This window comes from Trachypithecus francoisi, unplaced genomic scaffold (assembly GCF_009764315.1).
Source record: "Trachypithecus francoisi isolate TF-2019V2 unplaced genomic scaffold, Tfra_2.0 Lachesis_group2, whole genome shotgun sequence".
NCBI lineage: Eukaryota > Metazoa > Chordata > Mammalia > Primates > Cercopithecidae > Trachypithecus > Trachypithecus francoisi.
Genome location: NW_022681465.1, coordinates 133,943,463 through 134,086,978, shown reverse-complemented (window position 1 = coordinate 134,086,978; position 143,516 = coordinate 133,943,463). Strand labels below are relative to the sequence as shown.

Here is a 143,516-nt window from a genome sequence, read left to right as displayed (position 1 = left end):
GCAGGTCCCCAAAAAAAGCTGGATGAGGTTTCCCTCTTGTCTTGTATGTCCTTGGGAGCTTGACCTTGTAACCATGTGGCTGTGCTTTCTCTTTCACAGTGGTGGCCCGGGTTCAGGGTTCAATTCCCATCTTAGGAGATGAGTCCTTTATCTTCTGTCGGTTTATGTATTTATGTGTATCATGGGTGTGGTGTTTGTATATAAAAGAGCTTTGATTAATTGATTAAAAATAATAAGTGCTTAAGTCATATTTTTTTAAGAAAAACTAAATGTATAATGCCTTTTATTTAGTTCATGTGACTTAAGTAATCTTTGGGAAATGAACACAGTTTTAAAGATTACTGGTAAAATGAAAATATCTTAAAAATGTAAACATTTGGTCTAAATTATGCAGGTCAGATATTAGGTTTGCTAAATGCTTTAAGGTCATCAGCTGCTGCTTTCACTTTTGAAAACTGTTCAATTTACCTACTTTGATGACATTAGAGTCTAGATAAGGCCTAGAGACATGTGATGTTAGCCATACCCCCAACAATGCGAGAAAAAGTCAGACCTTATCTGCACTTCTGTCTGTGTCTTAGGCTCCACACCTAGTACATAATTAAAATGCTTACTAACCAGGGTTTTCACCAAAAGTAAAAATCGCTGAGAGTTAATATTGTAACATGTAATTGAGACTACTGAAGAATAGTTCTACACATAAGATGTGTAAGGAAAGTGAAATGTGCTTTTGGTAAAAGATTCTTAGGAGTCATGGGAATGTAAATTTTCTTCCTTAGATTAAATTGTTAAATTATTGTTTTAAGTTAGAATGAAGCTGAAGGTTTAAGCAAGTTTTGGAAAGTTGTGAAAAATTAACTGTAAGACATTCTGTGTGTGAATATATTGGCTAAAGTTAAAAGGGTATTCAGTTTTTTTATAAACTAAGCATTGGAATAAAAGCACAAGTTTTTTAGAGCAAAAACCTGCTATAATTTGCTCCTTAACAAAAATATGTGAAGGGTTATAAAAGGTTTGTGAAAATCTTACCTAAAAGTCAAACTCATTAAGATTGAATACATTTGTCTATAACGTTTTATAAAGAATTGGGTTTGTCATCAATAATGCACTAATGCAACAGTCACATTTGACTTATTTGGTACAAAAATCATACAGGAAGCATTATCAAATGTAAAATGGTGTTTGGATTTTGGGGGGCTGTAATTGTATAAATGTATTGTTGGTATATATCCAAAATTATTTTTAAAAGTCTTATAATTCTGATATGACTTAGTGTATATTATGAATAATTATAATTGTTACATAAAAATCATTGTATACCACAAAAGGAAGCAAATTTCCTTATCAATTGTGACGTTAATAGTGGCTGTCCTAAGATTTTTTGTCATCCACACACAATTGTTGTCTTGTTTTAATCTTCTTCAAAAGTTGGTTTATAATCAACTATAGAACTCTAACAAGTGTTCTTCAATGCAGGTTTCTGATAACTTTGGAAATTGTGATATTAAAATAAAGGAAAACACTTTTAGAATACACATGGAGAGCTGAAGTGTTCAGGCATATCAAGCAGAACAGAAGTTAACTGAATTGATTGAACCAATAGAAGACTAAAGTAATCATTTTAGCTTTGCTTAAAATGCTGCTGATCCTTTGTTTTGTTTTTCAGAGTCGAGGAAACTTATCTTTTGAGCTATTTGCAGCTCTTAGCAGTTGAGTAAAGTATATTGCTGTGAATAACATTTGAAGCATACTTGGTTCTCTCAACCTAATTTCTCCAGAATTTGGAAACTGTGAGTATTTTTATGTTATGGCAATATAGTTATTTGCATAACTGAAATAAGAACCTGTTTTCTTTTGCAACAGGACACAATTGGAAACACTGGTTATTTTACCAAGGCTTTGACTGGAATGGCATATTTTCCTTTAAGGAATAAATTGACTTGTAAAGCCAATAAAACCCCCTTGGGGAATTGGCCTCAGACCTTGTCTACAACAGCCACTGTACAGGGTTTCTGACCTGTGGTAAGTAAAGTGTCACTTTCTAACAGGTCCGGGATCCCCAGGTTATCTTGGGACCCTAAGAGGAGGGGAATTTACTCACCTTATAGGTATTTGAGGGTACAAACCTATGGCAGGGATGGGCTCTAAAAAAGTCTTAGATTCCTTCTATGGAATAAAATTCCATCAAAGCCAATTTAAAAAGAGTTTATGTAAAAAATAATTATTCTTATTGCACTTTATACAAATAATCAGGCCATGTATAATAAAGCAAATCAGACTTACCATAATTTGTCTTTAGTAAAAATGGGAAACTGGAGAGAAATTATGTTTCAAAAACGGTGGTACACTTGTTATTAAATTCTAGTCTCATCAGTTGTTTTTAAGTTTGTTTCTGCAATTTAGACTAACCCTGCTTATTCCTGTGAACCAACTAGTGACATCTGACTGTTGCTCAGAGGAAACAAGAGGGATGGGTAATGTAAAATCTAAATCAGCATTCTAATTCTGAGCACATATTGGAATCAGATAACAACCCCATGTCAGCTTGGTTCCAACAGGTGCCCAGTTCATGGAAAGTCCTCTAACGTAGTTTACTTGGAATAATTTTATTTCTTTTGCTTTACTGTTGTGGAATATATTGCTGTTGTGCTATTTGTGTTAGGAATAAGGATAAGCTTACTCGTTTTCTTAAGTTAAACACTTATGAATCTTCCAGATATCACCTTTTGTCAAAACTCAGAGTCATGAATTGCCCTCACCATACTGATGCTTTCTGACTGAGCTCCTCTCTACCCTGAATACAAGAGACTCTCATAGTTAGGCAGGAATATCATTGCTCCTATTCATCATGAAGAAGTTACAGAAGATGGATTTTCAACTCTCTGCAACCCTTAGGATTAAAATTATACCAACCCTTAGGATTATAAAAGGGAGGGGGTAATGTCAGGCGTGTGAACCAGAGCAACTCCATTTTGAGTAGAAGCTGTGTAAAATGAGGCTGAAACCTACTAGCCTGCATTCCCAGACAGTTAAGGCATTCTAAGTCACAGGATGAGATAGGAGGCTGGCATAAAATACAGATCATAAACAGCTTGCAGATAAAACAGGTTGCAGTAAAGATACTGGCTAACAACCACTAAAACCTAGGTGGCGACAAAAGTGGCTTCTTATCATCCTCACTGCTACACTCCCACCAGTGCCATAATAGATTACAGATGCCATGGCAACATCAGGACATTATCCTATATGGTCTAAAAAGGGGATGCATGAATAATTCATCGCTTGTTTAGCATATCATCAAGTACTAACCATAAAAATGGGCAACCAGCGCACTGTCTATGGAGTAGCCATTCTTTTATTCCTTTACTTTCTTAAACTTGCTTTCACTTTACTCTATGGACTCACCCTGAATTCTTTCTTGTGTGAGACCCAAGAACCTTCTCTTGGGTTCTGGATCTGGACCCCTTTCCTATAACATCTTTCTGGCAACCCAGATGGGCCTATAGATATTCCCAGTAAGTGCTAGGATCCTGTAACATCTTTCTGGTGACCATGGAATGGTCCCACTATACTCTGGAAACCCCCAACCCAAAGGCTAACTTTGGGTAAGTGGCAGGGTCCAATAAGAAAGTTGGTGTTAATTTTGTGCAAGATTTCAGTTTCATATTCTGATTTCAATTATCAAAATGTAATTGACAGTAGATGCATGGGTTTCTTTCTGAACTCTCCGTTCTGTTCCTTCCATTCCTTCCATCTATGTACTGTAAACCAAAAGTATCTGAGACAAGCCTCAATCAATTTAGAAGTTTATTTTGCCAAGGTTAAGGACATCCCCATGACACAGCCTCAAGAAGTCCTGACAACATGTACCCAAGGTGGTTGGGCTACAGCTTGCTTTTATACATTTTAGGGAGACGTAGGACATCATTCAATACTGTAAAATGTACATAGCTTCAGTCCAGAGAGGGGTGACAGCTCAAATCAGGGCTTCCAGATCACAGGTGGATTCAAAGATTTTCTGATTGGCAATTGGTTGAAAGATTTATCTAAAGACCTAGAATCAACAGAAGGGAGTGTCTGGGTTAAGATATGGGGTTGTGGATACCAAGGTTCTTATTGTGCAGATAAAGCCTCCAGATAGCAGGTTTCAGAGCATATCAGACCTAAAAAGTCTATTCTGTCAGTCTGAAGGTCGCTGTTTCTATGTTAATGCTGGTCAGCTGTGCCTGAATTCCAAAGGGAGGAATGTTTAATGAGGCATGTCTGACCACCTATTCCCATGGTAGCCTGAGCTAGTGTTTTAGGTTTACTTTAAAATGCCCTAGCCCGGTGCAGTTGTTCATGCCTGTATTCCCAGCATTTTGGAAGGCTGAGGCAAAAGTATTGCTTGAGTCCAAGCGTTTTAGACCAGCCTGGACAACGTGGCAAACTCTTGTCTCTATAGAAAAATACAAAAATTAGCCAGGCATGATGGACTGTGCCTGTAGTCCTAGCTACTCGGGAGGCTGAGGCTGGAGAATTGCTTGAGTTCAGGAAGCAGAGGTTGCAGTGAGCTGAGACTGCACCAGTGCACTCCAGCCTGGGTGACAGAGTGAGACCCTGTCTCAAAAAAATAAAATAAAATAAAATGCCCTTGGCCAAAAGGAGGGGTCCATTCCATTGGTTGGGGAACTTAGAATATTATTTTTGGTTTACAGTATCTATTTTTTTTCTTTTGTTAAAAATGGGGTCTTACTCTGTTACCCAGGCTGGATTATAGGCATGAGTCACCATGCCAAGCTTTATACAAGTATGCCAAATCTGTATACCACCATGCCAAAATACATATATGTATTTTTTAATTTTTTTATTTTTTGAGATGGAGTCTCGCTCTATTGCCCAAGCTGGATTGCAGTGGCACAATCTCGGCTCACTGCCACCTTTGCAGTTGGTTGTATGTTGATTTTTGTATTTTTATTTTCTTACCTTATTGCCTTCCGGGTTCAAGCGATTCTCGTGCTTCAGCCTCCCAAGTACCTGGGACTACAGGCACATGCCACCATGCCCAGATAATTTTTTGTATTTTTAGTAGAGACGAGTTTTCACCGTGTTAGCCAGGATGGTCTCAATCTCCTGACCTCATGATCCACCCGCCTCTGCCTCCCAAAGTACTGGGATTACAGGAGTGAGCCACCATGCCCAGCCTTATATATGTATTTTTATGCCAATACCACAGTCTTGATTACTCTAGCTTTATGGTAAATTTTGAAATTTTGAAATCATGTAAGTCCTTGAACTTTGTTCTTTCATAAAATCATATTGGCTTATCTTGGTCCTTTGGATTTAAAAGACAAATGTTAGGTTCATCTTATCAATGTGTTTTACAGCGAACCCTAGTGGTATTTAGATAGAAATTGTATTGAATCTATGGATCAATTTTGGGGAAACTGACACCTTGACAATACTGAATTTTCCTATTTGCAAACATAGGACATATCTCCATTTGTTTCAGTCTTAATTTCCTTTGACAATGTTTTGTAATTTTCAGTGTACTGTCCTGTACTTCTTTCATTAACTTTATTTCTGAATACTTTATTCTTTTTATGCTATTGTGAATGTAATTTTTTTTTAATTTCCTTTGCAGTTGGTTGTATGTTGATTTTTGTATTTTTATTTTCTTACCATATTGCACTGGCTGGAACCTTCAGTCCAAGGTTAAATAGAAGTGGTGAGAGTTTTACATCCTTTTGCCTTGTACCCAATCTTAGGAAGAAAGCATTCATTCACCTTTAAGCATGTTGTTAGTCATGAGTTTATGTAGCTGCCTTTTATTAAAGTAAGAAAGTTTCCTTCTATTCCTAGTTTATTGAGAATTCTACCATGAATAGTAGTTCAGTTTTATCAAATGCTTTGTCTGTGTCTCTTGAGATGATGATATGGCATTTTCCTTTAAGGGTCAGCAGAATTTTCCAGAAAAGGCTATATAGTAAATATTTTTGGTTTTGTGAGCCACATGAGCTCTGTTGCAACCAATCAACTCGGCTTTTGTAGCAGAAAGCAATCATAGACAATATGTAAATGAATGGGCTTGGCTTTGTTTCAGTAAACTTTATTTGCAAAAACAAATGTCATGCCAGATTTGGCCCAGGGGCTATAGTTTGCTGACCACTGATTTGTTTTATTAATGTATGTATTACACGAATTGATATTCAGATGTTAAGCTAAAGAACATTCCTGTAATAAACTGACCACACTTGGTAATAGTATATAATCCTTTTTGTACATTACTGGATCTAATTTGTTGTTATTTAAACAATTTTAGCATTTACATTCATGAGGAGTGTTGTTCTATAGTTTTCTTGTGATATCTTTGTGGCTTTTAGTATCAGGGTAAAATGAGCAGTAAAGTGTCCCCTTTTCTTCTATTTTTGAAAAGATTTCCATTGGATTGGTATTATTAATTATTTAAATGTCAATAGAGTTCCCAGTAAAACCATGCAGGCCTGGACTTCCCTTTGAAGAACATTTTAAAATAATTTAATTAAATACTTTAATATTTTTCACTGATATATATCTATGCAAATTTTATAATTTCTTTTTGAGTCTACTTTGATCATTTCTGTTAATGAATTTGCCCATTTCATCTAAGTTGACAAATTGTTGGCATAAGATTGTTCAAAATATTCCTTTATAAGCCTTTTAATTTCCATAGGGTTCAGAATGCTTTCTCTTTTAATCCCAGTTTTGGTAATTTCTATCTTCTCTCTTTTTTTCTTGGTCATTTGACTAAAATGTTATCAATTTTGTAGATCTTTTCAAGGAATCAATTGTAAGTTTCACTAATTTTCTCTATTGTTTCACTGTTTTATTTGTATTGATTTCCGCTATGGTCTTTAGTCGTTCATCCTACTTTGGCTCTTCTTTTTGTGGTTTCTTAAGGTGGAAGCTTAATTAATTTTTCTAGGTTATTAAAGTCTTCCTTTCTAATTTTTAAAGCTATAAATTTCTCTCTAAATACTGCTTTACCTGCATTAATGTTGATATGTTCTGATCTTATATTCATTCAGTAGAAAATATTTTATAATTTCCCTGGAGAATTTTTCTTTGACGTGTAAACCAAAAATAAAATTCAAAAGCCTCCCCCACAAAAATCTGATTGGACTTTCTTCTCAGCCAGGGCACTCTAAATTTTAACCTGAAAGACTGGTTCAGGCCATGAAAGGAAGTAAGGGTTTGACATGCCTCATTATACTCCTCCAGCATTAACCAACACAAACCTTATATCTGATAAGAAACATTTACAGTCTTCTCCCTAATGCCTGCTGGAGCCTTTGTCTGCATGATAAAACCTAGGTCTTCACAATCCTTTATCATAACCTAGACATTCCTTTCTACTGATAATAACTTTTTCTATCAATTGCCATCAGAATATGTTTAAAGAAATATTGACATACCCGCCAGGCATGGTGGCTCACACCTGTAATCCTAGCTCTTTGGGGGGGCCGAGGAGGATAGATCACGAGATCAGGAGTTCAAGACCAGCCTGGCCAACATGGTGGAACCCCATCTCTATTAAAAATACAAAAATTAGATGGGCATGGTGGTGCGTGCCTGTAATCCCAGCTACTCGGGAGGCTGAGCGAGGAGAATTGCTTGAACCAGGACCTGGGGAGGCAGAGGTTGCAGTGAGCCGAGATCGCACCACTGCACTCCAGCCTGGGCGACAGAACGAGACTCCATGTCAAAAAAATAAAATAAAATAAAATAAAATAAAATAACTGAAAAGAAATACTGACAAACCCAAATATAATTAGTGGATAGTGTTTCTTTTTTTTTTTATTCTGTGCATTTTTCCTCCACATATTCTGCATTTATAATGCTGTATCTTTTTGATTAATTAACCCTTTTTATCATTATGAAATGTCCTCAGTCTCTAGGATGGTTCTTGTATTAAAATATATTTAAACATAGTCTCTCCAGATCTCTTGTGACTACTGTTTGCTTCATGTGTCTTTTACCATTATATTACTTTCTTTCTATTGTATTTTAAATATAAAGTTTTTTCTATAAAAAAATATACTCGTAATCTTATATTACTACCTCTGCCTATGAGTGGAGTTTCTAGTCCAGTAAAATTTAATGTAAAAAATTATTGGTATACTTAGTTTATGTTTGTCGTTTTAGAACTTTTCTACATGCTTGTTTGTTCCTATGGTTCTCTTATATCACTTTTCTTTGGTTATACAAATATGTTTTAGCTTACCATTTCAATTCCTGTGTTAGTTTTTTTAAGCAAGTTTTTGAGGTTTAGTGTGTGCAAGTGTATTTGCATGCATCCTTAACCCATCACAGTCCTCTCCAGGTTAATACTAACTTAATTCTGGTCCAATATAGCTACATTTCACCTGTAGGTCTCCATTTCCTCCTCCTCCCTGTATGCTACTATTGATGTTGATATGGTGTCTATATATATTATAAACCAAGTAATACAGTAATACATTTATTGCTTTAAACAGATTGTTTAGAGAAATTAAGAGACAAAAATTATGTTATTTTTTAAATCTAGTGTTAACGAAAAGAGTCAAACTCTGTAAAATATTTGAAGAGATTTATTCTGAGCCAAATATGAGTGACAATGACCCATGACATAGCCCTCAGGAAGGCCTGAGAACATGTGCCCAAGGTGGTTGGGGCGCAGCTTGGTTTTATACATTTTAGGCAGGCATGAGGCATCAATCAAATACATTTAAGAAATACATTGGTTTAGTCCAAAAAGGCAGGGCAACTCAAAGTCAGGGCTCCAGGTTATAGGTAAATTTAAGCATTTTCTGGTTGACAATTTGTTGAGTTTATCTAAAGACCTGGGATCATAGAAAGGAAATGTTCAGGTTAAGATAAAAGACTGTGGAGATCAAGGTTCTTTTGAAGTCTTATAGTGGCTGCCCTTAGAGACCATAGATGACAAATGTTTCCTGTTCAGATCTTTAAAACGTGCAAGACTTTTAGTTAACCTCTTTAGGATTGGGAGGGCCTAGAAGAAAAAGATATAGCTATGTTACTAGAGATTCTTTACAGATGCAACTTTTCCCCTACAAAAGACAGCTTTGCAGGGCCATTTAAAGATATGGAAAAGAAACATGTTTTGGGGTAAAATATTTTGATTTTCTTCTTTGTCTTGTAATGTTATGCCAGAGTCAGACTGCAAAGTAAGTCACAATATATAGGGTTAAATAAAACCCATCTGATGAGAATTTATGATTTGTAAGGCACGACTCCTCAGACCTCTCAGATAGGAATTTGGGCAAGATTAAAAAATCAGAGTTTAGTCCTCATTAGCCATGTATTTACCATTTCCCACATTGTTCTTTCCTTCATGCATGTCCAAGTTATTGTCCACTGTCATTCCTTTAATATTTCTTGGAAGACAGTTCTCCTAGCAGTAAATTCTCTCAATTTTTGTTTACCTGCAAATATCTTTATTTACCTTCATTATTGAAAGGTTAGCTAACGATATGAAATTCATGGTTGGCTTGTTTTTCTTTTTTTTTTTATTATACTTTAAGTGCTAGGGTACATGTGCACAACTTGCAGGTTTGTTACATATGTATACATGTGCCATGTTGGTGTGCTGCACCCATTAAGTCATCATTTACATTAGGTATATCTCCTAATGCTATCCCTCCCCTCTCCCCCGACCCCAAGACAGGCCACGGTGTGTGATGTTCCCCATCCTGTATCAGGTGTTCTCATTGTTCAGTTCCCACCTATGAGTGAGAACATGCAGTGTTTGGGTTTCTGTCCTTGTAATAGTTTGCTCAGAATGATGGTTTCTAGCTTCATCCATTACCTACAAATGACATGAACTCATCCTTTTTTATGGCTGCATAGTATTTTATGGTGTATATGTGCCACATTGTCTTAATCCAGTCTATCATTGATGAACATTTGGGTTGATTCCAAGTCTTTGCTATTGTGAATAGTGCCTCAATAAATATGTGTGCATGTATCTTTATAGCAGCATGATTTATAATCCTTTGGGTATATACCCAGTAATGGGATGGCTGGGTCATATGGTACATCTAGTTCTAGATCCTTGAGGAATTGCCACACTGTCTTCCACGATGGTTGAACTAGTTTACAGCCCCAATAACAGTGTAAAAGTGTTCCTATTTCTCCACATCCTCTCCAGCATCTGTTGTTTCCTGACATTTTAATGATCGCCATTCTAACTGGTGTGAGATGGTATCTCATTGTGGTTTGATTTGTATTTCTCTGATGGCCAGTGATGATGATAATTTTTTCATGTGTCTGTTGGCTGCATAAATGTCTTCTTTTGAGAAGTGTCTGTTCATACACTTTGCCCACTTTTTGATGGGGTTGTTCGATTTTTTCTTCTAAATTTGTTTAACCTCTTTGTAGATTCTAGATATTAGCCCTTTGTCAGACTGGTAGATTGCAAAAATTTTCTCCCATTCTGTAGGTTGCCTGTTCACTCTGATGGTAGTTTCTCTTGCTGTGCAGAAGTTCTTTAATTTAATTAGACCCATTTGTCAATTTTGGCTTTTGTTGCCATTGCTTTTGGTGTTTTAGACATGAAGTCCTTGCCCATGCCTATGTCCTGAATGGTACTGCCTAGGTTTTCTTCTAGGGTTTTTATGGTTTTTGGTCTAACATTTAAGTCTTTAATCCATCTTGAATTAAATTAATTTTTGTACAAGGTGTAAGGAAGGGATCCAGTTTCAGCTTTCTACATATGCCTAACCAGTTTCCCAGCAACATTTATTAAATAGGGAATCCTTTCCCCATTTCTTGTTTTTGGCCAGGTTTGTCAAAGATCAGATGGTTGTAGATGTGTGGTATTATTTCTGAGGGCTCCATTCTGTTCCATTGGTCTATATATCTGTTTTGGTAAGAGTACCATGCTGTTTTGGTTACTATAGCCTTGTAGTGTAGTTTGAAGTCAGGTAGTGTGATGCCTCCAGCTTTGTTCTTTTGGCTTAGGATTGTCTTGACAATGCAGGCTCTTTTTTTGTTCCATATGAACTTTAAAGTAGTTTTTTCCAGTTCTGTGAAGAAAGTCATTGGTAGCTTGATGGGGATGGCATTGAATCTATAAATTACCTTGAGCAGTATGGCCATTTTCATGATATTGATTCTTCCCATCCACGAGCATGAAATGTTCTTCCATTTGTTTGTGTCTTCTTTTATTTTGCTGAGCAGTGATTTGTAGTTCTCCTTGAAGAGGTCCTTCACATCCCTTGTAAGTTGGATTCCTAGGTGTTTTATTCTCTTTGAAGCTATTATGAATGGGAGTTCACTCATGGTAGAATTTGTCAGGGAAACAAACTCTCTGTCTGTTACTGGTGTATAGGAATGCTTGTGATTTTTGCACATTGATTTTGTATCCTGAGACCTTGCTGAAGTTGCTTATCAGCTTAAGGAGATTTTGGGCTGAGACAATGGGGTTTTCTAAATATACAATCATGTCATCTGCAAACAGGAACAATTTGACTTCCTCTTTTCCTAATTGAATACCTTTTATTTCTTTCTCTTTCCTGATCACCCTGGCCAGAACTTCTAACACTATGTTGGATAGGAGTGATAAGAGAGGGCATCCCTGTCTTCTGCCAGTTTTCAAAGGGAATGCTTCTAGTTTTTGCCCATTCAGTATGATATTGGCTGTTGGTTTGTCACAAATAGCTCTTATTATTTTGAGATATGTCCCATCAGTATCTAATTTATTGAGGGTTTTTAGCATGAAGGCCTGTTGAATTTTGTTGAAGGCCTTTTCTGCATCTATTGAAATAATCGTGTGGTTTTTGTCTTTGGTTCTGTTTATATGATGGATTATGTTTATTAATTTGTGTATGTTGAACCAGCCTTGCATCCCAGGGATGAAGCCCACTTGATCATACTGGATAAGTTTTTTGATGTGCTGCTGGATTCGGTTTGCCAGTATTTTATTGAGGATTTTTGCATGGATGTTCATCAGGGATATTGGTCTAAAATTCTCTTTTATTGTTGTGTTTCTGCCAGGCTTTGGTATCAGGATGATGCTGGCCTCATAAAATGAGTTAGGGAGGATTCCCTCTTTTTCTATTGATTGGAATAGTTTCAGAAGGAATGGTACTAGCTCCTCTTTGTACCTCTGGTAGAATTCAGCTGTGAATCCATCTGGTCCTGGACTTTTTTCGGTTGATAGGCTATCAATTATTGCCTCAACTTCAGAGCCTGCTATTGGTCTATTCAGGTATTCAACTTCTTCCTGGTTTAGTCTTGGGAGAATGTATGTGTCCAGAAATTTATTCATTTCTTCTAGATTTCCTAGTTTATTTGCATAGAGGTGTTTATAGTATTCTCTGATGATAGCTTGTGTTTCTGTGGGGTCAGTGGTGATATCCCCTTTATCATTTTTTATTGCATCTATTTGATTCTTCTCTCTTTTCTTCTTTATTAGTCTTACTTGTGGTCTATCAGTTCTGTGAATCTTTTCAAAAAACCGGCTCCTGGATTCATTGATTTTTTGAAGGGTTTTTTGTGTCTCTATCTCCTTCAGTTCTGCTCTGATCTTAGTTATTTCTTGCCTTCTGCTAACTTTTTAATGTGTTTGCTCTTCCGTCTCTAGTTCTTTTAATTGTGATGTTAGGGTGTCAGTTTTAGATCTTTCTTGCTTTCCCTTGTGGACATTTAGTGCTATAAATTTCCCTCTATACACTGCTTTAAATGTGTCCCAGAGATTCTGGTATGTTGTGTCTTTGTTCTCATTGGTTTCAAAGAACATCTTTATATCTGCCTTCATTTCGTTATGTACCCAGTAGTCGTTCAGGAGCAGGTTGTTCAGTTTCCATGTAGTTGAGTGGTTTTGATTGAGTTTCTTAATCCTGAGTTCTAGTTTGATTGCACTGTGGTCTGAGAGACAGTTTGTTATAATTTCTGTTCTTTTACATTTGCTGAGGAGTGCTTTACTTCCAACCATGTGGTCAATTTTAGAATAAGTGCGATGTGGTGCTGAGAAGAACGTATATTCTGTTGATTTGGGGTGGAAAGTTCTGTAGATGTCTATTAGGTCCGCTTGGTGCAGAGCTGAGTTCAAGTGCTGGATATCCTTGTTAACTTTCTGTCTCATTGATCTGTCTAATGTTGACAGTGGGGTGTTGAAGTCTCCCATTATTATTGTATGGGAGTCTAAGTCTCTGTGTAGGTCTCTAAGGGCTTGCTTTATGAATCTGGGTGCTCCTGTATTGGGTGCATATATATTTAGGAAAGTTAGTTCTTCTTGTTGAATTGATCCCTTTACCATTATGTAATGGCCTTCTTTGTCTCTTCTGATCTTTGTTGGTTTAAAGTCTGTTTTATCAGAGACTAGGATTGCAACCCCTGCTTTTTTTTTTGTTTTCCATTTGCTTGGTAGATCTTCCTCCATCCCTTTATTTTGAGCCTATGTGTGTCTGTGCATGTGATATGGGTCTCCTGAATACAGCACACTGGTGGATCTTGACTCATTATCCAATTTGCCAGTCTGTGCCTTTTAATTGGAGCATTTAGCCCATTTACATTTAAAGTTAATATTGTTATGTGTGAATTTGAGCCTGTCATTATGATGTTAGCTGGTTATTTTGCTCATTGTTTGATGCAGTTTCTTCCTAGCATTGATGGTCTTTACAATTTGGCATGTTTTTGCAGTAGCTGGTACTGGTTGTTCCTTTCCATTTTTAGTGCTTCCTTCAGGAGCTCTCTTAAGGCAGGCCTGGTTGTGACAAAATCTCTCAGCATTTGCTTGTCTGTAAAGGATTTTATTTTTCCTTCACTTATGAAGGTTAATTTGGCTGGCTATGAAATGCTGGGCTGAAAATTCTTTTCTTTAAGAATGTTGAATATTGGCCTCCACTCTCTTCTGGCTTGCAGAGTTTCTGCTGAGAGATCTGCTGTTAGTCTGATGGGCTTCCCTTTGTAGGTAACCCAACCTTTCTCTCTGGCTGCTGTTAACATTTTTTCCTTCATTTCAACTTTGGTGAATGTGACAATTATGTGTCTTGGAGTTGCTCTTCTCAAGGAGTGTATTTGTGGCATTCTCTCTATTTCCTCAATTTGAATGTTGGCCTGCCTTGCTAGGTTGGGGAAGTTCTCCTGGATAATACACTGAAGAGTGTTTTCCAGCTTGGCTCCATTCTCCCCGTCACTTTCAGGTACACCAATCAGACATAGATTTGGTCTTTTCACATAGTCCCATATTTCTTGGAGGCTTTGTTCATTTATTTTTACTCTTTTTTGTCTAAACTTCTCTTCTCACTTCATTTCATTCATTTGATCTTCAGTCACTGATACACTTTCTTCCACTTGATAGAATCAGCTACTGAAGCTTGTGCATGCATCACGTAGTTCTCATGCCATCGTTTTCAGCTCCATCAGGTCATTTAAGGTCTTCTCTATGCTGTTTATTCTAGTTAGCCATTCATCTAATCAAGGTTTTTAGCTTCTTTGTGATGGGTTCGAACATCCTCCTTTAGCTCACAGAAGTTTATTATTACCGATCATCTGAAGCCTTCTTCTCTCAACTTGTCAAAGTCATTCTCCATCCAGCCTTGTTCCATTGCTGGTGAGGAGCTGTGTTCCTTTGGAGGAGAAGAGGCACTCTGATTTTTAGAATTTTCAGCTTTTCTGCTCTGGTGTCTCCCCATCTTCGTGGTTTTATCTACCTTTGGTCTTTGATGATGGTGACGTACAGATGGGGTTTTGGTGTGGATGTCCTTTCTGTTTGTTAGTTTTCCTTCTAACAGTCAGGACCCTCAGCTGCTGGTCTGTTGGAGTTTGCTGCAGGTCCATTCCAGACCCCGTTTTCCTGGGTATCACCAACGGAGGCTGCAGAACAGCAAATTTGCAGAACAGCCAATGTTGCTGCCTGATCGTTCCTCTGGCAGCTTTGTCTCAGGGGGCATCCGACCATGTGAGGTGTCAGTCAGTCCCTACTGGGAGGTGCCTCCCTGTTAGGCTGCTTAGGAGTCAGGGACCCACTTGAGGAAGCAGTCTGTCCATTCTCGGATCTCAAACTCCACACTGGGAGAACCACTACTGTCTTCAAAGCTGTCAGACAGGGATGTTTAAGTCTGAAGAAGTTTCTGCTGCCTTTTGTTCAGCTATGCCCTGTCCCCGGAAGTGGAGTCTACAGAGGCAGGCATGCCTCCTTCAGCTGCAGTAGGCTCCACCCAGCTCGAGCTTCCCAGAGCTTTGTTTACCTACTCAAGCCTCAGCAATGGCGGGTGCCCCACCCTTAGCCTCACTGCCGCCTTGAAGTTCTCAGACTGCTATGCTAGCAGTGAGCGAGGCTCTGTGGCCGTGGGACCCTCCAAGCCAGGCGTGGGATATAATCTTCTAGTGTGCCGTTTGCTAAGACTGTTGGAAAAGCACAGTATTAGGATGGGAGTGACCCAATTTTCCAGATACCATCTGTCACAGCTTCCCCTGGCTAGGAAAGAGAATTCCCAGACCCCTTGCGCTTCCCAGGTGAGGCAATGCCTCGTGCTGCTTCGGCTCACGCTCTGTTGGTTGCACCCACTGTCCTGCACCCACTGTCCAACAAGCCCCGGTGAGATGAACCCGGTACCTCAGTTGGAAATGTAGAAATCACCCATCTTCTGTGTTGCTTACACTGGGAGCTGTAGACGACTGGAGCTTTTCCTATTCAGCCATTTGGAACCTCTCTCTTGCTTTTCTTTTTCTTTTGGCATGTTGAATATGTTACTCCACTACCCTCTTTTCTGAGGAAACCTCAGCCATAATTGTACTCTTATTTCCTGTGTACGTGATAAGTCATTTTTATCTTACAGCCTTCCAAATTTTCTCTTTGTTTTTGTTTTTTAGCAGTTTGGTTATGTGTCTAGGTGTAAATCTCATTATGCTTATCCTATTAGGGGTTTTTTTGAAGTTCTTGGATTTGTAAATTGTTCTTTAGGTTGATTGTTTTGCTTTATGCTTTTTGTTTTGTGTGTGTGCATATGTGTGTGTGTGTGTGAGAGAGAGAGAGAGAGAAAGAAAGGGTCTTGCTCTGTTGCTCAGGCTGGAGTTTAGTGGCATAATCACATCTTGGTGAAACCTTGACCTCCTGGGCTCAAGCAATCCTCCCACCTCAGCCCTCTGAGCAGCTGGGACCACAGGCAGATGCCACCATTTTTTGTAGAGACAGGTTATCCCTATATTGTCCAGGCTGGTCTTGAACTCCTGGGCTCAAGTAATCTGCCCACCTCAGCTTCCCAAAGTGCTGGGATTACAGGCATGAGCCCCCATGCCTGGCCACTTTGTGGTTTTTAGATCACTTTTGAAATGTTTTTGACCATTATTTCTTCAATTATTTCTTCCACCTATTTTCTTTCACTTCTTATGGGACTCCCATTAACGTGTGTTGGAATCCTTGTTTTAGCAAGTCTTGTATGCTCTGTTCATTTTTCTTTGATTCTTTTTTCCTCTGCTCTTTGGATTGGATAATTTCTTTTTTTTTTTTTTTTTTTGAGATGGAGTCTCACTCTGTGGCCCGGGCTGGAGTGCAGTGGCCAGATCTCAGCTCACTGCAAGCTCCGCCTCCCGGGTTCACGCCATTCTCCTGTCTCAGCCTCCCAAGTAGCTGGGACTAGAGGCGCCCATCACCTCGCCTGGCTAGTTTTTTGTATTTTTTAGTAGAGACGGGGTTTCACCATGTTAGCCAGGATGGTCTCGATCTCCTGACCTTGTGATCTGCCCGCCTCGGCCTCCCAAAGTGCTGGGGTTACAGGCTTGAGCCACCTCGCCCGGCCTGGATTGGATAATTTCTACTGATTAAACTTGAAGCTTGCTGATTCTCCCAACATCTCAATCTGCTATTGAGCTTATCTAGTGAAATTTTCATTTCAATTGTTCCACTTTTCAACTCTAGAATTTCAACTTTGAATGTTTCTACTTAAGAGTTAGTATTTTTATTTTTTATTGTTATATTTTCTTTAATTCTTTGAAAATATTTATAATAGTTTCTTAAAGTTTTTGCATTCTAAATCTGGGACCCAATCAGAATAAATTTCTATTCATAGAAGGCTCTGTCTTTTAATTTCATCATGGGCTTGATAGATTTTTGCTCTCTCATCCCTCATGGAAGGACATCAGTAATAATTGTTGAATAACATTAGGTATAAATTTCAGTAATTGCTTCCTTGGTGATTTACATAAGGTATAGCAGAGGTGTTATTAATTTGTTTCTGTAGTTAAGATGGAAACTCACCTGCATTCATCATTTTCATCAGATTCCTTGTAGTTGGTTGAGTAGCATCCCCAGAAATTCATACCCAGAAGATTAGAATGTGACTTTATTTGAAATAGGGTCTCTGGAGATGTAATTTTTAAGAATCCAGGTGGGATCATGTTGGATCTGAGTGGACACTAAAGCCAGTGATTGGTGTCCTTATAAGAAGAAGAGAGGATACAGCAGAAAAGATCATGTAAAGATGAAAGCAGAGATTGGAGTAATGTATCTATGAGCCAAGGAATGCTAAGAATTGCCAGGAGCCACCAGAAGTTAGGAAACAGGCATTGAAGGCACTTTTCCTCAGAGCGTCCAGAAACAGCCAACCTGTCTACACCTTGATTTCAAACTGCTGGTCTCCAGAACTCTGGGAGAGTGAATTTCTGTCATTTTAAGCCACTCCGTTTGTGGTACTTTGTTACAGAAACCCTAGGAAACTAATACATTATTGTGTCTTCTTTCTCTTTCTTAATAGAAATGTGCAGCAAAGAATTCTGGGATTAGTTCTTTCTTATGACTGCAAAATCTCAATTACTAAGGCCGGAAAGAGAGTTTCCATTCACTGATTTATTCATTTATTCATTCAGTAAATGTTTACTGAACCCCTAGAATGTGTCAAGCCTTGTGTTAGGCTCTAAGAATACAACAGTAAGTAGGACAAATGAGTCCACTTTTCTTATACAATTTACCTTTTTACAAAGAAATCTTAAATTCATATGGAAACTGTTCAAAGTCACAACTATGTCTCCGAAGAAGGTTACTTAATGTGATCTAATTAAATCAGTGTTATGGACTGAATGTTTCCTCCCAAAATTCATATGCTGAAGCCCTAACCCCCATTGTGGCTGTATTTGGAGATGAGACCTCTAAGGAAATAATTAAGGTTAAAATGAGGTCATAAGGATAGGGCCCTGATAGGATTTGTGTCTTTATATAATGAAACTCCAGATCTCCTCTCCACAACCCCAATATGCACCAAGGAAAGGCCATGCAAAGACATTGTGAAAAGGCCGATATCCAAAAACCAGGAAGGGAGCCCTCCTTAGAAACCAATCCTGCCAGCCAGGCATGGTGGCTCACACCTGTAATCCCAGCACTTTGGGAGGCTGAGGCAGGCAGCTCACTAGAGATCAGGAGTTCCTGGCGAAACCCCATCTCTATAAAAAATACAAAATTTAGCCAGGCGTGGTGGCTTATGCCTGTAATCCCAGCACGTTGGGAGGCTGAGGCGGGTGGATCACCTGAGGTCAGGAGTTTGAGACCAGCCTGGCTAACATGGTGAAAGTGAAACCCCGTCTCTATTAAAAATATAAAAATTAGCTAGAGGTGGCAGTGCATGCCTGTAATCCCCACTCCTCGGGAGGCTGAGGAAGGAGATTTGTTTGAGCCAGGGAGGCAGAGGTTGCTGTGAGCTGAGATCACAACACTGCACTTCAGCATGGGTAGTAGGGTGAGATGCCTTCTAAAAAAAAAAAAAAAAAAGAACATAAGCTCTTGCATTGCATTCCTGGCTTCCTATCCTGGCTCCACCACTAACTGTGCCACCCTTGGGTAAGTCACTAAGTCACTTAATGCCTATAAGACTGTTTCCCCAGTTATAAAATGTGAATAATAACAGTACATACTTAAAATAATTATTGTGAGGATATAAAATATTCTATGTAAAGGACTTAAGATATAATTTGGCACGAATAAACACTCAATATGGTGACCATTATTTCTGGAAAATAAAGAACAGGCAGCAATTATTCTAAATTGTCAAACCTGGTTGACTCGGAAAATGAAGATAAATCTGACCAAAATTCAATGTGTAGATGACATAGATGTTGTTCAACTTCAGACATGTAAAATAAAGACTAAATATAATTAGAGAGTGAAGATATACTGGTTATGCTTATATAGATATATAAAGTTACTCTACTTAGGTTCTGATTTACATTACTTACATTTACTCATCCTGAGATTCTGTAACTACAGAATTGTTCTTTACAAATGTAATAACTTAAAAATGAAGGTAACTTTTGGATTATATCCATAATGAGTCAAATCCAATAAGGCAGGAGTCGCTGAGATTTTGCCTAAAAATGTGTCCTCAGGTAGTAATCTTCAAAAACAAAATATCATAGATAGAAAAGATTTATTTTTCAACCTAAGAAAGCACATTGAAAACAGGAAAAAGAAAAAGGTTTACTTAAATGGTGTAAATGTGTGCAGTGTCAGTGACGTGATGTAGTTCAGTCTTTGATATCCTTTGAATTCTCTTCCTAATTTAATGTTTCTTTACAGACTACTATGCAGCAGAAGAAAACTATGCCTGAAATATCTACAGGGAAAATTCCGTGTATTCATGTTTAAGGAACCACTTTTGTTCCTCAAGTAACCAGAATGAGTAATAAAAATCAAGCATGAGTAGTAGTGTTTGTCATGCACTTTTTTTCTGATTGCTAAAATGAAAGCTTTCGCCAGGTGCGGTGACTCACGCCTGTAATCCCAGCACTTTGGGAGGCCGAGGCAGGTGGATCACCTGAGGTCAGGAGTTCAAGACCAGCCTGGTCAACCTGGGGAAACCCTGTATCTTCTAAAAATACAAAAATTAGCCAGGCATGGTGGCGGGCACCTGTAATCCCACCTACCTGGGAGGCTGAGGCAGGAGAATTGCTTGAACCCAGGAAGTGGAAGTTTCAGTGATCAGAGATTACGCCACCACACTCCACCCTGGACGACAGGGTAAGGCTCCATCTCAAAAAAAAAATTAAAATTAAAAATACAATGAAAGATGTCATTGAACTCAGATTAGGAAATAATTCTTCCCAAGCAAAAAACCCACGAATTATTTATTGGATTTTCTTCTACCTTTAATTTCTAATGCATGGGAATGAGTAATAGTATAAGCCAAACTGGAAAGTCAATTCACATTCCAGATTCCATTTTTACATGGGCATGAAGATTTCAAATTCTTTTATTCGATAAGCCAGCCTAGTCACTGGAAAAGATTAAATTGAAATATCTGCCTGCGTCAATCTCTCTACCAACATATAACCTCCCCACCCTGCATTGATAGAAGAATAAATAGGACTGAGAGGGAGAAAGACACTTGTGTTGGGGGTGCACAGTACTTGTAACCAATCTTTTTTTTTTTTTTTTTGAGATGGAGTCTCGGGCTGGAGTGCAGTGGTGCGATCTCGGCTCACTGCAGCCTCCACTTCCCAGGTTCAAGGAATTCTCTCCCTCAGCCTTATGAGTAGTTGGGATTACAGGTGCCCACCACACCCGGCTAACTTGTATATTTTTAGTAGAGACTTTCACCATGTTGGCCAGTCTGGTCTTGAACTCCTGACCTCAAGTGAGAGGGGCCTCAGCCTCCCAAAGTGCTGAGATTACAGACATGAGCCACCATGCCTGGCTAGCCAATCTTGAAAACGAATACTAGAACATTTTTCTACCTGGGAAGTTGTGGGATCTGCTCGAGATTCTGGTTGTTTGTTTGTTTCTTTGTTTGTTTGTTTTGGTAGAAACGGGATTTCGCCACATTGTCCAGGCTGGTCTAGAACTCTTGGGCTCAAGCAATCTGTCCACCTCAGCCTCCCAAAGTGTTGGGATTACAGGCGTGAGCCACTGCACCCAGCCATGCTCCAAGGAAATTGCTAACCAGTAAGAAAGGAGAACGTGAGAGAACAGTTACTGGGAAAAATAAAGTTACCTTTTATTTATACTCCCCAGTGAATTGAGACTTCTAACAAACCAGTTACATATACAAAAAAACAAAAACAAGAAAAAAGAATTTATCAGCTCAATTGTTCAACAAATATTTGCTGATTGCTTCCCTTGTGCCAGGCACTGTTTTAGGCTTTGAAAAATATTAAGCAAAGTCCCCCCCTCCAGGAACTTGAGTCCAGGGGTAGCACTGGCTCCAAGCATGGTGCTCAATGTTATAACAATTTTTTTCTCCATCTGTCATATTTTCTTTCCTTTCTGTAAACTGAAATCTCAGGTGGTCTCTTCCCTCTTGAAGGCAAATGGCCACCAGTGTAACATCTCTTTTTCTTTTTTTTTTTTTTTTTTGAGACGGAGACTTGCTCTGTCACCCGGGCTGGAGTGCAGTGGCCGGATCTCAGCTCACCGCAAGCTCCGCCTCCCGGGTTCACGCTATTCTCCTGCCTCAGCCTCTGGAGTAGCTGGGACTACAGGCGCCCGCCACCTGGCCCGGCTAGTTTTTTTTTTGTGTATGTATTTTTTAGTAGAGACGGGGTTTCACCGTGTTAGCTAGGGTGGTCTCGATCTCCTGACCTCGTGATCCGCCCGTCTCGGCCTCCCAAAGTGCTGGGATTACAGGCTTGAGCCACCGCGCCGGGCCTCAGTGTAATATTTCTAATGGAAAGAGAGCCTGTCTTTCCTGATCATCCTAGCAAAGGGCCAGACTGTCTCATTTACCTGGCTTGGGTCACATCCACATCTCAGAACCTGACTGGCTAGGTCTCAGTCATCAGTAAGGCCACAAATATTGGTGAAGGTTGTTCATTGCAAAAAGGACAAGCAGGGGCTGAAATCCAGTGAGGGCCGCATTTAGCAAGCCTTTATCCTGGTGCAGGACTGTGTGTGGCAGGAGAGAGGGATATTTATCCAGTTCACACTAGGACATGACAGTGGTCTTGGCCGTGTGCTCACCCTGGAGCAAGAGGTGAGGAGGGATTATCTCTACCTGGACTACATGGCCTGAAGGTGGGGAAAGGACAGTTGGGCTTCCCTGGTCCACAGTCAGAAAAAAATGCTGGGCAGGCAAAGACAACAGCTATCTACTTCATTCCTTACAAGCATGGAAAGGCAAGGTGGCAGAGTGGAGGGCACCTTGGACTTGGTGTCAAAAGGCCTGGGTTCTAATCCTAGGTTGGGAAGTTTTCGGACATTGGGCAAATCACTTAACTAATTCCCACAACATTTGTTTCCTTTCTTATGAAATGGAGAATATTATTGTCCTACCTCCCCTACAGATTCACTGAGAGAGGAAAAAATTAATAACATATAAGAATATGGTTTGGAATAAGTTTCTTATACCCAAAAGGTATTATTATTATCAATTATATCCTCCTAGTCAGTACCTATGGACTCAAAAGTTCTTTTTTTTTCTTTTGTCTATCTCTTCCATTTAATCAGTCCTGGATATCTGAAAAATCAGAATAGATTCTCAGTTGGCCCAGACACCTCACACAGTGTCCAGTGCCCTCACACATTGAAGGGGCTCAATCAGTGTTTATTAATTGGCTGACCCATGATATAGAAATTCACACTACTCAGGGTTCCTTTCCAAAGTCTTACACAAGCAAAATGTTGTGGCAAAACGTTCACCCAACATTAACATTCAAGGATTCCAGAAACTGTAAGCCAGCTGTCTTGTGATCTCATTGTTGGGTCTCAATGTAAGTACTGCTTCCTCAGGGGAAACTTCATGGACTATCCCCAGCCACACCCGCCCCCTGCCTCAGGTCTCCAGCCTGATTCACAACACTTCACTCAGTTGTCTGTCCTCAGGTCTGTCTTTCCCAACTGACGGCGAACCCCACGGGGCAGGGAGCATGGCTGTCTGGTTTGCTGTTGTGTGATAGCCATGGTGCGTGGTACATAAAAATAAATCAAGAAATACTTGTTAAATGAATGAGTACATTTGTGGAATTAAAGGGAACAAGGTTAAGTGTGAGTAGGCAACATACATTTAATTTCCTCTTTCTCTTTTCCTAACGTCTTTTTCCAAGCCCTCCATCAACCACATCCTCATGACTTCTGGAACCCCTATTAAGGAGAGAAAGAATGAATAGTTAACTTGAATGTGTCCTTTTAAGGACACACAATCAATGACTCTTTAGAAATAAAATCCATTCCCCCTGACCTGTGTAAGCAATGCCTCAAAAATGCAGGACAAATATACTAATTATAACTCTCGGTAATCATAAATTTATTCTGGAATAATAGTTCTAAATTTTATACCCTTGTATATCCTGGTATGTCCTAATGCTTATATCTGCCTCAAAACCAAGACAGACCTAGGCAGTCATTCCTGGAAGCATATACATTACTCCAAGCCAGAAATTAGATTAGAGTGGTTCAGAGAAGAAAGGAGATTTTAGACACAAATTATTCCTTCTTCTTTCCCCTCCCCACCATCCATTCTGCAAATTTCATTTACATAATGCAGCTTTTAGCACAAATGAAATGAGTCAGCATCAGGAAAGACAAACTGAAATATGACTTTCATGCCAAAGGCAATTATTTTTCTTTGTGTCAGCCTGCAGTGAGCAAGTGATCTTCTAAGTAACAGAAAATTTAAAACATAAAAATAGAGGCCAGTGTCCAGTTAGGTCACAAATACCTGTTGTGTCCAGAATTTTTAATTTATTTTTAACTATGCTAAGATACACAGAATATAAAATTTACCATCTTAACCATTTTGAGTATACAATCCAGTAGTGTTAACTACATTCACGTTGTTATGAACCAATCTGCAGAACCCTTTTCACCTTATAAAATGGAAACTCTGTACACATCAAGTAACAACTCCCTGTTCCCTTCTCCCCATGCCCCTGGCAACCACCCTCGTACTTTCTGCCTCTATGAATTTGACTACTGTAGGCACCTCATATGAGTGCATTCACACAGCATTTGTCTTTTTGTGACTGGCTCATTTCACGGAGCATAATGTCCTCAAGATTCATTCATGTTATAGCATGTGTCAGAATTTCATCCCTTGTTAAGGCTGAATAATATTCCACTGTGTAGACATGCCATATCTTGTTTATCCACTCATTCATTAATGGACTGTTAGGCTGCTTCCTCACTTTAGCTATTGTGAATAAAGCTACTATGAACATGGTTGTACAAATATCTCTTTGAGACTCTGTTTTCAATTCTTTTGGCTGTGTGCCCAGAAGTGAAATTGCAGGATCAATGGTAATTCGATTTTCATTTTTAAATTTTTTTGTAAAGATAGGGTCTTGCTGTGTTGCCCAGACTGGTCTCAAATTCCTGGGCTCAAGCAATCCCCCACACTCAGCCTCTCAAAGCACTGGAATTACAGGTGTGAGCCACCATGCTCAGCCCTATATTTAATTTTTTGAGGAGTTGCTATACTGTTTTCCATAGCAGCTACACCATTTTACATTCCCTGTGTACAGAATTTTACAAAACAGTTTATGAGTTTCAAAGAAATTTTAGGGTTTACTTTCCATCCTCAGTAACATTCTTCTTGAAGATTCTCATGGTGCTTTGTCTGTGGGAACTCTATGACACCCACCATGTTTTCCCTTGCAGTATAGTCATCTTATCTTCCCCACCTGTCAGGACCCTGAGAGTAGGTAGGATCTAGGTAGAATTCATCTCTAAAGACAGTGACCTGGATGAGTCTTCCAGCTTCCCTGGTTCCCCGTACATAGTATTGCAGGAAGTTATTGTATCTCTTGTAGGTTATCTGATAAGTAAGGAGAATAATGCCTCTCAACAAGATGTCTGAGAGGATGGGTCTAGATAATGTATCCTGAGTGCTTAGCACAGCACCAGGGACAATGGTATGTGCTAACTATTTTATGAAGCAGGAGAGTACAGACTTTTAATCCCTACAAACCTCTGTTTGTTTTCTCATTTGTAAAATGGATTGTTCTGAAGATGAAAAGGGATGACCTGTAAGAGGTTTACACAGTGTCACAAAGCAATTTGTGAGTGCTCAAAAAAGTAGCAGTTTTATTATTTATTTATTTATTTACTTATTTATTTTTGAGACAGAGTCTCGCTCTGTTGCCCAGGCTGGAGTGCAGTTGCACAATCTCGACTCACTGCAACCTCCACCTCCTGGGTTCAAGCAATTCTTCTGCTTCAGCCTCTGAAGTAGATGGGATTACAGGCACACACCACCATGCCTGGCTAATTTTTGCATTTTTGGTAGATTCGGGGTTTCACCATATTGGCCAAGCTGGTCTCGAACTCCTGACCTCGTGATCTGCCCACCTGGGCCTCCCAAAGTGCTGGGATTACAGGCATGAGCCACCATGGCCAGCCAGTTATTTTTATTATAACCAGTTTCTTGATTTATCTTAGTTCAATATTGATCTATTATGTTTCTTCTATCACTACATTTAAATATGCCCTGTCAAATCGTTCTGGTTCATCCCTTACCAACATTTTGGGCAGATTTCCTAATCTTCCTGTCACTTTCATTACTTAAAGCTCAGTTTCTGCAGTCCAAATCTGTGATTTCAATTCTTTTTTTTTTTTTTCTGTCTGAGTCTTGCCCTGTCACCCAGTCTGGAGTGCAGTGGTGGCAATATCTCAGCTCACTGCAACCTCCGCCTCCCAGGCTGAAGCGATTCTCGTGCCTCGACCCCCAGAGTAGCTGGGATTACAAGTGTTCGCCACCACACCTAGCTAATTTTATTTATTTATTTATTTATTTATTTATTTATTTTGAGATAGGGTCTTCCTCTGTCACCCAGTTTGGAGTGCAGTGGCATGATCTCGGCTCACTACAGCCTCTGCCTCCCAGGTTAAAGCGATTCCTGTGCCTCAGCCTCCCAAGTAGCCAGGACTATAGCCATGCACCACTACACCCAGATAAGTTTTGTATTTTTTGGTAGAGACAAGGTTTCACCATGTTGCCCAGGCTGGTCTCGAAATCCTGACCACAGATGATCTGCCCGCTTCTGCCTCCCAAAATGCTGGGATTACAGGTGTGAGCCACCGCGCCCGGCCCTGTGATCTGAATTCTATGTAAGCCCTATTTCTTCCTCCCTTTCCCCCTACTCAACCCTGGTAACAGGCCAGGCCTGTTACTGAAGGGGCTTAAAGTGGGAGACCATGAGTCTGTTCATTCACTCGGCTCCCATTCAACAGCTGGGATGCAGGTGGGAGGCATAGTCTGGTTCTGAGTTCCTCTGTACCATGGGCCTCTCTTCAAGGCTTCATTCATGTTGAGGGCTGGGCTGGAGTATAGGGAGGGCAGAGGGTCCTCATGTGAGTGATCTTCAGCCTGGTGCTGGGAAGTGCTCTGTCTTCCTGCTTCACATGGTGCATGGTGCTCCTGAGCCATCTTTACACCATTCTGATCCTCCATTATTCCTGATGATCCCTTGCAGAGGAGCACCTTTAGCTCCCTTTGGCCCAACCGGCTTTCTCTTTCTTCAAGCCTTCTCTAGCAGGGATGACTTTACTTGTGCGGTGACCTTATACAAAACTCCAAGCTCCTCCCGCTGTAACCTCTGAGCTCCCACTTGTAATGCCTGTGATGATTTTTCTCCAGGCACCAAAGGCTGAAAGGGACTCGGGTATCCCTATCTTTTGTCAAGCACACCTCATCACTGCTCCTTGTCATCTATTGGCCCAGGCCACTCCAGAAACCTCCAAGTGTGATGCAGTCACTGGTCTCTGCATTCACATACATTCCTTGGGAGGGTGCGAGGCATGGCAGAGTGACAGCTGTCAGGATTTGGGATCTCCCAGTGACCCTCCTGGTACCTTTCTACACTGGCAGCTGCAGGAAAACTGCAGGTCCCCAGCTTCCTAGAACCCCTGGACAGGGAGGAAGCAGTCCTCCTTTTTCCTGCCCTAGAAGCCCCCCTTTCTCCCCCTCCCACTACTTTCTTTGCACTGGGAGCTGGGGGGTGAGGCAGATGGTAGTGAAGACAAGTATAGAGAGGGAAGGGAGTAATGTCTCACTAAGAATTTCCAGCCAATCTTCCTATCCTTTCCTTTCCCTCTTTATCTTCTGCTTCTATATAGACTGTCTGTTGTGAGACTGGGAGAGTTCAGGGGCGATGGTTCAGGCTAACAGGGTTTGTTTGACTGCCCCTTTAAAACTCCTGTTGACTTCTGTGGCAGAAGCTTCCAGTCACCCATCCAATATCATTTTTCCATCTTTCTTTAAAAAAAAAAAAATAGCCAGCTGGGCCCGGTGGCTCACGCCTGTAATCCCAGCACTTTGGGAGGCCAAGGCAGGCAGATCCAAGGTCAGGGGATCGAGACCATCCTGGCTAACACGGTGAAACTCCCTCTCTACTAAAAATACAAAAAATTAGCTGGGCGTGGTGGTGGGCACCTGTAGTCCCAGCTACTTGGGAGGCTGAGGCAGGAGAATGGTGTGAACCTGGGAAGCAGAGCTTGCAATGAGAGCCAAGATTGTTCCACTGCACTACAACCTGGGGGACAGAGAGAGACTCCATCTCAAAAAAAAAAAGCCTATGTTGTTGGAGGTAGCTAAGCACCCAGCTAAAAGAATTACATTTCCCAGCCTCCCTTTTAGATAAGACCAAAAATATGTAAGCAGAACTTGGGCAGCTAATGTCAGTAAAAACCCCACAGAGATGGTTCAGGCAGGAGATATGACCCTCTGCTCCCTTCCTCTTTCTTCTTCTTGCCTGGAATATAGACGCAATGGCTGGAGCTCTGCGTCTGACCATCAAACATAGAAGCCACACACCGTAGTTGCAGAACCCAACCTCTAAGGGCAGTGTGCAGAATAAGTGAGATAGCCTAGGTAATGTGACTAGTACAGTGTCTGGCACACAGCACATGCTTAACAAATGCCCTCTGGTATTAATGCTAACCCTAAGGGAGAGCTCAAGAGAGTTCTGTCTGGCTTTTAATCTGTGCCTCCTCTCCAACATTTTCGTAAGTCACTGGAAGAGGGAAGGAATTCTGAGCCACATCTAGTTCTGCTGCTGACTTCTTACATGAGTTTGAATGTGTCTGGTAATGTTAAGAGCTTCCTTTCCTTGTTGGCAAAGTGAAAAAGAAAACAAAAACTCTCCTACCACAAAGAATGAGCATACTGGAATTTCATTTATTTTAATAGTCACTCTATTTTTGGCATGTGATACTGATTTTCCATATATAGTAATGACAAAGTTTTTCTGTCACATAAATTCAAGTGTAAAAAACGAGTTAAAAAAATCGACAAGGGATTTGAACACGTTCTTCAATAAAGGCTATCCAGCTGGCCAAAAAGAATAAGAAAAGATGGCCATGCGCAGTGGCTGCTGTAATCCCAACACTTTGGGAGGCCAAGGCAGGCAGATCATTTGAGCCCAGGAGTTCAAACCCAGTGTGGACAACAGCATGGCGAAAACCCATCTCTACAAACAAATACAAAAATTATCCTGTTGTGGTGGTGCAAGACTGTAGTCCCAGCTACTCGGGAGGTTGAGTAGTGAGGATCACTTGAGCTCAGGAGGCTGAGGCTGCAGTGAGCCATGATCACATCACTACACTCTAGTCTCGGTGACGGAGCAAGATCCTGTCTCAATAAAATAAGAAATTTAAGAAGTTCAGTATTATTCATCATCATGAAAATGTATACCACAAAAGATCCATTACATGCAGGCCAGAATGATGCAGCACAGTGTTTTAAAGGACTAATAGTATCAGTTGCTGGTGAGGATGTGGAGCAACAAGAACACTAATACACTGTTGTTGGGAATGTAAATTGGCAAAAAACACTTTGGAGAAACTATGAAATTATCTATTAAAAGTGAACAAATGCAGCCGGGCATGGTGGCTCATGCCTGTAATCCCAGCACTTTGGGAGGCTGAGGCGGATGGATCACCTGAGGTCAGGAGTTCGAGACCAGCCTGACCAACATGGTGAAACCCCATCTTTACTAAAAGTATTAAAAAAGTAGCCAGGTGTAGTGGCGGGTGCCTGTAATCCCAGCTACTCCAGAGGCTGAGGCAGGAGTATCACTTGAACGGGGGAAGCGGAGGTTGCAGTGAGCCAAGATCACGCCATTGCACTCCAGCCTGGGGGACAAGAGCGAAACTCCATCTCAAAAAATAAAAATAAAAAAATAAAAGTGAACAAATGCATTTTCCCATGACCCAGAAATTCCAGTCAGGTATACATCCAATGTAAATGCAGGCGTGTGTACACTACACATGCACAAAAATGTTGACAGCAGCATTACTCATAACCACCCCAAAGTGGAAACAACCCAAATGTCTATTCAACAATGTGATGCATAAACTGTGGTATCGTCAGACGACGGGACACTGTACACTTTTCTGTATACATATGTTTCTTTTCAATGAAAAGATTTAAAAAGAAGAGAGTTGACAAATATAATAATATTAATTTAAAAAGTAGTACAAGGACATGACAAAATTCATAATGGCTACACATGAATAAACTATGTTTGGGAATTGACGAATTGGATGAGTTAAAGGATTGGATGACAATCCCTCTTTGGATTCAGGGTGCTAAAATGATTAGCACAGACAGAAACTATTGTAGAGCTGGTGAATAAAAACATGGAGAGAAGAGGAGGTGGTGCCAGGCAGTGGCTAAGAGTTCAAGCTCTGAGTTGAAATTCCTGGATTGGAATCTTTGCACCACCACCTGCTGGCTCTGTGACCTTCGGCAAGTCACTTCACCCCTCTCCACTCAGTTTCCACAACTGTAAAATGAGAGTAGTGATGGCATCGATTTCCATGCCTCTCTCCTAGCTTCTGATGATGGGTGACAATCCTTGACCTTTCTTGGCTTGTAGATGCATCACTCCAATCTCTGCTTCCTTCTTCAGGTGCCACTCTTCCTCTCTGTGTGTGTCTCTGTTTCCTTATAAGAAAACCAGTCATATTGGATTAAAGGCCCACCCTAATGACCCTATTTTAATTGCTACAGTAGCCAAGAGGGCAAAGACCCTACTTCCACATAAACTTACATCCATAGGTATACGGGTTAGGACTTCAACATATTTTAGGGGAGGCACAATTCCACCCAAAACATGTAGAAAAGTTTAAAAAATTATAATAAATACCCATAAAACCACCACTAGATTCAGCAGTTGTTAACATTTTGCCACTTTTGCTTTTACTGTCAATCTATTTTTTTACTATCTCATCCCTAAAATACTTCTTCATGTATCTCCTAAGATTAGTCTTTTACACATCACATTAACATTACCATACCTGTAAAATTAACAATTCCCTAGTATCCACTAATAAATAGTTGCAGTAGATTGTATCATTACTCAAAATTATTGAATTTCCTCTTCCCTATAGGAAGATGACACACTCCTGCCCTATAATCTTAGCATTTGACCATATTGCTTCGGCAAACATACTGTGAGCAGCAAGATGCACACTGCACAGTACAGAAGCTTTTCTAATCATTTCCTGGGTTTTTGAATAAGACACAGGGATCAAGACAGCTATCAGGAATATACCCATAGTCAACTGATAGTACAAGTGACTTGAACAGGAAATAAACTTTTATTTTACAAACCACTAAAACCTAGGGTTGTTTGTAATTGCAGATTTCCACAGCGAATTTACAGCTGTTTTTAATGGTTTTTAGGCCAGTATCCAGTTAAGAGTTTTGCATTGTATTTGGTTATTATGTCTCTTAAATCTCTTATTCTGGAACAATCCCCACTTACCTTTTCTTTCCTTCTTTGTTTCTCCTCCTTTTTCATTTTCTTCGTTTTTTCTCCTAGCACACATGTTCAAAGATACTGTTCTTCTTGAAAAAATTTACTTTTTGAAGAAGCCAATTCAGTAATCTTAAATAATATCCCATATTCTGAACATGTCTATTATGTTCTTTTGGTGTGTTTTAACATCTTCCTCTAAGCCAGTACTTCTGGATCTTGGTTGAACCTTGACATCACTTTGGGAGTTGGAACAAAACGCTAATGCCTAGATCCCACCTGCAGAGGTTCTAATATAATTAGCTTGGGTGCAGACTGGGAATGGGGAGCTTTAAAATGCCCTGAGTTGATTTTAACGTATGGAGAAGGTTGTGACTCATTGATCTAGTGGTTAGATCAGTCTTCACCCATGATTCTGTACATGCCACACTGCAGGACATCAGGTGCTCTGTAAATTTAGGTTACATCACTGTTCGTGATGCTAAATTTGATGACTAGTTGAAAGTGGTGACAAATGTCTCCTTGTAACTGTATGTTTTTCTCTCTGTAAATCAACAAATAATCTGTGGGGCAATGTCATAACATTTTGGGACTATCCTGGTTCCCAAAAATCTTGTAAGTACTGCTTTTGGCATCCATTAGTGATCCTTGCTTGAATCGATTATTTCATAAATATTTACAAAAAGCTGACTTTCTATCATTCTGCATTTTAAACTAGCCAGCATTCTTATGTAAAGACTTCCCTTCCTCAACTGAGGGTTAACTGTAGTTCCCCATAAGAAGGCAAGGTAGGGCTAGGCGTGGTGGCTCACGCCTGTAATCCCAGCACTTTGGGAGGCCAAGGTGGGCGCATCATGAGGTCAAGAAATTGAGACCATCCTGGCCAACATGGTGAAACCCCATCTCTACTGAAAATACAAAGATTAGCTATTGGCATGCACCTGCAGTCCCAGTTACTTAGGAGGCTGAGGCAGGAGAGTCGCTTGAACCTGGGAGGCAGATGTTGCAGTGAGCTGAGATCGTCCAGCCTGGTGACAGAGCAAGACTCTGTCTCAAAAAAAAAAAAAAAAAAAGAAGGGAAGGTGGGTCAAGCACGCTGGCCAGCAGGGCACAGTGGCTCATGCCTGCAATCCCATCACTTTGGGAGGCTGAGGTGGGTGGATCGCCTGAGCTCAGGAGTTCGAGACCAGCCTGGGCAACATGGCAAAACCCCGTCTTTACCAAAAAAACAGAGAATTAGCCAGGCATGGTGGTTCACCTGTGGCCCCAGCTACTCAAGAGGCTGAGATGGGAGGATGGCTTGAGCCTGGGAGGTGGAGGTTGCAGTGAGCCGAGATCACACCATTGCACTCCAGCCTGTACCACAAGAGCAAAAGTCCATCTCAAAAAAAAAAAAAAAAAAAAGACTACTTCTGAGAATGGTTCTGAGTTCCTGAGAGCCCTTCTCTTGTGGACTGCACTGGGCCCTTTTACAACCTCAGAATGACTTTTCTTCTGGGTATCCATGAAATATCCCTTTAGCGTACCTTTTCCACAACAAGAAACTGTGGTTACTCCCTCGCTCCTCTGAAAATTATGACAGTGCTGCACTTGTCCTAAGAAACCTGGGGAAGCCTCAGCCACTCCCCTGGGACCCCATCAACTCTGCTCTGGCCCTGGCCCCGGCCCCAGCCATCTGTAACCTGTATCACCTTTCCCTCCCCGCTCCAGCTTAATGAATTCCAGTGAAGCAGCAGTGAAAAAATGTTTACCCTGCTGGGCGTGGTGGCTCATGCCTGTAATCCCAGCACTTTGGGAGGCCGAGGCAGGTGGATGATGAGGTCTGGAGATTGAGACCATCCTGACCAATATGGTGAAACCCCGTGTCTACTAAAATACAAAAAATTAGCCAGGCGTGGTGGCACGTGCCTGTAGTTCCAGCTACTTGGGAGGCTGAGGCAGGGGAATTGCTTGAACCAGGAGGCGGAGGTTGCAGTGAGCTGAGATGGTGCCAGCCTGGGCGACACAGCAAGACTGTCTCAAAAAAAAAAAAAAAAAATTTACCCAAGAGCAATTTATTTATTCATGATAACTGCATTGCACAATGAATCTATGAGATGGAGGTAAAGTAGCCACAAGCTTTTGCATTAGAGGGCGTTACGGGCTAGACCCATATTCACTTCATTTTCCCTATATGCTGGGGGATCATAAAGGTGATAGGGAGTCATCAAGGTGCTCTAAGGCAGGACCCATTTACAGAGAAGGCAATTAATACTCATGGTTACTGACTTGCCCAAGGTGTCTGAGAAAGCCAGAGAGGAAGACTCTATGTCTCTTGGGACTTTTTTCTGAAAGCACATTATCTATTTAGGGAATCCATGAATGGATTCTTATTTTCTCCCATACAAAGTCTTGGGTCTTAGGCCAGGCACAGTGGCTCACACCTTTAATCCCAACACTTTTGGAGGACGATGCAGATGGATTACTTGAGGCCAGGAGTTCAAGACCAGCCTGGCCAACATGGCAAAACCCCGTCTCTATTAAAAATACAAAAATTAGCCAGGTGTGGAGGTGCGCGCCTGTAATCACAGCTACATGAGAGGCTAAGGCACGAGAATTGCTTGAAGCTAAGTGGTAGAGATTGCAGTGAGCCAAGATCATGCCACTGTCCTCCAGTCTGGGCAACAGAGCAAGACTCTGTCGCAAAAACAAACAAACAAACAAAAACAACCAAACCAAAGTCTCGGGTCCTAGAATTTGAATTGGCATCAACACAGTCCTATCAGTTTTTCCTTCCAGGAGTATCCCCATTTTCCAGATGAGAACTGAGGCTCTTCTCTCACTTTTTGCTTGGGACAGGTACTGTGTTGGGCACTAGGAAGAGACAAGTGAACAAGATGGACTCCAAGAACATACACATTGTTTCAAGCAGAGCAGGAGCCCAGGGTTGAGCCCAAGTTGAAAACAGGCCGGGTGTGGTGGCTCACGCCTGTAATCTCAGTGCTTTGCAAGGCTGATGCGGGCTGATCACTTGAGGTCAGGAGTTCGAGACCAGCCTGGGTGATGGAGTGAGACTCCATTAAAAGAAAAAGAAAACAGTTGGAGTTCTTTAAGAGATGGTGCCAGATCCTCTTGAAGATCACAAACACCAAAAGAAGAGTAAGGACCTGCGCATTTCTCTGCTACACTTCCATGGGTGTGGTGCAGTGGAAATAGATGGGAAAGCCAGCTTTGTGTGACCCTGGGTGAATCACACTTCCTCCAGACTCTGCTTTCTCATTTGTAAAATAGCGCCTATTAAGATCCTCTCAGTTGCATGTAATATTAACTGAACTTGAACTAGTTCAAGCAAAATAGAGAAGCTGGGTTTACACAATCAAGGATGGACAGGGCAGAGTCGCCAACATTTTGGGGGAAAGTAGCCAGGGGCTGTACTACTGCGAGGTATGTCTTCCATTCTCTCTCATTGTTTTTGTATCCTTCTCTTTTTTTGCCTTTTGTTGTTGTTGTTGTTGTTGTGTTTGAGACAGGGTCTCACTTTGTTGCTCTGGCTGGAGGGCAGTGATCACAGCTTACTGTAGCCTCAACCTCCTGGGTTCAAGCAATCCTCCCACCTCAGCTTCCCAGGTAGCTGGTACTACAGGCATGTACCACCATGCCCAGGTAATTTTTGTATTTTTAATAGAAATGGGGTTTCACCATATTGCACAGTCTGGTCTCAAACTCCTGGGCTCAAGTGATCTGCCCGTCTCTGTTTCCCAAAGTGCTGGCATTACAGGCATGAACCACCATGCCCAGCCCTCTGTGGTTTTCTGAACACTGGTATCATTATCAGACTGGCTGACCCTGGGGAGCAAAGCCACAGGAAACCCTGGCCTGTAGATCACAAGGAGTGCTTCCACTGCTGCTCCGGTTAGACAAATCCTGGAGAAGGAATCCAGCTGGCCCCACTTGGTTCACGGACCCATCCCTGTTCCAATCATTGTGGCCAGGTGGTGTGGAGTATTCTGAGTAGCCCAGGATAGACTGGGGGCCAACTCAGTGAGTGGGAATGTTTACACCTTAGTTGGGGTGAGGAACTCTGAAATACTCTTAACTGGAAGCTCCTGAGTTGGCTTTATACCTGAGGGCTGTGCCCCCTTTCAGCTGTCCAGAAGTTTCCTTTTAAAGCTATATGAAGGACCAGGCATGGCGACGCACACCTGAAATCCCAGCACTTTGGGAGGCTGAGGTGGGCGGACCACCTGAGGTCAGGAGTTCGAGACCAGACTGGCCAACATATAGTGAAACCACGTCTCCACTACAAAATACAAAACTTAGATGTGTATAGTGATGCACACCTGTATTCCCAGCTACTTGGGAAGATGAGGCGGAAAAATCCCTTGAACCCAGGAGGTGGAGGTTGTAGTAAGCCGAGATTGTGCCACTCTACTCCAGGCTGTGACACAGAGCAAAACTCCGTCTCTCACTCTGAGTCTCTTTGAATCTCAGTTTCCTGAAATATTAAATGGGGGTAATAATACATAATAGATGTCAAGTGCCTAAAACACCTAACGGCTCCATATAGCTTTATTTTTATATATTTATTTTAAGTAAATATATATTTCAAATAAATATTTTAATATATATTATATTAAATATATTTCAAATAAATATATATTTTAAATATATTATTTATTTATCTTAAATAAATATATAAATATTTAAATAAATATAATTATAACTTATTTATGAATTTATTTATCTATCATAAATAAATAAAAATAAAGTTATATGGAGCCCTTAGGTGTTTTAAGTACCTGATATCTATTATGTATTATTTTCCCCATTTAATAGCTCAGGAAACTGAGACTCAAAGAGATGAAGAACTTCACTAAGATCACACAATGAGTCACTGCAGAGTTGCAAACGCTGGTCTCACTGATCATCTTGCAGGATAGTCCCTTTTTTTTTTTTCTTAGATGAGTCTCACTCTTTCACAGGCTGGAGTGCAGTGGTGCGATCTTGGTTCAAATTTCAAAGCAATGAAATTCTTGAAAGCCACTTAGTTATTGGGAGAGAAGAAGATTAAAAGAAAGAGAAATTAGTGAGTGAAGAATGGAGAGGTATTGGATGGGAAGACATTGTGGGAGAAATGGAATCTTGAAGCTAAGGAGATGGGCCCAAGGTTTTTTGTTTGTTTGTTTTTTGTTTTTTTGAGACAGGGTCTCACTCTATCACTCAGGCTGGAGTGCAGTGAACAGTCATGGTTTACTGTAGTCTTGACTTCCTGGGCACAAGCAATCTTCCCACCTCCACCTCAGCCTCCAGAGTAGCTAGGACCACAGGCACATGCCACCACGACTGACTAGTTTTTGTATTTTTGTAGAGACAGGGTCTCGCTATGTTACCCAAGCTGGTCTCAAACTCCTGGGCTCAACTGATCCTCCCATCTCAGCCTCCCAAAGTACTGGGATTGGTGTGAGCCACTATGCCCAGTTGAAAGATTCTTTAGTCCAGTAGATACACACACACACCTCAGTTCAAATGAAATCTCACCTGGGATCCCATTCAGGTCTCATCAAAACTATTAGCAGATTAACATATTATTGAGCACTCATGTGCTAGGTATAAGACCCAGCTCTTTTCAAACATGATCTCACTGAATCCTCCCAACAGCAGAATAGGTCATTTTATTAGCCCTATTTTATGGATGAGGTGGGTTTTTTTGTTGTTGTTGTTTGTTTGTTTGTTTGTTTTTTTGAGATGAAGTCTGGCTCTGGCACCCAGGCTGGAGTGCAGTGGCACAATCTCAGCTAACTGCAACCTCCGCCTCCTGGGTTCAGGCGATTCTCCTGCCTCAGCCTCCTAAACAGTTGGGATTACAGGCATGCACCACCACACCCGGCTAATTTTTGTGTTTTCAGTAGAGACAGGGTTTTATCATGCTGGCCAGGCTGGGCTCCAACTCCTGACCTCAGGTAATCCACCTGCCTTGGCCTCCCAAAGTGCTGGGATTACAGGTGTGAGCCACCATGCCTGGCCAAGGTCAGCTCTTTAACATCAAAGCTGGACTCCAACCCAGGTGCCTCTTCCACCAGGTACCTGAAGAACTTGTCACCCACTCTGGGATGGGTGGACCACTAGGGAGAGTTAGGCTGGGTTAGGAGATGTGGATGAGGGAGACGCTCACCCAAGAAGCGGAGGGATGGGACATAGGAGTCCTGACTGCTGCCCCAGACTCCTATGAAATAAAGAGATGAGTTCGGCTTGTCGCTGGAAAATCTCTGTGGAGTATTCCTTGTGCCTGAAGTCCTATGATGATGGCAGTGGACAGATGAACGGTACTATCTCTTAAAGAGATTAAGTATGTTTGAACGCAACTTCATTTCTTGTTGAAAATACATTTCATTTCCCCTCCCTTCATTCCCCCACCAAATGCATTTCACTGCTTTGGAGTACTTGGAAAAACTTACGTTTAAAAACCTTGAGGCTGGGTGCAGTGATTCACGCCTGTAATCCCAGCACTTCGGGAGGCCAAGGTGGGTGGAATCACCTGAGGTGAGGAGTTTGAGAACAGCCTGGCCAACATGGCGAAACCCTGTCTCTTCTAAAAATACAAAAATTAGCCGGGTTTGGTGGCCGGCCCCTGTTATCCCAGCTACTCTACTCGGGAGGCTGAGGCAGGAGAATCACTTGAACCCAGGTCCCAGAGGCTGCAGTGACCTGATATCGTGCCACTGCCCTCCAGACTGGGGGACAGAGTGAGAATCCATCTCAGAATACATACATACATACATACGTACATATATACAAACCTTGCTGGATGCACAGTAGACTTTGTTCCTTTCCTCTACAGCATTTCTCCATGATCTGGAACAAAAAGAAGGAAACTTCTGTTTACTGAGCACCTATGACCTGTGAGGCATTTTATATCTTACCTCATTCATTCCCCACAACAACACTTGTCAGGCATCACGCCCATCTTACAGGCAAGAAAACCAAGGCACAGGGAGGTGGAGGAACTTAATGTCAGATGTGAACCAGGCCATACGATGCACAGGGCATGCTCTTCCCGTGCCAGGCGGCTGCCCCAGTGATCCTCACCTTCATTATGAGCGCAGAGCTTATTTCAGCCATTATTGGCAAAAAGGAACTGCTTTGTGAGGGATGCCCGTGGTTGGAGGCTTCATTTATGGCCCCTGGCCACTGACTCTCCTCCCACGGCTGTAGCTGTTGAGCACAGTGGTTGATAACATGTCAAGAAGGAAGCCTGGGATGAAGACTTATTCCCCACACTGCAGGTCCTAGCTCCAGGCTGTCAGGCAGGAGCAGTGATTTCAGAATGTGAAGAATTCAGAATCTGGTGGATCCAGAGGATCCTACCAAAGGGCTACCCAGCTGGAATCAGAGGGGTAACTTGTCAGGGAGGAGGGGGAGGTAGGTAGCTGCTGAAGTTGCTGCTAAGAGTGAGTGCTAAAGTTGTGACGTATCTGTCTCATCTATCCATCCATTCATCCATTCACTCACCAATCCATCCATTCATCCACTCATCCACTTATCCATCCATCCATCTATCCACCCACCCATGCACCCATCCATCCCTCCACTCATCCATCCAACCACTCATCCATCCATCCATCCACCCACCCACTCACCTATCTATGTGGCCCTTGAACACATGATCAGAACATAAAGGTGGAAGAATGGGTTTTCTTCTTTGCTGAGACACCTCTGGCTTTTCCTGATCAGTGATGGGAACCTGCAGACTAGGAGTGCTTCAGCTCTGGTTCACTCTGATCTTGGGCAAGTCACCTTTCCACTATGAGAGGTTGGGGAGTTGGAAGAGACCATATAGCTGTCTTGTGCAGATAGCCTCTCCTATTTCATCGATGGGTAATGGAACCTAGGAGTAGGAAGGCAACTTGTCAAGGTCAGGTAAGGAATTAGTGGTAGATTTGGTACTGGATCCCAGGATCCTGCCGCTCATTTGTAAAGTGAGAATGGGAATCCCGGCTCTCCTCACTTCCCAGGATTGTAGGAAGGACCCCATGAGATAAGTGGTGGGAAAGCATTTTGACAGGTGAGGTCACCAGGCAAGAAGGTGTCAAATGTGCTCCTGGTGCTCTGGCTGCTGGGCTAGGGCAGACCCCACAGAGACCAAAAGGGGTCAGCAGATGCTTGTGCTTAGATGCTCAGCTAGGATGTGCTACAAGGCACAACAGCCGGGTGCTGGAATTGGGGAGTGAGGCAAAGTCATTTTTTTATTAATAAATGTATTTTTGAGACAAAGTCTTGCTCTGTAGTCCAGGCTGGAGTGCAGTGGCACAATCTCGGCTCACTGCAACCTCTGCCTCCTGGGTTCAAGCAATTTTCCTGCCTCAGCCTCCCGAGTAGCTGGGATTATAGGCAGGCATCACCACACCCAACTAATTTTTGTAGAGATGGGGTTTCACCATTTTGGCCAGGCTGGTCTTGAACTCCTGACCTCTAGTGATGTGCTCTCGGCGACCTCCCAAAGTGTTGGGATTACAGGTGTGAGCCACCGCGCCCAGCAATTTTATTTATTTATTTATCTATCTATCTATCTAGGACAAAATATTTCTCTGTCACCCAGGCTGGAAGTGCAGTGGCACGATCTTGGCTCACTGCAACCTTCGCCTCCCAGATTCAACTGATTCTCGTGCCTCAGCTTCCCGAGTGGCTGGCATTACAGGGGGGCGCTACCACATCCCACTAATTTTTTTTATTTTTAGTATAAACAGGGTTTCATTATGCTGGCCAGGTTGGTCTCGAAAACTCCTGACCCCAAGTGATCCGCCCGTCTTAGCCTCACAAAGTGCAGGGATTACAGGCATGAGCCATGGTCCCCAGCCTGGCCATTTTTCTCTAAAATTCCAGGAACAGGCTGAGTCGGGATGGGGGTGGTTCTGAGGCTACTAAAAAGAACAGCCAAAGCTTGCATAGGCAAATCCTACCTGCCAATGCCCTGGACTCAAATGCATCAGGCTCACCCCAGGAAGGGCAGCGAGGGCTGCCTTGTTCTAGAGATGATATGACGGGCAAGGAAAAAGCCTCCTGAACCAAAGTGGAAGCCTAAATGCTAAGGGATGTTCTGGATCCTCATCATCAGATAATCCAGAGAGAAGTGAACTGATGGCGCCTCAAACCAGTGCCCAGTGAGTGATGGGAATAAAGGAAAGTGCTGTTCATCACAGCAACTAAAAGTCTGCAGGAAAGACAATGCTCTTGAGGGTGAGGGTAGTGATGGGAGGAGGGTCAGTCATTTTCATGCTAGTTAGGAAATATTTATCAGGCACCATATTAGGGGTTGGAGATACTGAAATGTACAACACAGTCATGGCCCCTTTTCTCAGAGCTCAAAGTCTAGTGGGGGAAACAGACATTAAATAGGCAATTACAGGCAGACAGAGCTTGAAAAGAGGATAACAGTGGCTACCTTAAAAGGATGTTGTGAAATTAAATGAGATAATCCAGGTAAAGAGTTTTATCAGGGCTTGGCACAGAGTAAGCCCTCTGAAAATGATAACTATTTTTCTTGCTTTGGATAGGGAAGTTAAATGCAGGGCTCTGTGGAAGTGAAGTGTAAAGAGAGATTTATTCCAGGTCGGAGGCTAGGGAGTCGCAAAGACCGCCTGAAGAAATCACAAGAGATCTGAAGAACGTTTAGCTTGAGGCAGGGGGAGGGGAGAAAAAAATAGCAACTCAGTAGCAGTTCAGTTGCACCACTTTACAGCCTATGAAGTCTTTGGCTTCTCTCATCTGGTTCGACCTTCAAACCTAATCAGACCGGCATCTAGAGTTAATATTTCCATTTTACACAAGAGGAAAGAGAGACCCAGCGGGAAAAAATGACTTGTTCAGTCATCAAGCAAAGTCCCGAAGCAAGTCTTTCTGGCCCATTATGTGTGGGAAAAGCGAACAAACACCCCGGGGCCTTAGCCAAATACTAGGTTACAAACGTGGAACAAAGTCTAAGAGTTAACAAGAGCCAGGCACCACTTATAGGGGTTGGCCAGGTAGGTTTCCTGGGGGAGCTGGCATTGGAATAGGCTTCTTCGCCTGCTCGGTATCAAGACCCCTCAGGAGAGTGGCGGATTCGTTCCGGAAGCAGCCGCCCCGCGAAGCCTCCGGCAAGGGTCTTCCGGAAAGAGACCAGTCTTGATGCTGGAGCTTCAATCCCCGTTGGCCTAGCACTTTGGTTTCCATAGCAATTGTCTCTCGTCGCAGAAAGGAATCGCCTGTGCCGGGTCTTCAGAGAAATCCAGGCCTCAGCTCCACGCCCCTGAGCAGCCCTACCCTGGCTCAACCCGTTACCCGCCCTGACAGCAAGACCGGGTCACCGCCGTCCCCGCGTCGAAGCGGATAGGATCTGCTCAGCTCACCGCACCCCACTTCTTCCGGACCCGTCCGTCTCCACGGCAACGCGCCAGGGACACTATTACTGCGTCCGTAACCTCCGGGCTCTGCGTGCACGTCCAACAGCACCTATCCGTTTCCCCGCCGCCAGTATGTGTCTCCCAGGCAAGGCGCGGCGCTCGGCACAGGGCTCCGCCCAGGCACTCACTCCGCGTCAGCGCGCGGGCACCTAGCTGGGCTGGCAACTAGCCTCCAGTTTCCAACTCTTTCTCCAATAGGGAAGCCGTAATGACACAGCCGACTAGGCCCTTGGTCACCTGGGACCTGGGATCCAACACGATCTACGGGACCGCCCCCCAGGCGACCACTAGTTCTGCCGCCACCTCGGGCTCCAACTACCAGCGCGATAGACTCGGCCGCCGCCAAGAAATCGGCGTAGGGGGTCATCCGCAGATCTGCTTCCCGCGGCCGCGGACCGCGCAGCAGCCGGTGCTCTTCAGGTGCGGTCCGCATGCCCAGAGCGTTCGTCAGACCCTCAGACCCGTGAGGGAACCCGGACTCTTTGAGACTGGCGCTTCCCTCAGCCGGACCCCGGCCCTTTTTCCCACCCCAGGACAGTCGATTCCTCCTAGCCCCGGGCCCCAGCTCCTTCCCAGTCTAAATCTTCGGATTCCCTGGAGCCCGAACTCTGTCGCCCCGGAATCCCAGGAGAACCTGGAATCCCCATTTCCAGTCCACATTTTCTCAGAATCGGTCCTGGCCCGTTAGTCCTCCAGGCATGACATCTTGTGGCTGCAGCACCCTAGGGGGTGAGCCCTGACTCTTAGAGCCTGGCGAGGCCCAGGTCCTCCCAAGTTAGAATCCGTCTCATATGCCCCTTCTCAGCCTCTCTGGTCCCCAGTGGTCCTGGAAAAAAACCCAGTTCCCTCTGCCTGGCCCGGATCCTCACAAACCCTAATTACCCGTGCTCCTTTCCATTCCACAAACCCCCCTCTCTGCATCCTTCAGGCTCCTGTCCATGGAGAACTTGAGATGGAAAGCAATTTGGTTCAAAATGACCTTTATTACTTGAAAGGGAATATTTCCAGTCGTTGCCACCCTTTTCCCCTTCTAGTATTGGTAAATTTGGTGCACCCACTAAGTGGGTGAAGAGTTTTATGTGTCCTTAAATGTTTTAGGGATTTCTTTTTTCAACAACAAAAACAGGATTTGGGGGACTTTTGGGTTTGAGCATTTTGATCTCTAAACCAGCCTTTTCCATCACCTCATACCTAGGCTGTGCATAGAGGTCAGAAAAATGTAAATGGGAGACTGGGAAATTGGATTGTTCATACTAGTTTGTAAATCTAAAAACATACACAACACTGCGGTTCCAAATTGGCTGAAAATGAATTGCGATTCTCCTGCCTCAGCCTCCTGAGTAGCTAGGATTACAGACGTGGGCCACCATGCTCAGCTAATTTTTGTATTATTAGTAGAGACGGGGTTTCACCATGTTGGCCAGGCTGGTCTGGAACTCCTGACCTCAGGTGATCTGCCTGCCTCTGCCTCCCAAAGTGCTGGGATTACAGGTGTGAGGCACTGCACCCTGCATCAGTTAGAAAAAAATTCTAGTCCTTCAAAATGTTTTACCCTTCCACAGTTGTCTTTTTTGTCCTAATTACAAAAGTAGCGTACACTTATGGATAAATAAGTCCAGGTGCAGTGACTCACCAGGCATGGTAGCTGGCCTGTGGTCCCAGTTACTTGGGAGGCTGAGGTGGGAGGATTGCTTGAGCCTGGGAGGCAGAGGTTGCAGTGAGCCGAGACTGCGCCACTGCACTCCAACCTGGGCAACAGAGTGAGACCCCGTCTCAAAGAAATAAAAATAAAATAAGAAAAATAAGACAGACTAGCAGCAAGATTGGCTAGGGACAATCACTGTTAACATTTTGGTGCATTTTGTTCGGGATCCATTCATATATTATATATATATATGACAACATGCTTACACTTAAAAAACAATACATCAGAAAAAATTCACTTTCTAGTAACCTGCTTTCTTCTCCCATCTAATTCACCACCCGTGTCTATGTTTCATACACAATTACATGTATTTTATTTTATGACATACCAAAATTATTCAATATTGTACATCTTGTTTCCACATTTTAGAAAGAAAATATGAACTTTTTTTTTTTTGAGACGGAGTTTCACTTTGTTGCCCAGGCTGGAGTACAGTGGTATGATAGTTCACTGCAACCTCCGCCTCGTGGGTTCATGTGATTCTCCTGCATCAGCCTCCCGAGTAGCTGGGATTACAGGCGCTCACCACCACTCCCAGCTAATTTTTGTATTTTTAGCAGAGACGGGGTTTCACCATGTTTGCCAAGCTGTTCTGGAACTCTTGACTGCCACATGATTCACCTGCTTCAGCCTCCCAAAGTGCTGGGACTACAGGTGTGAGCCAACACGTCCGGTCCTGAACAATTATTTTTAAATGGACAAAACTATTTAAAGGTATATGTTCATAAAACTACTTCGTGGTATAACCAAATTATCAAAAAGTGAAAACTCAGTGCCTGGAAGTGTTTCCACTTTTCACCGTTTTCTCATTTTGACCAAATTGTTGTATTTTCACCTGGAGTACTTGGCTCCATTCTAGCCCACCCCACGCCATCTTTCACCTCTCACCTTTCAGAGTCTCCTAAAACCCCTGGCCACCACATACCTCCCTCACTTTTCTAAACTCCCCAAACTTTCTTCCAGAATTTCCCTGTTAACCAGCCTAACACCTGTCCAAGCTTTTCATTTTCATTTCTCCCTGCTCTAATTTATACTCCCCCAACCCCCCCACCTCCCAGATCCCCTTGAGGCATACGCTCTAGAGCAAGTGCCCCCCAAGCTAAACACCTCTCAGATTCATCCTTCTGAATCCTACCCTACAACTTTACTCTTCTCCTCTAAGACTCCTCTCACCATTTCATCCTTAAGAAGAATCATCAAGATGACTGCTTTTGGCTGGGTGGGCCTAGTGGCACTTGCCTGTAATCCCAGCACTTTGGGAGGCTGAGGTGGGTGTATCTCTTGAGGTCAGGAGTTCAAAACCAGCCTCTCCAACACGGTGAAATCCTGTCCCTACTAAGCATACAAAAATTAGCCAGGCGTGGTGGCAAGTACCTGTAGTCCCAGCTACTCAGGAGGCTGAGGCAGGAGAATTGCTTGAACCGGAGGTGGAGGTTGCAGTAAGCCAAGATTGCACCACTGCACGCCAGCCTGGGAGACAGAGTGAAACTCTATCTCAAAAAAACAAAAAACAAAAAAAGGATGACTGCTTCTGAGGATGGTTCTGAGTTCCTGATTACCCTTCTCTTGTGGACTGCACTGGGCCCTTTTATATCCTCACAATGGCTTTTCTTCTGGGTATCCATGAAATACCCCTTTAGCGTACCTTTTCCACAAGAAACTGTGGTTACTCCCTTGTTCTTCTGAAAATTATGGCAGGGCTGCACTTGTCCTAAGAAACCTGGGGAAGCCTCAGCCACTCCCTCAGGACCCCATCAATGTGCTCTGGCCCTGGCTCCAGCCATCTGTAACCTGTACCACCTTTCCCTCCCTGCTCCAGCGTAATGAATTCCAGTGAAGCAGCAATGAAAAAAACTTTACCCAAGAGCCATTTATCTCGGGTGATTATTCATGATAACCGCATCGCACAACGAATCTATGAGATGGAGGTAAAGTAGCCACAAGCTTTTGCAGTAGAGGGTGTTAGTGGCTTGACCCATATTTATTTCATTCTCCCTGTATCCTGGGGGATCATAGAGGTGATAGGGAGTCATCAAGGTGCCTTAAGGCAGGCCCCATTTTACAGAGGAGGCAATTTGATACTTGGGGTTACTGACTTGCACAAGGTTCTTGGTCTAAGGGAGCCAGAGGGAAAGACTCCATATCTCTTGGGTCTTTTTTTCTGAAAGCATATTATCTCTCTATTTAGGGAATCCACGAATGGATTCTTATTTTCTCCTGTACAAAGTCTGGGGTCCTAGGCCGCACGCAGTGGCTCACACCTCTAATCCCAGCACTTTGGGAGGCTGAGGCAGGAGGATCACTTGAGGTCAGGAGTTCGAGACCAGCCTGGCCAACATGGTGAAATCCTGTGTCTACTAAAAATACAAAAATTAGCCTGGTGTGGTGGCACCTGCCTGTAATCTCAGCTACATGGGAGGCTGAGGCATGAGAATTGCTTGCACCTGGGTGGTGGAGGTTGCAGTTAGCTGAGATTGTGCCACTGCACTCCAACGTGGGCAACAGAGCAAGACTCTATCTCAAACAAACAAACAAAAAAGCAGAAAACCAAAGTCTTGGGTCCTAGAGTTTGAATGGGCCTCAACACCATCTTGTCGATTTTTTCCTTTGGGGATTATCCCCATTTTCCAGATGAGAACTGAGGCTCTTCTCCCACTTTTTGCTATGGACAGGTAGAATTTGCCTGCTTACTTGAAATGCTGAGTGCTGTCACTGCACTGTTCCCATAGACCCTGATTGATGCATTCATTAAACCTGTCCTTTGGGCCTGTTTGGGATAGGTACTGTGTTGGGCACTAGGAAGAGACAAGTGAACAAGATAGACTCCGGGAACACACTCATTTTTTCAAGCAGAGCAGGGTGCCCAGGGTTGAGCTGCTGCCACCTTCTTTTCTTTTTTGAGACAGAGTTTCACTCTTCTTGCCCAGGCTGGAATGGAGTGGCGCTATCTCAACTCACTGCAACCTCTACCTCCCGGGTTATGCAATTCTCCTGCCTCACCTTCCCAAGTAGCTGAGATTACAGGCATGAACCACTACGCCTGGCTAATTTTTGTTTTATTAGTAGAGACGGGGTTTCACCATGTTGGCCAGGCTGGTCTCGAACTCCTGACCTCAGGTGATCCACCCACCTCAGACTCCCAAAGTGCTGGGATTACAGGAGTGAGCCACCATGTCCAGCCACTGCCCGCTTCTTGACTCTTTTGAGCTTCCCTCCATGTTCCAGGGGCAAGTCTGGATGGGCCCACAGGATTCTAACATTAAAAACAATTGGAGATCCTTAAGAGATGGTGCCAGATCCTCTTGAAGATCACAAACACCAAAAGAAGAGTAAGGACCTGCGCATTTCTCTGCTACACTTCCATGGGTGTGGTGCAGTGGAAATAGATGGGAAAGCCAGCTTTGTGTAACCCTGGGTGAATCACACTTCCTCCAGACTCTGCTTTCTCATTTGTAAAATAGGATCTATTAAGATCCTCTCAGTTGCAGGTAATATAAACTGAACTTGAACTAGTTCAAGCAAAAGAGAGAAGTTGGGTTTACACAATCAAGGATGGATAGGGCAGAGTCACCAATGTTTTTGGGGAAAGCCAGGAGCTGTACTACCGCCAGGTATGTCTTCCATTTTCTCTCATCGTCTTTGTATCCTTCTTTTTTTTTTCTTCCCTTTCTATTTTTATTTTTTCTTCTCTTTTTGGAAACATGGTCTCACTCCTTTGCTCAGGCTGGAGGGCAGTGGCATGATGATAGCTCACTGTAGCCTCAAACTTCTGGGTTCAAGCAATCCTCCCACCTCTGCCTCCCAGGTTGCTAGGATTACAGGCATGTGCCATCATGCCCAGCTAATGTTTTGTACTTTTAATAGAAATGAAGTTTCACCATATTTCCCAGGCTGGCCTCAAACTCCTGGGCTCAAGTGACTGCCCATCTCTGCTTCCCAAAGTGCTGGGATTACAGGCATGCTCCACTGTGCCCAGCCCTTTGTGGCTTTCTGAACACTGGTATCATTATCAGACTGGCTGACCTTAGGGAGCAAAGCCACAGGAAACCCTGGCCTGTAGACCACAAGGAGTGCTTCCACTGCTGCTCCGGTTAGACAAATCCTGGAGAAGGAATCCAGCTGGCCCCACTTGGTTAATGAACCCATCCCTGTTCCAATCATTGTGGTCAGGTGGTGTGGAGTATTTTGAGCGGCCTAGGATAAGTTGGGGGCCAACTCAGTGAGTAGGGAATGTTGTGCACCTTAGGTGAGGGGAGGAACTCTGAAATACTCTTAACTGGAAGCTCCTGAGTTGGCTTTATGTATACCTGAGGGCTGTGCCAACTTTCAGCTGCCCAGAAGCTTCCTTTTTAAATTGTTTTTATTTATTTATATTTTTGAGACAGAGTTTCACTCTTGTTGCTCAGGCTGGAATGCAGTGGCTCCATCTCAGCTCACTGCAACCTCCACCTTCCAGTTTCAAGCGATTCTTCAGCCTCAGTCTCCCAAGTAGTTGGGATTGTAGCCACCACACCTAGCTAATTTTTGTATGTTTAGTAGAGATAGGATTTCACCATGTTGGACAGGCTGGTCTCGAACTCCTGACCTCATGATCCACCTGCCTCGGCCTCCCCAAAGTGCTGGGATTACAGGCGTGAGCCACTGCGCCCGGCCCTTTTTTTTTTTTTTTTTTTTGAGATGGAGTCACCCAGGCTGGAGTGCAGTGGCACCATCTCAGCTCACTGCAACCTCCACCTCCTGGGTTCAAGCGATTGTCCCGCCTCAGCCTCCCAAGTAGCTGGGACTACAGGCATGTGCCAGCACACCTGACTAATTTTTGTATTTTTAGTAGAGACAGGATTTCACCATGTTAGCCAGCCTCATCTCGAACTCCTGACCTCAGGTCATCTGCCGACCTCAGCCTCCCAGAGTTCTAGGATTACAGGCATGAGCCACTGCACTTGATCTCAGAAGCTTCCTTTTAAAGCTATATGGAGACCTTATATGTTTTAGGTACCTGACACCTATTATGCATTATTACCCCCATTTAATAGTTCAAAAACTGAGACTCAAAAGAAATGGAGGAACTTCACTAGGATCACACTGTGAGTCACTGCAGAGTTACAAACCCCAGTCTGACTAACCCATCATGCAGGATATTCTCCCTAAGGACAGACACTGGTTTCTCCAGTTTATAGACCCAGTGACTAGTGGAGATGCCAGCTTGTAGGAACTCAGAGGATTTGAAGGCTTCTGTGACAATGTGGCAGTGTTTCTGTCTCTCTAAAAATGTGATCACATTAGGGGAAGAGGCGTCTTTGGCTAGCCACGGATTTCAAGGACAGCTAGGTTCTAGCATCTTAGGCATCCCCTGAGTATGCTCTAGGAACAGTGAATGATGGCTGCTATTGTTTCATGTATGGCTGCGGTCCTCAAGCGGTTTTGCCCCTCAGGGGATATTGGCAATGTCTGGAGACATTTTGATTATTACATTTTTGATATTACGATGATAGTGGTGTTACTATCATTTAGTAGGTAGAGAACAGGGATGCTGCTGAATATCCCACAGTGTAGGGGACAGCCTACCACCACACAGAACTGCCTCGCCAATATGTCAGTAATGTCAAGGTTGAGAAACCCTGATTGGTAAGAGTCATGCTCAAGGTAAAATCACTAGTTGAGAGAGGCCAAAAAACCTGCTGTCATGGAGTGGACTAGAAAATGGTGGTAAGCCAGGCACGGTGGCTCACACACTTTGGAAGGACGAGGCAGGCGGATCACCTGAGGTTGGGAGTTCGAGACCAGCCTGACCAACATGGAGAAACCCTTCTCTACTAAAAATACAAAATTAGCCCGGTGTGGTGGCACATGCCTGTAATCCCAGCTACTCAGGAGGCTGAGGCAGGAGAATTGCTTGAACCCGGGAGGCAGAGGTTGTGATGAGCCAAAATCACGTCATTACACTCCAGCCTGGGCAACAAGAGCAAAACTCTCAAAGAAAAGAAAAGAAAAGAAAATGGTGGTAATAAGGTCAGGCACGGTGGCTCACACCTGTAAGCCCAGCACTTTGGGAGGCCGAGGCAGGTGGCTCACTTGAGGTCAGGAGTTTGAAACTAGCCTGGCCAACATGGTGAAACCCTGTCTCTACTAAAAATACAAAAATTAACCTGGTGTGGTGGCTTGAGCCTGTAATCTCAGAAACTTGGAAGGCTGAGGCATGAGAATCGCTTGAACCCAGGATGTGGAGGTTGCAGTGAACCAAGACTGTGCCACTGCACTCTCTCTAGCCTGGGCGATAGAGTGAGACCCTGTCTCAAAAAAGAAAAAAGAAAGAAAGAAAAAGAAAAAAAGAAAATGGTGGTAATAGCAGCCACTTGGTAACGGCTGGATCAGAATCATCTCAGGTCCATGACAAAAGTGGAGATTGCTGGCCCCCATCCAAACCCTATTAAGCAAGAATCCTTGGGGCTGACGTTTGTATTAAGTAACTGAAACACTTCTGATGCTCAGCCAGGTTTGGAGAACATGGACTTGAACTATGTCATTTAGTACCCACCCTCCCTCTTTAATTCCTCATGTCAAGTAATCATGTCCACATTGGCCTTTATGAAGAAGTCCTTTGCTTAACCTTGTGCTGGGTCTGCAGATAATGTTAGTGCTTATCAGAAACCACTGGAGGGCTTGTTAAAAACGTACATTCACAGGATCACCACCCACCACATTGTTTTGACATGCCAGAAACCTCCCCATCCTTCAAAACCTAGCCTCAGTTTATATGCTAACTTCTCTGTATAGCTTTTCTTTTCTTTTCCGAGGCAGAGTCTCGCTCTGTCACCCAGGCTGGAGCACAGTGGCACAATCTCGGCTCAATGAAATCTCCGCCTCCTGGGTTCAAGCGATTCTTGTGCCTTAAGTCTCGAATAGCTGGGATTGCAGGCATATGCCACCACACCCAGCTAGGTTTTTTTGTATTTTGAGTAGAGATAGGGTTTCACCATGTTGGCCAGGCTGATCTCAAACTCCTGGCCTCAAGTGAGCCACCTGCCTCGGCCCCACAAAGTGCTGGGATTATGGGCATGAGCCACCGCGCCTAGCCAAGTGAAACTTGTCTTGATATCTCCCTTCCTTGAACGCTGCGCTTCTTTTGGAGGTGGATCATTTTCTCTCTTAGAAATATTTGGGCATGTGGGCCGGGCATGGTGGCTCACACCTGTAATCCCAGCACTTTGGGAGGCCAAAGCGGGCGGATCATGAGGTCAGGAGATCGAGACCATCTGGGCTAACACAGTGAAACCCCATCTCTACTAAAAATACAAAAAAATTAGCCGGGCGTGGTGGTGGGCGCATGTAGTCCCAGCTACTAGGGAGGCTGAGGCATGAGAATGGCACGAACCTGGGAGGTGGAGATTCCAGTGAGCCGAGATTGCACCACTGCACTCCAGCCTGGGCGACAGTGGGAGACTCCGTCTAAAAAAAAAAAAAAAATATTTGGGCATGTGTCTTACCTACTGACTACATTGTAGTTACTGTGAAGACCTGTGGCAGTTTTTCTTAGTATCCTCTCCTGTAGCTAGCTCATTGGAGTAAATGAATAAGACATAGGATGTGGCTTCCCAGACCTTACTGTCTTTCGGGGGACATAAGTTATACAATAGAAGAAATCAGTAGAATTCAGTGTGATATAGGGGATGTCACAGACAACATGCGGGAAGCACCAAATGATTAATAGTGACAGGGCAATAGAAGTTATGGAGAGACAAGATGTAACCCTCCTAAACCGCCCCTACCCCCGCCATCTTTTTTCTGACCAGTCTTCAGATAGGGATTTTTTTTTTTTTTTTTAGACAGAGTCTTGCTCTGTCGCCGGGCTGGAATGCAGTGGCATAATCTCGGCTCACTGCAACCTCCGCCTCCTGGGTTCAAGCGATTCTCCTGCCCCAGCCTCCCCGAATACCTGGGACTACGGGCGCACACCACCACACCCAGCTAATTTTTGTGTTTTTAGTAGAGAGGGGGTTTAACCATGTTGGTCAGGATGGTCTCGATCTTTTGACCTCTGCCTTCCTTGGCCTCCCATAGTGCTGGGATTACAGGCGTGAGCCACGACGCCTGGCCAAATAGATATTTTTTTGTTTTGTTTTATTTTTGTTTTTGAGACGGGGTCTCACTCTGTCGCCTAGGCTGGAGTGCAGTGGCGCCATCTCGGCTTACTGCAAGCTCCGCCTCCTGGGTTCACTCCATTCTCCTGCCTCAGCCTCCTGAGTAGCTGGGACTACAGGCGTCCGCCATCACGCCTGGCTAATTTTTTGTATTTTTAGTGGAGACGGGGTTTCACCGTGTTAGCCAGGATGGTCTCGATCTCCTGACCTCGTGATCCGCCCGCCTCGGCCTCCCAAAGTGCTGGGATTACAGGCGTGAGCCACCGTGCCCGGCCTAGAGATGTTTTTAAGGTCAAAGTCAGGCTTCTAGGCCGCAGACTGTCAGAAGGTATCATAGAAGTTACCTAGCTTTTTTTTTTTTTTTTTTTTTTTTGAGATGGAGTCTCACTCTGTTGTCCAGGCTATAGTGCTGTGGTGCGGTCTCAGCTTACTGCAGCTTCCACCTCCTGGGTTCAAGCAAATCTCCTGCCTCAGCCGCCCGAGTAGCTGGGATTACAGGTATGGGCCACCCTGCCTGGATAATTGTTGTATTTTCAGTAGAGACGGGGTTTCACCATGTTGGCCTGGCTGCTCTCAAACTCCTGACTTCAAGTGATCCACCCTCCTTGGCCTCCCAGAGTGTTGGGATTACAGGCGTGAGCCACTGTTCCCGGCCTTGGAGTTATCTAGCTTAATGCCCACTTTTTACAACTAGAGACATAGGCTCCCTGTGAGTCAAAGTATATGGAATGTACGTAGGGTCCAGCTGACACTCTTCCCACCCCCACGTCAGCAGCACAGATGCCTGCCCTGCTGTGACGTGACCCTAACCTCACCTCTGTTTTTTGTAAGGTGAACGCTTTAGAGAAGACCAAGAAAAAGATGAACCACTACTATGAACACCTGAAAAAAAAGTTCATGACAGAGCAGCTCAGAAAGCTGGGGCGATAGAGAGATGAATCCGTGAACAACCAGTACTTAACCTTTGGGGTACCACGACCAGTTTAAGCTCCAGTCTCCCAAGAAAGACTAACCACCCTACTTCTGGCAAAGCGATCTGCCCCAGAGTCATGATGACACCAGTGTGACCAGAGGAGAACTAGTAACTACAACCTACACAACTGTAGAACAATAAACAGAAACCAGCAGACAGCGGAGCATAACAAATCCTCAGCAATCCTCATATTCCTTGCCCATGCATCCCCTCTATTCTGGTGAAGGAGGTCCTGATAGTCTCGTAGATGCTCGACTCGAAAAGGTAGGATCAAGCTAGCTTCCATGCTTAAGGCAAAGATTGACCTCTTGTTGCCCACATGTCTGAGGTGACATGCCAGGCCAAGTGTGCTAGGACAGTGGTACCTTAGATGGGAAGGCCTCAGTAATGCCACTGCCTGGTATCCCAGTGGTAAGGAGGTCGGGGGGAGGCATCAGAAGGACCTGGCTTAAGTGCTGTTTCTACCACCAGTCAGCCTTGTGACTTTGTCACCTCCTTGAACCTCCGTTTCCTTATCTGAAAGAATGCAGTAGTAGTAAGGTAACCTACCTCCAAGGTCTAGCATGAGGATGTAAAGTGCTAAGCCCAGGGCTCATCATTTCCAGTGGTTCTCACCATAATGGCTCCAGTAGCCTTCCAGTGGTCCCCACTCCCTGTTCTGCCTGCTCTCCAGACTACACCCGGGTAGTCCCCACACTGCAGCTTTATTTGTGAAGATCCTTCATCTGAAATGCCCCTTTAGCTCTCTCTTCATCCTTCAAGGCTTATCTGTATGTCATTTCCTACACGGCATTTTCTTTTTCTTTTTCCTTTTTTTTTGAGATGGAGTCTCACTCTATCGCCTAGGCTGGAGTGCATTGGCGCAATCTTGGCTCACTGCAACCTCCACCTTCCAGGTTCAAGTGACTTTCATGCCTCAGCCTCCTGAGTAGCTGGGATTAAAGGCATGTGCCTCCACACCTGGCTAACTTTTGTATTTTTAGTAAAGAAGGGGTTTCGCCATGTTGGTCAGGCTGGTCTCGAACTCCTGACCTCAGGTGATCCTCCCTTCTTGACTTTCCAAAGTGCTGGGATTACAGGCATGAGCCACCGTGCATGGCCACCAAAGTCATTTAATTCCTGGAGACCCTTAGCAGGAACACTTTCCAGCCCAGCCCTTTGTTAAGTCAGGAAGTGTTACTCTGCCTATTAGAATTCTGGGCCTGGTCCACCTGCTGACTTTGAAAGGCTGCAGACCTATGAGGGCTGAGGGGACAGAGCCAGGGGCAGGCCTTGGACTGGGACCTCCTGCCTCCCTCAGTAACCTCTCTCTGGGTTTCAGCTCTCCCACTTGCTCTTCAGGAATGGTGGGGCTAGTGGGTGGTTTCTGCACTTCCTTCCATTTCTCAGATCTGAGATGTGGCACTGAGCTTTGCACACATAATGCTTCACGAAGGTCTGCTGAGTAGAAGGGAATAAATCCTGTTCTGAGCAAAGCAAGAAAGTCCAGGCTTATCCAAAATGATCACTCAGGGAGACTTTAACTTGACTAATGTGTTTATCACTTTCCAAAGTGATTCCCAGTGGTATTCCTTATCCAGTCGGCTCATCCAGGAGCATTTTCAAATCTTCTGTCACCAAGCCACTGTCATTCAAGTTGGGTCTCCCAGCTAATGGAAGTACCCCTATACAGGAGCTTTGTGCGATAGTCGAAGTTTGGCCAGGCGCAGTGGTTCATGCCTGTAATCCAAGCACTTTGGGAGGTCCAGGTGGGAGGATCGCTTGAGGCCAGGAATTTGGGACCAGCCTGGGCAACATAGTGAGACCCTGTCTGTACAAAAAATTAAAAAAAAAAAAAAAAAACGAAAAATAAGCCTGGTGTGGTGGCACATGCCTGTACTCCCAGCTACTCGGGAAGCTGAAGTGGGAGGATTACTTGAGCCCAGGAGGTCAAAGCTGCAGTGAGCCAAGATCGCACCACTGCACTTCAACCTGGGTGAGAGAGCGGAAACCCTATGTCAAAAAACAAACAAACGAAAACTCCCTATAGTTAAAAAACATTCATCTTCCACATCATTCAACACGTTTATTTATTAATAGCTCCTTATATGTACCAGGCACTCTTGTAGGTGCTGGAAATTAGTGAACAAAACTGACCGAAATCCTCTGCTTTCATGAAAGCACGATCCTCAGCTTACTGCAACCTCCGCCTCCTGGGTTCAAGCGATTCTCCTGCCTCAGCCTCCCAAGTAGCTGGGATACAGGTACCCACTATCATGCCTATCTATCTATCTATCTATCTGTCTGTCTATACACACACACACATATATATAGGCTTGTTCTGAGAAACCAGTTAGTTTGACAAGAACCTAGCCCAAGGCCTAGCATATAAATAAATATCTATTTATTTATTTTTGTATTTGTGTAGAGACAGGGTTTCGCCATGTTGGCCAGGCTGGTCTTGAACTCCTGACCTCAGGTGATCTGCCCACCTTACCCTCCCAAAGTACTGGGATTACAGGTGTGAACCACTGCACCCAGCCAAAACTTATATTTGAATAGTCTTGAGGTGGTGGAGAGGGGAGTAGGAAAAACAGGAATCAGATGAAACAGGAATCAGCTGTTGGAGTCTGGTACCTCTGGCTCTGGCTGAAGGCAAGATGCCTCCTTTGGGCTTTACGGGGAGAATCTGGTTTGCACAGTATTTTCTCTGTGCAATCCTTTGACCTCTGGAAATGCTGTTCACAAGCCTGGAAGGCTGTGTGTGTCCCTCCCTGCTTCAGTGAGGTTTCCTTTATCTGATGTTCACGATCTTTGCAGTCAAATGGCTCTGATTTGGAATCTCGGCTCTGCCTTGCAGAGGAATGTCATTTTGCCCCTTGGAGCTTCACCTTCCTCATCTGGAAACTGGGAATAATTGTAGTACCTACCTTATAGGCTTGTTCTAAGAACCCAGTTAGCTTGACAAGAACCTAGCCCAAGGCCTAGCATCTTGTGGGTGAATGGGAAGGGGGTTTTATTGAGAATGGTCATTGTTGTGTTGTACCTGGGGTTGACACATACACTTCAAGAGGCAGCCTGGTGCTGGGGAGCGAGCCTTGGAATAAGAATCTAGAGGTGGGAGTTCAGGCTCTATGATTCCTCAATTTGCTCTGAGACCCTGAATGACATACATTCCCTTTCCGAGCATTGATCTGCTCTCTTCCCTCATATTCAGTTAATCCCCTAGGAGGAGGAAATTGGGTTGAGATAGATCCACATCCTCCAGGTGGCCTTGGAGCATCCCAAGCCAGCATGTGCCTATTGGGAACCTGGTCGGGAGCAATGGTTGGTCACTGGGGTTCCAACCAAGCCCTCCACAGTTACTTCTGGGGGGTTGAGTGCACTCACTATACAAGAATGAAATGGTCACCAGGAAGAATTCTTCCTTAGCTTTGTCATATTAGAGGGCTGGGAGGGCCTGATTCCCTGGAACCTGCCTTTTCAACCTGATTTCCCATACTTCTTCCCCTGAGCCAGATCCCGTGAATTCTCTCTCTTCTCCAAACAGGCCCCTTGATTTTCCACCTTGGAACTCACTTTCTTCCTCTCTTCCTCCCTCCCTTCCTTCCTTTCTTCCTTTTGTTCTTCCTTTCTTCCATTTTTCTTCCCTTCTTTCTTTCCTCCCACACCTCCCTCCTCCTCTCCCCTTCTCACTTCCACCCCTTTCCCTCCCTTCCCTCCCTTCCCCTCCTCTTCCTCTCATTGTCCAGGCTGGAATACAGTGGCATGATCGTAGCTCACCACAGTCTTGAACTCTTGGCCTCAAGTGATCCTCCCACCTCAGCCTCTTGAGTAACTAGGACTATAGGCATGTGCCACCATGGCCCAATAATTTTTTTTACTTCTTGTAGAGACAGGGGTCTCACTGTGTTGCCCAGGGGTCTTGAACTCCTGGCCTCAAGTGATCCTCCTGCCTGGGTCTCCCAAAGTGCTGGGAATACAGGTGTGAGCTACAATGCCTGGCCCACCTCAGAACTTTTGATTCTACTGTTCACCCTGAAAGGAATATAGATTTCCCCTCATTTCTGCCTGAGAAAATTCAACTCAGACCTTTCAGGGCCTGCCGTGACATGAACTCTGCCTTCCAAGACTAGACTCTGTCCATCTCCCATCAGACTAGGAGTTTCCACCAGGCAGGGGCTGGACACGTCAGAAAACAGAGGCCTGGATGGATAACCCTTTCTGTGTAAAAATTGCATTATGCAGAACCAGCCATATTCTCTGGCGCTCTCAGGTAATTTCCATGGTGGTCCCCCCAACCCCTCATTGCTTTAGAGATTCTGCATACTTCACTAAGGAATCATTGACTCCTCTGAAAGGTTTTCAGATAAAACCTGTCACTATCACTCTAAGCAAAGGTCGCTAATTGATAGTACTCCTGGGACCAATAGTGGGACATTGATTTGATCAAACACTATGCTTCTCATGGTATTGAATTTAAGTACTTTGGGTGTGGTATGGAAGCTGCAGTTAGCTGCAGCTCCACCACTGCCATCTCCTTAAATCCAAGTACACTTAATCTCCCTGGCCCCTGAAGGGATGTGAGTTTGTGATCACTCCAAAGTGTTAGAACAGCAATTCCTTTAAAATAACTAACAAGTTTAAAAACTTTAAAATCATAATACATGCACTATAGATAAAATTCCATTTAAAGGGTATTCAATAAAGGAAAATTCCCCTCCTGCACTCCAGGGCCACAGCAATAACCATTTCTGTGTATCCTTCCAGAAAAGTTCTAAGAGCATAGACCCTTAAGATGCCCTTTATGGGCTTCATAAAATATGTGCAAAACTTTATTTATTTATTTATTTACTTTGAGACAGAGTTTTGCTCTTGTCACTTAAAAAAAAAAAAATTAGCCGAGTGTGGTGGCACATGCTTGTAGTCCCAGCTACTTGGGAGGCTGAGGTGGCAACCGTGACTGCACCACTGCACTCCAGTCTAGGTAACAGAGTGAGACTGAGACCCTATCTCAAAAAAAAAAAAAAAAAAAAAAAACAGAAACAGAAAAAAAAGAAGTCACCATCCTGGCATTGCCCAGCTCAGTCAACAAAACATCCTTTTTTTTTTTTTTTTTCTTCAGGAAAAGTCATTACAAATGTTTGGCCAAGGGCAAGTCTATCGTGTCTCCCAGAAATGGGCCTGCCTTGGTATCCCTTCTATGCCCAGGAACTAGCTAGAAAAAGCTTGAAGGAAATCTGGTCTCAGAATAAACATGATGATGGATTTCACACTGCAACAGCTGGGAGCCCATAGTCAATTTTGCTTTCTGTAATTAGAGGTCTGTGGGGTGCATTCCTATGCACAGATGGCACTGTGATTCCCATTTTACAGGGTAGGCAGAATTTCAGAAAAATTCCAGGGTCTGCCTGAAGTCAAAGCAAGTGGTGGAAGAGTCAGGATGAGAATCCACACCTCTCAATATTCATCCCGAGCTCCTTCCTAGGTGATACTGGGCCACAATTCAGAGGTGGAGGTTAATGGATTTTTAGGACTTTTTTTTCCCTGTTTTTATTTATTTATTGAGGCACCACTGCACTGTGTCCTTGGCAACAGAGTGAGACCCTGTTGCCCAGGATGCAGTGCAGTGGTGCCATCATAGCTTACTGCAGCTTCAACCTCCTTGGGTTCAAGTGATCTTCCCACCTCATCCTCCCAAATATCTGGGACTACAGGTGTGCACCACCATGCTGGGCTATTCTTTTTTTTAACTCTTTGTAGAGAAGGAGTCTCCCTATGTTGCCCAGGTGAAGGGGGCCAGCCCCTCCACACCTGTGGGTATTTCTCGTGAGGTGGAATGAGAGACTGAGAAAAGAAATAAGACACAGAGACAAAGTATAGAGAAAGAACAGTGGGCCCAGGGGACCGGTGCTCAGCATATAGAGGACCCACACCAGCACAGGTCTCCAAGTTCCCTCAGTATTTATTGATTACTATTTTCACTATCTTGGCAAAGGGAATGAGGCAGGAGAACAGGGTGATAGTGGGGAGAAGGTCAGCAGGAAAACATGTGAGCAAAGGAATCTGTGTCACAAATAAGTTCAAGGGAAGGTACTATGCCTGGATGTGCACCTAAGCCAGATTTATGCTTCTCTCCACCCAAACATCTCAGTATAACAAAGAGTAACAGTGCAGCATTGCCACCAGCATATCTTGCCTCCAGCCACAGGGCGGTTTTCTCCTATCTCAGAATAGAATGAATGTACGATGGGGTTTTACACCGAGACATTCCGTTCCCAGGGACATGCAGGAGATGGAGGCCTTCATCTTACACTAATCCTCCTCAGCACAGACCCTTTATGGGTGTCGGACTGGGGGACGGTTAGGTCTTTCCCCTCCCATGAGGCCATATCTCAGGCTGTCTCAGTGGAGGGAAACCTTGGACAATACCCAGGCTTTCTTGGGCAGAGGTCCCTGCGGCTTTCCGCAGTGCATTGTGCCCCTGGTTAACTGAGAATGGAGAATGGCGATGACTTTTACCAAGCATATTGCCTGTAAACATATTGTTAACCAGGCACATCCTTCACGGCCCTAGATCCCTTAAACCTTGATTCCATACAGCATATGTTTCTATGAGCACAGGGTTGGGGCTAAAGTTACAGATTAACAGCATCTCAAGGCAAAACAATGTTCTTAGTACAGATCAAAGTGGAGTTTCTTATGTCTTCCTTTACTACATAGACACAGTAACAGTCTGATCTCTCTTTCTTTTCCCTACACCCAGGCTGGTCTCAAATTCCTAGGCTCAAGTGATCCTCCCATCTCAGCCACCCAAAGTGCTGGGATTACAGAAATGAGCCACTGTGCTTGGCCTCTAAGGGAATTTGGATTTAACATTCCAGGATAGGAAAGCAGGGCTGCGTGCTTCAAGATCAAGAGTTACCTGCCCCTGGGATTTGTAATGAGATCACCATTTCAACAGAGGTCATTCTGAGAAATCCTCAGGGCCAACAGCACGTCCCTGTTTATCTGACAGGGTATTATAAACTTCACAGAAACTTCTCAAACTAAATTTAATTGACTTTGGAAAGAAAGTGATTCCTCACTTTTGGAGTGGAAAAGTTAAAGGTTCATGAAATCAAACAGAGGCCTAGAATCCCTGTTCCAAGCCAGGCTGTTAGGCTGTGGGGCCATTTCATTCTCCCCTACTATAGGAATGCATTCAAGCCTCCACAGACCTTCTTCCCAGGTTGTCCGAGTAAAAGGCCACTCTACTCTAGTAGAGTCCAAAAGAACAGAGTGAACTGTTTGGAAAAAGGCCATGGACCCTCTCAAAAGCCCTCAACCTTAACCTCTCCCACTTAGGATATGAAATCCTGGTCACACCATGTCCAATTCTGAATATTTAAAAAGAGATTTAGGCTGGGCGCAGTGGCTCATGCCTGTAATCCCAGCACTTTGGGAGGCTGAGGTGGGCGGATCACGAGGTCAGGAGATCGAGATCATCCTGGCTAACACGGTGAAACTCTGTCTCTACTAAAAATACAAAAAAATTAGCTGGGCATGGTGGCAGGCGCCTGTAGTCCCAGCTACTCAGGAGACTGAGACAGGAGAATGGTGTGAACCCAGGAGGTAGAGATTGCAATGAGACGAGATAGAACCACTGCACTCCAGCCTGGGGGAAAGACGGGGACTCCATCTCAAAAAAAAAAAAAAAAAGATTTAAAAAGGAGCAAAGAGCAACGGCTGGGCCCAGTGGCTCAGGCCTGTAATCCCAACACATTCAGAGGCCAAGGCAAAAGGCTCACTTGAGCCCAGGAGTTCAAGACAAGCCTGGCCAACATAGCAAAACTCCATCTCTATTTTGTATAACAATCTAAAAAAAAAAGTAAAACGTTGAAAAGGAGGAATGAAAATTATGTTTTCTCAACTGTGAAAAAAATACTCAGGGGGAAGGAAATGTATCACAGTACTAAGATGTTGACTAGGTTAGGAGGATGGGAATATTGTGGCTGGACGATATTTGTTTTCCCTTTTCTAAATATCAGCATGTAAAATAAATTTCTGACCAGGTGTGGTGGGTCACGCCTATAATCCCAGCACTTTCGGAGGCCAAGGCAGGCAGAGCACTTGAGCCCAGGAATTTGAGACCAGCCTGGGCAACATGGTGAGACCCTATCTCTACAAAAAAAAGTAAAAAGATATAAAAAATAATAATTAGCTAAGCATGGTGGCCAGTGCCTTTAAGTTCCAGCTACTCAGTAGGCCAAGGTGGAAGGGTCACTTGAGACTGGGAGGTTGAGGCTGCAGTGGGCAGTGATTATACTACATGATTCTAGCCAGGACAAGACAGTGAGACCATCTCTAAATAAACAAATTTCAGCCAGGCACAGTGACTCATGCCTGTAATCCTAGCACTTTGGGAGGCAGAGGCAGGCGGATCACCCGATGTCAGGAGTTCAAGACCAGCCTGGCTAACATGGTGACACCCCATCTCTACTAAAAATACAAAATTAGCCAGGCATGGTGGCATGTGCCTATAATCCAGTCACACAGGAGGCTGAGGCAGGAGAATCGCTTGAACCCAGGAGGCAGAGGTTGCAGTAAGCCGAGATTACGCCATTGCATTCCAGCCTGGGCAAAAAAGAGAGAAACTCCGTCTCAAAAAATAAATGAATAAATAAATAAATTTCTTGGGGTTCCGGTTCTAAGTAAGATACAGTCAGCATAGTCTGTCTCTCCCACTGGCTGAAACTGAAAGCCCTGGACAAGCTGCATGAAGCAGCCATCTGAGGACTCTGAAAAAGAAATATTAACAAGGCTGGTGCAGTTGTTCATGTCTGTAATCCCAGCACTTTGGGAGGCTGAAGCGGGAGGATCACTTGAGGCTAGAGGTTTGAGACCAGCCTAGGGAACAAAGTGAGACTCTGCCTCTAGAAAAAATAATTTTTTTTTGGCCAGGCACAGAGGCTCACACCTGTAATCCCAGCACTTTGGGAAGCCGAGGTGGGCAGATCAGGAGGTCAGGAGATTGAGACCATCCTGGCCAACACGGTGAAACTCAGTCTCTACTAAAAATATAAAAATTAGCTGGGCTTGGAGGCACGTGCCTGTAATCCCAGCTACTAGGGAGGCTGAACCAGGAGAATCGCTTGAACCAGGGAGTGGGAGGTTGCAGTGAGCTGAGATCGCGCCACTCCAGCCTGGCGACAGAGTGAGACTCCGTCTCAAGAAAGAAAAAAAAAAAAGAAAAAAGAAAAAAGAATGTTTTTTTGGTAGCAGCATTATCAGTAGCGGCCAGAAAAGCAATTAAAAACTCTGACACAGCAGAATCCTTTTATCTGACCAAAGGATCTGCGTTCTGAAAAGTGGAAGAGGAAAATCTTGATTGCCTTTTTTCTCTCTTCATTCTGTCACTTGGCCCAAGAGTACACCTCGCCATGGAAGCGACGTAATAGAGCAGGGAGACTAACGGCCCCAATTTCTAGCTAGAGGACCAGGAAAATGTCTATCAAGAATACTTCTGTTTTTGTGCACAAAAATTAGTCCTATCTAAACACTAGGCCTTAAATTCGGCTTTTAAAAAAATACTTTAGAATTTTGAAGGCATTCGTGTATTCTACTGCTGTATATACAAGTCGATCAGAAGTGGTACCTGTGCAGACTCTGCCCTGAAAAGAATCAGTTCCATGACTTTACTTTTGTAGTTTAGACTTGAAAACTGCTGACACGCCCTATAGGGCAACACAGGCGCAGTTTCGAAAACCCGACTCCCCTACTGTCTAATACCTGCATCTGAGGGCAGCACAGTGAGGGGACATCTTTGGTTTCGATTTTTACAGAAGGCTCCAGTAGGGACTGCATTTTAATAGGCACTGGTGTAAGGGGGACTTTGGTCAATCTTACCAGCTCTGAAGGCGGAGCTCCCTGAAACTGGATCCGGGCCCCAGGGGGGACCGTGTGGAGAGTCAAAGGGATCCTGAGGTCTTGCTGGTGCGGCCCAAAGGCACCGGACGTTGGAGCCAAGATGACCTCTGCGCTGCCATGAACTAGGCCATTGGACGCGGGCTCTGCACTGAGCCTGCAGTCCTCGAGGAGTCTCTCGGGTTCCTCCATTTTGATCACACCTTCTCGGATGGCCGCCGGGCTTTTGCCTTCCCCACCGCCTCCAGCTTGCCCTTCTCATTCCCTCGGAATAGTTGACAGCCGGCCGAGGCCTTCCAATTTGACCGCCCTGGAGGCTCTAGGACCGGTGTCGACGGCCCCACGAGGACCCACCGACGGGTCCAGGCAAGGCCCCAGCTCCTGCTTCTTGGCCTTGACGTGCAGCGCCCGGGGCTGCACCGGGCAACTCGGGCCTGCAGGGGGCGCCCTCGGACGCGGCCGGCGGCGGCAGGAGGCGCAAGACAGGCCTGAACTGCAGCTGGGAGAGGAAGCGGCGCCCTTGTCCGGAGCGTGGGGCTGTGGTAGCAGCAACACCTTCTCCGGCTTCACCTCCAGCAGCCGCTGCGCCGCACAGGGCACCAAAGCCTCCCTAGGCTAGGAGGCCATGGTAGCAATGGCGGCCGTGCATGGCGTGGGCAGTGACGGAGGAGTCTCCACAGCCACTGCGCAAAAGGAGATGCCCTCGACCAGCGGCAGGGACGGAGCGGGACTCAAGGGGACCGGCTGAGGCAGCGGCTCCTGCCTAGCTCTTTCCATGGGGGTTGGGGGATGCCCCGGCCTGGATTGTGAGCTCCGCCATTTGTTGGCGACCTTCCCCCTCCCTGTTTCGGTTAAGACCCTTGCAAGGCCTTTGCTACCCAGAACCTTATGCGGTTCAAAACACAGCGCTATGTTTCAGCCTCACCCAATTACAAGCGACCAATACTCCTGTCCAGCCAATCACAGGCGGGTTTTGTGGCTCTTCCCAGCCCATACTCTCGCTTCGTGCTGAGTCCTCAAATCACCCGTAATGGCTGAAGCCTCAGGGCGAGTTGCCCATTTTCGCTCAGACTGGCCCTCTCTTGCCGAGTTCTCTCCCAGCATTGTCTTTAGTCATCCTTCCCCTGCCCAGAGCTGCGACAATGGCGTTGCCCAGGAAACGTGCTTCCAGTCCGCTGACCTCCAGGGAATAAAGTCTTTGGTGTTAAGACACGCGACGGCCTTGTGCACTGGCTTTGTGCGGCCTAAGTAATCTGTCGGCCCTAAGTATCACCAGGGCTTTTGAATCTTTGCCAAGGGAGAATGGGGGAGATTTTGCAACTTACCAGTAACCCATTAGCTAATCTTGCTGGGAAAAGCTTTCGACTTTGTGCAGTTCTTGTTCTAGTTAAGCTTTCAATTAATCACCAGGTCCTGTGGCCCTACTTCCAAAATATTATACATCCCAAATTCATCCACTCCTTTGGGTCTCTACTGCCATTATGCTGTTCCAGGCTCCCACTGTCCTTCACCTGGATACTGCCAAAGCCCTGTAAATAATCTCCCTGTTTGTCAGCCTTGCCCCACTAGACTCCAGCTATCTTTTGAAAATACAAATCTAAGGTTGCCACACTTTTCCTAAAGCTTTCCATGGCTGCCCACTGATACGTGATAAAAGTCTAAAATCCTTGACAAAGCCTTAAAATCCCCAAATGACTTGGGATCTAACCTACTACTACTACTACCACTACTACTACTACTACTACTACTAGGTGGTGCAAACGTAGCTGTGGTTTTTGCCATTAAACAGTTACCACTCTAGCCCTGAGTCTGGGTTTCAGCCACATTGGCCCCCTCATCATTCTCTTTCTACTGAAGGGTCTTTAAACATGCTCAGTGTGCTACTCTTTCCTTTATGTCTCCTTAATTCCTCCTACCCAGTTTTCAGTGCAGCTCAACTGGGACTTCTTCAGAGACGCTTTTACTAACTCTGAAAATCAGATCTAATCTTGGTCTACTTACACCTCTATCACTTCATTTGCTTTCCACGATTTGTAATTAGAATTTTCAATGTGATGATTCCACTGCCTCTCCCACTTGACTATAAAGTCTTTGAAGGCAGAATTATTTGTGTTTTGCCCATCACTGAATCCCCAATGCAGATCATTGAGCCTGGCATATAGTACTCAATAAATACTTGTTGAATAAATAACTGAATAGCAACTGTGATAGGGTAATAATAAAATAGTAATAATCACTACCTGTGTTAAGGGCTTACTCTTATGCTAGACACTGTTCCAAATCCTTTCTATGTTTATGCTTCTCCTTTTACTAGGATTGTGTTTATTTCCATTACACATCACCAAGAAAAACAAAAAGACATCCTGTATTAACATTTGCTGCATTTCTAAATGACATTCTGGCCAAAAGCTATAGTTTATCTTGACGTAGATGATTTTTGCAATCAAGACAAGTTATCACTCAAAGAAGACCAACTCCAATTCATTGTCTAATCCTGTGGTATCAAATGTGGTCAACAGGAGTTCTTACACCTGGCAGATAGACAAGGGCAATGATTTTCAAACTTTTTTTTTATTTCAAAAACTCTTTATACCATTAAAAACTACTGAAGATCCCCAAAGAGCTTTTGTTCATTTGGATTTTATCTATCAATATTTACTAAGTTATAAATAAAAATGAAATTTTAAAAATAGCTATTAACTCATTTAAAACAATAATAAAACCATTATGTGGTAACACATTTTCATGGGGAAAAAATGGTATTTTCCCCCACATTACACTCACAAGAGAATGAAGTGAAAAGAGTAAATATTGCATTAGGATTATTATGAAAATAGTTTTAACCTAACCAACTATCTAAGAGTGTCAGTCCCCATACTCCACTTTGAGAACCACGGTACTAAGGTTTAAATGGGAGAGTCAACTGTGGGCATGAGCAAAAGCTAATAAAAGAGGCAAACAAATAAATCAAGTTGTCAGGTATCAGGGGAAACCCCAACCCTGATATTCAACGTGGGTTCTTTTCTATTTCCCTAAGTGTCGGCTGGTCTGAGAAATAAAGGGAAAGAGTACAAAAGAGAGAAATTTTAAAGTTGGGTTTCCGGGGCAGACATCACGTGTTGGCAGGTTCCATGATGCTCCCTGAGCCGTAAAACCAGCAAGTTTTTATTAGCGATTTTCAAAAGGGGAGGGAGTGCACAAATAGGGCGTGTGTCACAGAAATCACATACTTCACAAGGTAATAGAATATCACAAAGCAAATGGAGGCAGGCAAGATCACAGGACCACAGGATGGGGTGAAATTAAAATTGCTAATAAGTTTCGGGCATGCATTGTCATTGATAACATCTTATCAGGAGACAGGGTTTGAGAGCAGACAAAGGGTCAGACTGTACCATTGCACTCCAGCATGGGTGACAGAGCAAGACTCCATCTCAATAATAATAATAATAATTAAGTGCTTAAATCAAATATTTTGTGAGAAAAGTAAAAAGTGTAATGCGCTTTATTTAGTTCATGTGACTTAAGTAACCTTAGGGAAATAAATAGTTTTAAAGGTTATTAGTAAAATAAAAACATCTTTTAAAATGTAAATATTTGTTCTAAATTATGCAGGCCAGATACTAGGTTTGCTAAATGCTTTAAGGTCATACACTACTTCTTTGACTTTTGAAAATTGTTCAATTTACCTACCTTGAAGACATTAAATTCCAGGTAAGGTCTTGGGATATGTGATGTTAGCCATACCCCCTAGCAATGCTAGAAAAAGTCAGACCTTCTCTGCACTTCTGTTGAGGTCCTAGGCTCCACACTTAGTACATAGTTAAAATTGCTTACTAACCAGGGTTTTCCCCAAAAGTCAAAATTGCTGACAGTTATCATTGTAACACGTAATTGAGACTACTGAAGAAGTAGTTCTACATGTAAGGTGTGTAGCGAAAGTGAAATGTGTTTTTCTGGTAAAAGATTATAAGAAGTCATGTGACTGTAAATTTTCTTGCCTAAAAGGTTAAAGGATTGTTTTAAGTTAGGCAGAATAAAGTTGAAGGTTTAAGCAAGTTATGGAAAGTTGTGGAAAATTCATTATAAGAAATTCTGTGTGTGAACATATTGGCTAAATTAGAGGGGTATTCAATTTTTCTGCAAAGTAAACATTGGAATAAAAACACAGTAAAATTAGGTGTGTCCGTATTTCACTATCAGAAAGGTGAATTACTACTATATACCTCACACAAATTAAAAATTACTTGGGAAAAATTTATAGTACTTAATTTTTATTTTATTTTATTATTATTATTTTGAGATGGAGCCTTACTCCGCCATCCAGGCTGGAGTGCAGTGGCATGATCTCGGCTCACTGCAACCTCTGCCTCCTGGGTTCAAGTAATTCTCCCACCTCAGCCTCCTGAGTCGCTGGGATTATAGGAGCCCTCTACCAGGCCCAGCTAATTTTTTAATATTTTTAGTAGAGACTGGATTTTGCCATGTTGGCCTGGCTGGTCTCAAACTCCTGACCTCAGGTGATCCACCCACCTCGGCCTCCCAAAGTGCTGGAATTACACATGTAAGCCACCACAGCAGGCCTAGTTTTTTTTAAATTGTACAATTTAGTGGTTTTTTTGTATGTTCACAGCATTGTAAAACAATCACCACTGTCGGATTCCAGAGCATTTCACGATCCCAAGAAGATACCTCAAATCCATTAGTAGTCCTCATTCCTCCTTACTCCTCACCCCACCCGTGTCCCTAGAAATCACTAATCTGCTTTCCATCTTTTTTTATTTTTATTTTTTTGATACAGATTCTCACTCGGTCACACAGGCTGGAGTGCAGTGACACAATCTCAGCTCACTGCAACCTTCACCTCCCGGGCTCAAGCGATTCTCCTGCCTCAGCCTCCCAAATAGTGCTTTCTTTCTTTATGAAGCTCAATTTTTACTTCTCCATTCCTCTAATAATGGATTCCCAGGGTGCCTCCAGTGAGCTCTTACTAGAAGCAGCATTGTCATGGACATGTCCCCTATAAACTTGTTTGACAGTTTCTCAGGAGATCTACTCACGAGTGGGAATGCTGTGTCATGGGCATGCACAGACACTTTCACTAAAGGACAGATTCACTCCCACATGGCTGTTCCTCTTCAGACTCCTAATAGCAGCACAGGAGGATTTGCCTTTTCCCACTCCCATACCAACACTTGGTTTAACTCAGTAAGTTTTGCCAATCTTATTGGTACATAGAAGTGTATCTGGTGTTTTTTTTAAAAAATAATTTGTGCTTCTCTGATGATTGGATAGGTTGAGCAATTCTTCATAAACCTAGTCTTTTAGGCTGGGTGCTGCTGCCCATGCATGTAATCCCAGCACTTTCAGAGGCCATGGTGGGTGGATCTCTTGAAGTTGGAGTTGGAGACCAGGCTAGACAAGATGGTGAAATCCCAGCTATACAACAAATACGAATGAATGAAAGAAAGAAAGAAAGAAAGAAAGAGAGAGAGGGAGGGTGGGAGGGAAAGGGAGAGAAAGGGAAAGAAAGGGAAAGAAAAGAAAAGAAAGAAAGAAAAATAGCCAGGCATGGTGGCGAGCCTGTAGTCCCAGCTACTTGGGAGGCTGAGGTGAGAAGATCCGTTGAGCCCAGGAGGTGGCAGTTGCAGTGATCCAAAATCAAGCCACTGCATTACAGCTTGGGTAACAGTGAGACCCTGTCTCAAAACAAAAATAATAAAATAAAACAGTCTTTTAGCTGTCCCTATCTGTGATGTTTACTTACATTCAAATTACTTACAATTTAAGTTTTGCGTTTCCTGCTTTTTATATGTTGATTTGCAAGAGTTCCTTATTTATTGCAGATATTCAAACATTGCAGATATCTTCTTGTCTGTGACTCATCTGTTAATGTGTTTCTGATATCCTCTGTTGTACAGAAATTCTTAATGTGGTCAAATTCATCATTTTTTCACCTTATATTTTGTGCTTTTAGGATCTTGTTTAAGACATCCTTTCCCACACCAAGTTCTCAAAGACATCCTTTTATATTTTTTTCTATTACTTCTATAATTTTACCTTTTATATTTAGATCTTTAATCTGTATGCTGTTTTCCTTTATATATGATACAAAATTAGGATCCAAGTTCATTTTATATAGCAATCTAGTTATCGTATCAGCCTCTAACAATCCACGTTTTCTCTGCTGCATTAACCTGCCTGTTTAGCATATCTCAGGTACTCTATAAAGAGGTCACATGGAGAGGATGGCAGCCTCTGGCAACAGCCATGAAAGTGATCATATTGGACACAGATCCTCTAGCCCCAGTCATGCCTGCAGGTCACGGAAGCCCCACCAGACATCTTAATCTTACGAGAGACCTTGAGCCAAAGCCACCCAGCTAAGCTACTCCTGAATTCCTTAATTACGGAAACTGTATGAGATGATAAATTTATTTTATTTTGTTTTATTGTCATTCTTTTTTATTTATTTTTTGAGACAGCGTCGCGCTCTGTTGCCCAGGCTGGAGTGCAATGGTGTGATCTTGGTTCACTGCAACCTCCCAGGTTCAAGTGATTCTCCTGCCTCAGCCTCCCAAGTAGCTGGGATTACAGGCACCCACTACCACACATGGCTAATTTTTGTATTTTTAATGGAGATGGAGTTTCACCACATTGGCCAGACTGGTCTTGAACTCCTGATCTCAGATGATCCACCCACTTTGGACTCCCAAAGTGCTGAGATTACAGGTGTGAGCCACACGCCCAGCCTATTTTATTTTTATTTTATTTTATTGAGTCGGAGTCACGCTCTGTCACCCAGGCTGGAGTGCAGTGGTGCAATCTCAGCTCACTGCAACCTCTGCCTCCTGGGTTCAAGCAATTCTCCTGCCTCAGCCTCCCAAGTAGGTGGGATTACAGGCCTGCACCACCACACCTGGCTAATTTTTGTATTTCTAGAAGAGACAAGGTTTCACCATGTTGGCCAGGCTGGTCTTGAACTCCGGATCTCAGGTGATCCACCCACCTTGGCCTCCCCAAGTGCCGGGATTGCCGGTATGAGCTACTGTGCCCAGCCAATAAATGTTTATTTGGGTTTTTTTTTTTTTTTTGAGACGGAGTCTCAGCTCACTGCAACCTCTGCCTCCCAGGTTCAAGCAATTCTCCTGCCTCAGTCTCCAGAGTAACTGGGACTACAGGCACGTGCCACCACACCTGGCTAATTTTTGTATTTTTAATGGAGATGGAGTTTCACCACATTGGCCAGACTGGTCTTGAACTCCTGATCTCAGATGATCCACCCACTTTGGACTCCCAAAGTGCTGAGATTACAGGTGTGAGCCACACGCCCAGCCTATTTTATTTTTATTTTATTTTTATTTTATTGAGTCGGAGTCACGCTCTGTCACCCAGGCTGGAGTGCAGTGGTGCAATCTCAGCTCACTGCAACCTCTGCCTCCTGGGTTCAAGCAATTCTCCTGCCTCAGCCTCCCAAGTAGGTGGGATTACAGGCCTGCACCACCACACCTGGCTAATTTTTGTATTTCTAGAAGAGACAAGGTTTCACCATGTTGGCCAGGCTGGTCTTGAACTCCGGATCTCAGGTGATCCACCCACCTTGGCCTCCCCAAGTGCCGGGATTGCCGGTATGAGCTACTGTGCCCAGCCAATAAATGTTTATTTGGGTTTTTTTTTTTTTTTTTGAGACGGAGTCTCAGCTCACTGCAACCTCTGCCTCCCAGGTTCAAGCAATTCTCCTGCCTCAGTCTCCAGAGTAACTGGGACTACAGGCACGTGCCACCACACCTGGCTAATTTTTGTATTTTTGGTAGAGACAGGATTTCACCATGTTGGCCAGGCTGGTCTTGAACTCCTGACCTCAGGTGATCCACTGGCCTCGGCCTCTCAAAATGCTGGGATTACAGGTGTGAGCCACCGTGCCTGGCCTATTTTCGCTTTAAGCTACCAAGTTTTGGGATAATTTGTTACACAAAAAAGAATAATGAATACAGTTTTAACACTGAATAAAGAGCAAGTGGAGCTCCTGTCTCTATCTCATGGTGTCCTACGGTTTTATGACAGTGCTACCAGAAAAATCAAAGTAAGTTGTAGTTTTTCAGTGTTGGCATTCCCTAAAATAAGAGAGTAACATAGTTAATAAAAGAGAAGGATGAGAAGAGGGAGAGAGGTATCTGGAAAAGGAAAAGATATTTGAGGCCCCATACAGTGTTTCTATTATGTCTTTTGTTATCTCTTTTGATCAAAAGAGCATTTAATCAGCTAGCAACAATGTGGTTCTTATATTTATATTATCTTGGATCTCCTAAGCGTGTCTAATCACTGTTGGCCAAAGTGAGGAGATAGGCATTAAATGGCTCGGAGTTGGCTGGAGGCCATAGAAAGGAATATGTCAGATTTGGAAATGACTATGAAGGAAATGCAAGTGTTTAATGAAATTTGTACTAAACACTTTTTAAGGTCCACTCAGTCCTGATTTCTGAGATATTTGTCTTTTACCTGGTAAATTCTTACCTACCCTTTAAGGCCCCAGCTTAAATGTCACATTCTCTAAAATACTATCTCTAGTTATCCTAGGCAGAGTATAACATTTCTTTATGCTTTCATAGCACTTTCTATATACCTCTATTTTGGCACTCATATTGGAAGAGGGGTAGGGCCATTGTTGCCTATCTGCTAGCCATCCTTCCATGCTATTCATTGCTAACAGAACTCTGATTTTGTTTAGAAGGCATTGTGCCAAGTACTGTTCTCTTTTGTCAGAAATTGCTATGGAGTTAGGCATGTGACCCAAATTTTGTCCACTGAGACATAAGGAACAGTCTGTTGGATGTTTCTGGTGAAAAAAAATTTCCCCGATAAAAGAGAGAGCAGGTATAAAAAGAGCACTCTTTTCTGTTTATCTCTTTCCTTTCTGTTTTAAATGCTGTTTTAAACTTGATGGTTGCTACCACAGCAGCCATTTTGTGAACATGAGGACAGATCTCTTGGATATGCTATGGATAGTGAAACAGAAAAACTAAAAATATTCCAATGTTTAATGACATGAAGAGGTCATGACAATTTTTAATGCCCTTGAAGAGGTCCTGAAATTAACAAACTAAATTTATCTATATGATATTAAATTTCCATAGTGTTTAAGATTTCATTAGTGAGGTTTCCAGTTATTCGCAGGTAAAAGCATCCAAATTTATGGAAAAGGGAACAGAAAAAACATTCCTAAAGCACTTATATCATGCTTTAATTTTTCGTTAATGTAATTGGCTACCTCAATTGTTAGGGCAAGGACCTTGTCTTAATCAATTTCTAGCACTCTCTACAGTCTCTGATTTGAAAATGATTGCTTAAGAAGCATTTGTGTTGAATGTGGATTTTGTTGCAATGGAAAGTAAAATTTTTTAAAAAGTGTTTGTGGAATGAATGAATCAATTAACAGATGAATGAATAAATGAATCTATAGATCAACATGATGGCGTTATTGAGAGGTAGTATAGAAAAATGAGTTAAGCACATAAGCTCTTGCATTGCATTCCTGGCTTCCTATCCTGGCTCCACCACTAACTCTGTGACCTAGTCGCCTAATCCCCATGAGACTGTTTCCCCAGTTATAAAATGTGAATAACAGTACACACTTAAAATAATTTTTGAGAGGATATAAAATATTTTATGTAAAGGCTTAACATATAATTTGGATCTGAATAAACACTCAATATGTTGACCACTATTTTTGGAGAATGAAGAACAGCCAGTAATTATTCTAAATTGTCAAGCCTGGTTGACTGGGAAAATTAAAATAAATCTGAGCAAAACTGAATCTGTAGATGGAAAAGATGTTGTTCAACTTCAGACATGTAAAATACAGCCTAAATATAGTTAGAGAGTGAAGACATATGGGTTATGCTTATATAGATATATAGATAACATTACTCTATCTAGGTTCTGATTTATATTACATTTACTCATCCTGAGATTCTATATTTACAGAATTGTTCTTTACAAATATAGTAACTTAAAAACAAAGGTAACTTTTGGATTATAGCCATAAGGAGTCAAATCCAATAGGCCAGGAGTTGCTGAGATTTTGCCCAAAAACATGTGCAAAGGCAGTAAATCTTCAAAAACAAAATATCATGGATAAAAAAGATTTCTTTTTCAACCTAAAAAGCAGGTTGAAAAAAGGCAGAAGGAAAAGGTTTCCTTAAATAGTGTAAATATATCAGTGACATGATGTTGCTCAGTCTTTGATATTCTTTGAATTCTCTTCCTAATTTAACATTTCTTCACAGACTACTATGCAACAGAAGAAAACTATGTCTGAAACATCTACAGGGGAAATTCTGTGTATGAGTGTTTAAGGAACATCTTTTGTTACTCAAGTAACCAGAATGAGTAATAAAAATCAAGCATGAGTAGTAGTATTTGTCATGCACTTTTTCTCCTGTTGCTAAAATGAAAGCTATCATTGAACTCAGATTAGGAAACAATTCTTCCCAAGCAAAAAAATCATGAATTATTTATTGGATTTTCTTCTACGTTTAATTTTTAATGCATGGGAATGACTAATAGTATAAGCCAAATCAGAAAGTCAATTCACATTCCAGATTCCATTTTTAGATGGACATGAAGATTTCAAATTCTTTTATTTGATAAGCCAGCCCAGTCACTGGAAAAAATTAAATTGAAATATCTGCCTGCATCAATCTCTCTACCAATGTATGACCTTTTCAGGGCCAAATGATTATGGGCCACTCTATATGCAGCCCTATAACTCATAGCTATGTGGTGAAATTTACACTTCAGTGAAATTTACACTTCTTTCTTTCTTTCTTTCTTTTTCTTTCTTGTCTTTCTTTCTGTCTGTCTTTCTTCTCTTTCTTTTTTCTTCTTTATCCATCTCTTCCTTTTAATCAGCATTGCATCTGAAATATCAAAATAAATTCTCAGTAGCCTAGCCACCTCCAGGTTTTCTTCACCTTTGTTTATCATTCTAACCACAGCCAGATTCTTTTGTTTTCTTTCTTTTTTTTTTTTTTTTGACGGAGTTTTACTCTGTCGCCCAGGCTAGAGTGCAGTGGCGCAATCTCGGCTCACTGCAGCCTCCGCCTCCCAGGTGCAAGCAATCCTCTGCCTCAGCCTCCTGAGTAGTTAGGATTACAGGCATGTGCCACCACACCCAGCTAACTTTTGTATTTTTAGTGGAGACAGTGTTTCATCATGTTGGCCAGGCTGGTCTTGAACTTCTGGCCTCAAGTGATCCACCTGTCTCTGCCTCCCAAAGCACTGAGATTACTGGCATCAGCCACTGCGCCTGCTAACCAATCTTGAACACAAATAGCAGAACATTTTTCTACCTGGGAAGTTGTGGGATGGGTTTTGTTTGTGTTTTGTGTTTGGGTTTTTTTTTTTGGGCGGGGGTGGGGGCGGCAGGGAGAGACAGGATTCTTGCCACATTGTCCAGGCTGGTCTCAAACTCCTGGGTTCAAGCAATCTGTCCACCTCAGCCTCCTAAAGTGTTGGAATTACAGGTGTGAGCCACCATGCCTAGCCATGCTCCAAGGAAATTGTTAAACAGTAAGAAAGGAGAACATGAGAGAACAGTTACTGGGAAAAATAAAGTTACTTTTTATTTATACTCCCCAATGAATTGAGACTTCCAGCAAACCAGTTACATATACAAAAAACAAAACCAAAAAAGGAATTTATCAGCTCAGTTATCCAACAGATATTTATTGATTGCTTCCCTTGTGTCAGGCACTGTTCTAGGCATGAGGGATTCAGCTTTGAAAAATATTAAGCAAAGTCCCCCTCTCCAGGAACTTGTGAGTCTAGGGGTAGCACTGGCTCCAAGTGTGGTGCTCAGTATTATCACAGTTTTTGTCTCCATCTGTCCTATTTTCTTTCCTTTCTGTAAACTGAAATCTTGGGTGGTCCTTCTTGAAGGCAACATGACCACCAGTGTAACAATTCTAATGGGAAGAGAGCCTGTCTTTCCTGTCATCCTAGCAAAGGTCCAGACTGTCTCACTGACCTGGCTTGGGTCAGATCCACATCTCGTAACCTTAGTGGCTAGGTCTCAGTCATTAGTAAGGCCACAGATATTTGTGTAGGTTGTTCATTGCAAAAAGGACAAGCAGGGGCTGAAATCCAGCGAGGGCCGCATTCAGCAAGCCTTTATCCTGGTGCAGGACTGTGTGTGGCAGGAGACAGGGATCTTTATCCAGTTCACACTAGGACTTGACAGTGGTCTTGGCCGTGTGCTCACCCTGGAGCAAGAGGTGAGGAGGGATTATCTCTGCCTGGACTACATAGCCTGAAGGTGGGGGAAGGACAGTTGGGCTTCCCTGGTCCAAAGTCAGAAAAATGAAATGCTGGGCAGGCAAAGACAACAGCTATCTACTTCATTCCTTACAAGCATGGAAAGGCAAGGTGGCAGAGTGGAGGGCACCTTGGACTTGGTGTCAGAAGGCCTGGGTTCTAATCCTAAGTTGGGAAGTTTTTGGACATTGGGCAAATCACTTAACTAATCCCCACAACATTTGTTTCCTTTGTTATAAAATGGAGAAAATTGTTGTCCTACCTCCCCTACAGACTCATTGAGAGAGGAAAACAATGAATAACGTGTGAGAATATGGTTTGGAATAAGTTTCTTATGCCCAGAAGGTATTATTATTACCAATTATATCCTCCTAGTCAGTACCTATGGACACAAAGTTCTTTTTTTTTTTCTTTTGTCTATCTCTTCCATTCAATCAGTCCTGGATATCTGAAAAATCAGAATAGATTCTCAGTTGGCCCAGACACCTCACACAGTGTCCAGTGCCCTCACACATTGAAGGGGCTCAATCAGTGTTTATTAATTGGCTGACCCATGATATAGAAATTCACACTACTCAGGGTTCCTTTCCAAAGTCTTACACAAGCAAAATGTTGTGGCAAAACGTTCACCCAACATTAACATTCAAGGATTCCAGAAACTGTAAGCCAGCTGTCTTGTGATCTCATTGTTGGGTCTCAATGTAAGTACTGCTTCCTCAGGGGAAACTTCATGGACTATCCCCAGCCACACCCGCCCCCTGCCTCAGGTCTCCAGCCTGATTCACAACACTTCACTCAGTTGTCTGTCCTCAGGTCTGTCTTTCCCAACTGACGGCGAACCCCACGGGGCAGGGAGCATGGCTGTCTGGTTTGCTGTTGTGTGATAGCCATGGTGCGTGGTACATAAAAATAAATCAAGAAATACTTGTTAAATGAATGAGTACATTTGTGGAATTAAAGGGAACAAGGTTAAGTGTGAGTAGGCAACATACATTTAATTTCCTCTTTCTCTTTTCCTAACGTCTTTTTCCAAGCCCTCCATCAACCACATCCTCATGACTTCTGGAACCCCTATTAAGGAGAGAAAGAATGAATAGTTAACTTGAATGTGTCCTTTTAAGGACACACAATCAATGACTCTTTAGAAATAAAATCCATTCCCCCTGACCTGTGTAAGCAATGCCTCAAAAATGCAGGACAAATATACTAATTATAACTCTCGGTAATCATAAATTTATTCTGGAATAATAGTTCTAAATTTTATACCCTTGTATATCCTGGTATGTCCTAATGCTTATATCTGCCTCAAAACCAAGACAGACCTAGGCAGTCATTCCTGGAAGCATATACATTACTCCAAGCCAGAAATTAGATTAGAGTGGTTCAGAGGAGAAAGGAAATTTTAGAGACAAATTATTTCTTCTTCTTTCCCCTCCTCACCATCCATTATGTAAATTTCATTTACATAATGCAGCTTTTAGCACAAACCAAATGAGTCAGCATCAGGTCAAATGAAATATGACTTTAATGCTAAAGGAAATTATTTTTCTTTGTGTCAGCCTGCAGTGAGCAAGTGATCTTCTAAGTAATAGAAAATTTCAGAAATAAAAATAGAGGCCAGTGTCCAGTTAGGTCATAAATACCTGTGTGCAGATTTTTAATTTATTTTTAATTATGCTAAGATACACAGAATATAAAATTTACCATCTTAACCATTTTGAGTATACAATCCAGTAGTGTTAACTACATTCACGTTGTTATGAACCAATCTGCAGAACCCTTTTCACCTTATAAAATGGAAACTCTGTACACATCAAGTAACAACTCCCTGTTCCCTTCTCCCCATGCCCCTGGCAACCACCCTCGTACTTTCTGCCTCTATGAATTTGACTACTGTAGGCACCTCATATGAGTGCATTCACACAGCATTTGTCTTTTTGTGACTGGCTCATTTCACGGAACATAATGTCCTCAAGATTCATTCTTGTTATAGCATGTCTCAGAATTTCATCCCTTGTTAAGGCTGAATAATATTTCATTGTGTATGCATACCACATCTTGCTTATTCACTCATTCATTAATGGACGCTTAGGCTCCTTCCTCATTTTAGCTATTGTGGATAAAGTTGCTATGAACATGGCTGTACAAATATCTCTTTGAGACTCTGTTTTCAATTCTTTTGGCTGTGTACCCAGAAGTGAAATTGCAGGATCAATGGTAATTCGATTTTTTGTTTGTTTGTTTGTTTGAGACGGAGTCTTGCCCTGTCGCCCAGGCTGGAGTGCAGTGGTGCGATCTTAGTTCACTGCCACCTCCGCCTCCCCGGGTTCAAGCGATTCTCCTGGCCCAGCCTCCCAAATAGCTGGGATTACAGGCGGGAGCCACCGCACCCAGCTAATTTTTGTATTTTTAGTAGAGATGGGGTTTCACTATGTTCGTCAGGCTGGTCTCAACTCTAGACCTCGTGATCCACCCACCTCGGACTCCCAAAGTGCTGGGATTATAGGCACGAGCCACCGCGCCCAGCGGTTGTTTTTGTTTTTTAGAGATGCGGTCTTGCTATGTTACCCAGGCTGGTCTTGAATTCCTGGGCTCAAGTAATCTTCCACACACGGCCTCCCAAAGCCCTGGAATTACAGGTGTGAGCCACCATGCTCAGCCCTATATTTAATTTTTTGAGGAGCTGCTAAACTGTTTTCCATAGCAGCTACACCATTTTAAATTCCCTGTGTGCAGAATTTTACAAAACGGTTTGTGAGTTTCAACGAAATTTAGGGTTTACTTTTCCCCTTCAGTAACATTCTTCCTGGGGATTCTCATGGTGCTTTCTCTGTGGGAACTCTATGACACCCACCATGTTTTCCCTTGCAGTATAGTCATCTCATCTTCTCCAGCTGTCAGGACCCTGAGAGTAGGTAGGATCTAGGTAGAATTCATCTCTAAAGACAGTGACCTGGATGAGTCTCCCAGCCACCCTGGTTCCCCGTATGTAGTATTGCAGGAAGTTATTGTATCTCTTGTAGGTATCTGATAAGTAAGGAGAATAATATCTCTCAACAAGACGGCTGAGAGGATGGCTCTAGATAATGTATCCTGAGTGCTTAGCACAGCACCAGGGATATGGTATGTGCTAAGTATTTTATGAAGCAGGAGAGTGTTGTGGCTAAAAGTGCAGACTTTTACTCCCTATAAGCCTCTGTTTATTTTCTCATTTGTAAAACGGATTATTCTGAGGATGAAAAAGGATCACCTATACAAGGTTTACGCAGCATTACATGGCAATTTGTGAGTGCTCAAAAAAATGGCAGTTATCTTTATTGTAGCCAGTTTCTTGATTCATCTTAGTTCAATATTGATCTACTATGTTTCTTCTATCAGTTCATTCAAATATGCCCTGTCAAATCATTCTGGTTCATCTAACCAACATTTGGCAGATTTCCTAATCTTCCTATCACTTTGATAATTTAAAGCTCAGTTTCTGTAGTTCAAATCTGTGATCTCAATTACTATTATTATTATTATTTTCAGACAGAGACTTACCCTGTCACCTAGGCTGGAACGTGGTGGCACCATCTCGGCTTACTGCAACCTCTACCTCCCAAGCTCAAGCGATTCTCCTGCCTCAGCCTTGTCAAGGACAATCCTTGACCTTTCTTGGCTTGTAGATGCATCACTCCAATCTCTGCTTCCTTCTTCAGGTGCCATTCTTCCTCTCTGTGTGTGTCTCTGTTTTCTTATAAGAAAACCAGTCTATGGCCGGGCGCGGTGGCTCAAGCCTGTAATCCCAGCACTTTGGGAGGCCGAGACGGGCGGATCACGAGGTCAGGAGATCGAGACCATCCTGGCAAACACGGTGAAACCCCGTCTCTACTAAAAAATACAAAAAAACTAGCCAGACGAGGTGGCAGGCGCCTGTAGTCCCAGCTACTTGGGAGGCTGAGACAGGAGAATGGCGTAAACCCGGGAGGCGGAGCTTGCAGTGAGCTGAGATCCGGCCACTGCACTCTAGCCTGGGTGACAGAGCGAGACTCCATCTCAAAAAAAAGAAAAAAAAAAGAAAAAAAGAAAACCAGTCATATTGGACTAAAGGCCCACCCTAATGACCCCATTTTAATTGCTTACGGTAGCCAAGAGGGCAAAAACCCTACTTCCACATAAACTGACATCCACAGGTATATGGGTTAGGACTTCAACATATATTAGGGGAGTCACAATTCCACTCATAACATGTAGAAAAGTTAAAAAAATATATATAATGAATATCCATAAAACCACCACTAGATTCAATAGTTGTTAACATTTTGCCACTTTTGCTTTTACTACCAATCTACTCTTTTACTGTTACTATCTCATCCCTACATACTTCTTAATGTGTCTCCTAAGATTAGTCTTTTACACATTACATTATCATACCTGTAAAATTAACAATTCCCTAGTATCCACTAGTAGAGAGTGGCAATAGATTGTATTATTACTCAAAATTATTCACTTTCCTCTTCTCTATGGGAAGATGACATACTCCTGCCCTGTAATCTTAGCACTTGGCCATATTGCTTCAGCAAACATACTGTGAGCAGCAAGATGCACACTGTGCCGTGTAGAAGCTTTTCTAATCATTTCCTGGGTTTTTGAATAAGACACAGGGATCAAGACAGCTATCAGGAATATACCCATAGTCAACTGGCAGTACAAGTGACTTGAACGGGAAATAAACTTTTGTTTTACAAGCCACTAAAACCTAGGGTTGTTTGTAATTGCAGATTTCTCCAGTGAATTTAGAGCTGTTTTTAATGGTTTTTAGGCCAGTATCCAGTCAAGAGTTTTGCATTGTATTTGGTTGTTATGTCTCTTAAATCTCTTATTCTGGAACAATCCCCACTTACCTTTTCTTTCTTTCTTTTTTTTTTTTGTGTGTGTAGGGGGAGACAGTCTTGCTCTCTTGGCCAGGCTGGAGTGCAGTGGCACAATCTTGGCTTGCTGCAAACTCTGCCTCCCAGGTTCAAGCAATTCTGCTCCCTTAGCCTCTTGAGTAGCTGGGATTACAGACATGAGCCACCATGCTGGCTAATTTTTATATTTTTAGTGGAGACAGGGTTTCCCCATGATGGCCAGGCTCGTCTCCAACTCCTGACCTCAAGTGATCCGCCCGACTTGGCCTCTCGAAGTGCTAGGATTACAGACGTGAGTCACCGTGCCAAGCCCTCCACTTACCTTTTCTTTCCTTCCTTGTTTCTCCTCCTTTTTCATTTTCTTCTTCTTTTTCTCCTAGGACATATGTTCAAATATATTGTTCTTCTTGATAAAATTTACTCCTTGAAGAAGCCAAGACAGTGATCTTACATAATATCCCGCATTCTGAATATGTCTGATTATGTTCTTTTGGTGTGTGTTTTTTGTTTTGTTTTTTTAAGACGGAGTTTCACTCTTGTCACCCAGGCTAGAGTGCAATGGCGCTATCTTGTCTCACTGCAACCTCTGCCTCCCGGGTTCAAACGATTCTCCTGCCTCAGCCTCCCGAGTAGCTAAGATTACAGGCACCTGCCACCACTCCCAGCTAATTTTCGTATTTTTAGTAGAGACGGGGTTTCACCACGTTGGCCAGGCTGGTCTTGAACTCCTGACCTCAGGTGATCCACCCACCTTCGCCTCCCAACGTGCTGGGATTACAGGCATGAAACACTGTGCCTAGCCCTTTTGGTGTGTTTTAACATCTTCCTCTAAGCCAGTACTTCTTGATCTTGGTTGTATCTTGACATCACTTTGGGATCTTGAACAAACCACTAATGCCTAGATCCCCCCTGCAGAGTCCTAATTTAATTAGCTTGGGTGTAGCCTGGGAATGGGGAGCTTTAAAATGCCCTGAATTTATTTTAATGTGGGGAGAAGGTTGTGACTCATTGATCTAATGATCAGATCAGTCTTTTTTTTTTTTTTTTTTTTGAGGCGGAGTCTCGCTCTGTTGCCCGGACTGGAGTGCAGTGGCCGGATCTCAGCTCACTGCAAGCTCCGCCTCCCGGGTTCACGCCATTCTCCTGCCTCAGCCTCCCGAGTAGCTGGGACTACAGGCGCCCGCCATCTCGCCCGGCTAGTTTTTTTTTTGTATTTTTAGTAGAGACGGGGTTTCACCGTGTTAGCCAGGATGGTCTCGATCTCCTGACCTCGTGATCCGCCCGTCTCGGCCTCCCAAAGTGCTGGGATTACAGGCTTGAGCCACCGCGCCCGGCCGATCAGATCAGTCTTAACCCATGATTCTGTACCTGCCACACGGCAGGACATCAGGTGTTCTGCAGACTTAGGTTACATCACTGTTTGTGATACTAAATTTGACAACCAGCTTAAAGTAGTGACAGACCTCTCCTTGTAACTATATGTTTTTCTCTCTGTAAATTAGCAAATAATCTGTGGGGCAATGTCATAACATTTTGGGAATGTCCTGTTTCCCATAAATTTTTTAAGTGCTGCTTTTGGCATCCATTAGTGATCCTTGCTTGAATCAATTATTTCATAATATTTACAAAAAGCTGACTTTCTAAGTCTATCATTCTGCATTTTAAACTAGCCAGCATTCTTTTTTGTTTTCTTTTGTTTTTTGTTTGTTTTTGAGATGGAGTTTCACTCTTTCACCCAGGCTGGAGTGTAATGGCGGGATCTCAGCTCACTGCAATGTCCATCTCCCAGGTTCAAGTGATTCTCCTGCCTCAGCCTCCCAAGTAGCTGGGATTATAGGCGCCTGCCACCTCAACTGGCTAATTTTTGTATTTTTAGTAGAGACGAGGTTTTGCCATGTTGGCCAGGCTGATCTTTAACTCCTGATCTCAGGTGATCCACCTGCCTCAGCCTCCTGCCATCACACCCAGCTGCCAGTATGCTTATGTACAGAGTTTCCTTAATCAATTGAGGATTAACTATAATTCTCCATAAAAAGGAAAGGTAGGCCAAGCATGCTGGCTGGCCAGGCTTGGTGGCTCATGCCTGTAATCCCAGCACTTTGGGAGGCCAAGGCGGTTGAATCACTTTATGTCAGGAGTTTGAGATCAGCCTCACCAAAATGGTAAAACCCTTATCTTTACGAAAAACATACAAAAATTAGCCAGTTGTGGTGGAGAGGGCCTGTAATCCCAGCTACTCAGGAGGCTGAGGCAGGAGAATCACTTGAACCCAGGACACAGAGGTTGCAGTGAGCCAAGATTGTGCCACTACACTCCAGCCTGGGCAACTGAGCGAGACCCTGTCTGAAAAAGAAAAAAGGAAGGAAGGAAGGAAGGAAGGAAGGAAGGAAGGAAGGAAGGGAGGGAGGGAGGGAGGGAGGGAGGGACGGACGGAGGGAGGGAGGAAGGAAGGAAGGAAGAAGGGAGGGAGGGAGGGAGGAAGGGAGGAAGGGAGGGAAGGAAGGAAGGAAGGAAATTGCCTAATTCTTTCCCCTTACTCACCAGTTTTTACAATAAGAACTTAGTGTAATAATCATCTCCAATGGTGGCAAATGAGATTTTTTTTCTGAGTATTGTTATGGACTTGGCGGATTTTTATTTATCTGATGTACTGCAATCAATTGTAGTTACTATTTTTATCAATGCTCAAATTATCTCATATTTGGCCAGTGGGAACCCCTTCAAGCTGGCTCATCTTTTTTGAGATACACTAATTAGTCTGAGCATTTCCTTCCTTTCTGGGACAACACAATGTCCTAGGCTCGCCCAGAATTTTCTCTGCCACAATATGGAGGCAGCAATTTCTTCAAAGAGTTCATTTTTATTTTCATGGGGAATGGTAATTAGAAGTTAAGATCTGGATGCTTATTGCTTCTGAAGTGTCATTTCATCTCCACCCAGTGGACAGAGCTGGGAAATACACTTTATTTTTTTGAGACATTATCTGGATCCGTTGCCCAGGCTGGAGAGCAGCGATGAGATCTCAGCTCACTGCAACCTCTGCCTCCCTGGTTCAACCGATTCTCATGCCTCAGTCTCCCAAGCAGCTGGGATTTACAAGCATGCCCCACCATGCCAGGCTAATTTTTGTATTTTAAGCTCAGTCATAGTGTCACCACATTGGCCAGGGTGGTTTCAATTTCCTGGCCTCAAGCAATCTGTTGGCCTTGGCCTCCCAAAGTGCTGGGGTTACAGGTGTGAGCCACCGCACTGGACCTGGAAAATAGATTTTTAAAAATCATGAATTCAGGGCCGGGCACAGTGGCTCACACCTGTAATTCCAGCACTTTGGCATGTGGATAGCTTGAGCCTACAAGTCGAAGACTAGCCTGTCTTCGACTGTCAAAAACATGGAGAAACCCTGTTTTTTTCTTTTGCTTCTAAGGAGCAGAGAGTTTAATAGGCCAGAAGGAAGGGAGAAGATGGAAGAAGCTCCCCCATGCAGAGACACAGTGAAGGGACTCCAAAGCCAAAAGAGGATGTCCCCACCTGGCAGGGATACCAGCCAGGTATACATGCAGAGGCTGGAGGAGGTGGTGTTTGATTTGCATAGGGCTCAGGGGATTGGTTTGACTAGGCATGACATTCATGTAGCTTGTGAAAAAGTTGGCCCTCCCACGCTAGCCTTTTAATACGCAAATGTAGGGTGCCATGATGTTCTACACTCCTGGGGATATGTGGGGGCGGCCATGTTGCCAGGAACATGTGGGGAAAGGGCAGGAAGGCCACAGGAATCTCCATGTTTGGGTGGGCCCACTTCCTAATGGTCGGTATTTGCATATCAAAGGTTGCTTGGCTGGCTCTAAGAGGGGCTTACAAGAAACTTTTCCGGAGATGCTTTAAAAAACAAAAACTTCCCAAGGACTTCTCTTCCTACAACATTCCCCCTGTGGAGATGCCACACTAACTGCTGTTAGAGGGTTTTGGGTGAACATTCTTTCTGGCTACTTCCTGCTGAAAAGGGGAGTCAAATGGGGAACAGCAGCTAGCGCTCCTCCTGGGGTGGATCTAAGGGGCCTCTGAAGGATGGTATCTCCATGTGTGTTTCAGTTTACAGCACCATTTGGAGTTTCATTGCTTCTAGGTGAGAAGAAACAATTTGAGTTATAGTATTGAGTATATAGGCTCCAAATATCAATACAGACATATAGCAAGAGAGTGCTTAAAAAGGGGGTTAACCAATTCCATAAAGAAGACTGGAATTTATTAAACAGGGATTGTAGCCACTCGGAGCTGAAGCTGTCATTGTTCCTGAGCCTGTCAACAATTATGATTTGATTTTTCTTTTTTTTTTTCTGAGATGGAGTTTCACTCTTCTTACCCAGACTGGAGTGCATGATCTCAGCTCACTGCAACCTCCACCTCCTGGGTTCAAGCAATTCTCCTGCCTCAACCTTCTGAGTAGCTGGGATTACAGGTGCGTGCCATCATGCCCAGCTAATTTTTTGTACTTTTAGTGGAGATGGGGTTTTGCCATGTTGGTCAGGCTGGTCTCGAACTCCTGACCTCAGGTCATCTGCTTGCCTCAGCCTCCCAAAGTGCTGGGATTACAGACATGAGCCGCCATGCCTGGCTGATTTGACTTTTAAGTATCTGTAGATTTTCCTCTACTTTATTAGAGGTGTTGATCCAAAAGCAGCATGTTCGATTTAAAACTGCATTACTAAACCCAATAAAAAGTCCTAGCAGACTCTGTGATGGTGAAACTTTCATGCTTCATTTTGTCAACTATTATCCCTGCTATAAAGACAATAATTAAGCAAAATAATACAGCAATGGAAACTCCCTGTCCAATATTTCAGTTAAAAGGTGCTACCATGGGAGGTCTGTTCTAAGATGGCTGAATAGCAACAGCTCTGGTCTGCAGCTCCCAGCGTGATTGACATGGAAGACAGTTGATTTCCGCATTTCCAACTGAGGTACGTGGTTCATCTCTTTGGGACTTGTTGGACAGTGGGTGCAGCCCATGGAGGGTGAGCCAAAGCAGGGCAGGGCATCACCTCACCCAGGAAGCACAAGGGATTGGGGGATTTCCCTTTCCTAGCCAAGTGAAGCCATACCAGACTGTACCTGGAAAAACAGGACACTCTTGCCCAAATACTGGGCTCTTCCCACGGTCTTAGCAGCTGGCAGACCAGGAGATTCTCTCCCATGCCTGCCTCAGTGGGTCCCATGCCCATGGAGCCTTGCTCACTGCTAGTGCAGCAGTCTGAGATTGACCTGCCAGGCTGCAGCCTGGCAGAGGGAAGGGCGTCTGCAATTGCTGAGGCTTGAATAGGTAAACAAAGTCGCTGGGAAGCTCAAACTGGGTGGAGCCCACCACAGCTCAGCAAGGCCTACTGCCTCTATAGACTCCACCTCTGTGGGCAGGGCATAGCTGAAAAAAAGGCAGCAGAAACTTCTGCAGACTTAAATGTTCCTGTCTGACAGCTCTAAAGAGAGCAGTGGTTCTCCCACTATGATGTTTGAGCTCTGAGAACAGACAGACTGCCTCCTTGAGTGGGTCCCTGACCCCCGTGTAGCCTAACTGGGAGAAACCTCCCAGTAGGGGCCAACAGACTCCTCATACAGGTGGGTGACCTTCTGGGATAAAGCTTCCAGAGGAAGGATCAGGCAGCAATATTTGCTGTTCTGCAGCCTCTGCTGGTGATACCTAGGCAAACAGGACTGGAGCGGACCTCCAGCAAAATCCAACAGACCTGCAGTTGAGTGACCTAACCATTAGAAGGAAAACTAACAAACAGAAAGGAATAGCATCAATGTCAACAAAAAGGACATCTACACCAAAACTCCATTTGTAGATCACCAACATCAAAGACGGAAGGTAGATAAAACCACAAAGATGGGGAGAAACCAGAGCAGAAAAGCTGAAAATTCTAAAAGCCAGAGTGCCTCTTCTCCTCCAAAGGACTGCAACTCCTCACCAGCAACAGAACAAAGCTGGATAGAGAATGACTTTGATGACTTGACAGAAGTAGGCTTCAGAAGGTCAGTAATAACAAACTTCTCTGAGCTAAAGGAGCATGTTCTAACCCATTGCAAGGAAGCTAAAAACCTTGAAAAAAGGTTAGACAAATGGCTAACTAGAATAAACAGTGTAAAGAAGACCTTAAATGAGCTGATGGAGCTGAAAACCATGGCACAAGAACTTCGTGATGCATGCACAAGCTTCAATAGCTGATTTGATCAAGTGGAAGAAAACGTATCAGTGATTGAAGATCAAACTAATGAAATAAAGTGAGCAGACAAGATTAGAGAAAGAAGAGTAAAAAGAAATGAACAAAGCCTCCAAGAAATGTGGGACTATGTGAAAAGACCAAATCTACGTTTAATTGGTGTACCTGAAAGTGATGGGGAGAATGGAACCAAGTTGGAAAACACTCTTCAGGATATTATCCAGGATAACTTCCCCAACCTAGCAAAGGAGGCCAACATTCAAATTCAGGAAATACAGAGAACAGCACAAAGATACTCCTCGAGAAGAGCAACCCAAAGACACATAATTGTCAGATTCCCCAAGGTTGAAATGAAGGAAGAAATGTTAAAGGCAGCCAGAGAGAAAGGCTGGGTTACCCACAAAGGGAAGCCCAGCAGAGTAACAGTGGATTCCTTGGCAGAAACCCTACAAGCCAGAAAAGAATGGGGGCCAATATTCAACATTTTTAAAGAAAAGAATTTTCAACCCAGAATTTCATATGCAGCCAAACTAAGGCTTCATAAGTGAAGGAGAAATAAAATCCTTTACAGACAAGCAAATGCTGAGAAATTTTGTCACCAGCAGGCCTGCTTTACAAGAGCTCCTGAAGGAAGCACTAAACATAGAAAGAAGCAACCGGTACCAGCCACTGCAAAAATATGCCAAATTGTAAAGACCTTCGATGCTATGAAAAAACTGCATCAATTAATGGGCAAAATAACCAGCTAACATCATAATGACAGGATCAAATTCACACATAACTATATACATACACACACACACACACACACACACATATATATATATTTTTTTAGAAGGAGTCTCACTCTGTCGCCCAGGCTGGAGTGCAGTGGCACAATCTCAGCTCATGAAAGCTCTGCCTCCTGGGTGCACACCATGCTCCTGCCTCAGCCTCCTGAGTAGCTGGGAATACAGGCGCCCACCACCACACCTGGCTAATTTTTTTGTGTTTTTGGTAGAGACAGGGTTTCACCATTTTAGCCAGGACGCTCTTGATCTCCTGACCTTGTGATCTGCCAAAGTGCTGGGATTACAGGCATGAGCCAACATGCCCAGCCCACACATAACAATATTAACCTTAAATGTAAACAGGCAAAATGCCCCAATTAAAAGACACAAACTGGCAAACTGAAGGAAGAGTCAAGACCCATCAGTGTGCTATATTCAAGAGACCCATCTCATGTGCAGAGACACAAAGAGGCTCAAAATAAAGGGATGGAGGATGATCTACCAAGCAAATGGAAAGTGAAAAAAACAGCAGGGGTTGTAAACCTAGCCTCTGATAAAACAAACTTTAAACCAACAAAGATCAAAAGAGGCAAAGAAGGCCATTACATAATGGTAAAGGGATCAATTCAACAAGAAAAGCTAACTATGCTAAATATATACGCACCCAATGCAGGAGCACCCAGATTCATAAAGCAAGTCCTTAGAGACCTACAAAGAGACTTAGACTCCCACACAATAATAATGGGAGATTTTAACACCCCACTGCCAATATTAAACAGATCAACGAGACAGAAGGTTAACAAGGATATCCAGGACTTGAACTCAACTCTGCACCAAGCCGATCTAATAGACATCTACAGAACTCTCCACCCCAAATCAACAGAATATACATTGTTCTCAGCACCACATTACACTTATTCTAAAATTGACCACATAATTGGAAGTAAAGCACTCCTCAGCCAATGTAAAAGAACAGAAATCACAACAAACTGTCTCTCAGACCACAGTGCAATCACATTAGCACTCAGGATTAAGAAACTCACTCAAAACCACTCAACTACATGGAAACTGAACAACCTGCTCCTGAATGACTACTGGATAAATAACGAAATGAAGGCAGAAATAAAGATGTTCTTTGAGGCCAGTGAGAATACAGACAAAACGTACCAGAATCTCTGGGACACAAAGCAGTGTGTAGAGGGAAACTTATAGCACAAAATGCCCATAAGAGAAAGCAGGAAAGATCAAAAATCGACATCCTTAAATCATAATTAAAAGAACTAGAGAAGCAAGACCAAATACATTCAAAAGCTAGCAGAAGGCAAGAAATAACTAAGATCAGAGCAGAACTGAAGGAGACAGAGACACAAAAAACCCTTCAAAAAAAATCAATGAATCCAGGAGCTGGTTTTTTTTTAAAAGATTCACAAAATTGATAGACTACTGGCAAGACTAATAAAGAAAAAAGAGAGAATAAAATAGATGCAATAAAAAATGATAAAGGGGATATCACTACTGATCCCACAGAAATACAAGCTATCACCAGAGAATACTATAAACACCTCTACTCAAATAAACTAGAAAACCTAGAAGAAATAGATAAATTCCTGGACACATACACCCTCCCAAGACTAAACCAGGAAGAAGTTGAATCTCTGAATAGACCAACAACAGGCTCTGAAATTGAGGCAATAATTAATAGCCTATCAACCAAAAAAAGTCCAGGACCAGACGGATTCAGAGCTGAATTCTACCAGAGGTACAAAGAGGAGCTGCTACCAATCCTTCTGAAACTATTCTGATCAACAGAAAAAGAGGGAATCCTCCCTAACTCATTTTGTGAGGCCATCATCATCCTGATACCAAAGCCTGGCAGAGACACAACAAAAAAAGAGAATTTTAGGCCAATATACCTGATGAACATCAATGCAAAAATCCTCAATAAAATACTGGCAAACCAAATCCAGCAGCACATCAAGAAGCTTATCCACCACGATCAAGTTGGCTTCATTCCTGGGATGCAAGGCTGGTTCAACATATGCAAATCAATAAACGTAATCCATCATATAAACAGAACCAATGACAAAAACCACATGATTATCTCAATAGATGCAGAAGAGGCCTTCAACAAAATTCAACAGCCCTTCATGCTAAAAAGCTCTCAATAAATTAGGTATTAATGGAACGTATCTCAAAATAATAAGAGTTATTTATGACAAACCCACAGCCAATATCATACTGAGTGGGCAAAAACTGGAAGCATTCCCTTTGAAAACTGGTACAAGACAAGGATAACCTCTCTCACCACTCCTATTCAACATAGTGTTGGAAGTTCGGGCCAGGGCAATCAGACAAGAGAAAGAAATAAAGGTATTCAATCAGGAAAAGAGGAAGTCAAATTATCCCTGTTTTCAGACGACATGACTGTATATTTAGAAAACCCCATCGTCTCAGCCCAAAATCTCCTTAAGCTGGGAAGCAACTTCAGCAAAGTCTCAGGATACAAAATCAATGTGTAAAAATCACAAGCATTCCTATACACCAATAACAAACAGAGAACCAGCTCATGAGTGAACTCCCATTCACAATTGCTACAAAGAGAATAAGATACCTAGGAATCCAACTTACAAGGGATGTGAAGGACCTCTTCAAGGAGAACTACAAATCACTGCTCAGCGAGATAAAAGAGGACACAACCAAATGGAAGAACATTCCATACTCCTGGATAGGAAGAATCAATATTGTGAAAATGGCCACACTGCCCAAGGGAATTTATAGATTCAATGCCATCCCCATCAAGCTACCAATGACTTTCTTCACAGAATTGGAAAAAACTACTTTAAAGTTCATATGGAACCAAAAAAGAGCCCGCATAGCCAAGACAATCCTAAGCAAAACGAACAAAGCTGGAGGCGTCATGCTACCTGACTTCAAACTACACTACAAGGCTACAGTAACCAAAACAGCATGGTACTGGTACCAAAACATATATATAGACCAATGGAACAGAACAGAGGCCTCAGAAATACCACCACACATCTACAACCATCTGATCTTTGACAAACCTGACCAGAAACAAGAAACGTGGAAAGGATTCCCTATTTAATGAATCCTGCTGGGAAAACTGGTTAGTGATATGTAGAAAGCCAAAACTGGGGCCGGGCGCGGTGGCTCAAGCCTGTAATCCCAGCACTTTGGGAGGCCGAGACGGGAGGATCACGAGGTCAGGAGCTTGAGACCATCCTGCCTAACACGGTGAAACCCCCGTCTCTACTAAAAATACACACACACACACACAAAAACTAGCCGGGCGAGGTGGCGGGCGCCTGTAGTCCCAGCTACTCGGGTGGCTGAGGCAGGAGAATGGCGTGAACCCGGGAGGCGGAGCTTGCAGTGAGCTGAGATCCGGCCACCGCACTCCAGCCTGGGCGACAGAGCAAGACTCCGTCTCAAAAAAAAAAAAAAAAAAAAAAAAAAAGAAAGCCAAAACTGGATCCCTTCCTTACACTTTATGGAAAAATTAATTCAAGGTGGATTAAAGACTTAAATGTTAGATCTAAAACCATAAAAACCCTAGAAGAAAACCTAGGCAATACCATTCAGGGCATAGTCAAGGGCAAGGATTTCATGACTAAAACACCAAAAGCAATGGCAACAAAAGCCAAAATTGACAAATGGGATCTAATTAAACTAAAGAGCTTTTGCACAGCAAAAGAAACTGCCATCAGAGTGAACAGACAATCTACAGAATATGAGAAAAATTTTGCAATCTCCCCATCTGACAAAGGGCTAATATCCAGAATCTACAAAGAACTTAAACAAACAACCTCATCAAAAAGTGGGCAAAGGATATGAACAGACAGTTCTCAAAAGAAGACATTCATGCAGCCAACAGACACATGAAAAAATGCTCATTATCACTGGTCATCAGAGAAACGTAAATCAAAACCACAATGAGATACATCTCACGCCAGTTAGAATGGCGATCATTAAAAAGTCAGGAAACAACAGATGCTAGAGAGAATGTGGAAAAACAGGAAGGCTTTTACACTATTGGTGGGAGTGTAAATTAGTTCAACCATTGTGGAAGACAGTGTGGCGATTCCTCAAGGATCTAGAACTAGAAATACCATTTGACCCAGAGATCCCATTACTGGATATCCACCCAAAGGATTATAAATCATGCTACTATAAAGACACATGCACATGTATGTTTATTGTGGCACTATTCACATAGCAAAGACTTGAAACCAACCCAAATGTCCATCAATGATAGCCTGGATTAAGAAAATGTGGCACATTTACACCATGGAATACTATGCAGCCATAAAAAAGATGAGTTCATGTCCTTTGCAGGGACATGGATGAAGTTGGAAACCATCATTCTCAGCAAACTAACACAAGGACAGAAAACCAAATACCATATGTTCTTACTCATACGTGGGAACTTAACAATGAGAACACTTGGACACAGGGTGGGGAATATCACACACCAGGACCTGTTGGCGGGTGGGGAGCTGGGGAAGGGATAGCATTAGGAGAAATACCTAATGTAAATGATGAGTTGATGGATGCAGCAAACCAACATGGCACATGTATACCTATGTAACAAACCTGAACATTGTGCACATGTACCCTAGAACTTAAAGTATAATAATAATTTTTTTAAAAATCTATCAGAATGATCAGTTAAAATTAAAAAAAAAAAAAAAAAAAAGAAGGTGCGACCACGTATAACCCTATTGCAAATAGTAGAGAGAGGACAGCAATTCCCACAAGTGTGGTGTGGCAGGTAATTTCCATTTAAAATTTTACTTGCGAAGATATAGAATTCCCCTTTGGGGGTCTATGAAGTTCCTTGGTTTTATTTTCCCAACAAAGAAACCTCCATGTTATGGGTACGTTACTTACTTTCATTACCTGGCACAATTTGCAAAATAAGTGCCCAGAACTAGCATATTGATTCACATTTTTACATTACCCATCCCCCCCTTTTTTCCAAGCTGCAGAAGATTACCACTTGATTCACAAGAATAAGCAGGGTTAGTCTAAAACATAGGCAAAAAGCTTAATAACAATAATGAGATTAGGATTTAATGACAAATGTATGATAAGCTTTGGAGCAAAATTTTTCTCTCCAGTCCTCATTTTTGGTAAAAACTAACTATGAATAAACGTTAGTCATATACTTGGCCTGATTATTTGCATAAAGTGCAGCAGGTTATTTTGACATAGGCCTTTTGGATTGGCTTTGATGAAACTCCGTTTCCCAAGGAATTTTAGGTAAGACCTTTTTTTTTTTTTTGAGATGGAGTCTCGTTCTGTCACCCAGGCTGGAGTGCAGTGGCACAATCTCAGCTCACTATAACCTCCGCCTCCTGGGTTCAAGCGATTCTTCTGCCTCAGCCTCCCATGTAGCTGGGACTACAGTCGCCTGCCGCCATGCCTGGCTACTTTTTGTATTTTTACTAGAGACGGGGTTTCACCATATTCGCCAGGCTGGTCTTGAACTCCTGACCTCAAGTGATCTACCCGCCTCAGCTTCCCAAAGTGCTGGAATTACAAGCGTGAACCACTGTGCCCGGCCTTCAGATAAGACTTTTAAAGTCGATCCCAGCCATGGGTTTTTATCCCCTAATACCTGTGAGTTGGGTGATCTCTCCTCTTGAGGTTCCAAGATAAACTCAGAGCTTCCAGACTGGTTAGAAAGTGACATTCTTTACTAACCACAGGTTAGGAACCCTGTGGGGGACTGTGTAGGCAAGGTATGAGGCCAGTTCTCCCCAAGGGGCTTTTATTGGCTTTGCATGTCAAGCTTGATTCCTTAAAGGGAAACACACCCTTTCAGTCAAATTCCTGGTAAAATAACCAGTTTTTCCAATTTTGTCCTGTTGACAAAGAAAAATGGATTCTTATTGCACTGAGGTAAACAACTATATTGCCCTAAGTTAAGAGTACTCACAGATAGTTTTCAAATTCTAGAGGAACCAGGCAGAGAAAAATAAACATGCTCCAAATTTTCTTCACAAGAGTATAACTTACCCAATTATTAAAGGCCATAAATAGTTTAAAATAACTTTCCTTGACTCTGAAAATCAAAACAAAGATCAGCAATATTCCAAGCAAAAGTTAAAAAGATTGCTTTAACTTTCTGAGTGTAGTCCACTTAGTTAACTTTGATTTTGCTTGATACTTGTCAACATGTCAGTTCTTTATGAGTCCCTATGTTCTTTATTTCAATGTTACAATTTTTAAAGCTATTAAAAAAGTGTATTTGAGAACACCTGTTAAAATCCTTTATATAGCTTGATTATAAACCATCTTGTGAGAAGGAACAAAGCAAGACAACAATTGTCTGTGAATGACAAATTTCCATTTGTGAAAGATAAACTGTCTGTGAATGACAAATTTAACCATTTTTATGGTTAAAAATATGACTGACAGTTTATTTATCTTCATGGTTTACAATAACTTTACCTTTAACTATGATTGATAGCATATACTTAGACATTAGAATTTTAGAAATCCCATACAATTTTGTAACATATATTAGTATTATTCATGAAAATATAAATTAAAGAAGATTGGACATCATTTTGGCAATCTCATGTGGCTAAACATGTCAAATGATCCTATTTACCTCTTTTCTAAATGTTTTGGAGTCCTCTGAACCAGTCAAAAAGCCAGGCATCAGGAAGGACAATTTCTAGATTGCCATAAATTATTTTGCCAAAATGATGACTCAAAAGGCAAAAACCTTCCATTAGCCTATACTATGACATGAAAATTTTGTTCAAAGCAAAATTTTACCCTTGCATTAGTTTATTAATGTTAACCCCAATTCATTTACATGAAACCTTATAGATTATTCCATTTAATCCTAACCAATTTGACCACGAGGTGAAAACTTTACAAACTTTTTATAACCCTTTTACTAAAGGGCAGATTAGCATCTTAAGACCTCCTTGCTATGCTTTTATTTTAATGCTTAATTTATGTAACAAACATATAGATGCTATGGGAGAAGACGGTGTAGTGCTTCTACTATGCATTTCACTGCAAAGCAACCCAAAGCCAGTTGGCTTATTTTATAATCAGTCCATCCCTGATGCAAGTCTCGTCTCCCACTGTGGGGTGCGGATGGGGAAACCCCATTTCTACAAAAAAAAAATACAAAAATTAGGTGGGCGTGGTGGCATGCACCTCTAGTCCAAGCTACTAGGAAGGGAGATGGGAGGTTCACCTGAACCCAAAAAGTCTAGGCTGCAGTGAGCTGAGATCATGCCATTGTAGTTCAGCCTGAGTGACAGTCAGATTCTGTCTCAAAAACATACAAATAAAAAAATTAAAAATCATGAATTCATATTGATTAATTTTGAAAAATTCACCTAATGAAAGTAGGGCTCCTAGAGGAGGTAAGATTTGGTTGTCTCCTGGTCAGCTTGGAGAGAGGAGTTTGTGGAAGTAAAAGGCGAGGAATGATCACCTACAGAAAACTGACTTCACAGCAACAGAAACAAAGAAAAGATGCAGGATGTCATAATTTGTCTTGGTCCTGCCACATATGTGACCTTATGTAAATTACTTTTTTCTCTTTGAGTCTCAGATTTCCCCTTTGTAAAGGTGAAATCCCAGTTCCTCTTTTGCATCCCTCTGATGTTACTGTGAGCATCAATGGAGATGATGACTACCATTTGTGGTACTATTAAGAGGATATACACACATACTGATATAGATCCCTGCATGGATACACAAAAAACTGGTAACAGTTACTGCCTAAAGTATGTTGTTAGGAATCCGTGAGAGACTTTTCACTACATATAAAAGGATTTATATTGTCTGAATATTTTAATTTTTCTTTAGAGTCAGATTCTTGCTCTGTCGCCCAGGCTGGAATGCTGTGGCTAATCATGGGTCACTGCAGTCTTGAAGTCCGGGCCTCAAGTATCTTCCCACCTCATCTTCCCCTGGGTAGGACTACCAGCATGGGCTACCACGCCTGGATCATTTTTTTCTTTTTTGTAGGAACAGGGGTCTTGCTACGTTGCCAAGGTTGGTATGAATCTCCTGAGCTCAAGCAATCCGCCTGCCTCTGCCTCCCAAAGTGCTGGGATTACAGGCGTGAGCCACTGCGGCTGGCCTGAATATCTTTCTTGAGGATGAAAAAAAAAAAAAAAGCAAGTAGGTAATGAATTTGAAAGTGCTTTGTAAATCACAAAATATGACACAAATATTAGGATGTTATTGTTACTATTATCCACCAGCAACAAGATATCAAACACTGGTTCTGTGATTATTTAATGGTGAAAAAGTTGAATAAATGTAGTATACCCATATGTTGGAATACTGAGTTCATTTTTCTTTTAAAAATCACACTTTGGAATAATTGATATTGGCAAATGCTCAAGCTGAGTGGAAAATATATAAACATTGTATAGGCGAATAATTCCAATCTTGTGCATTTCGTAATGTAAACCTACATACACAAAAAGAAAAAAGACTGAAAGGAATCATCCACAATGCTTTTTGAGGGGGAAGATGGAGAAGCAAAGTGTTAATTTTCTTAACTGTACTTTTGGTGTATTCCAGATTTTCTAGAACGAGTTAATAAATGCCACTAAGAAAAGGGGATATATCACAGCTACACCTTCAAACGTCAGAAAAAGAACTTTTTTTTTTTCTTAGGTAGGGGTATGATTTTGATCTGGGCACTAACGGGGACACTGATTGCTTTCGCTAGTGAGTCAATTCCAGCAGATAAAAAATAATTTTTAAAAACCTCGTTGAGAGTGATTTGCCGCAGGACGGGAGGAGGAAGAAGCAGGCGTGGGAAGTGCTAAAGGAGGAACCTAAACTTCCATCCTCTTCCCCCGGGAGGTTAAGAACTACAGGGAGAGGCGAGAGAGACTATGACCGCCTTACGGCTAGAGCGGCCGCGAAGAGAACACTTCCGGGGCGGCGCTCTCTGGCTCTTTCCCTTCCGCGTGGAGAATGTGGGCCGCCTGTAAAATTAAGGTTCACGATTACTTAGCCACCACTTCCATCACTCTGAGACGGTGCCTGAGACTGGGGGCCACCATGGCAAAAAGCAAGTTCGAGTACGTGAGGGACTTCGAGGCTGACGACACCTGCCTGGCCCACTGCTGGGTGGTAGTGCGGCTGGACGGCAGAAATTTCCATCGGTGAGTGAGCTCGGCCCGGGGCGTCGCGGTGCGCCAGCGCTTCTGGGAAATCCGGCTTCTACTCTTCCAAAGCCTCCCGGCCGCCCCAGCCACGGTTACCAGGGTAACGCGGTAGCCAATGAGTGCGCAGCATGGAGCATCGCCCCGCCCTGCTTGTTGGCTAGGACAGTGCTTGAACGCTGGCTGTTAGCGTAATGAATGGGCGACGTGCTCCCCTGATGAGGATCTGGCTTGGAGTGCCCGTGTTAAGTGAACAGAGACCTGTTAGCAAGGACATGTTGTTAAAAGTCACTCTCATGCACAGTATTTAAGCTCTTAAGCCAATCGCCTAGCCTTCTGTTAGATATCTTTGAATGTTGACTGTTCAGAAGTCTGTGTAAGCCTTGCTTGTGGGCAATACTTATGTCTGTGCTTCATTATCAGTAACAGGCCACATGGACTATTTTCAACAGAGAGTCAGAAAAAAAGAGAAGGCTGGGCGCGGAAGGCAGGAGGATCACTAAAGGCCAGGAGTTGAAGACCAGGTTTTTGTTGTTGTTGTTGTTTCTGAAACTCCGCCACTACAAAAACAGAGAGAGAGAGAGAAAAGGAAGAGAGAAAGAAAGAAAAAGAAAAAAAAATGATAATTTGCCGGGCGCAGTGGTGCACACCTATAGTCCCAGCTACTCGGGAGGCTGAGGTGGGAGGATCGCTTGAGCCTGGGAGGTCAAGGCTGCAGTGAGTGGTGATCGGACCATTGCACTCCAGCTTGGGTGACCGAGCAAGACCCTGTCTCAGAAAAAGAGGGAGGGGGAGAAAGAAATATAACAGAAAGATGGGACTTTAATTTTTAAAAAGGGCTGCATTATTAATGATCATTATAACTAACATTTATTGAGCAATTACTAGGAGCTAGGTATGATTGCTTTTATCTTCCCCCTAATCTTCAGGACAACTCAATGAGGTAAATATTCTTTTATTCCCAATGTATAGAAAGGAGAGTTGAGGCTTAGCATTTATGTCTGTTTTTCTCAATTTCAGGGCAGGAAAAAAACTAAGTTCTTAAGGAAATGGATCAGGTTGTGGCTAGTTGAGCATTTGGGTTCACAGTGCTGTTAACATTATCTTCCTCCAAACAGCCTCTGTTATCTAGCAACAGAGCTTGTTGTTAATGACACGCTTCCATCCATGCTTTCTTCCCTTTTCTCTTCCCCCTACGAAGGTTTGCTGAGAAGCACAACTTTGCAAAACCTAATGACAGCCGTGCTCTCCACCTGATGACCAAATGTGCCCAGACTGTGATGGAAGAACTAGAGGATATTGTGATTGCATATGGACAGAGTGATGAGTACAGCTTTGTGTTCAAGCGGAAAACCAATTGGTTTAAAAGAAGAGCCAGGTAATTCCATGACCTTCCTCCTTTCTTCAGAATATTTCCTACCAGCATTTGGTTTTGTTTATCTTAATCGCAGACTTACAGGCTACAGATGATGTCTGCAGTATTTGTAACTGCAGAGTGCATATATATTTCCTGTTTAGATTGTTGTACTTCCATCTGATAGCCGAGCATTCTGTGTGACTCTTGATCTGATTCTTCCCCCACATGCCCCATAAGATTAGTTTCTAGACTGACTTGGCATTGAACATTAAGATTAGAAACAGAGACCATAAGAATGTAATATTCACAATTCATAGGTTGGCTTTAGCCAGTGATAGTCTCTACATGCATTGCATTACACTGTTCCTTAAGGGGGATCTCATTATAAAATAGATAAATCTGATATTTGATTTGGCAGTATTTTGAAACGCTGTATGGGAAATAAATCATACAATGAATTGGTTTTTCTTTCTTTTTTTAATAGAGGTGGGATCTCTCTGTGTTGCCCAGGCTGGTCTGAAACTCCTGGCCTCAAGCAATTCTCCTGCCTTGGCCTCTTGGAGTGCTAGCATTACAGACGTGAGCCACCATCCCCAGCCTGAATTGGCATTTTTTTTACAACAATGGTTTCCCTCCTTCCATGACTGTAAACACAAACAGGTCAGGCATGGTAGTTCACACCTGTAATCCGAACACTTTGAGAGGGCGAGGGAGAGGATTACTTGAGCCCAGAAGGTTGAGACAGCCTGGGCAAGATGGTGAGACCTCATCTCTACAAAAAATTTAAAAATTAGCCAGGCTCAGTGGCATGTGCTTATATTCCCAGCTACTCAAGAGGTTAAGGCAGAAGGATCCCTTGAGCCAAGGAATTTGAGGCAGCAGTGTGCTATGATTGTGCCAATGCACCCCAGCCTGGGGGACGGAGAGATTCCATCTTTTAAAAAATAAAATAAAAATAAAAAATACCCCTTGAATCATAAATTCATATCACATCCTATAGGGAAAAATTTAGTATCAGTAGATTACTGAATAGAACTGGAAGGAGAGACAGGCTGCATTTAAAATATGTAACTGGCCGGGTGTGATGACTCACGCCTGTAATCCCAGCACTTTGGGAGGCCAAGGCAGGCAGATGACTTGAGGTCAGAAGTTTGAGACCAGCTTGGCCAACGTGGTGAAACCCCATCTCTACTAAAAATACAAAAATTGGCCGGGCGCGGTGGCTCACGCCTGTAATCCTAGCACTTTGGGAGGCCGAGACGGGTGGATCACGAGGTCAGGAGATCGAGACCATCCTGACTAACACGGTGAAACCCTGTCTCTACTAAAAATACAAAAATTAGCCAGCCGTGGTGGCGGGCGCCTGTAGTCCCAGCTACATGGGAGGCTGAGGCAGGAGAATGGTGTGAACCTGGGAGGCGGAGCTTGCAGTGAGTGGAAATCGTGCCACTGCACTCCAGCCTAGGCGACAGAGCAAGACTCCGTCTCAAAAAAAAAAAAAATACAAAAATTAGCCAGGCGTGGTGGCGGGCGCCTGTAGTCCCAGCTACATGGGAGGCTGAGGCAGGAGAATGGTGTGAACCTGGGAGGCGGAGCTTGCAGTGAGTGGAAATCGCGCCACTGCACTCCAGCCTAGGCGACAGAGCAAGACTCCGTCTCAAAAAAAAAAAAAAAAAAACACAAAACCAAGGTATTGAAATGGTGTTTCTTAGCCAAATGCATTTTATCTCCTGGCTTTCTGGGCAGTTTGTGTTATCTCTCTGTGGTACCCACAGGTCTTCTCAGGGTGTTGAATTAATTCCATGTATTTTTCTTTTTCTTGCTCCACCCAATGTGCGTTACATTTTCAAGTAAGTTCATGACTCATGTGGCCTCCCAGTTCGCCTCCAGCTATGTGTTTTATTGGCGGGATTACTTTGAGGACCAGCCCCTTCTGTATCCCCCAGGCTTTGATGGAAGAGTCGTGGTGTATCCCAGCAACCAGACCTTAAAGGACTACCTCAGCTGGCGACAAGCAGATTGTGAGTGGCACCAAATAAACGTGTAGTTAAACCACCAATTCCATGCCGTACAGGTGTTGATCTCATACAGGATTGGCTCACATATACTTTGTTTTGACATATACTTTGTATAGAATGCAGTATGTATTTTTTCAATTAAAGTATTTGAAAAATTAAATTTTATGTAAAAACTTGTTATCTCTATTTTTTTTTTTTTTTTTTAAAAGACAGAGTTTCGCTCTTGTTGCCCAGGCTGGAGTGCAGTGGTGCGATCTCGGCTCACTGCAACCTCCACCTCCTGGGTTCATAGGATTCTTCTGCCTCAGCCTCCTGAGTAGCTGGGATTACAGGTATGTGCCACCATGTCCAGCTAATTTTGTATTTTTTAGTAGAAATGGGGTTTCTCCATGTTGGTCAGGCTGGTCTTGAACTCCTGACCTCAGGTGATCCACCCGCCTTGGCCTCCCAAAGTGCTGGGATTATAGGCACGAGCCACCACACCCGGCTGCCTTACCTCTATTTTTTAAAAAAATCAGATGTGGCAATACTGGATCTGCATTCTTAGTACTGGACAGAGCCTGTGCAGTGGCCGCTACCTTTACACACACATGCACACGCACACGCACACACAAATGCTAGTGTGCCATAGTCTCTGCCATTCCCTGTTGTTCCTCTGGGGTCACCCACTGCTTTACACATTGATGTTCATGCCAGCCTCAGTGGGTATTTGAATTGTGACCCTTGCCTTATGTGACTGTGATGATGTTTGTGAGACTTTTACTTGCTTGTTCTAGTTTGATTTTTCCAAAATAACTGGAAAAGAGATTGGAATAATATAAATCAAATAACTTCTAAAGTATTCCTAGGATTAACACACAAGTTAACAGATTTGTATAATGTATATCTAAAATGACCAAATAAAACTGTTGTTAGGGATGAAGTTTTTTTCCTCCCGCTCCTTCCCTCCATGTTCCCTGGGTAGGACTTCGGGCAAGTCAGTAAATGTCTCTGAGATCTCTTTACTTGGAAAGAGGAGAGGGTCAGGGCTTTAGTATTCCTTGAAGAATGAATATTGAATAAATATTTTATGCATATAAACGTTACTATTTTGTTCTCCTCACAGGTCACATCAATAATCTTTATAATACAGTTTTCTGGGCACTTATACAACAATCTGGACTAACACCAGTACAAGCCCAAGGAAGATTACAGGTATAAAGATCTAACTACATTAATACTTAACTGGAGACAGTTCGCTGTAGGCTCTCCCATAACTTTTTTTATGTTAACTTTACGCTTTTTCTTTTTTTTTTAAGATCCCTTTACAGCTTTGTTTTAAAGGATATAAAAATCATAATAGGAGCAGTTCTGCTGCCTGCTTGATCTGTAATCCTGGATGAATTACTGCTTCTCCCTGAGCCTTTATGTTCTTGGTGGAAATGGAATTGACGACACTGGCTCTGCATTCCCCCGTCTAACACTTGCCTGGAGCCTTGTATGACTGTATGACTGCCGTCTTCAGAACCGACTTTTTTTTTTTTTTTGAGACACAGTTTTACTCTGTTGCCCAGGCTGGAGTACAGTGGTGTGATCTCAGCTCACTGCAACCTCTGCCTCCTGTGCTCAAACGGTTCTCGTGCCTCAGCCTCCCGAGTAGCTGGGATTACAGGTGCACGCCACCATAGCCAGCTAATTTTTGTATTTTTAGTAGAGACAGGGTTTCACCATGTTGGCCAGGCTGGTCTCAAACTCCTGACCTCAAGTGATCTGCCTGCCTGGGCCTCCCAGAGTGCTGGGATTACAGGTGTGAGCCACCACACCTGGCCAGCACTGACTTTTTGTCAGTCCCACCAGGCCTCTTCCCTCATTGCAGTTTTCCCTGCTGGGCACCTGTAGTTTCTTGGGTTTATGACCTCTGTGTATGGGAAGAGTTTGTGCTGAGTTTGTTACTTTCATAAATGTCATGACAACTACTCATATCATGCTTCTGTGTAATTTTATCCTCTGCCTCAGTTCTTTATAGGTAAAATGTAGAAAATAGTAGTTTCTACCTTGCAGGTTTATGGTGAGAATTAAATGGCATGATGCATGTAAAACAGGATAGTATGAAGCACCTTGTAAGTGCTTAATAAATACTGTTTTTTGTTATAACAGTGCTACTTGTAGGATGACTGTGAAATGAGGTAATGTGTTGTAACAGATCTTTTATATGTATTTTATTTTATCTATTTATTTATTTTTTGAGATGGGTTCTCGCTATTTTCCCCAGGCTGGTCTTGAACTCCTGGGCTCCAGCAGTCCTCCCACCTCAGCCTCCCAAGTAGCCGGGATTACAGGTGCATGCCACTGTGCCCAGCTGTAACAGTTACTAATACAATACCTGGTACATTATAATTGCTCAGTAAACGGTTGTCATTTTTAATAATAGTAATTATAGAGATTTTTATATAACAATAATAGGAATACTGGGGCCTGGCATGGTGGTTCACGCCTGTAATCCCAGCACTTGGAGGAGGCCAAGGTGGGCGGATCACCTGATGTCAGGAGTTCGAGACCAGCCTGGCCAACGTAGTGAGACTGCTTCTCTACAAAAATTAGCCGGGTGTGGTGGCGCACGCCTGTAATCCATCGACTCAGGAGGCTGAGGCATGAGAATCGCCTGAACCTGGGAGGTGGAGGTTGCAGTGAGCTGAGATTGTGCCACTGCACTCCAGCCTGGGTGACAGAGTGAGACTTTGTCTCAAAAAAAAGGCATACTGGTAGGTATATCCAGGTTTGGAAGAGTTAAGTTCAGATTTTGATTCTTTATAGAAGAATAAGGACAACCTTTTAACCTTGGGCAATTTATATAACCTTTCTAAGTTTTACTGGCCCAAATACATAATATGTACTCAGTATCACTTCCCCCCACTCCCTTTCAGTCTTGACTTGTGAAGCCAGTGTTTGGTATAGGAGAGAATTTTATCTAAATAAGATCATAATTGCCCTTAAGATGAAAATTCACTAGTAACTATAAGATGTTTGATAAAATCCTTCCACTTCTTGATTGTGGAAGTTTAGGTTGTGGGTCTAATGGATAGTAGCATTAGGGGAGAAAAAAGGCAGGCAGAGCTTTTAATATCTCTTTTTATTTCCTCAGGGAACTCTTGCAGCAGACAAGAATGAGATTTTGTTTTCTGAATTCAACATCAACTATAATAATGAGCCGCTGATGTATAGGAAAGGAACTGTGTTGATATGGCAGAAGGTAATGCTGTTATGTTCAAAGAAAAATGGAAGTCAGGAAAAAAGAGAGAGCCTATGCCCATTCCAAGCCGTGCCCTCTTTGCTGCCTGTATGCTGATGTGACTCCAGTTGCTAACGCAAACCAGATCCTTTCCAAGAGGAGAGGCCATAGATTCTTATTTTTAATTACATTTTGTCAGTAGTGGTCCAAAATCTCCCATACATAAGTAGAATTACAGAATTTTAGAACTAGTGCCTTTATTTTTCTGTGTTGTAAGCTTTCCCTGTATCCAATAAAATCCTTTTAAAAGGATACAGTACAGGTATGAGGATTTGTACATTCATAAAATACTTAAAAAATGCTTTCACACTGGATAATACCATTAAATGGTCTCTCCATCCCATGACAAGTATAATATGAGGCACTAAGAGACGATGTATATGAGAGTTTGTTGTTTTCATAAATGTCATGAGATTTCTTTGACATTCATACTTAATATTCTGTAATAAGTCTGTACATTTACCTGTATCCTTAATTTTACCAAAATTTTCTCTCTGTACCAGCTGTTAGGCATAATGATTTCTCTAAATTTATTTCGTTCCATGTGAAGTTTTTTTTTTTTTTTTTTTTTTTTCCTGAAATGAATGTTTTCAAATACCAAGGAGTACCTTGAGAGCTAGTCATTCCACTGGCAACTCCAGCTCTTTGAGTTTTTCAAAACATTTGTTCTTTGGTACAGACTTGGATACCTCTTAATGCAGGTGGAAGGTAAGAAACACCTTTAATTCTATAGTTATTGCTAATGAGGAACATGGAATCCTTTCTTTGTTCCTAAGATCACCTCACTATAGTATAACTTTTTTTTTTTTTTTTTTAGACAGAGTCTTGCTCTGTTGCTCAGGCCGGAGTACGGTGGTGCCATCTCGGCTCACTACAACTTTCGCCTCCTGGGTTCAAGTGATTTCTGGCTAATTTTTGTATTTTTAGTAGAGGCAAGGTTTCACCGTGTTGGCCAGGCTCATCTTGAACACCTGACCTCAAATGATCTGCATGCCTCAGCCTCCCAAAGTGCTGAGATTACAGGCGTGAGCCACCATGCTTGGGTAACATAACCTTTTTAAAACTATTTTTAATTATAAAGAACTTCATGAATACTGAGATTATATGTATATGTGTATATACACACATATATGCGCATATATATACACATATTTATATCTATATATATCTCAAATCTGGCAGTCAGAAGTATATGAAGATAAAAAGTTAACTATCCCCACATCTTTTCTCTCCCAAACCCACTCCTGAGTTAACAATGTCACTACTTTATTTTTACCTGTAGGTGAATGAAGTGATGACAAAAGAAATTAAGCTGCCAACAGAAATGGAAGGAAAAAAGATGGCAGTGACCCGGACCAGGACGAAGCCAGTGCCCTTGCACTGCGATATCATTGGGGATGCTTTCTGGAAGGAACATCCAGATATTCTAGATGAAGACAGCTGACCCTTTGCGCTTCAGTTCTGGTGTGCTTAACCATGCAAGCCCACCCACCTCCCAGGGCTCCTTGCCTTAGGTGGCTGTATCCCTACCACCCAGAACACTGGTGCGAATTACACGGCTCAAGTTGGGAGGGGAACAGGGAAGGAAGGGATGGATGGGGGTGGTGTATCTTGTTCTGTTTAAGCAGAACACCTTGTTTGCAGTGTTGGAACATGGTTCCTTTGGCAGAAGTGCTTTTTTTTTAATCGCAGTACTATTTTTATAAAGCAAGAACTATTTCATGCCTTGGAGAATGAATCATTTTTAGATAGTGACATAAATCTTGTAAAAACCTGTCGGTTCTTTTCACCTATGAAAGAAGAGGAGCCCAAACTCTCGCCCACCTGTTCGTAACCAGAAAACCCACTGATTGAAAATCTCACCTCTGCCACCCATCTACTTGCATTCATCTTTGGCAGGCCTCAAGATAAATATGGGTTAATGCCTGCATGATGCCTCTGAATTCAGGAATTGCAGGGAAGACTCGGGGCTTTGTGCCAGTCGCCAAGTTGACAACTTTGGCTGAACAAATGAGTAGTGGCTTCAGTGTCCTTGCGTACACGTTCTGTGGATTGATTTAATGGAGTTGTCAGCATGATTATCATCTTCTAGCCAGGGGAATAGTTTCCAAGGCCATTTACCTCTTTCTAAGAAGAAACAAGTATGTGTATACATGAGAGAAACAAGAATGAGTGAATGAGGATGAAGAAACATTTACCCCATGTACTCAAGATATTTCAGTTTTAAAAGTCACTTTCCTATTAGACTTCCTGAAAAAGATTCTCACATAGCCTCTATGTAATCAGAAAAATGACATTGGATTTCAAGAGCAGAGGGGTAAATATGTTCCTGCTAATCGACAGGTAGCAGGTGTCAGAGGAGTCATAATGTTAGTAGCGCCACCTTCTGTTGGGTCAGTGGGGATGGGTAAGGAGCAGCAGAGAGCAGCAGGGATCATCACATGCAGCCAAACTTGGCCTCTGAAGGGGGAAGGTAGTGGGAATAGGTGAGAGAACTCACATTTTTCTCTTGTCCTGGTTTTATATTTTGGAGGGAAAGGATTATTTGGCCCTATTGAGAATCGAGGCCGGGTGCGGTGGCTCATGTATGTAATCCCAGCATTTTGGGAGGCCCAGGCAGGCAGATCACCTGAGGTTGGGAGTTCGAGACCAGCCTGACCAACGGGGAGAAACCCCGTCTCTACTAAAAATACAAAAAATTAGCTGGGCATGGTGGCGCATGCCTGCAATTCCAGTTACTCAGGTTGAGGCAGGAGAATCATTTGAACCCAGGAGGCGGAAGTTGAGGTAAGCCAAGATTGTGCCGTTGCACTTCAGCCTGGGCAACAAGAGCGAAACTCCATCTCAAAAAAAAAAAAAAAAGACATGGCTGGGCACAGTGACTCACACCTGTAATCCAAGAACTTTGGGAGGCTGAGGCAGGTAGATCACCACGTCCAACATGGCAAAACCCTGTCTGTACTAAAAATAGAAAAATTAGCCGGGCGTAGTGGCACGTGCCTGTAATACCAGCTACTCAGAAGGCTGGAGCAGGATAATTGCTTGAACCTGGTAGGTGGATTTTGCAGTGAGCTGAGGCCATGCCACTGCACTCCAGCCTGGGTGACAGAGCAAAACTATCTTAGAAAAAGTAAGTGACAACCCATGTCCCAGTGCCTCGTCTTGCACTGCAGAATTTACATCTAAGAAGAAAATGTATTTTTGAAGGGGCGATTGCTGGCCTCATCCCTCACTAATTGACAACCCATCTGTTGATGCCATTTTTTCCCTTCCTGTTCTCACTCCACAGAAAGAGGAGATACGGTTCTTGTTTGGTAATTGCTAAAATCTCTTTGAGGAAAGAAATAAAGATGTCAACTCCTTTGGCTTGCTTTTTCATTTATTTTTCTTAGACAAATAGACTATATGAAATCTAACTTTTGTATATATCTTCGGGTAGCCCAGGATACACATATCCTCATCATACCAGTGGTTCACAAACTTCTGGATGCAAAAAAAAATTACTTGGAATGCTTGTTTAAAATGCACATTTTTGGCTCCTCCCAGCCCTCAGGAAGGTTTGAAGCTCAACAATCTGATTTCTTTTTTTTTTTTGATTTGGAGTCTCGCTCTGTCAGCTCACTGCAACCTTTGCCTCTCGGGTTCAAGTGATTCTCCTGCCTTAGCCTCCTGAGTAGCTGGGACTACAGGCACGCACCACCACGCCTGGCTAATTTTTGTATTTTCAGTAGAGACGGGGGTTTTCACCACATTGGCCAGGCTGGTCTCGAACTCCTGACCTTGTGATCCGCCTGCCTCAGCCTCCCAAAGTGCTGGGATTACAGGCATGAACCACTGCACCCAGCCAGTAATCTAATTTTTAGCCCCAAAGGCTTCTGATATGTATAGTTGTCAATATACAGCACCTTGGACAGCAAGGCCATCGGTATACTGTGATAGGCTGGTTGGGAAGTAAGATAATGTAGCTCTTGATTGGCAATTTTAACTTAATGGTAAGTTGACAGCATTTTATATCAAAATACAGAAAAGTAGGCATTAGAGTACAAATTTTCAAGAAAACCACCTAGAGAAACGTGCTTTCTGTGGGTCTTAAATGACACTATGAAGGCTATCACTCAGTTTTGTTATATGATGTGGAGATGAGCACTCATTTGTTGAATTGCCAGCAGTTCTGCAGCTTCCAGTTTTTTATTTAGGCAGGGGGTTCTGAAGAAAGTGATAAGCTGGGTTCAAAACCTGTGCCATAAAGAAACCTGTACTGCTACTAATTAGAAGCCAGTGCTTGAGGGTTTTTTCTTTTTTTTCTTTTTTTTTTTTTTTTTTGAGACAGTCTTGCTCTGTCACCCAGGCTGGAGTGCAGTGGCGCAATCTCGGCTCACTGCAACCTCCGCTCCTCCAGGTTTAAGCAACTCTCTCCCTCAGCCTCCAGAGTAGCCGGGATTACAGGCGCGTGCCACCATGCCCGGCTAATTTTTTGTATTTTTAGTAGAGACGGGCTATCACCATCTTGGCCAGGGTGGTCTTGAACTCCTGACCTCGTGATCCACCTGCCTCGGCCTCCCAAAGTGCTGGGATTACGGGCGTGAGCCACTGCGCCCGGCCTGCTTGATAGTTTTATCTTTGCAGTAGTATGCATTCATCTCAAGGTATATATTTCACAGTTGTATATTAATTTTCATCTTGTTCTCTAAGGTACTCTCCAGTATTCTCTTGGAGACATCCTCTCTAAGTCTTAAGGAAACTGAAATGTACACAAAGCAACTAGTACAGAGAACACTAGTTGATGGCAGTTCGAGAATGTGGTGATGGGCAAGTGATGTGTGGCCTGTAGGTGAGTGGAAACATTTTGGCTCTGATGGATGAGAAGGTTGTATCTGGGCCTTCCGTGTAGAGTAGACTGTCATTTTAAAATCAACCAAAAAATATTTTGCCGAACTGAGACTATAAAGTAGCAAGTGGTATGATCCGGTCTTGTGAATTTTCCATAGTTTCCTCCAAGAGCTGGATCCTCGTTTCTTCCAATTGCTTACCAATGCTTAGAAAGACAGTGATATAATGAATTTTCTTTGATACTAAGCACAAATTTGTTTATGCACAGGATATAGGGAATGGAGGACAGACACCCAGTATTGGCCGACATGCATCTATTATGAGCTCTGTAGGCAGTATATCCCTATCCTGAGGTCAGTTCTATAAGGTAGGTACTATTTATATCATATTTCAGATGAGAAAGACGCTAAATACTTTGAGCCCAGGTAGGCTATTCTTCCCATCCCATCAGTAGTACTCAGCATGGAAGCAAATTGAGACATTCATTGCCTTCCTCCAGACGTTTCCTGCCAGCTCAAGCTAGGATGCGATCCCGAGCTCATTCCCGGGGAACCCGGAGTATTAACAAACACCCTAAGTGGTAATGATATAGACGGGGAAACTGCATTGGAGCAGGTCAAGCAGCAGCCGACAGCGTTAACCTGTCAGCCGTGGGCGGAGGCGGTGCGAGGCGCGGGCTGGTTGGAGTCGCGCACCACGCCCCCCGGCCCGGGTGGAACGAGGACAGGTGCTGCCCTCCGGCGGCCGCGTCGGCGCAGTGCAACCCCGCGCCGCGGCTGCGCAGTGCCGCCCTCTGGCGGCTCCACTCCTTCTTCCCATGGGCCTCGGCTTGCGGGCCTTTCAAACATGGAGGAGCGGGAGCGGGGGGCGAGGTCGGCTCGCGCCGCGAGTCCCGCGCGCCCGCCCAGCCCACGGCTGGATGTCAGCTCTGACAGCTTCGACCCGCTGCTGGCCCTGTACGCGCCCCGCCTGCCTCCCATCCCCTACCCCAATGCCCCCTGCTTCAACAACGTGGCGGAGTACGAGAGCTTCCTCAGGACCGGGGTCCGGGGCGGCGGGCGCGGGCGCGGGCGGGCTCGGGGCGCGGCCGCGGGCTCGGGGGTTCCCTCCGCACCCGGGCCCTCAGGCAGGACTCGCCGCCGCCCGGACGCGCCCGCCCCGGACCCCGAGCGCATCCAGCGTCTCCGCCGTCTCATGGTGGCCAAAGAGGAAGGGGACGGAGCCGCAGGAGCGGGCCGGAGGGGTCCCGGTCGGAGCAGGAAGGCGCCACGCAACGTGCTCACGCGAATGCCCTGTGAGTCCGCGGGCCGGGCGGGAAGCGGGGCCGCCACCGTCCGGAAGCTGGCGGCCGAGGGGGCGTCTGCGGGGCGGCGGTGGCCGGGCGCGGGTCTGCACGTATTGTGGGAGCGCCTTGGTGGAGATTTGCGGGGATCATCAGCGACTGTGGGGTGGAACTGCTTGAGTAATGTGGGTAATGACGGCGTGGGGAGGGTCCCTCTGAGTAAGAAAAGGGGCTGTAGGAGCAACAGAGGGAGAGTGGTGAGGCTGTAGTGGTGATAAGAAGCCGTGGGAAAGGTCTGTAGAGGTAATCGGGGCCCATGGAAGGGTCAGAGGTGATGAGCCTGCGGAGAGGGTCTACAGGATTGATGGAGGACCTGGAGAGGTGGCGGGGGCTACAGAGTTTGGGGGACATCATGGGGACGTCTGCAGAGGTGATGAGAGGTCTTAGAGACCACAGTGATAGGTAAGGTGGGGCGGAAAAGGAGACGTGGGGGGAGAGCACAGCCAATGTTAGGGGAAGGAGAGTATTTGGTCAGTGGGATTTGAGGATGATCGGATGGAGTGTGGGGAGATCTGTTCAGATAGCACAGGCGCATAATCCCATAACCCCTGTACATTGACAGCTCCTCCTTGAGTGCGATAAGCAGAAGGGCTGCAGGGTCTTAATACACATATGTTCACATTACTAAGTCACAAGTGCTGAAATGCAGCAGGCACAGAATGCCACTAAAACAGACGCTGTTTTACAGCCACTCTGCCTGTCTGGGTGCAGGACTGTGTCTGTCAGGCTCATATTACCATATGTGCAGATTATTTTAAGTTCTAAAGGTGTAAATGGCACAAGGGAATTTCTTGGAGCCTCCTAATAGATCCTTAGAGTAAAGCTGTAAACAGCAGAGGCTCTAATGTGTGAGTTAGGTCTTGTATAAATGGAATAAAAACAGCCTAGGGTTATCTCTTTTGTCATCTGGCAAGCAATTCTGACATCTGCCCTGTGAACACAATGACCTACTTAGCCATTCAAAGCATCTGTATCCTGATAATTAAATTGTTACCTTATTAAGTCACTGCCTTTTGGATGGAGAGGTGTGCCAAGCAAGGGACTGATTTTCTTCCTAGAAATTTGTTTATTAAGAGAGAAACATCCTGAAACGCTGTGTGCTGTTATGTGTGCCTTTGCTGGATGTCTTACCATGCCACAGCATCCCTGCCCAAGCTAGGATTTACCCCGGCTTGCTTGCCCGGCTGTAACACAAAGACAGTATGCATGTTCCCAAAACGAGAGCAGTTTGCCACCATTAGGTAGTTGAAATGCACTCCAAGTCTCATTGCAACATTTATTTCTATTTTACCAGTTATTGCGTTGCTACCAAGATTATCAAGGGAAAGGAATATTCCTGTGTATTGCTATGTGGTGGGTGGTTTTGGCTTTCCCTGTAGAGCACTTTACTGTAATGATATGACAGTGTGTGAAGACCAGCTTTGTCAACTTCTTGTGATTAAGTATACCCCTGGAATTAAGATCTCAGAGAATGTGCCCTACATACTGAAAATTTTCACCATGGCACTGCAGACAGTTAGGTGTACATGAGAGACAGGTGTTGACGTCACACAGAGTTGACCTTCAGAAAGCAAGAAAACAACAGAAACATGGGTGAGGATTGGATTTATTCAAGAAAGAGTTCCTACTTGAGGGTGAAGGGTGGGAGGGGGGTGAGAATCAGAAAACTACCTATCGGGTACTATGGTCACTACCTGGGTGACAAAATAATTTGTGCGCCAAACCCCAGTGACACACGATTTACACATGCAGCAAACTTTTCATGTACCTTCTGATCCAAAAACAAAAGTTGGAAGGGAAAAAGAAAAGAACTAGGTATATTTTATATGTATGCCACAGTTTTAATTAAAAATATGCCTACTCTAAACTCTGATTGGATACAGTTGCTCAGAAAAATCAAAATATAGATACCAGTAAGATAAAACTATTTGTGGACATATACAAATGCTTTCTGGAAAAAAATGCCTATGCATTTGAGAATGCTTAATTCTTTGCAAAAATGTACATAAAATGTAAGTTACATCAGGCTGTAACAGCAAACAGAAGCTTTGTTAGGTCATATCATCAATGAAACATAATGAAGAATACAGGAGGAGCTACATTTTGTTGCTGACTTTAAAATGCTGTATTTCTTCAATTCAGATCCAAGTTACCCATCCAAGTTCACAGACAGGACGGTGTGGAAGGAGTGCAAAATTAAGTGTAATGGTGTTTTAACCGTAAAATGTTTCGCTTTGTATCTCTGTCATAGAATCTCTTTGAATTCCCTTGTGGAGCAGTCCTATTCTTTTCCTTGCAGTAATAAAATTTTAAAAGTAGCCAGGCACAGTGGCTCACACCTGTAATCCCAGCACTTTGGGAGGCCAAGGCGGGCGGATCTCTGAGGCCAGGAGTTCAAGACGAGCCTGGCCAACATGATCAAACCCTGTCTCTACTAAAAATACAAAAATTAGTTGGGCGTGGCAGCATCTGCCTCTAGTTCCAGCTGCTCAGGAGGATGAGGCACAAGAATCGCTTGAACCCTGGAGGTGGAAGCTGCAGTGAGCCGAGATCATAGGGACATCATAGGGATGTCTACAGAGGTGATAAGAGGTCTCAAAAGTAATAATAAAAGTATAGGAGGCTGTTGCAATACTGGGAATACTAAAGAAAAAAAAAGCATAGGAGGAAAGGTTTTTCATAATCATTAAGCCTAAGCCATCATTGATACCACATTTTCTCCATGTAAAGAACTCAAGCACAAGCTCTACTTGCAAGTGGAATGTAATTGCTTTTCCTCCTTTTTAATATTGAGGTGCCTATAGAGAATGGTAAGACAAGACTAAAGAGCATTATCATCCTCTTTTCCACATAATTCTAGTGTCTATATTTCTCCTTAGTATCGCAGCACCATACCTGACCCACAGCGGTTCTGGTTTATAATTATGCTTCAAGCAAGCTTTTTCTAGGTATATCTGTCACTGTGAAACGAACTGGTGTGTTGAAGCTAACGTCTTGACATTATAAAGCTGTAAGAAAAAGTGTTATCATTACTTTGTTTTAGCTACAAGTGTGTTGGTGTGCAGCATGTGCCGGTGTGAACAAGTGTGTGTGGTCAATCCAAAATGCATGTGACATGCAGGGTTTGGCTTCTAGACCACTGTCTAGGTGAATGGCTTGTCTCCAGTTCCAAATTTAGTTCTCCTGCAGGGAGCCTACACAGTCCTTTTACTCACACACATCCTGCTGAGAAGGATTTCAAAACAAACCTGATTTATTGGGTCTCTGACATAATATCACGATTGGAAATTTGTTCGAGTCCTGTTGTTGTAGTTTACTTTGATTGCTGAAATAATTTCCCACAATATGGTGTCTTGATGTTTTCATTTTAATAAAGTGCTATTCTTTGGATAACTTTGATTTCACTACCTGCAAATAAAGAGCAAGAAAATAAGCAAAATCAAGAACATCTGAGCCCTGCATACAGCAGTAAAGTGAACTCTCAAATTTGAACAGCATCTCTGTTACACAGAGGTTGCCAAAAGTACATGAGTATGACTTACATAAAACCGAGAACAGGGGTACTTAGGCTTCAAAAAAGGCCAAGCTTAAAATTCAGCCTTGTCACTTTTCTCGGCTCATTGCATCTGTCTCCAGTGTAACTAAAGAATAGCCTCAGATGATTTCTGCACCACACTGCTCTGTGTGTGTGTGTGTTTAGGCCAGTTTGACATAGCATCACAATAGGGAAGACACTGGTGTGCCTTTGCCAGGTAACTGATTCAAACATTGTGCTTTAAATCTGTCATGGCACCCTTCTATAGAATGGCAACTAAAACTATTTTCAGAGAAAAGAAAAAATATTTTTCTATTGCAGACTCATAAGGTGACTGTTACAGTTTGTGGTTTCATTTCTCTGGGCCCTTAATAAGTTATGGAATCTGGGGAGCTGCCTATGCCCTAATGAGCTAATAACTTTGTATATTTGGAGATATATATGTAGATACAGATTTGTCCTTAAATTTCCTTTGAATAGGTGGTTGTGGAGGCTAAAGCAACTCCATCTTGAATGCTAATCCACCGTGTTGACTTCTGATTAAACCCAATTCTGGGAAGGCCTCTAAGATTTCAAATTTACTGTTGTTCCTTGAGTAAGAGCATGTACTTACTGTAGCTCCTGTCCTTACATGAGAACAACCTTGATGTTTTCTTACTTCAATTGTCGTACACATCCCTTCAGAATCACCCTTTCCCTATAGCGTATAAGCCCTGCATCTGGGGTCATGGCACGGGGATCCACCATCTTGTTTTGCCGCCACCTGAGACACAGACATGGCTTCTCTTCCTACATTCCTATTAAATATTTCTAAGGAAAACAAGAGTTCCTGTAAGAGGTAAGTTTTAGGTCTTTAAAGAAGGGCATGATTGAGAACAGTTATTTTAAATTTATAAATTTAAATTTAAATGTATAATTTACATGTAGCAGGAGAAGGAAGAGTGGAGCTGAAAATGACCTGGATGTGGAAGGGTATGGCAGTAGAGAAGGGGATTGGAAGAGTAACTTTCTCCAAAGATAAGGCGTATGCTTTTTTGTCATATTTTGTCATAGAAACCTGACCCATCCATTTGGAGCTTGCCACAGAGACGGCTGGAAAGAGAATGTGCACTCTGATTCAGAATGGGGAGCTCAGTTTTGCCTTGGCGGTTTGCTCTGATAGGTGGTGCTAGTGTTGCACTTTTGATCACACAAGGATACAAGGAGAGCAATGCTTCCTAGAATTACACCTTATTAAATCTTTGGAAGAAAAAAATTAAAGCTACACATTTGAGAAAGACCAACTGAAAGACCTGAATTTGCTATCTATTTAATTAGAATAAGAGACTGTTGCTAAGATACCTGATTGCCCTTTCTCTCTGTTTTGGAGGTGTGGGAAAGAAGTAATGTCCCTGTTTTTTTCCAAGTTAGAAAAAGAATAGTCTTTCCACTCTTTGTGTAAACACATACATCTGTAGGGCAGGGGGCAGTATATATGTATGTGTAGGAAAGGAAATAATGCAGGCATGTGATCAGTTTCTAAGAAATTGAATTATTGGGACTTAGTCCTGAAATAAATCTACAAGTTAACTATCTTAACCTCATTTTATGAATGAGGAAATTTGGACCTTAAAGAAAAAGTTATTCACCAGGGTCACACAACTAGTTATAGTGACCTGAAAGTTGTTTACAGTGCTTGATTTAATACGGCCTATAACACATATGCACACACACACACACACCCTTAGCTAGCAAATGTACAAAGGACTTTACTGCTAGAAGAGAGGTAAATGGTGATGGTCAGACCAAAATTCTCATGGTCTTTTCCAAGGTCACTGTTTCATGTTGCTTCCAACTCTGACTTATTCCCAAACCTGTAATCTGAGATAAACTCCTCCTGCTAGTCTGCTAAGTCATTTTCTTCTAAGAATCTTTTATTAATTTATCACAGCCATCATTTATAAGCCAATCTATGACAGAGGGATAAGATGGCTTCAGGAGGAACCAATTCAGTTATCCAAACTGAAGTGCAGGGCTGTTGTTCTTTATGCCACTAGAAACAAAGCAGGAGAGATTTTTCATTTGTTTACTGTCAATGCCAAATCTCTATATATCTAGACTTCTAAGACCTGACCAAAAACAAATAAACTTTCTACAGAATTTTGCCTTGCAAACTTGGGAAAGACTGAGACTGTGTATGCATGAGAAAGAGAGATGGGGGGGGGCGTAGTGCGTGCCTGTAGTCCCACCTACTCAGTAGGCTGAGGTAGGGGAAGCGCTTGAGCCGAGGAGGTCAAGGCTGCAGTGAGCCGTGGTTGTGCCATTGCACTCCAGCCTGGGTGACATAGTGAGACCCTGTCTCAGGAAAAAAAGAAGAATGTGTATGGTTTTCTTTGGGGAGGTTTTATATACCATAGCCAGCATATTGTGAGAGCTGAGTTAACATGAAATAATAAAAATAAAATTCATCTTTGCTCCCACGCTCAGAGAAGAGAATCCTTCATAATAAAAGCTGAAATTTATAGTCCCAATATTCTTCCCATAAATCCTTATCCTGCTCTTTTCATGTGATGCTTATTAGTAGTGTCATAGGAGCCGGATACTCAGCAGGTGTCTTTTACACCATCAGGGCTTGGGCTACCACCAGTGCTTTTCCTCCCAGAAACACTAGTGACTCCAGAGAGCTTGTGCATGGAGTAGCTTTGGTGGCGTCAAAGGCCTTTCTTTCTGACAGGATTGCACATGTTTAAGGGCAGAGTGTACTTTGTTTCCTTTGAACATGTAAACAAAGCTTTTGGTTTTTTGGAAGACTCAAGCTGGGTGTGTGTTCATGAATTGTCTTAAGGCACAGAATTGAGAAGGATCTCGCTGTTGATATATATACATTTTGTGTGTGTGTTTTTCTCGAGACGGAGTCTTGCTCTGTCACCCAGGCTGGAGTGCATTGGCACGATTTCGGCTCACTACAACCTCCACCTCCTGGGTTCAAGCCTCCTGAGTAGCTGGGATTACAGGCATGGGCCACCACTCTCAGCTAATTTTTTGTATTTTTAGTAGAAACAGGTTTCACCATGTTGGCCAGGCTGGTGTCAAACTCCTGACCTTGTGATCTGCCCGCCTCAGCCTCCCAAAGTGCTGGGATTACAAGTGTGAGCCACCGTGCCCGGCCATTTTTTTTTTTTTTTTTTTTTTTTTTTTTATGACAGTCTTACTCTGCTGCCCAGGCTGGAGTGCCGTGGCAGGATCTCGGCTCACTGCAACCTCCACCTCTGGGTTCAAGCCATTCTCCTGCCTCAGCCTCCTGAGTAGCTGGGATTACAGGTATGGGCCACCATGCCTGGCTAATTGTTGTATTTTTAGTGGAAACGGGGTTTCACCATGTTGGCCAGGCTGATCTCGAACTCCTGACCTCAGGTGATCTGCCCACCTCGGCCTCCCAAAGTGCTGGGAGTACAGGTGTGAGCCACTGCACCCGGCCCACCCAAGAAGTTTTTAAGTGATAGTTCATCTTAGAATCAGCGACATCGTAGAATAAAAGATACACTGGTGGTGAAACATTTGGCTGATATCAGTACATATGGTTTATCCTCATTCTGTTGGAATCTAGTCTCGTGTCAGTGTGTGTTGACCGCACGAGCCATGTTGCCCATTGGACCTCCCTGTTCCAATAGTGAGATTGTCACTCTACCATGGGCCTCATGTTGCTGGCTGAAGTTGGGTGGTCTTGGCTTCATTCTGGGAATGAGGGCAGATGTTAAAACTGTCCTGATCTTCTCTCGTTTCAGTGCACGAAGGCAGCCCTCTGGGTGAACTCCATCGCTGTATCCGCGAGGGGGTGAAGGTGAATGTTCACATCCGCACTTTCAAGGGACTTCGGGGCGTCTGTACAGGCTTCCTTGTTGCATTTGACAAGTTCTGGAATATGGTAATTAAGCCTTTCTCACAGGGCTGGAGAGCCTCCTACGGATTACATATTCTATATATTTAAAGGACCTGAGTAACTGCATTAAGCAAAACCCAAAAAATAACTTCTCAGAAGAATTAAAATTTTTGCATGCTTTTGGGCAACATCAAAAAAGGTCTTTTTATTGCTTCCTTCTCCTTAAGGCAGTGGCTCTTAACCAAGGTGATTTTGTTCTTCCTTCACTCCCGGGAACATTTGTCAATATTTGGAGACATTTTATTGTCACCACTGTAGGAGGGGATACTACTGGCATATAATAGGTAGAGGCCAGGGTTGCTGCTAAACAGTCTGCAGTACAGGCTTGTTGTTGATAGTCCCTCAACAACAAATAATTATCCAGTCTGAAAAGTCATTAGTGCCAAGGTTGAGAAAACCCAGCCTTAAGGACCAGTTATTTTATTGGTTTAGTAATTTTTAGTTGATTTTCTACCAACCATTCTTGCATTAATTTAAAAACATTTATTGACTTCCCACTTTGGCTGAACCCCATGCTAGGTACAAAAGCTTCAGAAAGGAACTTGCACTCTACAGTACATGGGAAGGTAAATAAGGATAGAGGTGAAGCAGACATCAGTAAACAAAGCATTTTGCATGATGTCTTTTTTTTTTTTTTTGAGACAGAGTTTCACTCTTGTCGCCCAGGCTGGAGTGCAATGGCGCAATCTCGGCTCACTGCAACCTCTGCCTCCTGAGTAGCTGGGATTACAGGCACCTGCCACCATGCCCAGCTGATTTTTGTATTTTTAGTAGAGATGGGATTTCACCATGTTGGCCAAGCTGGTCTTGAACTCCAGACCTCAGGTGATCTGCCTGCCTCAGCCTCCCAAAGTGCTGGGATTACAGGCATGAGCCATCGCACCCGGCTGCATGGTGGTTTTATAATGAGGGAGTGTGCCACACTTCCTAGCCTTCTAGAGGCTTACTGTCTTTTTTTCTAGACATTTGTAGGAGAGAAGCGATATGTAATAGCACAACTATAATTTGAGGTAGTTAAGAACCACCAGGCCATGTGCGGTGGCTCACGCCTGTAATCCCAGCACTTTGGAAGGCCGAGGCAGGCAGATCACCTGAGGTCAGGAGTTCGAGACCAGCCTGGTCAACATAGGGAAACCCCATCTCTACTGAAAATACAAAATTAGCCAGGCTTGTTGGCATGCGCCTGTAATCCCAGCTACTCAGGAGGCTGAGGCAGGAGAATCGCTTGAAGCTGGGAGGTGGAGGTTGCAGTGAGCCAAGATCGTGCCACTACACTCCAGCCTGGGTGACACAGCAAGACTCTGTCAAAAAAAAAAAAAAAAAAAAACCACCAGAGCTTTCTGGTGTTTCTTTTCCATTTGGTCTTCTGTCTCCAACTTTCCTTTTCCCTGTGCTTCATCCCCATCCATGCATCCTCCTGGAAAAGAACAGTAGCTGCTAACATATATTGAGTTCCTGCTGTGTGCCAGATACTATACTGAGGGCTTCATATGTTACCTCAATGAATGAGTTGTTCCATTTCACAAATGAAGAAATTGAGTCTAGAGAGATTGGAATATTGCTCACAGATCACACCGTTAGTAAGTGGAAGTGTCAAACTTTTTCCCCGGTCTTTCTAACTCCTAAAACCATGTTTTCAACCATTATGGAATTTGAATCCTAGCTTCACCACTTGGTAACTGTGTGACTGTAAGCAAGATGATTTCTCTGAGCCTCAGTTTTCTCATTTCCAAAATGTAGGGAAAAATGTTTTATTATGATAATTTTACCTTTGAAGGAAATAATTGAAGAGAATGTATTAGGCGATAGTGGTGATTATAACAGTACTGTCAACTTGTATTTGTAGGGTGATTTACACTTTTCAAAGGAATTAGTCTTAGACATCTCATTTGGTCCTAACAGCTGTCCTGTGAGGTTGCTCTCGGTGATGAGAACTCACCAGCAAGTCTGTGCGTAACCCTAGTTAATTTCTGTTAATTGCTTTCATAAGACGTAGAAACTGAAGAGGGTAAAGAAGCAGTAGTGTTCCTCAAAGTGGGGTCTAAAGCCATCCTGCATCAGAATCACCTGGGGTTCTGGCTGAAACAAAAGGTTCCTGGGCTTCATCCCAGACCTACCAAAACAGAATCTCCAGCAGAATAGCTTTGGGTTCATATTTTAATAAACCTCCTAGATATTCTTGCACACTGAAATTTAAGACCTTCTACCATGCAATCATAAAGACCCTTACCATCTGTAGGTGAAATCCATCTTACATGGTGATAGCAGCTTAAAAATACTACACAGAAGGTACCAGGTGTCACCATTTTCTTCTGCCTAGGAGCTGAGTCACCTGTTAAGTGTAGTTCTGCTCTGAATAGATGTTATTCTGCCTTTTTTTCCCTGAAAAAGCTATACAAAAAAAATTTTAATTCTGTCTAATGTTTTTCCTTTTGGGCTGTTCTTTTAGGCACTTACTGATGTGGACGAGACCTACCGAAAACCTGTCCTAGGCAAAGCATATGAACGGGATTCTTCACTGACTCTCACTAGGGTAGGCAGTTTCCCCCTCACCTCCTGAGGAGCCATCATGCTTTCCAGCTTAGGAATTAAGATCCCTGAGCCCAGTGACTAGGATTTCCTAGAGAGAAATCTCTGTTGCTATAAACCAGTTGTGCCTGTACCAAGGTCTTCCTTAGTTTGTCTTTTCATGCTTCCAGTGAACCTCAAGTGAGTCTGTGCTTGTAACCTGCATATTATTTGAGGAGCAAGTTGTCTCTTACAACACTTGAAAGTCTTTGAGCTTTATACCACAGAAATAAGCCTTTTCTCTTGACATATGTATTATCTGCACTATAGTTAGAAATAGGAAGTTTATGGCCAGGCGTGGTGGCTCATACCTGTAATCCCAGCACTTTGGGAGGCTGAGGCGGGTGAATCATGAGGTCAGGAGATCGAGACCATCCTGGCTAACACGAGACATCCTGGCTAGACGGGGTGTCTCTACTAAAAATACAAAAATTAGTCGGGCAGGGTGACAGGCGCCCGTAATCCCAGCTACTTGGGAGGCTGAGGCAGGAGAATCGCTTGAACCTGGGAGGCGGAGGTTGCACTGACCTGAGATCATGCCACTGCACTCCAGCCTGGGTGACAGAGTGAGACTCTGTCTCCAAAAAAAAGAAAGGAGATTTATTACTAACTTTTATTTATTTTATTTTTTATTTTTTATTTTTTTTGAGACGGAGTCTCGCTCTGTCGCCCAGGCTGGAGTGCAGTGGCCGGATCTCAGCTCACTGCAAGCTCCACCTCCCGGTTCACGCCATTCTCCTGCCTCAGCCTCCCGAGTAGCTGGGACTACAGGCGCCCGCCACCTTGCCCGGCTATTATTACTAACTTTTAAAAACTTGCAAAGCAAGGAGTCCACAGAACATAATTAAAGAATTTGGTCTTTTTCTGTATGTTGAAAGGGTGATGAAGGCTAAAGAGAAGGCTGATATTTATCATTGTTTTCTTTATAGCTATTTGATCGACTGAAACTTCAAGATTCCTCCAAGAAGGAAGCAGATTCTAAGTCTGCAGTTGAAGATTCCACTCTGTCTAGATACTCACAGACATCCACTTGGAAGTTGGCTTCAGTGTGGGGAAGAGGAGACACTGACCGGGGCTCACACAAGCGTTCCCGCTCTGTCCCTTCTTCCCTGCAGGCCTCTGCAAGGGAGGAGTCCAGGTCAGAGCTGTCAGGGAGGACTACACGGACAGAAGGCTCCAGTGTGGGAGGTACCGTTTCCAGGGCTACCACCCTTTCCAGAGGCCAGTCCCGTAAGAAAAAGCGAAAGCCCAAAGTGGATTACCAGCAGGTATTCACTCGACACATAAATCAGATTTTCATTCGAGGCGAGAATGTCCTGCTGGTTCATCTTGCACAGTGACCAGCTCAGCCTGGGCTTTGGTTTTTAGAAATAAAATGCATGAATTGCTGCTATGCTGTATCCTAGTATCCCAGTGAAACTCTGAGTTGGAATGATTCCCTCTGGTCCTGCATAAGCAGAGGACAGAGCAGGCTCAGCCCCCTGGAAGATGAGCTCAAGGGCAGGACAGGCCTTGGGAGGGCGGGCATTTGCATTAATATCAAGGCAAAAAGCATACATAGATACATGCATCTGATTTGGTATCGTGATTTACTTCAGACCCTGAAACCAAATATCTGATCTTCCATTAGACTTCGGGGTCACAATTTGAGTGGAATTTACTTTTTAGAGACTATAAGGGAAAGAAAAGTCTCAAAAAGAAGTATTGCATGTCTAAAATCTAGTGTCCTGAGTACTCATGAATTCGATTCCAAGAGTAGCAGTGTAAATTGCCTTGGAGCCCTGCATTCATATCTTGTAACTAACTTTTGAATTTTGCCTGACATGATTCTCTCTTGATGAAGAAATGAAATGTATTGTCTTTGAATATCTACAAGATCTAGGAAAGTGACCAACTTATATAGGGGTGGAATTTGGATAGGTGGTATGCTCATAGCAGCCAACAATGAGTGTTCTGTTTTGATCCTTCTTCTTCTTATGGAAAGGAATACAGGACCTCTTCAGTCTTCCCCTTACCAGAGGTAGCCTCTGCAAATGGCATACCAGATGGGACTCTTAAGATGTTTGTGTGGTGGCTTCTTGTCCTTCTCTTTGACTTCTGTGGCATGGTGCTAGTGCATGTACCCTGTGGTATTGCCCCTCTGTCCGTAGTGTGAACTGTCCTGTGAACTTTATGTCAGGAGACTGTGACCTTCATGTCCAGCTTCAAAGAGTTCTTCATGAACTCAGTAATACACATCACATGGCTGAGAGTCCGCTTTCCAGGCAGGGCCAGCATGTGTAGAATATCTTTCAGAATGTTCACCATGAAACAGAGGTGGTAGATGTATTCCCTTGTGTCAGGCCAAAGAAGTTCTTACAAAGTACAGTGGGTGGTGTCTAAAGGGACACTTTACTCACAGCCTGGCTTGAGTAACAGGAACACCATAGCACCCGCAAATACTTCTACTTGAATCATATTCTGTGCTTTTTCAATCACTAGTGCAGAATAGGCTGCATCTTGACACAGACTGTTAGGCAATATTGATTTTTTTGTTTTGTTTTTATTTGGTTTTATCTGAGACAACTCATGTTCAAGGTGGGAATAAGAGCCAACTAGTTAAAATGTATGAAAAGAAAACTTTCCCCTGCTGTATTTGTTGTGTAACATAAATAAGCCTTCTGAGAAGCAGGGTGAATAAAGTTTAGGGAGCTGGGACACCTGGTCCTTCTGCTAGCTGGACCACTGGCTCATCACGCAATGAAAGGTGAGCAGGTTTAACCCCTCTGTGCCTCAGCTTTTTCCCCACAGACACCTACCTCACAGGGGCATTGAGACAAAAAATAAAGAAAGGCATTTTACAGTCTCTAAACATGTTTAAGTGCCATGAGTAATTTTTCCTGACTCTGTTTCATAGCTTTGTAAGAATTCTGTGTCTTATAAGCAAGGCAGGTGCTACATAAAAAAGTAATCTTAGCTGGGCGCAGTGGCTCACACCTGTAATCCCAGCACTGTGGGAGGCCGAGACGGGCGGGTCACGAGGTCAGGAATTCGAGGGCATCCTGGCTAACATGGTGAAACCCCGTCTCTACTAAAAATACAAAAATTAGCTGGGCGTGGTGGCGGGCGCCTGTAGTCCCAGCTACTCAGGAGGCTGAGGCAGGAGAATGGCGTGAACCCGGGAGGCGGAGGTTGCAGTGAGCCGAGATGGCGCCACTGCACTCCAGCCTGGGCGACAGAGCCAGACTCCGTCTCAAAAAACAAAATAATCTTAGGGGTCATAGTTATGATCCTGTTGTAACTATCTTCAGAAGGCAACGATATCTTCTGGAACTGTTCCATATTCTGTTCCTTCCACCTAAGGGACAGTGGAAGTTCTCAGAAGAGAATCTTCAGGAAGAGGAGAGTAACTTTTTTTTGCTGCTCCGGCTGTATCCCAGACCTCACCCTTTTCTGATCGTTATCAGAAAGAATCCCCTACACTTTTCAAGGGGTTTATATGTAGCACCAAATGGAGAATGAGCGTCTAAAAATGACACATCCCAAAAGGGCAATCTGTGGAAGTTTGTTGTTTGTTTACTTGTTTTTATTTTTAAATGCATTGTAAAGTATACTCTAGAGCCAGATCAGATGCACTAAAGTTTATGGAGGTTCCAGGTTACAAACTCAAGTGAACAGTAATCTTTGGAAGCTGCCAGTCTAAATTCTAAATAGTGTATCTGAAATCTCAGTTCCCAAAATAGTTGTCTTGTTTAATCATCAGGCAACACTACATATACCTGTGTGGCTATCCTCATCTGCCTGCCGTCTCCCTCAGCTAGAATGATGTACTCTACTTTCCCAATAAGGTAGAAATTTGGACTCAAAAGGAATATAATCAGTTTTCATTCATTCCACTGCCTAGTTAAATCTAACCTGATTTAAACATATGCCGTTTTTATGTTTACATATAATTTTCATATAGCCATATAAGTGTTGATTTACCATTTTTTGCCCAACATGACAATTATGGCTATGAAAATTATGTTTGAACTGTGTATGATCTATTTTATGTGCTATATGTTCCCATTTGTTTGTTTGGTCTGGATAGTGGTTCTGGAATGAATTCTATCTAGTAAATGTGCTGTTTTATATAAAGCATGATAATTACTTTTTAACAAAAGTTCACTTTCACAGATTACTGCCTTTTCTTTCTCTCTTTCTCTCTTTCTTTCTTTCTCCTTCTCTCTTTCTCTCTTTCTTTCTTTCCTTTTTTTTTTTTTTTTTTTTTTTGGTGACAGAGTTTCGCTCTTGTTGCCCAGGCTGAAGTGCAGTGGCACGATCTCGGCTCACTGCAACCTCTGCCTCCCAGGTTCAAGCGATTCTCCTGCCTCAGCCTCCTGAGTAACTGGGTCAGCCACCATGGCTGACTAATTTTTTGTATTTTTAGTAGAGAAGCGGTTTCACCATGTTAGCCAGGCTGGTCTCGAACTCCTGATATCAGGTGATCCACCCACCTCGGCCTCCCAAAGTGCTGGGATTACAGGCGTGAGCTACCCCGCCCAGCCCCCTTTTATTATTGAAGATATTGTTTAAAAGAAAGAAAAAATAGGTCCCAATAGTATATGTGCTACTCAAAAAATGTGATCATTTAGGACATTATCACAAGTTGCTATGGAAATAACTGAAGGCTTCCTCAGGAGAAGGAAAGAAAATGAGGAAAGTAATGGTGGAGTCTGCGAACTCCCACCAGCTCACCTGAGGGGGCTCAATGCAGCCGAAATACTGAATACTGAAATACTGGAAACCAACAAAACTGGTTTCTCGTATTCTCCAGGGATTTGGGCTTGGGAAACTTGGTAAGAATAGTATTTATTTTTGAACATTCAACTTTGGCTCTTCAAAGTAATCTTTAAACATGGGAATATGTTTTCAAGACAATTCACAAGGCATACTTATGTAGTTGGTGAGGTCTTCTCAAAAGTATCTACCTTTGTTAGATAATAACAAGTGATTAAGAAAGGGGAGATATGGTTTTATGCTCATAACAATTTCATTTGCCATTCTTTGTATACAGAGGTGAGTCTTTTACTCTCCCATTAGTAGAACTTGTACTTTGGGCTGTCTGCTCTAGTATTTGGAAAGTGTTTATGCTTCCTTCCAGGGACCATCTTATGATCAGAGGCAGGATGTCTGTGAGATGATTAGCCAGAGTTAGCAGTGTCCGGGGAAGAGTGGCTTTAGACCAGTCAGTACCTTGCTGTTTGTGCGTTGTGCATGGGGCATGTCAAGTCAGGAAGCCAAGAAACCGTTGGCGTTAAAATCTAGATGCGTAGAGATCCTTGCTATGAGTTGTGGATAGGAGTGGCTCCGTCTATCTTCGTGGTGAAAAAGTCCACGAGCTCCTTTAGAGATTGTCAAGTCATGAGCGATGAGCTGTCCTTAATCTTCAGAAGCCTTACAAAAATTGAGATGTACCACTTCTACCCTTTGAGAAAAAAGAAATAGAAACTTACTTGCTGCAGAATGGCTATTTATATTTCTGCTTGCACCATTTCCATAGCAGCTGACAAAGGCAAAATCATGAAATAGAATCAGTTCTATAAATTGGTTCTTTAAATTTTCTCTAAATTTTGCCTCTAGGAAAAAATTAAAACTATTCAATGACAGCTAGCTGTCACTGGTGCTACCCCAAAGCTTTCCAATCTTTTATGTATTTTTTATGAATGAAACTTGCTGTAGGGAAGTCAAGGTTCATGTAAGAGTATCATGGTGTAAATATAATGGTTTCACAGCTGTTTGAATTTTTTTCTTTTCCTGTGCCAGATATAGAATGTAGTCAACCCTTTTTCAGTAACTTATGTTCACCAGTCTGTGCTTTTCTTCTCCCAGAAGGCTTTTCTTAGTGGTTGTAAATGCAGGAATCCTGGGCCTGTGTTGCAAAGGTGGGTGGTCTGTCAGTACTTTCTGGCAAATTGAGTTGATGGATTTAAGATAAGCCTTTGGGGTTCCTGTCGGTTTTCTGGGCTCTGAGGAAGGGTTGGGCCTCCTTCACTCTCAGTATTTTGAGTATTTTTCAAATGTTTGTACGTTATCTTGCACTGCTCTAATAAAAATGAAAGCTCTCTGTCAATAAATGGTTTTGGATGGTTCGAAGATCTGGGGGAAGAAAAATAAGTACACCTGAGACCTTCAGTTAGTCTTTTATTTATTTAGAATAAAAAATAGTTTGATAACCTACCAGAGTTAGTGCTTCTTTAAAAACACTCCCGGGAAAGATGGGGACTGTCCCTTAGGAAAGCCATAAAAGTGATTCCCAATACTTTGCAATTGCTTTTGATTTTTAGTCCTTTGGAACAAATGTATGATGTTATATCTGATGTTGTGTTTTTAGAGCTGTGAAAAGTCTGAGAAATTTCAAGGGGTATTATTTAAATGATGATTATCTGGCTGAATTATGTGTGAGCTAGAATCTAGGGTAGCTGTCCACTTCTTTTTCTGTTGTCCTGACAGTAAAGCAAATAGTAAGCCATGTCTTGAAAGTGATTTGCTTGTTTCATACTGACATCTAAAGACATCAGCCTTCTCTTTGGCAACCCTGGGGATACTCCTCTGCACCATAACTTATTAATGTTTTTTTTAGACAAGGCTAAACCTGAATGACTCTACCTATCTATACTTTCACTGCTCATATACCAGCTGCTACAAGAAAAACGTGATTTGTAAGTTTGTCTTTACTCCTAATTGCTAAATTAACTGAAACCCTTCCTGTCTAGGGAGAATTGCTGCTAGTAACGTCAGTTTGCAATGTTCAGCTTTAGATATGTGTCGTATGGGAGTCTGAAAACCGTAATAAACTGTATTCATATCCTGGCTGCTTTGTCCGCTGATTTTGGGGGGTGGCAGAGAGGAGGCAGGGGAGTCTGTTACCAAGTGAAGACACCTATCTAGAAAGTTAAAACATCTCAAGCCTTCTGCATTTGCATTATCGTAACCTTGTACCTTTTCTTTACCAAAGCCCACACATCTAAATCACCACTCTTGCCGGGCACGGTGGATCACGCCTATAGTCCCAGCACTTTGGGAGGCCGAGGCAGGTGGATCACCTGAGGTTGGGAGTTCGAGAACAGCCTTGCCAACATGGTGAAACCCTGTCTCTACTAAAAATACAAAAAGTAACCAAGTGTGGTGGCGAAGTAATCCTGGCTGCTCAGAAGGCCGAAGCAGGAGAATCGCCTGAACCCGGGAGGTGGAAGTTGCAGTGAGCTGACATCACGCCACTGCACCCCAGGTTGGGCCACAGAGCAACACTCTGTTGAAAAGAAAAGAAAAGAAAGAAACAAAAACAAAATTAGCCAGGCGTGGTGGTGCGTACCTGTAGTCCCAGCTTCTCAGGAGGCTGAGGCAGGAGAATCACTTGAACCCGGAAGGCAAAGGTTGCAGTGAGCTGAGATCGCACCACTGCACTCGGGCTCCATCTCAAAAAATAAAAATAAATAAAATAAAAATAAATAACCACTCTTGAGGTAGCTTTTTTCTTTGAAGTACCTGAAGTTCATGCTTAGGATAGGAACTTGGCCCACATTCTGAATTATCTCTTCTAAACTGCAAGCAGTGGTCATTGCCCTGTGAATTTATTCTACCTAATAGCTCACTGGCACTGGTTCATTCTGTTGGTGATCTGCGGAAATCACCATTCACCCTGCTCCCCTCTGGGTGTTTTACCACATTTGGCAAATCGATCTTCACATTCTTCCAGAAATATTTGAATTTGCCACCAGCTTTCCACTGTGCTTGTACAGGAAGGTGTGCTGTCCCAGATTTGCCGCACTGATTACTTGATCTCTTCTGTGTGCTTCCAGAACTGAATCGCCTGGTAAGGAAGACAATAAAAGTCACACTTACTCTTAGAGGGTGAAACCTCAAGTTAACTGTCAAGACCCAGCTTCTCACTTTAAAGGATCCAGTAACTTGAGCCCAGCTGACACACATGAAATTTCTAACCGCTGCAGTGGAGAGGGAGGCAGGACCCGTGTGCTCTGTGTCTGGTCCTTGCTTGTTTGTTTTGAATCTCAGATACTTCTGATTAAATGAGAATGTCCTCATTAATCAAAATAATGACAGAAGAGTCAGCTAGCTTGACATTGTAAATGTACAGTGACAGTTAAATGTTGGCAGAGACGGAGGCCAGTGGAAAGAGACACATCGATCACTCTCCCTGTGCTTCCAAGATAGGAGTGGCAAGCAGAAAAAAAAAGCCAACCGTTCTTAGTTATAGACGAAGAGTTTTCAGTCTGCTCAGTTACCACTAGGTGGCAGTGGGTTAAAGAAAACTGCTTACCTAGAGGTCCCAGAAGGACCTAAGTCTCTAGGTCTCCAGTCACTGCTACAATTTATCCTTAAATGTTCACCAGTCAGGACTGAGTTAATTAAGGAAAAACAAGCTATAATCAACCCAAGTGGCAATATAAACGTTTCTTTTCAATATTGAATTTACCTAATTCGAAGCTCGGGAAGCCTGCCTGATGGCGTTCAGGTAGTTACATGTGCTTGGGGAAGAGTGGCAAAGAGGGATTTCTTAGTGTCTGCTGTTTTAAGGGGTCTCTCACTACTCTTCCGTCCTGAGACTCCTCATCTCAGAAACTGTCAACTCCATCCAGCCTCTTCCCACCTGCTGGTAAGGGATTGCCCTGGGAAGCCTCTCTTAAAACCCTTGTTTCTTAGCAACTGTCTCACTTTGAAACAATTCAGTTCTACCCAGTGTTGCCTGAAAGCCCATTTGTGAGAAAGGTTGCAGCTCCCTTACGATTCTATGGCCAGAATTGAGCCTCCACTCCAAGATCGTAAGCAAATATGCTCTTGAGCCAGAGGGAATTTTATAATAAACAGAGGAAAACCTGTTTTAGGTTGAGATACTGGGGGGCAGAAGTGGGGGGTGGGCAGTGCTAGTCAGACTTCCGGCACATCACACCAAGACCCTCAAAAAGGCTTTCCCTCCCTACCTCAGGCATAATTTATCAGCAGCCTATTCCTGTGGTATATAGGAATACAGTATGTGAGATAATAAATAGATACTGGTCTTCAAATGTTTAACTAAAAATAAGGTTATAATAAAGAGCCACTTTGATCCTTGGCAACTTGCACCACATTTCACTTAGTCATGCTGTGTGAAGGGGCAGAAAACAGATCATGCAATAAGAGATACCATCCGTTTATAACATTTCAGCCCTGCATTAAGCATATTACATGCATTAGCTTGTTGAGATACCACCATGAGAGGAAGACTATCCCCTTGATATATGTGAGGAAACCAAAGCTCAGAGAGGTTATGTAACTTGCTAAAATCTCTCTGCTAATAAATAGTGAATTCAGCAGTCTATCTAGGTCTCACTGACTCTTAAGTTTATTGCCAGCCAATTGCACATTTAAAATATTAGATTTCTCAGACATTAGCCAGAAAATTTTGAGAGTAAGCTGAGCCATCTCCCTAAACTAATCAGAAAGCTGAATTAAAATGCAGCGTGGCTGGGCACAGTGGCTCATGCCTGTAATCCCAGCGCTTTGAGAGGCCAAGGCGAGCAGACCACAAAGTCAAGAGTTCAAGACCAGCCTGGCCAACATGGTGAAACCCCGTCTCTACTAAAAAATACCCCTCCCCCCCCCCAAAAAAAGTAGCCTGGCGTGGTGATGCATGCCTGTAATCCCAGCTACTCGGGAGGCTGAGGCAGGAGAGTTGCTTGAATGTGGGAGGCGGAGGTTGCAGTGAGCCGAGATCGTCCCACTGCACTCCAGCCTGGGCGACAGAGCAAGACTGTCTCGGAAAATAAAATGCAGTGTGGTGGTTTACTACTAGTCCCTTCTAATTCACGCTGCTCTTTGGCTGGGAGTGGGCACATGCACCCAGGGCTTCCTGGCTTCTTGATAGAACCAGGGAGGTGAGCACCCCCAGGGGCAGCAGGCCAGCTGTGGCTCTCAGAAGACTGGCTGCCAAGTGAGTGCTAGGAGGCCTTTGCACACTTGTTAGTTTGGTCCTGGAAGGGGTATTGATCCCATAGTCTTGTTGAAAAGAAGATGAAGTGACTGGTGGTCTCCCCAGCTCTTCAGTATGCATTGAGAAATGCACTCACCATCCCTTTCCAATCTTCCCCAACACTTGGGAAGGATGCTTTGTCCCAGCCTTGACTACAAAATAGTCTAATTAAAGAAACTCTTCTCAAGGCTAAACTATGGAAGTGCCTAAAGCTACAGAAAAAAAAAAAAAAAATTATTACCTGAACGACTGTATCTTTCTCCTAAGAGCTAAAGGAGGCATTTGGCAAGCTGTCTGTCCAGCTTGTAAAATTGCCCTTCAACTTGTATTTATTTCCAAAGGATGGGAATCCTGGGAGGATCCCGAGCTCTTTCACCTACTACCTCAGGAAACTCCTGATCCCTAATATAGGGATAGTACCACCTTCTTCATAGATTTGTTAGTATAAAGTACTCAGCCCATACAGCAATCACCTAATATCATTTATGCTTGATGAACACGCTGTGCCATGCTCACGGCTTTCTTAACTTCCCTGTGCTTCCATTCTGCGTCCTGAGACCAGACCTGGCAAACAGATGGACAGAGCTGGATGTTTTCCTCCCTTTTTCCCAGCAGGCAGGTGTTTGAAAGATTGTTTCTAGGCTTCCTGAGTTCTCCATGTTTCCTCAATTGGCTCTCCCTGGGTTAAAACTTCAGAATGTTACCAACTTCTCCACTGCTGGGAGAGCTGAGTGTTTCTCTCAGGAACGACGTTAGGCTCCACAGGACATTCATTAGTTGGGGTTATGAGGGGGTCACAGGGCACTGGAATGGCAATTTCCTACATGGGACCCCAGTGACCCAGAGTGAGCTAGCTCAGCTGGTCTGAGCATGTGGCTAATGAGGACAAGGTCATGGTTTCTCTCCTGTGTGGGCCAATTAGTGTCACGTGGAAGGCACACTCCCGGGGCATCAGGCAGCAGCCTTACACATGTGGCAGTGGTCACTAGGATGGCTTAGTGTAGCTATCACTATCACAAACCTAACACAAAGCCTATATCTTCTTATTACATAGCCCATTGTTCCAAAACTTGGTTCATTGACAGAGCACCTTCATGATTTTTGCCTTATCCTAAGCAGACCAGTGCATTTTTATATATTCAAGATTGTTCAATAAATTCTATAAATTGACTCACTCTTAAAAAGTTACCAATTTTAAAAGTGACTCACTTTTCAAAGTAACCAGTGCCACACGTGTAAGGCTGCTGCCTCACTTACAGGGAAGCTGTACATCACTACCGCCAATGGAAAATTGGGAAACTTCCCCTAAATGAAAGTCCACGTTAAAATAAATATATAACTATTGAAATTAAAATGTCTTTGTGCCATCTGCAAACAGTTTCTGGGCCACTGTGATCAATGCAGTGCATGTTAATAAATGTTGCATGTATATAATCTGCATATGTTACATACTATTCACACTGGCAATAAAATGGTACCATCCACAAAAACAATATTATAAAACACTTGCTTTAGTGGGAAGACCTGGGATCAGTGACTGGGGAGTTTCACACTTGAAGCGATGAAATTATTATTCTTAAAGCAATTTCAATACCAAGAACCTTTCTACTAGCCATAAATGTGTAGCTATAAAAACTAAACTCTGAACAAAATCCAGGGTTTAATTTATCTCTCGCTTTTGCTCAACATCCATGGCTTTTGTTCACACCCTCCACTGGCACTCATTAACACGGTGCTTCTTACACATCCTATCATTATCATATGTTTTATGATAAAGCACAAACATGCAAAGCAGATGTTGACTGCACAACATCTTTGTTCTCCTTCAGTCATAAGCCAGTTGACGCTCATCTCCCCTGGTCGGCCAGTTCCTTATGGAGATCAAGATATAACCAAGAGTGGTGTTGGTAATAAAAATGTATTCCCTAATTAACTGGGCATGTTACATCCAATCCCATTATGAAAATGTGCCCTGGAAGATGAATAAACGTGAAAACACAGACACGAGCTTGAGAGACAGCCTAGCCACTTCCATTATTTCAGATTTCCAATACATTAAAAAATGAAGACACGTCAAAGCAGAGTTGTAAAAGTTCTGGTGTATTTTTAAAATCCAGCTGGAACAATGGACAGCGTTCAGTCCTCTCTGCGTGTGTGTGACTGGTGTGCAGCCTCATTTGGAGCTGAGCCACAGTCTGCATGTGAGGTCCCAAGGGTCCTCCCCTCCCTACCCCAGGCCCAGAGACGAACCCTGCCAGGAGGTTTGCCTCCCATAAAGATCTGGGCTCGAATATTCCATAAGACAGAACATTTGGCAAAAAACACAAAGTGGTCTGGGAAGTAGAAAGGCCAGAAGGTGAATAGCTCCACTTTCCTTCTTGTGTCTCCCCTATCTTATGATTCCCACTGCAGCCACTCCTCTTATTATCCCACTTTTATAGCTTTCTCATCATCCTTGAAAAGCCACTAATTGGTAGCAAGAGGGCCAGGCTATTTTATAAGTGCCAGAAGGACTTACATAGACTAGAAAATCAGAATGTTAAGAGGTGGGAAAGTAGTCATAGCTTTTCTTCCTTTGCTCATGAACCCGATGAGTAACCGCAAGAGCTTCCGTAAAGGATTGCATGCATGAATGCACATGTGCACACATATATACGCATGCACACACACACGCACATACACACAAGCACACACGCAATGCATATGCACACATACATATGCACAAGCACATACATACGCACACTCACACATACACATGCCCACACACATAAGCACACATACACACACAGGCACACACAGTGAAGACCAGGCAAAGGACTCCATGATGTTAACATCTACAAAGTTCTCTTGCACCATACTTGCTGGAACAGTAAGATTGTGTAATCAGGGAGCGTTGTGTATGAATGTATGTAAAATAGTAGAAAAATAGTGTTGATTGAAAAATAATCTATGAGGGTTCTCTTGGTATGGCTTTGTGCTAAGACTGATGCATACTTCTGATCTTTGCCTCTGAAGGCAGAAAGTGATGAGCTAATTGGGTATTCCGGGGGGAAGAATCTGGGGTCCAGTGCTACAGCCTCTTATCTACTGTTGTCAGGTCCAATTATGCCTCAGCCAAGTCCTCTTGCCCCCATCTCCTCGCCTGTCCCCAGAGCCAATCTGAGCACATCTGTTGCTCCATGCAAAGTATTTTGGCAGAAGCTGCCCTCCCCTATGCTGGGAGTCATTTGTCTTCACTGGCTTGGAACTGTTTTTGCTTGTATTTAAATAATGTAGGTTGAAAATATACATATATATATGTCTGTGTATAATAGAGACCAAAGTGAAGTTATGACACCAAACTACGAATAATATAAGAGATTCCAACTCAAACAAATATTTAAAAGAAACTGTTTTAACCCCCTACATGCCAGATGAAGAACCCAGAAGGATTCTAAACATTTCCTTCCAGCATTACCTTTCATTTCAGTCCTCAGCTAGAACCCTCAGGGATCATGTCTCATATCCAGCCTCTCTTGGGTGGAGTAGGTATTCAAAATCCAATACTTAAGTCTTCATTTTGAAACACACTGTAGCAAGGACTCAGTAGACCTATCTCAGGTCACAGAGATCTTAAGAAACATGCCTGGGGATGCATCCTACACGGGATGGTCCAAATGGCAAGTCGGTGCACCGTGGGGTATGATATTGATGTCTCGCCTCTTGGGGTAGCTGGAACCTCTGGGTCAGTTATTTCTAGCCACAAGAATCAACAGCTACATCAGGGTCCCTTGAAGGTGGCCAAATGGAGGAAGGTACAAAGGTGTGGCCCACGGTCCTGTGAACATGGAACCTGCAGAGCCTGATGACATCCACATTGTTATGCTCCATGTCAATGAGTTGAATGAGTTGAATGCAGCGGCTAAGAAGTTGCTTCACTTGTGGTAGCACATGCCACTGCCCATCATGAGCAAGGGCGCAGGGTAGCTGCTGAAGGAGTTCGTATTCCAGTTGCCCAAGATGCCGGGCATCAGCTACATAAACTACAGAGCCCAGTGAAAAAGGAAAATGCAGGGCCTCTTGTTCAAAAATTATTAAGAATTTCAAGATGGCGGCATCAGAACATTAAACTAAGCATAGGGTCTTTCCAAGCACAGGGTCCTGTGCAACTGTCTAGGTTGCAAGTCAGTGAAGCTGGCCCTACAAGAAGCACAGCATTAGGCCAACGTGGAACCAGTTGGAAGTTCAACAGTGCCAGGGATGGGGACACTTCTTGGCAGGCACAGCATTGAACCTGTCACCACATATATCAGAGTCTTTCAGCTGTTTGTGACTGGCGTGCCCTTTCTGTGGTATCCAAACTGGCTATGCTTAGTAACTATGTGTGAGTGGTCTACACATTAAAGCATTGTCATGATTTTGAAATGCTTTCAGAAAGTTCCATTCGACTTGAAAGTCATTCACATGATTGCAGGAATTTCAACACTGCAGTTGTCAATGAAAGAAAAGAAAACTATTTGTTTCTTAAAATATGACTCAGATGTTGTAAAATTTGGGATGATTTCAAAAAATGTTTTACTTTTTTTACATGACTTACATGTATGAACAAAGTTTATCTTAGTGGTGACTACCAAGAGCTTGAAGAGACCATTGTTAAAAAGTCTTGATGGGATTAAAAGAAGTCTGATTAGGAATTGCTGTTTTAAACATAAAATCAGATATTAAAAAGCTATGTGCTGGCGCGGTGGCTCACGCCTGTAATCCCAGCACTTTGGGAGGCCGAGGCAGGTGGATCACTTGAGGTCAAGAGTTCGAGACCAGCCTGGCCAACATGGTGAAACCCTGTCTCTACTAAAAACACAAAAATTAGCCAGCCATGGTGGTGCGCGTGCCCATAGTTCCAGCTACTCTGGAGGCTGAGGCAGGAGAATCACTTGAACCTGGGAGGCGGAGGTTGCAGTGAGTTGAGATCATGCCACTCACTCCAGCCTTGGTGACAGAGCAAGACTCCGTCTTAAAAAGAAAAAAAAAAAAAAAGCTATGTTCATAAAAGCAAATGCAAGCCGGGTGTGGTAGCTCACGCCTGTAATCCCAAAACTTTGGGAGGCCGAGGTGGGCGGATTCCAAGGTCAGGAGATTGAGCCTATCCTGGCTAACACGGTAAAACCCCGTCTCCACTAAAAATACAAAAACTTAGCTGAGCATGGTAGCGCGTGCCTATATTCCCAGCTACTCGGGAGGCTGAGGCAGGAGAATCGCTTGAACCCGGGAGGCGGAGGTTGCAATGAGCCGAGATCACACCACTGCACTCCATCCTGACAACAGAGCAAGACTCTGTCTCAAAAATAATAATAATAAATTAAATAAAAGTAAATGCAAATTTCTTATTAAAAATTGAAGAGGTTATTTTGGGGGGATTTTGTAAAACTTTAGTCTTTACATTTTGAGCTTTATTTTCTTATATAGTGAAGGCTTTTGCCAAGTCCCATATAGATACCCCAAGTCCTCTTCAATTTATTCCAGTGAGTGACTTAAAATGTTATTATTTTCCATGTGAAGCAAAAAATGTTGACAGCAGTACTATAGCCAGCAGCTGTCTCAGGAAGTCTGAAGACTGTGGAGAAACTCGTCTGCTTGTGCCCACTGCTGGTAGGAGAGGCTACTGGAGTTTGATGTGGGAAATCAAGCCATGACAAAAACAGAATTCAATCATGGTGACAATGAGTAATACTTTATAGAGCTGTTGAAATGATTCCATGAGACACTGAATTGGAAAGCACTCAGAATGATGCTTGGCATGTAGGAAATACTCAGTGAATGAGAGTTGCTATTGCCTGGTACCCTGATAGCTAAAGCGGCAAATTCTGTTGATTCTGTGTCCACGATGCCTTAGCTCTGCTCTTGACTTGACTTTCCATTCCTCCTGTCCCACCCCACCATAATTTATTATTTTACTACTGCTCACCTGGACAATTATATGAGCCTCTTAATTTGTCTTTTAGCTTCTAGAGTCTTTTTTTTAAAAGTGACTTGAAGAAGAAGTTAGAGTCTTCATTTTTGACCTCTCTGGTTCAGTTGAGATGCTTTAGGCTTTAAGAAACAGAGTACCCAACTAAAACTTACTATTTCATACATTAAGACATCCAAAGTTGTCATAGTTGGTTCAGCAACCAAACAATATCAAGGCTCAGGTTTAAGGAATGTGTGTGTGTGGCGGGGGGGGAGGAGGGTGGGGGTTGTTTTCTTGTTCTTTTTTTAGACAGAGTCTTGCTCTGTCACCCAGGCTGGAGTGCAGTGGTGCAATCACGGCTCACTGCAGCCTCTGCCTCTCAGGCACCAGTGATCCTCCTGCCTCAGCCTCCCAAGTAGCTGCTACTATAAGCATACACCACCATGCCTGGCTAATTTTTGTATTTTTTTGTAGAGTCAGGGGTCTTGCCATGTTACCAGGCTGGCCTTGAAGTCCTGGACTCAAGCAATCTGCCTGCTTCGGCCTCACAAAGTGCTGGGATTACAGGTGTGAGCCACCGCACCCAGCTGTGTGTGGCATTTTGTTTGTTTTGTCTTCCCCTTCATGGTCTCAATATGGCTGCCATAGCTCCAGTCATCACCTTCACTCATGATAACATCCAAAAGTATGGAAGAAAGGAGTGTCCTCCCTGTGTATCTCTTTTTTACCAGGAAGGGAAATTATTCCACAAAGCCTCTTAGATTTCCCAGAATACATCCACCTTAAAGCAGCCGCAGGCAAAGAGGAATGGGATTAAAATAACTGGTTAGAGCATTCGTCATTCATCCCTGGGCCTCAGCCTACATTCCCTAGGCATAGCCCTGCCCTAGCCATGCCCTATACCCAAACAAAATTGGGAATCCCATAGGCGGGAAGGCATGATGGCTGTTGGTAAGAAACTACTCCAGCCAGTCCTTCCTACACCTTCTTGACAGATTCATCAAGCATTTCCTGCTTGAACAAGAGTCCTCTACTGTGTAAAGTCCCAGTCCCCTCGACTGAAATTAAGTGTTCGGTTCCTAATCTATCAGACAAGGTCATATTTTCCCAGAAAAATCCTCTTGAAGAATCTGACACTTTTTTTCACAACCCCTCATCACCTTTTTTGTAATTATGCATGAATTTGGGGACTACACGACTAGTGTCTCTGCCCAACCAGTTCCAAAATGCAACCTCCACAAGGATTGTGTCTTTCTCACTGTTCTACCCGATACCTAGCACAGTCACTTGAGCACGAAAGGTTTTCACAGATATTTGTTGTTGGATGAATGAATGTACATACCTGTCGAAGGGAGCAAGAAGCAATTTCAACAGTTAGATATGTAATTTGGCAAAAGCAGATTTCTATTTAGCTATCAAAAGAGGTTGAAAGAATTTGGTACCTCGACATCACCAACATTTTGTTAAAGGACTAATTGCCAAGCCCCGGGTACACGTGGGGCCATTAGTGATTCTGTAGCTATGCAAATTAAAACAGTGATGTATGATTTATAGCTTTAATAACATTCTGAAGGCTCTTAAATTTTAATCACTTGCAACATCCTTTTTAATATTCAATTACTTTATTAACTAATTAGGTCACTTGCTGAAAAAGCACATAAGGCTGGTGCTATTTTAATATCAGCTGAGCCTCACAAAATACCTTTGAAATGGTGCAAATGGTTTATTTATTTTAAACAGATCATTAAGATGCTATAATTAATAAACCAATTACCAAAAAAAAAAAAGGCCCAGTAGTGATAGATGCACAAATACAATAGCAACATCCAATGGATTAGTCATTTTTATATACAAACATCAAGGGGCAAAAATTAAATGAAAATCTCCTGTAAAAAGTGCTTTCCTAAATAATAATTTTGCAATGACTGATAACCCTATCACAGCAAAGCTAACTTAAGGCTCGTTCATTACCCAAACCTGTAATGTGTACTTTCGTTTTACCTAATGACACTCTGGATGGAAAATCCACAGCAAGCAAAACTTGGTCTTCCTTGATTACTTACAAGAGCCCTAATTTGCAGACAGAGTTGGGCACTTCACTACTTATCAGTGTGTTGGAGTAAGGTGAGCCTCCCACAGGAGACTCAGAAGGAGACACATAATGGGGCAGCAGCATCCCTGCTTATTGATTTCTCAGCACCAAGTTAAGGTCTTCAAAGCAAACAGTGCGAACAAAGACAGCCAGGGCCAACACTGCAGGGATTTTCCACCCAATATTCTCAAAGAAGACTGTGAATCGCAGCACTAGCCCTGTATTGCTAATGCACAGAGCTGCTGGGACTATTGCTGGGGGTGGGACTGGGGCGGCTTTCAGGCCCAGAGTAGAATTTTATTACTGGGATCAGGGTTAAGTAAGACGAACCAAATCCTTGAGTTGAGTTGGGAAAGAACACTGTCAAATTCTGAGGCCAGGTCATTTTTCTGGCTCAGAATAATAATTTCTTTTTCTTTTTTTTAGACAGAATCTCACTCGTCGCTCAGGCTGGAGTGCACTGGCACAATCTCCAACCTCTGCCTTGCGGGTTCAAGCAATTCTCCTGCCTCAGCCTCCTGAGTAGCTGGGATTACAGGCATGTGCCACCACACCTGGCTAATTTTTGTGTTTTTAATAGAGACGGGGTTTCACCATGTTGGCCAGGCTGGTCTTGAACCCCTGACCTCAGGTGATCTGCCTGCCTTGGCCTCCCAAAGTGCTGGAAATATGGGCATGAGCCACCGCATGTGGCCACATAATAAGTTTTTTGAAACATAATAACCAGCTGGGTGTAGAGGTTCATGCCCATAATTCCAGTGCTTTGGGAGGTTGAGGTGGGAGGATCACTTGAGGCCAGGAGTTCAAGACTAACCTGGACAACATAGTGAGATCCCCATCTCTACAAAAAGTTAAAAAAAAAAATCATCTGAACACTGTGATGCGCACCTGCAGTCTCAGCTATTTGGGAGGCTGAGGTGTGAGGATTGCTTGAGCCCAGGAGTTCAAGGCTGCAGTGAGCTGTCAGCACACCAGTGCACTCCAGCCTGGGTGACACAGCAAGATTCCTAACTCAAAAAATAAAATAAAATACTAGCCACCATTTATTGGGTGTTTATTATCTACTTACTAGACACTGTTGTGGATTGCCTGTAGTGTCTCCTTGAATATCCTTGCAAACATCAGAATCTACCAAACAGCTCTTCTTGGGTTCCTTCCAATTCTAAATGTTGTAATTGTTTTCTGCTCTTATTTTCCCTATGTTTTGCATATTCCACGGTATTTATCCCATCAACATTGATTTGCTAAGCTCCTTCTAGGACCAGGCAGTGTTCTAACCTGGACAAACTGGGTGAACGGGACAGACAAGTTCCCGCTCTCATGGCATTTACATTCTACTGGGGGAGACGGACCATCCACTTAGAAAATATAAATAAGAACTTTAGATGATGCAAAGCGCCATGAAAAAAAAAAAAAAGAAAAAAAAGAGGAGGCCAGGTGCAGTGGCTCACGCCTGTAATCCCAGCACTTTGGGAGACAGAGGTGGGCGGATCACGAGGTCAGTTCAAGATCAGCCTGGCCAACATGGTGAAACCCGTCTCTACTAAAAACACAAAAATTCGCTGGGTGTGGTGGTGGGCGCCTGTAGTCCCAGCTGCTTGGGGGGCTGAGGCAGGAGAATCGCTTGAACCCAGGAGACGGAGGTTGCAGGGAGCCAAGAGCTCACCATTGCACTCCAGCGTGGGCAACAAGAGTGAAACTCCATCTCAAAAAGAAAGAAAGAAAGAAAACAACAACAACAACAAAAAAACAGGAGAATGTGATAGAGAGTGTCTGGGGTAGCTCTTTGTAAGTCATCAGGGAAGGTCTCTCCAAGGAAAGTGACTTTTGCAGATGAACAGCAGGGTCTCGAACGACCGAAAGCTCTTCTTTCCAGTTTTACCGGTTGTTTTCCGCCTTGTGTCCTTTTCGAGTAGGTGGACGCAGAAGGCAGTGAGGGGATGCCGGGTATGGTGAGAGTGGCAGGGAAGAGAGAGACTGAAGGGAAATGGTTGATAGCATTATGATGTCACCGTTGTTTTCATTATTATTAGTTGCTTACAGTCTGCCTATAAAACGAATGTGTGTGCGTTTTGCTGTTAGTGTGTGTTCAGGTAGGTGCAAAACTGCAGAGAGCTATTTCTCATTCTGTTACTTCTTTCCCATTACTGTCATGCTCCGCAAGTGGTAACAGCTATGTTTTATGTATTCCCAATCTGTTTCAGCACCTTTGTGATGTGTTGATGGAACTTAAAATATTCATAAATTTCTACATTGCCCCATGGATGCTAAGTTCTTTGGTAGAGCAGCCTAGCCTAGGCGATAAATCTGACCCGTGGGTGCTGCTCGAATGTGTAGGAAAATATCGTTTCTCCTGGATCTCAAAGGGAAACATCAGAAAAGACTCCCTTCATCTCTTCATTGGGAACTAAACAGCGTTCCAGCAACGTATGAATGGGTCCCTTATCTGGTGGGCTTATTGGCACTTTTTTCTTTTTTACCCTTAGGAACCGATATTTGTATGCAATTCTGAGCACAAGCTGAATTATGTCTCAGAGGTGGATTAAGAACATTCTTTTCAAATGAGACAAGAAAAGATTAAATATAAGCAGATCCCTATATGAATAAATGAACTACTTTGGTGAATAAAGTTACTGTCACATTCAAATAAATACACTCAGCCCTCTGTATCTGTGGGTTCCGTAACCTCAGATTTAACCAAAAGCTGATGGAAAATATTCAGAAAAAAAATTGCAACAACAAAAATGATATAAATAAAAATACGGTACAACTATTTACATAGCATTTGCATTATATTAGATATTATAAATAATCTAGAGATGACGTAAAGTATATGGGAGTTTCAGAACAGGAATCTCTGAGGAAAATACATAAATAAAAAATAAATAACAGGCCGGATGTGGTAGCTCATACCTGTAATCCCAGCACTTTAGCAGGCCGAGGGGGGCGGATCGCTTGAGGTCAGGAGTTCGAGACCAGCCTGGCCAACATGGTGAAACCCCGTCTCTACTAAAAGTGCAAAAATTAGCTGGACATGGTGGTGCGTGCCTGTAATCTCAGCTACTCAGGAGGCGGAGGCAGGAGAATCACTTGAACCTGGGAGGTGGAGGTTGCAGTGAGCCTGAGATCGCACCACTGCACTCCAGCCTCGGTGACAAAGCAAGACTCCATCTGAAAAACAAATAAATAAATAATAGAGTGTATGGGAGGAGACACACAGGTTATGTGCAGATCCTGCACCATTTTATATCCGGGCCTTGGGCATCTGTGGATTGTGGTATCTACTGGGGACCTGGAACCAATCCCCAACAGATACCGAGGACGACTGTAGTTGTTCTTTCCTTGTTCACCAACCCAAAATGGATGCTAATCAAGGATCTAAGTCAAAGGAGTGTACTAGTGATTCTCTAGCATTAGGACGAGAAGAGCTGTGAGTTTTGCAGTGAACTTGGACAAGAAAAAGCTAGTTCTGTACATCTTTCATGTCCTCAAAAGAGACGAGAAGCCCCTTTCAAAGTCTTCACAAAAGCTTCTATTTCTCATTGTCATAGTTTTCTCTAAGTACCACAAGGTTTAAAATAAACCTTTTTTTTTTTTGAGACAGAGTTTCATTCTGTTGCCCAGGCTGGAGTGCAGTGGTGCGATCTCCACTCACTGCAAGCTCCGCCTCCTGGGTTGAAGCAATTCTCCTGCCTCAGCCTCCTGAGTAGCTAGGACTACAGGCGTGCACCACCACACCTGGCTAATTTTTGTATTTTTGGTAGAGACGGGGTTTCACCATGTTGGCCAGGCTGGTTTCGAACTCCAGAACTCGTGATCCACCCACCTCAGCCTCCCAAAGTGCTGGGATTACAGGTGTGAGCCACCGCACCTGGCCCAAAATAAACTATTCTCATTCTACTTTTGTTTCATTTGATCACTGGGTCACTGGTATTGTAACAGCATTATAATCTACAAATTGTCATTGCAAATCTCTGTGTCTGCCACTTTGAATATTATTAAGTAGGTCTTGTCTAAGAAAAATGAACTACTGTAAACTTTTTTTTTTTTTTTGAGACAGGGTCTTGCTCTGTTGCCCAGGCTGGAGTGCAGTGCCACCAACATGGCTCACTGCAGCCTCGACCTTCCAGGGCTCAAGTGATCCTCCCAGCTCAGCCTCCCGAGTAGTCGGTACTGCAGACCTACGCCACCACACCTGGCTAATTTTTTTTTGTATTTTTTTATAGACATGGAGTCTCACTTTGTTGCCCAGGCTGGTCTTGACCTTCTGGGCTTGAGCAATCCTCCTGCTTCCATCCTCTTCACTTCCGATCCTCTCATTTCAGCCTTCCAAAATGCTGGGATTATAATAGGCGTGAGCCATAGTGCCTGGCCTTGTAAACCATTTTATTAGAAAAACAAATTCTGGGCCGGGCGCGGTGGCTCAAGCCTGTAATCCCAGCACTTTGGGAGGCTGAGACGGGCGGATCACAAGGTCAAGAGATCGAGACCATCCTGGCTAACACGGTGAAACCCCGTCTCTACTAAAAAATACAAAAAACTAGCCGGGCGGGGTGGCGGACGCCTGTAGTCCCAGCTACTCCGGAGGCTGAGGCAGGAGAATGGCGCAAACCTGGGAGAGGGAGCTTGCAGCGAGCTGAGATCCGGCCACTGCGCTCCAGCCTTGGCGGCAGAGGGAGACTCTGTCTCAAAAAAAAAAGAAAAACAAATTCTGAATTATCAATAACTACTAAGAAAAATTGGAGATCACACTCCATCCATGATCTTTCCTTTTTAAAATTTAGAACTGGATCAAGATGGTTGGGTCTTGAGGATCTCCAAAGGACTGTAATAAAACAGCCTTCGAGCCCTCAGATGAGAGGGTGACCCCCTGGACACACATCTTCTATGCAAGAGTGGATTTGTCAGGGTCCTGTGCTTTCTCTCACTTTGCCCTCCTTCTGGTGCAGCTAGGGTGCAAGAAAGCAAGTGCATGGAGAGGAAAGAGCCGCAAACAGCAGTGCACGTGCTGGGGCTCAGCAACTCATTTCTCACATCTGGTAGTGACCAGACCTTTTTGATTGAACATCCTATCAGTAAAATAGTTTCTAGTGTAGCACCTCCGGGTATAAAATAGATACCTCGGCTGGGCGCGGTGGCTGATGCCTGTAATCCCAGCACGTTGGGAAGCCAAGGTGGGCAGATCACTTGAGGTCCGGAGTTCGAAACCAGCCTGGTCAACATGCTGAAACCCCATCTCTACAAAAAATACAAAAATTAGCCAGGTATGGAGGCGCATGCCTATAATCCCAGCTACTTGGGAGGCTGAGGCAGGAGAATCACTTGAATTCGGGAGGTGGAGGTTGAAGTGAGCTGAGATTGTGCCACTGCACTCCAGCCTGGGCTACAGAGTGACACTTTGTCTCAAAAAACAAATAAATACAAAATAAAATAGATACCTCCAGGCATAAAATAGATACCTGTACCATTGTCAGGCTGTATATTAATCATGAGTCGTATGTATGTTCCCATATTTCAGATAAAATAGGTGCAAATAAATATTCAATTCTCGTTGTTTCCCAGTGGGTCATCTGGTCATTCATCAAGGGTTCGTGTGAAGATCACTGCTCTGAACCACTGAGGCAACTGGACATAAACGTGGGCTCTTGCAGAAGATGTGCCCCACATTGATGGGGAGCAGACCTACTGCCAGGAGCACCATCAGAGCATTTAAGGCATTTCTTGCATAAGAAGCTGGATAGAAAATGCATTAAACAAAAAAGCCTGGCCTCTGACCGTCCCTGGAGCTTCCCTTGGGAGTACTGGTCAGCGGTCTCTAGGAGACGAGCAGTCACTTCACGGGCCAATGTTTCCCACAGTTCTGCCTTTCTCATATTCCCAGCACAGTTTTTGCCGTGTCAGAGTTCCGCAATATTGTTATTTTTGAAATAATTTTATTTAAATTTTTCATGGTTACTTAGATGGATATATTTCAAAAGGATCCTTTCTATTGCTACCATAAATCAAATGCCAGCCTCACTTGCTGAGAACAAAAAGTACTCAAAGGGCCGGGGACGCAGTGGCTCACACCTGTAATTCCAGCACTTTGGGAGGCCAAGGCAGGCAGAGCACCCGAGGTCAGGAGTTCGAGACCAGCCTGACCAATATGGCAAAACCCTGTCTTCACTAAAAATACAAAAAAAAAAAAAAAATAGCCAGGTGTGGTGGCTCATGCCTGTAATCCCAGCTACTCGGGAGGCTGAGGCAGGAGAATCACTTGAACCTGGGAGGTGGAGGTTGTAGTGAGCCGAGATCTCACCACTGCACTCCAGCCTGGGTGGTAGAGTGAGACTCCACCTCGAAAAAGAAAAAAGTAATCAAAAAGTTAGGTGTGGGGCCAGGTGTGGTGGCTCATGCCTGTAATCCCAGCTACTCAGGAGGCCAAGGAAGGAAGATTGCTTGAGCCCAGGAGGTTGAGACCAGGCTGGGCAACATAGTGGGACCCAGTCTCTACAAAAAATAAAAAAGAAATTAGCCAGGTATGGTGGCACATGCTGTGGTACCAGCTACTTGGGAGGCTGGGGCAGGAGGATCACTTGAACCCAGCAGGTTGAGGCTAGAGGGAGCATTATATAATGATACCACTGCACTCCAGCCTGGGTGACAGAGCAAGACTCTGTCTCAAAAAAAAAAAAAAAGAAAGAAAAGAAAGAAAAAAAAAGAAAGTTCAGTGTGTAATTATTAAATTTAAGAATACTCATCTACCCAAAATCACCAAACAAACAAAAACCAACCAAAAAAAACCCAAAGTGCCAGTCATTGGGGGAACATTGCCTTCAGCTACTGAAAACCCAGCACTGTACCTACCCGGTCCTCCTGTAGTGGGTTTGTGCAGGCTGTCCTGATGACACCTGTAATCAAGCCACAGACCGTATCCTCAGCTCCATGCTGTGCTTTCCTTTTCCATTTGGAGGCGGTAAGATTGACAGGGCTGGGCACTCTGCCTGGGTTCCTGGGCTCTGATGTGGTGTATGGGGCCAGGCCTCGCTTCCTCCACTCATCCACTGATCTAAATCAGTGAGATGTAGGCCAGGACCCTCTTCCCGTATCACAGATCTCTGTTTTGTGTTAAAAAAGATGATCTCATCTGGTGTTAGTGGTGCTAAATATTTGAAAATTTACTTTCATATTCTCTGGAAATAGCCCATGCTTTTCTCCTCAGTCTATCAACCAGGTTATAAACCTCACTTTCTTCTTCTGGTAAATGAGGACTAACACACTTACTACTCAGCCTAGTGCAACTGAAACATGGTGAGAAGAGAGCCCATTCTTTTTATTTTATTTTTTAAAAATTTTTTTGAGAAGGATAAATGTATGCTGTATGGCACGGTGGCTCACGCCTGTAAAGCCAGCACTTTGGAAGGCCAAAGCAGGCAGATCACTTGAGCCCAGAAGTTCAAGACCACCCTGGGCAATATGGTGAGACTCCGTCTCTACCAAACAAAATATATATATATATATTTATATATACTTATATGTACATATAAAAAACAAAAATT

The 143,516-nt window shown here is 43.3% G+C and overlaps 3 protein-coding genes, 1 long non-coding RNA gene and 1 pseudogene across 16 annotated transcripts; 3 read left to right on the top strand and 2 right to left on the bottom strand.

Moving 5' to 3' along the window:
• Positions 1-29,270: 29,270 nt before the first annotated feature.
• Positions 29,271-31,551, bottom strand: LOC117065556. Its single transcript, XR_004429970.1, has 2 exons — positions 30,652-31,551; positions 29,271-29,828 (listed from the first exon to the last, which is right to left on the bottom strand). It is a non-coding gene; the product is annotated as an uncharacterized LOC117065556 (long non-coding RNA).
• A 9,536-nt stretch (positions 31,552-41,087) lies between these two features.
• On the top strand, positions 41,088-52,045 carry CUNH5orf52 (chromosome unknown C5orf52 homolog). 3 transcript variants are annotated; one of them, XR_004429968.1, is made up of 4 exons: positions 41,088-41,480; positions 44,585-44,693; positions 46,227-46,376; positions 51,735-51,826. XR_004429968.1 is itself a non-coding variant. In XM_033180471.1 (3 exons), the coding sequence occupies exons 1-3, from the start codon at positions 41,269-41,271 to the stop codon at positions 51,831-51,833; spliced, it is 420 nt and encodes a 139-aa protein (XP_033036362.1). In that variant the 5' UTR covers positions 41,088-41,268; the 3' UTR covers positions 51,834-52,045. The 3 variants fall into 3 exon arrangements, 1 of the variants encoding a protein (XP_033036362.1); XR_004429969.1 differs by lacking the exon at positions 41,088-41,480 and adding an exon at positions 41,487-41,789; XM_033180471.1 differs by lacking the exon at positions 46,227-46,376 and having other exon boundaries at positions 51,735-52,045.
• A 9,012-nt stretch (positions 52,046-61,057) lies between these two features.
• Positions 61,058-62,787, bottom strand: LOC117065553 (annotated as a pseudogene).
• Positions 62,788-94,705: 31,918 nt separating this feature from the next.
• On the top strand, positions 94,706-105,139 carry THG1L (tRNA-histidine guanylyltransferase 1 like). 4 transcript variants are annotated; one of them, XM_033180463.1, is made up of 6 exons: positions 94,706-95,132; positions 96,334-96,510; positions 98,341-98,510; positions 99,613-99,701; positions 101,629-101,736; positions 103,058-105,139. In XM_033180463.1, the coding sequence occupies exons 1-6, from the start codon at positions 94,942-94,944 to the stop codon at positions 103,217-103,219; spliced, it is 897 nt and encodes a 298-aa protein (XP_033036354.1). In that variant the 5' UTR covers positions 94,706-94,941; the 3' UTR covers positions 103,220-105,139. The 4 variants fall into 4 exon arrangements, with proteins under 4 accessions (XP_033036354.1, XP_033036355.1, XP_033036356.1 ...); XM_033180465.1 differs by lacking the exon at positions 94,706-95,132 and adding an exon at positions 95,152-95,656; XM_033180464.1 differs by lacking the exon at positions 101,629-101,736 and having other exon boundaries at positions 103,058-103,705.
• A 1,869-nt stretch (positions 105,140-107,008) lies between these two features.
• LSM11 (LSM11, U7 small nuclear RNA associated) lies at positions 107,009-138,740 on the top strand. 8 transcript variants are annotated; one of them, XM_033180459.1, is made up of 6 exons: positions 107,009-107,899; positions 115,247-115,302; positions 117,851-117,934; positions 118,899-119,237; positions 124,571-124,649; positions 124,946-125,261. In XM_033180459.1, exons 1-6 carry the CDS (start codon positions 107,452-107,454, stop codon positions 125,035-125,037), a joined length of 1,098 nt encoding a protein of 365 aa, XP_033036350.1. In that variant the 5' UTR covers positions 107,009-107,451; the 3' UTR covers positions 125,038-125,261. The 8 variants fall into 8 exon arrangements, 7 of the variants coding, with proteins under 7 accessions (XP_033036350.1, XP_033036348.1, XP_033036347.1 ...); XM_033180456.1 differs by having other exon boundaries at positions 107,022-107,899; positions 115,247-115,386; XR_004429966.1 differs by having other exon boundaries at positions 107,025-107,899; positions 115,247-115,386; positions 118,899-119,157; positions 124,946-125,081.
• Positions 138,741-143,516: the final 4,776 nt, after the last annotated feature.

Excerpts from the sequence above, each read along its gene's own strand:
- CUNH5orf52 (XM_033180471.1), top strand. The coding sequence starts at position 41,269 with ATGACACAGCCGACTAGGCCCTTGGTCACCTGGGACCTGGGATCCAAC. Across the intron at positions 41,481-44,584 it reads CAGCAGCCGGTGCTCTTCAG|CGTAATGAATTCCAGTGAAG; the intron begins GTGCGGTCCGCA and ends TCCCTGCTCCAG. Across the intron at positions 44,694-51,734 it reads AACGAATCTATGAGATGGAG|GTGAACGCTTTAGAGAAGAC; the intron begins GTAAAGTAGCCA and ends GTTTTTTGTAAG.
- LSM11 (XM_033180456.1), top strand. The coding sequence starts at position 107,452 with ATGGAGGAGCGGGAGCGGGGGGCGAGGTCGGCTCGCGCCGCGAGTCCC. Across the intron at positions 117,935-118,898 it reads CTTCACTGACTCTCACTAGG|CTATTTGATCGACTGAAACT; the intron begins GTAGGCAGTTTC and ends TTTTCTTTATAG. Across the intron at positions 119,238-124,570 it reads CCAAAGTGGATTACCAGCAG|ACAAGGCTAAACCTGAATGA; the intron begins GTATTCACTCGA and ends TGTTTTTTTTAG.
- THG1L (XM_033180463.1), top strand. The coding sequence starts at position 94,942 with ATGTGGGCCGCCTGTAAAATTAAGGTTCACGATTACTTAGCCACCACT. Across the intron at positions 98,511-99,612 it reads CAGCTGGCGACAAGCAGATT|GTCACATCAATAATCTTTAT; the intron begins GTGAGTGGCACC and ends TTCTCCTCACAG. Across the intron at positions 101,737-103,057 it reads CTGTGTTGATATGGCAGAAG|GTGAATGAAGTGATGACAAA; the intron begins GTAATGCTGTTA and ends TTTTACCTGTAG.